The sequence below is a fragment of the Rhyacophila brunnea genome, unplaced genomic scaffold (assembly GCF_057557595.1).
Source record: "Rhyacophila brunnea isolate RB1 unplaced genomic scaffold, BYU_Rbru_1.0 scaffold_23, whole genome shotgun sequence".
NCBI lineage: Eukaryota > Metazoa > Arthropoda > Insecta > Trichoptera > Rhyacophilidae > Rhyacophila > Rhyacophila brunnea.
In genome coordinates this window covers 19,862,731-20,002,500 of record NW_028232893.1, presented here as the reverse complement: position 1 = coordinate 20,002,500, position 139,770 = coordinate 19,862,731, and the positions used below count along the sequence as shown (strand labels likewise).

Genomic DNA, 139,770 nt, shown 5'->3' with positions numbered 1-139,770 from the left:
CCTGGGCCCCTAGGCTAGAGCCCTATCAGCCCCCCCCTTTGTGGGGACCATGGTAATGGGTCATATTTATTGTTGTCATAAGTATTACTTACGGACTTTGAAAGTGACATCCATGACGGCGTCAGTTCCATCGACGAGTGGGCAAGGTTCCTTTACACATCCTTGGATGTTGACAGTTACTGGTGATGGTCCTGAAGCGCCTACATAAATAAAATAATACAAATATATTTTCAGTGCAACATAATAGTTTGAATAATATTATATTATGGACTATTCTTTTTCGTTGGTGTACTTTAAGGGTTAAATTTAATATTGAATCATTGTTGTGCATTGTATTAGTTAAAGGCAATCACATGCGAATGACTATATATTATATTATCGTTATCAATGTTATCATTTAAAAGAAATCATATATTTCACTCATAAAAAAATCATCAATGTTGTAATGACCTCATGATTAGACCTTGAGAAAAACCTCTGGAAACATTAATATATTTCGTCACCTCAATACTACAACTAGATAACTCTGATTTGGTCATTGTTGGGAAAATGAATTTTAAATTTTACTTGAATAACATAAATCTAGGCTATAATTATTATTTAAAATAAAAATGGAAAATTGTGCTTATCTAATTGGGAACAATTAAATAATGAAAAAAAATTATTGTATGAAAAAAAATTGTAGATATATTATTTTATTTATTTATTGCATTTTTTGTTTTAAAGTTATCTAACATTTTTAAAAATAAAATTAATACAGTTCCCATTAACTTCTGACTTACCTATCTAGAAATGTAGAATCATATTCAATAGCTATCTCAAAATAGTAAAAATCAAGTTATCTAGTTGTAGTATTGTTGAGGTGACGATTTGTATTTTTCTTGATCCGTAGTAGGTATAAGGTCATTCACAGTGATACAATAAGGCACTTATATGTGAGGACGACTTCATGTGAATATTGTATAATAATTAAAATATGGTCTAACCAAATCATTCAGCGTACTTCCATGTATCAAATTGTGTGCTTGTTATATACTATTTTTCTAATACGGTTTCAATTTCTTTGTTTTTCATGTCATGTTTTGAACGTTTTGAATTTATTATTTTTGTAAAGTTCACTTTATGTACTAGTGAATAATTACATTTGAATTTGATTTTGAATACGATCTCGCGTGAGTTCTCGTCTGATTTTGGGGTACACTTTGATCACATCATATTGCGGCATCCCATGAAATATCATCTTCCGCATCTTATAATTAAAGGAAAGATCTCCTGTAAGCGAAGCCCTGATCAAAGAAAAATGTTTTGGCGCAAGAAAAAGATTGGTTTGAGCTCAGCACTCTATTTCTATTTAGAATAGCGATGGATTGGGAAAAATGCCCGAAATCAGCACCGACGAAAAAGAAGAAGTGTTAATGTATATTATAATATTATGAGAAGACGCACGTAGGTTGATTGGTAAAGCATATTAACGCGATTAAAATGGATGTGGGTTTGAGGCTCTTGCCAAGTGTCGTATTTATAAGAAAGACTTTTTCTAATATATTATAATATATCTGAGGTATTTTCAAACTACTTACATTTCTGCACCTCGGTGGCAACCACGCAGGAGAAGGCCGCGAAGGTAATCAGGAAGAATGTGTAAGATGCCATTCTGTGATCCTTTTAACACTCTGTTGGATACTTAATGTGATATTGTTCACGTGTTTACTGTATTTAAAGAAAAACATAATCAACCGATTATCTAACTGACGTTATCGATAAATAAATAGATAAAAAAAATGTCTACCATTTGGATTAGTTCACAAAGTTTTTAAATGAGTGAACCCATATTGTTATTATACTTATATCACAAATTAAATAAACATAATTTTGCAAAACTCAGATACATGCCTCTAGAAATAAAATAAGACCATGTGGTGTTTAGTGGATGTATGATTGGTTAGTGAACGTCCAGTTTTCACTAAAATTGAGTCATTATAATATACAAAACCCCAATCTTTATTATGTCTGTATAGTGTCAAAACGATGTACGTCCAAATAAGATATTAATTTGAAAAGGCATTGTCTATTATAAACATATTATATCCATTTCGAATGTTATTTTTAATCGGTTTGAATCTTTTAATGTCAATTATCTCAAAACAATATACTAAAATGGGCATACAGTGTCCTCTAACCCATCTATAATATAAGCGTCGATGGCTGCTGTCCACGTGATAGCTACACGTCTCAAACAGTACAGCATGTCATCAGTGACTGCCCAATCTTATAGGAAAAGAGCGATGGGCTCTTGGAGTTCTCACAAAATAAAACTCAAATTATTTAATTCTGGCCATTAAACAAATTAAAGAAATAAATAGATGACCATAACTTAATCTTAAATTTTAATCCAGATTTTTTAAAAATATCTTTTAAAATAATTGAAATAAAGTAAATGGAAAAAAAATGTAAATGTCATGTCGGAAAGTAAAAGTTTGACGAATTGTTGAAACGAAATTAATTATATGTCATAAAATAAAGACATCGAAGAAATTTATTCTGTACGCGCTCTAAAATAAGCTTTGGATTCTCGAATAGTTTTGCTTGTCGCATGATAAATCCTAGAAGATTACTTGCACGTCGAGCTGTATTTGGTTCCATGACAAATCAGAAAATGACGGTGTTGCCGGCAAGCTTATGATATCTCATCTTAATCAATATAATATGTTCAAAATGATTGGGTGACTAGGTACAACGAAATAATGACCTAACCTAACCTAAATAGATTCCACAAAAATTAATGTTTCATTTTTCACCTGGCTGTTTTGTTTTGTCACTGTTCTGTTTTGTCATGTTCTGTTTTGTCATTTTCTATTTTGTCCGGTTACCGTAGATATTATATGCGAGTGAAAATATAAAGCAGAGACAAATATTATGCCAAGATCTTTCACCTCATATTGGCGCTTTAATGCACTTGTTGACATTATATTTATATTTAATCGGGGTTATTGACCTAGAAAATATAATACAGAAACTTGTCAGTTTTAAATTAAATTTCATTGTTTATTGACCAACTATCAAGTGAACAGAGATTTCGTTGCAAAACTATGTAACAATCCAACTCAACAAAGTTTTAAATCATCTGAAAAAAGTAAAAATTCATTTCCACCCTTGGCATTCATAATATTATTATTGATAAATATGAGGAAGATAATTGGTCCGAGATTTGATCCTTGGGGAACACCCAAAAGATTTTGAAAGACGTCAGATGCATACTCGACATATTGACAACGATGTAATAATTCGTAACATGCAAGTTTATTATCCACACGGTTTAGCAGAAGATACAATTATTATTAAGTTACCCACTTTTATAATAATTTCTGACCATGTTCGATCCCAATATGATCATATGGGCGAGTAGAGGTTTATATTAACAGATTTTTTTATTTTTTACGATAAATGGATGTCAGCCACTTGCTCAACCTATTAGGTCCATGCCCTGACTCACATACAAATTGAAAAACAATATGTGTACTTGCCAGGCCCAGGATTCGAACCTGGGACCCACGGCGTTATAGTCCAACACTTAAGCCACGCGGCCACCGTGGGCGTCATAATAATTAAGAATACAGAAATGACACTTAATATTTAAAAAAATATATGCAGCTAACTTCACTTATTTGATCACCAAATGCTGGTTCTGGCTTCTTTAGAACGCCCCCTAAAATTTAGGTATCACTAGTTAAGAACTGGCGAGTTCAATAGTCTCATAATAATCTGGTTATCTATAATAATATATGCGCCACAGTGATGCGTTGCATTTAATAATGTGACGAATATATTTTTTCATATTGTTATGCAGGTGTGACCCATTATTTTACTAATAAGTAGTATTTTACAAAAAAAAAAAAATACTATCTATGTAGTACCTATGTATCAAATTGTACGAGTATTATCAATCCCAGGTGTTCAATCAAATTCCATACAGGTGTGTTTGATTAATGATTATATCACGGTTTTTGTTATCTACGAGTATATTGTCTCTTTGAAGATATTATACAACGTATTTAAACTGCGTCAAGTTAACGTACTTCTACAAAAATCAAATATTATTGGATTATGTTCTCATCATTAAAATATGACGTATTGTCGGTTTTTTTTTCATTTATTATCTTTAAAAAAAAGATAATTTTGTCTGTATGCTATGAATAGAGGGGAAAGTTCTCGGCCATTCGTTTAATTTAATGTATTGGGTCCAAACAAGGTCATCTATATTACTTAATGACGAGTTTCGATGGTAGTGCTAATTATTGCGTAAATTCAAATGCAATGTATAATGCGGTTAATAAAGAATTTTCGGTTGTATTATTTTGTCCGCACAACTGGCCGGAATCCTTCCTCTTGACCTGTAAATACAGGTGCGCGGTGCATCCACGATGCTCCTCAAAGGTGAGAAGGCTATTGATGGTGACTTTCATCTTGCTCCGTCTCTAAATCTTGATGCTGAAAAGGTATCTTTGAAGAAGCAGACAATACGTCTTATGACGCTGGATGCGGCGCCGAAGACCTGGCAGCGAAAGTCGGATGCTTCTACCAAGGGCAGGCACACATATTTTTGTTCTTTTTGAATATACAATGGCGATTGGAGATAACTAAATTTAGTCTTGACCACTACTAACACCAGTCAGTTTTTGACAGGCTATGGTGGATTCGCTGCCAAGCTCTACGAGCTACATGTCCGAGTGGCGGAGAACTACAGGATGTACACCACATTCTCTGGAAATGTCCGATAATGTGCTCCGAGAGGGAAGAGATGCTTACTTCGGTCCAATCAGCTGTTGGGCCCATCGGGCCGTCCGACCTGGTCGCCACAAAGTTCAATTATATTGCATTTAAAAAGTTTGCGGCGTTAGTGCTGTTTTGTTGTATTTGATAGATCCGTATTGCTAAAGCTTTGTTTTTTTGTATCTTATTGAATACGTGTATTAATTAAGGCGCTAAGTACCAAAAACATAAAAACTGACATTTTTATAGAAAAATGTTCCACATACCAACGCCAATAACTCAACAAGCAAGTCAAAAAAATACAGCAAAATAATTAAACCTGTCGAAGTTGTAAGTCCGTTGGCGTGTTTTATTTATAATGGTATAAGTAGCACTGCAGTTCTCAACGGCATTCAATATAAAATAGCTGACGATGGTGTGTTGACACTTGCGAGTTCTTAATACCTAAAATTATAGAAGCTGCCGTGATTACTTCACACTGTAAAACTACATTTTTCAAAAGGTCTGCTTCATGAAATTTTACTGCAATGACTTGGTATTTTGTAACTACAGGCAACACTACTTTTTGGTACTTAGAGCCTTATTTAATACACGTATTCAATTATTATCATTAATTTCATTTATTTCTGTTAAGTCTCCATGTCTTTCTCTCCCATGGCACTTTTTATTGAATTACGTTTTTCAATAAACTCAGTCAAAGCTCAGCATGGTGATCTCAGTCTTGGGTATCTGCTCCTGAGACTAAGTTAAGTTTACTATTCGAAAACTAAATGCACAGTTTTGTACCACGGTCTGAATATAATAGGCCTTGGTGTCTTAGCTCTGGGTCAAACAAGCATTGAAAAAACAATACTTAGGTAAATTTTATAAATAAATTGTTTGGTAATACTATTTAAATTAAAAAATAATTTTAATTATCACGCAGTGTTTCTTTATAAATTACCGTCATCTCATTTACTACACTCTCTCATTAGAAATCATCTCTTATCTCTATCTTTCAAAGAGATTGCTTGCTTTTTGTAAAATATATGAGCCAAAAAATAATAAAAACAAATCACTATAATATTATAACAGTTGGTCGTTATGTTAAATATCTCGTACTACAGAATTCTAATACCTAACATTTTCTATTCTTCTCTTTTATAAATTCAGCAGTTCCTAAAAAATATGTTTTGATAATATCAAATTCGCTTATATTAAAAGAAATAAGTTTTAGGGAGGGAAGATTGGAAAACATGACTGTAATTATTTTCTTGTAGAGATAACATTCAGGTGGTTTGCTATTCTAAACGTCAATGGGTATTGACATGATGTAGCTGTAGCAAGTCTTCAGATAGGAAAAGGTTGCTTGTACCTTTAGCAAGTTTCATTAATTCAGATATCGACCCTGGTTAAGATTTCCCTATACTATTGTGTAATGTAATGAAGTGTTACCAACTAAATAATTCAGGTAGGTATATAATTATTGAAATATATGGTTATGAATAATAACATCTGGTTTTTTAATTGATTATTTAATGAATCCGATAAAAATAATTAGTTTAATGTAAAAACGATAATCAAAATAAATAGATATTTGATAACAATTTATAGCCAACCGATTATCACTACTGATATACCAAACTTTATCATACCATCGATGGTTTTGATAATTTAGGATGATTGGGAATTTTACATTAAAATTTGATAACATGAATCAACGTAGGTGACTAATTATAATTAAATATCTATAAAGCACGACATAACGCAATCCTATTACCAGTATTACATATCTTATTTAGGTAATGCATGATTTGAAAACACACCAGAAAAATATATAACCACTAAAAACCCTGCGGGATTTGAACCTTGGCTTCATCAATACATCCTTTGCAAGGGGCACAGGGTGAGTTGATTCACATCACAGCTGCATGCAAACGCAAGGTCACGGGTATTTCTCAATTAAGTAGGTACCTATCATTTTTTGAGCGGCCGCTCGCCGAATATTGACTGAATATTTTTTTATCTATGTGCAATGGATTGAACAATTATTCGGTATCTGCTAGGTGCTGTGTGCTTATGAGGTGTCAGAATAAATAACTGTTTTGTATTATAGGTATTTTCAAGCTGGTTCTGATTAAATTTATGTTCTCAAATCATTTCATTACATATAGTGAACATTACAAATTACAAATTCAAGAAGTTTACAATATGACATTAAAAATAAATGAACAGTATTAAAAAAACAAATAAATAATAGAGTGGGTAAATACAAAACTTATGAATTATGTAGTTACATGGGAGTACGCCAAATGCACAAATTAGATTTTTTTTCTAGATGCATTTATGGATGCCTCGCATTTACTATCAAGGTTTCTTTAAGGACGTTGGCACGCAAACTACTCTACTTGATGCTAGTCAAATGAAAATTGTGCCGGTTGAGAAAATATGTCTTATTGTAATATGCAATACACTACATTTTGATTTATTTTATTTTGTTAATGTCAATTCATGGTGGAACTGCATTGCATTGTTGTTTAATTTAATGAAACGCAATTTTTTTGTAGTATTATTCAATTATTTGTTTTGAGTTTTGGTTGAAAATGTCCCTCTAAGGCGGACAAAGCCGGTCCTAATTTATTGATTAAAAGTGGAATAAGTACTACAAAAAAAAATTCGTTTTATTAAATTAAACAACACTACATTTTGAAGTAGGGTTTTTTTGTATCCTAGAAAAATGAAACACACATCATAGACGTAATTGACAATGAGACAATATTGAATTAACATCAGTGCATAAACTTAGAGCAGTTGTCAGAATGATGGACAAGTCAATGGAATGACGTATTCTTCACAGGTGTGTAAGTTTATCCCATATTATTCCACACTCGATCGTGGGCTGTTACTCTACATCTGTTAGATTTTTCAGTTCCCCATTAATTCTATAATCCCTGAATATGATGTTATATGATACAATTTTTAAGTCATCTGTGCCTGCTCTTCTAATCTAACCTAGAAACGAAAGACTCCCGAACACCACGAGGCAGCATCCAGCCGGAAGGAATTCACAGTATCTACATATACAGGATCCCTCCCAAGATCATTGCCATAATCAAAAGCCTGCACGAGAATAGCGAATGCTGTGTCAGAATTAGAGACACTGTCACGGAATGGTTCGGGGTCACGACCGGAGTCAGACAGGGTTGTGTCCTTGCACCATTTCTCTTCATCATTCTCTTTGACTTCATACTACGAAAGTCAATACCACCCAACCGAGGCATACCTGTTACCCCCACGGTAAAGCTATGCGACCTGGAATACGCCGACGACGCTGTCCTATTCGACAACTCAATCGAGGGCATTTAAGAGACAATCGACATGTTGCATAACAACTCCCCTCGCGTTGGTTTGAAAATCAACGCGAAGAAAACCAACGTCTTGTGTAATAGCACCTGTCCTGATCCAGATTTCCCTCTGATTAGCGACGGACAAAACATCGAGAGCGTCGACAGCTTCAAGTACCTGGAGGTACACATCACGGGAGATGGCATTTTGCAGAAAGAGCTCGCTATCCGAATGGGAAGGGCTAGAGCAACATTCAACTCGATGCGGAATGTCCGGGACTCACGATTGTACTCGGTCAAAACCAAATGCCGCCTATTCGACGCTTACATTCTGACGGTGCTGTTTTACGGTAGCGAATCATGGAACCTTACGAAGGCTCAGAGCAACCGTATACTGAGCTTCGAAAACAGATGTTTGCGACGAATACTGGGTGTGCGGTGGTATGACTTTAGGAGCAACGAGAAGATAAGAGAACGCACCAAGCAGCCTCTCATCACGCTGAAAGTGAAGAGGCGACGTTGGACCTGGCTCGGCCACGTGCTGCGGATGCCAGGAGAGAACTTCAACCTGGCTTGCCTGTTCTTCAAGCCGACCGGATTCCGGTGTCCTGGAAGGCCGCTAAATACAATCTATAGAATGTATACGGCGGAGCTACGGGATGCTGGTTTAAATTGGAACGAAGCAAGAAGACTGGCGAGCGACAGGGATTCTTGGAGGTGCCGCGTGGTGTCCATATGCTCCAGTTAAGGGACGGATATGGTAAAAGAAGAAAAGAAGAATAGATATTAGATGTAAACATACATGGTTATGGTTTTGATCATATTATATACATAAAAATAGATAATATCTGAATAAAAATATATAAAAGACATTTTAAAGTTTGTAATGTTACAATACTTAATATTGCCTATTTGTATTTTTTGTATGAAGACAAAACATCGCAATCTTTCCCAACTATTGCGTGTAATAATATCCACCAATAATAATTGTATTATTTTTATACACCAATCAATGAAGTGTGATTACAAACGTTCGATTATTTTTTAAATTTATATTACGTAGATTAAAACTTATGATAATGTACTAATTTTAGACATTGATAATGATATAAAATTCAAGGAAATGGTTTCTAAATATAGACAACTATGGAAGCAATATATATATTATAAATACACCACAATAAGAGTGAAGTTCGATAGTTTTGACAGAAAATATAAAGTATATAGAGTGACACCGAGCAAATGATACAGTGGACTTCATGTAAGAGCAATCGAACATAATAACGTTAAAAATTCACTCGATGTAATTGTATTCGTGCGCAGTAGAAGAAATTGCAATATGCGCAATTTCAAAGTTTAGTTGTTCCATAATATTAGGTAAGTGGATATTAATATATTGATCTTTACATTGACTGTCATCACATATATATAATTAATATTATTGAATATGAAAACAAAAAAGACATATTAATAATAATGGGATATATTATTAATAACAGAAAAAGGCTTTTTCATTTCGAAAAAATATAGTCACATGGTGGCGCTAGAGGGCGCGATTGGACTGTAATTGTGGTGGATTCTGGATGTTGGGGGAGGACGAGTTAATCCGGGCGCTAACTCTTGATGTTGAGATGGCTAATACTCTGGTGATGATTCCGTGTTCACGCACTCACACAACTAGTATTATCACGCTTCGGTTTATTACTCTCACGGTTACACTGTTTTTTGGGATAAATCATGATTATAATATGTTCAGAATGGATGAGAGTCGCGACCTTCGCTCAAACCATAACAGATTTAGCGCAACGAAAGTACAACAGATACGTGATGGATGAGTCATCCTGTATTGTTGATGCGGCATCGGTCGTGTCGTATCAGATCACGGCGCGATGTCGGTCGAAAAGGTACTTGATGGATGAGTCACCCTGTATGTCAATTCACAAGTGCCGGTATTGACGGCTTGACAGGACGTGTTGAATAGACGGAGTTTGTAATGTAGCTGAAAAATATGTATTTATTAACATACCGGGTATTACAGTGCCTGGATGGCGACAATAAATGTAATACGTAGGTAGGAAATATTTGGTGTGGTATCGAGATCAGATTATGATCATAATTGGCCCAAACAGTACATACTATTACATGCTGACTTCAACAACGTGGTATTATAATTTATACATGCATGTCAACAATAATTATCCAAGTGGCGGAGAAATACAGGAGGAAACCACATCCTCTAGGAATGTCCTAAAATGTAGAAAGAGAAAGTTTGCTTAAGTTGGTTCAACCATCTGCCCATCAAACCGTTTTACCTGGTCGCCAAAAAAGCCAATTTTATTGCATTTAGATTTTTTTTTCGCGTCATACTATCAACTTAACAATCTCTTTACATAGATTGTACAATAGTTTTTGTTATTATAATAATATGTGATCCTCTTTCCTGAGGGCATTCTTAACGACAGCCGTATTCATATAGTCTCGAACTGCACTCAACGCAGTTAGTGGTTTATCGGCCGAATAAGAAAACTATTAAAAAAAATGCATAATATGTCATGAAGATGCGTACAGGAATGCGCACTAAACTTAAAATGGCAGCAATCTGCGCGATCTGTCAGTGTCACTTTAATATACGTCTAAAATAAGTTCATCACAACAAGCGTTTAGTAGATTTAGTTCGTCTTGATTGAAGTTAACTCCCCGTCGTCGTTGGGCTATATAGATGGATTCATGATGGTAAAAATGCTAAAATTGTAAAAATGTATACAGATATCGTGGATCGATGGAAATGTCAATATTGTCAATGAGCCCGCGAAGCTGTATTGCCATATTATGGAAATGTTTACTGGATATACTTTATTCTTTTGTGCATTAAGAAGTTTAGTATAAAATAAATATGATATTATAACAAATAAATTATTTAAAGTTCATGATCATTATTCATTTATAATTATAAAATTTATATCGTCCGTTTGCACATTTTTACACCTATTCACAATTTCAAAATTTTAAATTAATTATCGGGGAATCAAAATTTAAACGTTGGTAACATTAGTCATGGCATGACGCGTATTAAGTCAGCGACGTGACGTCACTATTCAACGGACTCTATTTAGGTTTTTGCATGTAAATTTGCATTAAATAGCTTGAATACAGTTTGCTGTTATATGCATACGCCAGTTAAAATCATGTAAATTCAGGTTAAATTGTGCATGGTAATCTCAGTTTTGGGTAACAGCTCTTGAAACATTCGAATTTATAACAAAATACTGGGTCAGCACAAGATTTATGTTTAATATTGTGAATTATTCGTTGAATAAAAATAATGGTAGGTATATTATTTTCCGAAAAAATATAATATGCAGTCACTCTTGTTTACTGAATAGAAGTATAATATAGTTACTGAGTTAATTTACGAATAGGTGAGCACAGGTTATTCACAAAGCCTGAACTGGTCTAATGATTGCAATTATTATATTATTAGGCTAGCAGAAAGGTTTTGTAATACTCGCCTGAGCAATGATTCATCATGTACATAATATATATGTATATGCCAGACGTTCATAATATCATAATAATATAATTAGTGTACCTAGTATGTAATACATAATACGATAATATGAAATGGTTCACAGAAAATTCACTACTATAGAAAATTAGCCACAGACTAGATATCATATTAGATTAAAAAGGTATATTTAATTTTTGCTGGAAAAAATCAAAACAAGATTGGTTGGTAGGTAACTATAACGATATTTAAAAAAAATATGGTATACTGATAAAAATCAGTTTTTCGATGAACAACACATTTTAAATAGGTACTTACTTAATTTTAAACTAGAAAAAATACCCGGTGGCAGTGCCACCTGTCAACATTTTTGAATGCGACTCAGTTGACAAATAGGATGAGAGTAGGTACCCTAACATTTTTTTTTCTTTCACAACCCGATTAAAAAAAACGATTCATTTATTTTCCTGTCAATTTATTTTTCCAATTTAGAATTAACCAAATATTAGTACCTACATACGTTTTCTTCATATCTCGCTATCTCATATACATTCACATATTTTTAATTAAAAAATATTTTAAATATATTACATATAATAATTATTTTTTATTACAACATAAGGTTTAAGAATGTTAGCTTGCTTTATTGTAGAAAAACATATTTTTGAAAACGACACAGACTGCCTCCTGATTGGATTTATTTAAAGTACCTCAGGTTAAACGAACATATAAGAAATAATTCGCATGATCATAGAATAAAAAGTGTTCCACACAATCAATGTTTATTTCTGAGGTATTTTGAAATTGGGTTTTTTCTATAATAAAGATGTTTTATATAAAGCATTTTTTCAAAACTGGCACATCGTTCCTTTAAATTAGCGTCAAATAGAATAGTTTGCGTGCCAAAGTCCTTTAAAACACCATGATAGTCAGTAACGTCCCTAAAGAAAACTTAGAATAGCGTTCCCCTTTATGTTTGGTTTCAAATTCTCACCAAATTTGTTAGGTTCCTACTACCCACCTATTTTATGAATTATTTTTGGGTATACTTACCTTTAACAGAAAAATACATAAATAAATTTTAAATTATTAATTCACACACGGTCTACTGCAAATTAGAACATTTCCATGAAACCTACTCTCAATCAGTAGCATTGGCCTATCAGTCGGTTTAGATACGTGAAGCTCAATAGTATAGATATTATGTTTGAAAGCACTCCTGTGAATATCTTACTTGTGCGATAAACTGTCATTAAAATAATATGTATTACAATGAAAATAACGTTGGGTTTCCACCGAGTGTACTTTTTCCTTATTTCCTCGACGTTAGAAGCCATTATCAAGATATATGTGTTACGATGAAGTGTGGTGTAGGTGTATGAATGCAAACGTCGCTCTAAGAATGCCAAAAGGAATCCGATTAGCTAAGAGCAAACGTTGCTCAGAGTAGTGTGTCAATCGTTTGAACCAGAGATACTAGATCGAATATTGGATTTTGTTAACAGCGCCAGAAGCCATGACATTTTTAACCGTAACACATTATCCCTATTCCAGGAAACGTCGAGGAAAGAAGGAAGAAGTAGGTACACGCGTTGGAAACGCAAAAAATCTATTATGATAAAAAACAACAACCATACTCAAATATTATATACAATGAGAATTACAATAAAACAGCAGGTAGTTATAATATTGTCAGAATTGTATAATGCTTCGATTATTTTTTTAAAACTAAGATGTCGATGTTTTTTAACAAAGCGACCGCATCGTCTCCTATATGGAAAAATGACAATGCTCTTAATGTCGCCCCAAGCAAATCATGACTTGCCTATCTCTAACGCCCACCCATAAAGGTATTTAAAAAAAAAATCTCTCGATAAAAACCGAAGACGCACAGTCGTGCTTGTACTGCACTGACACGGAACACGACTGTGTTAATCCATCCGCTTACCACGTCAGTTACACGATTGACGTCATATCACAAACTAATGACGTGGTCATAACATTAACCAAAGTTAACACTGATATATTTGTATATAACAGTGTATAGGGCATGACATGACAGAATAGAAAAGTGATCGAGTCAGCTGCGTACGCAAGGGGGCTGGTCCCCCCCCCCGAGAAACGAAAAAATACAAATTATTGTAAATGTAATATTACTTCTTCTTATTCTTTGTCGTGACCTCATGACTGAGGATCATGACCTGGATAAGTTTGCTAAATATAATTCCGATATGCAATATTCAATACAGTACATTCATTTTTACAATAGGTTTTGAATGTGTGAGTGTCTTATGAAAATGAAACTCATATTATGCACTTGCAATAGTATGTGTAACACACCAATATTGAATGAGCGCCAATGCATAAACCGACAGCAGTTGTCAGTTACCTGCTACTCGTTACCCATTAGGTATTTCAGTTCTCATTATTTCTGAGTTCCCCGTGGCTATCGAATATCTGAATGGATTATCCCCAATTTTATCGCAAGGTCTATGACCACTGAAAGACTCGTGGCACTCATAAATTGTTGCAACTATCTAATTCTAATGCATCCAATGTTTGCTTTAACATTCTAATTTAGCATGTCTAAAAAAACAAGACAGTGCGGGTGATACAAACGGACACTTATAATACAAATAATTATTACGACCATTATTAACCATCACGCATTCGATAACCATTTGTGGATGCGACAGCTCTCAATAACTCGCCTGTTTTTCACTAGACTAATAGTGAGGAGTGTCTGGTTATGGGGAATGTACCTGTAAAAATTTGGTATTTAGCGACGAGAAACTATGAGTAGTAGGTGGAGTAAATGTGGAAGTTAGCGGCATCTGCTAGATTACTCACCCCCTCCCGCAGCATTATAAATCAAACAATACTTTTGTGTGCACGCCTGGATCGGGTCGTTATTTTCTTCAGTACGTATATATATACTTATATAATATATAAAGTGGCATGTAAAGGTATATGTCAGGTATAACGCGTAAAGATCGAAAAATAAACCAATGGATACGGAAGCAGACAAGAGTACGCGATGAGGTAGAGGTAGCTAAGCAGATGAAATGGCAATGGACCAGACATGTAGCTCGGCAATTGAATGACCGCTGGACAAATGCCGTCATTTACGTAGGGGGCTTTTACAAAACTGTTTATATGATTTCGCTCAATACTAAAGGAAACAAAAAATGAGAATTATGAAATTTCATATTATCTATACGAATAATTTTAGCAAAATATTTACAATCTTAATGACATTCTCTATTTTAAATAGGCTTTCATATTTTTATAATAATAATTTTAAGCGTTATCAAAATTCAATTACACAGCACATGCAATTGTATATTTCAGGAAGATGAAACTGTTTTAGTTAACTACTGACTTTGTGGCAGAGTAGTTAGTAATGAGTCACATAAGTTTGAATAAGAATTATACTTATGATCGGAAAGTTCATGAATATTTCATAACAAGTAAGTATTAAAATGAACTTTCGCATTAGTCATGTGGCCAGAAAAGTGTTTTAAAAAAAACTTATGCGGACTTCGTTGTGCTTTGTTGAACAATTTCGTTTACTGGCAGATGTTATAAATCATTCTAACAAAAACCTTAGAATTAAAGTAAAAAATAACTTTAAACCAAATAAGTCGAAGAAGATGTAAACAATTTTACTAAGACTTTGTACATGTGCAGTGACGTCCCGTGGGGTAGGCAGACCGATTGGGGGCGGCAGTTTCCATAAGGGCGGCAAATCGAGGAGAATAATTAGTGGTTAGGTCAATATTCACATTCATCTTTTCTTTCTACCAACTTCAAATTCCCAATTATTGTCACAAGACCACCAGTCACGGGTCATGATTGACCGCGATGAAAGTTACGTTTTAATTAGCTCAAGACAAGTGATATCCAGAAAGCGGACGTGTAGCAAGCTTGTTATAGCTTTGCCGTCTACGTAAAACGTATCTGTTTGACCTTCGTTGCACTAAATCTGTTACGGTTTTAGTGAATATCGCATCTATATCAAATGGCAATGGAATGGAATATGTTCTGTCCAAGAGTGGTCCATTTACTTCGCAGGTTTTCTCATCTACTATATAGGGGATTTGCTTATACTCAAAATCTTTTTAGTATTTGTGTTTAGGCCGTATTTTTTGTAGGCCTCCATTACTCTATCTCAATGTACAGAATTCCGCTTAATTGGGCCACCTTATCAATTGGAGTAGCCGCTTATTTGGACAAAATTTCAAGGAACGGATACCAAACCATGGAACTTACAGTAATTTCCATCGCGTAATTGGGACAGCTACACGTAATCTCAATAAAAAAATATGTATAAATAATTTAATATGGTCTGATCTCATATACTATTTATATACCATTGTATTTAAATTACATATTGCGTTGTTTTTAATCAGATCTTATCACATAATGTTAACCTTCGCATCGATGTAGCACCGTGCTGGTCTATATGCATGCAGGAATTTTATTTACCACTACCATTACCTACCGTATTCAGTTACTAACACATACACATCCCATTAGAATCAAGTAATACGTGTTAACTGTGCTAAAAATTATTGTAGCTAGCTAGGAATTGCTCCGAGTGCTATCCATGTTATTTTGGAGCAATAAAAATAACGAAAACATTTTACAGTGTCAACTATTTAGAATGGCCATCCAGAACATCTGATTAATATACATATAATTCAGATAGGATATACCCCAATACACTTAAATATTAAGCAGGGTTTTGAATGTGTGAGTGTCCTACGAAAATGAAACACACATTATAGACGTGCAAGTGTGTGTGTTGCAACCTTAAAATATACTAATATTGAATAAGTGTCAGTGTATAAACCGAGAGTAGTTGTCAGAAAGAAGGACAATCTTAGAATGACGTATTCTTTATATATGCGTAAGTTTATCCCATATTCTTCCACACTCGAGATCGGTTACCTGTTACTCGACATCCGTTAGGTATTTAAGTTCCAATTAGTTATGTGTTCCCTGGCGCCTACAAAATATAATATATTGTGGATAGAAAATGTGTTTACTGTTAGTTAGTAATCGTTTATCACTATAAAAATAGTCACAGTCAGTCTTCAACGTATATTTTCTTTAATACACCCTCCAACGAGATGCAAGTATACACTTCTGGATGATTTTAAGTGTAGAGTTTTTCTTCATTGTCAAAAAATTTTCCGATGTGAAACTTTTTTGGTACGCAGGTTTAGAACTTGTCTTCTTGATTAGCTAGAGTCCATTGCAAATAATACAATCGTTCCATATTCTTCCACACTCAGGATCAGTTACCTGTTACTTCAAACCCGTTAGGTATTTCAGTTCACATTAATTCTGTGTTCCCTGATGGAAACCAATGTATTTTGAAACGTTTTTATTAAGTCGTATTCTTGTTTGTCCGGTGGTTGTTTATCCAGTACAAATCTTGCAATCGATTTCTAACTAGCTTCTCGACTAGCTAGACATTTTAAACTTTTAGAATATATCAGAACACGATACCAATGCATTATTTTAATACTTTTAGCCATTATTTAAGTAGATATGAATTCATTTTGAGTTAATTCTGTTTTGTGTGAAAATTTATTTCGGAAAAAACCCATAAAAAGTAAAACACTATTATTGGTTGCTAAGGAGGTCCTAGCAAATAAATTATTAATATATACGTGCGTTACTAAGGAAATCAATGTGAAATGTCAAAATGACATTTAGTACAAATTTCTTTGATCGTTTCAGCTAGTCAAGTCAAGTTTATATGATTCAACAGAAAATTTAAAAACGTTGTGTATAAAAAGTTCTTTTTATCTTGGAATTATTTAAAAATAAAGAGAATAAGTTACTTTAACACACCTGTTGTAGTCTGGCCAGAAATTATAGCGGCATTTAATTTAATATCAAAACCGAGTAACTGGAATATTTTAAATCCACACGCCAATTAAAAAGATTTAATATTGTTTATTGTTTCACTTCGATAAGTAGAAACATGTGATACTCATAACTAACGGATTATTAAAACTAGAAATAATATTCTTTCCGAGACATCTGGCTAAAAAAATCGACAACTTCAAAAAAAATATGCCATTTTAAGACGGCACTTGCCATATGCGTATGGGAATGGTTGGATCAACATTCAACTCGGCCTGGAATATCTGAAAATAAAATACATAATGCATCGCTAAAAATGTCTACATCTCTAAGGAGTGCATTGACCAGCCACACAGCCCTCGCTGTTGGTGCCTGGTGAACCTGACATGAGGAAACAGTTTTAACCCAAAATACGTCAAGCATGTAATTGTCGGGTGCATAAAAATTCAAATTTTCCAGAATATCGGGATTGGAAACTATACCACGTGAGAGCACAGAAAATGCGTTAGGAGTTGAAGTGACCTACGGCAGTGGCGGCATCTTCAAAATGATGCCCCATATCATTATAATATATAATTATATATAATGACGGTGCGACCCTTCGATACAGATAGCAGACTAAAGCAGGAGCAGGAGCGGTAGGTGGGACGTTCTGTAAGAGGAGGTATGCATCTTTAGTTTAGACGGCCATCTGGACAATCTGCACATGTTTTTTCTGATTGCCAAGGACTCGAAGAGCAACGGAAGTAAACTAGACATCGCGAACCCGACAAAACTGTTAGACAGTCCTGTTAAACCTTTTATGTTAAATAATACATTTTATTTCCAATCAGTGAGCTGATTTTTTTAATGGAAAGATATTTACGTTATTACAAAGTTTAGGTAGGTATTTCCATATATACCAACTGATTCTTCTCGTTTTGCCGCTTTTCGAGTTACTGCCGCCCCCAAGCGACGCTCATTACGCCCAGTGACGTCCCTAGACAAACTGCTGCCCCTAGGCAGAGCCAAAATGCCGCCCTTTTTATACAGTATTTTTTATCATCCTTTCATGACTCTAATATCTAAGAAATGTGTTGTATGGATACATTACTAATAAAATATATTCCACTAAAACTAATGTAAATGCCATTTCTATTGAAACGGTTTCAAATACATTAAAAATACACGTGACAACTTTCAAAACTCGCGAGTGACTGGCAAACATATCTGGATAAATTAATTAGATAGGTACCTATGTTGGCACGTATAATTGCTGGTCATCAAGGATGTGACGTCCAGGGAAAATGGAAGTAAGCTAGATATCGCAGACCCGACAAAAATTACAGTCCTGTTGAACCTTCTATGTAGATTAACACACTTTGTTTCCAACCAGTGAGCTGAATGTTTTAATGAAAATATATTTCCATTAATACTAAGTTTAGGTACAACTATATATACCTAATGATTCTCCTCGGTTTGCCGCCCTTCGAGTTACTGCCACCCCCAAGCGACGCTCATTCTGCCTACCCTCACGGGACGTCAAGGACCTACGAGCTTCAAGACAATGAAAGGCGAGCATGCCTTGAAGAAAGTTAATATTGGGAATCAATTATTATGAAAAAGTGGCCGTTTATTCATATATAATATTATAAAATTAACATATAATGTTTAATTGAACGATGTCGTGATGAATTTGGCAGGTATTAAAACATATTTGCACTTATTTTGTTTTTTAATTAAAAATTGCGACCAAATTTTGAAAGTGTATAATGTTGGTATTGAGCAAGTGAAAATGGAATGTGATGTATGACGAAATTTCATGTGCGGTATACACGCATTGCGAAGAAATAATTCTCTTGAAATAATGTTTTTTCGTTTTTATTATTCGCTGTGTGTTACAATTACTTATTGAGGCAATCTTTAGACGTCAACTGTTATTAATTGTATTATAAAAGAAAAATAATTCACCCATTTCATTACATATAAACACCACTTGTTTCTCAGTAGGTACAGCTACCACATTTTAAACACAATATAGTTAACTATCTTTTCTAACTTTTCTACTAAATAAACTAAATACCTATAACTTTATATTTACAATAAAACAGTGGTGAAGGGTGTAGGTAAGCTGTTAATATCAGCTATAAATAGTGAACATTAAAGTTTGTCAGTCATACGTATTTGTTCTCATTGGTGGTTGGTTAATTTTTTAATTGAATTTAACCCTGAGAAACCAAGCCATTATAAAAAAAGAGTAAGAATCTTAAATTATGCAATCAAATCATACATAACTATGGATATTTTATAGATAGAATAATATTTTTATATATTACAGTTTGGTCAGGCAGGGTTTAATGAATTTAAAAAAATAAACGAACAATGTCTAATATGTATACTTAATCCAACGAAAACAAATACCTAAGTATGAATGAAAAAGTACGTTTGACTAACAAAGTTTAATGTGCACTATTTATGGCGGTTCTTAACAGCGTACCTCTACCCTTCGATACTGCCATAAAACTATATATTTCATAGCTCTAGGTTTTGTCCTAAGTAGCAATATTATCAGTCAAAGTAATATTTACAGGTTTCATATCTCATCACTAAGACGTTTATTCACATTATCTTCTATCTTGCGGAGATTAAACGCATGCCTAATGCTTTTTCACTCACATAATATGTATATTGCTAGTTTCTGATCAGGCCTTGCTAAGTACCTGCCTAGAAGATTAGAATGATCTAAGGGTGGTCTTCATCCAGCAGTAGATTGACCCCAGCTATGGATGATGATAATCAAATTAATCTAATTTTTAGATTTAGATTTAAAAGTCTCCGTCGATAATCTTCTTCTGCCGTATCCATGAAAGAGATATGCCGAGACTATTCTCAACCATGCCTTGGCCACCATTACGTCTGCATTAGCTGTAATGGAATGAGCAAACATTCCGTCACATGCTTCACAATTTCCCCGGCGCGACATTTGCAGTTTGAAGTATTATCGGAGTATACCAATTCTTCAAATTTTCATTAGTCCCAGTTACTCCGGTTCATATACAGTCCATTGTCCTCCAAACTGCGAAGTAATGCGTGCTTCCCAGGGCTCTAAACGGACTGGAATGCACCGGAGCGCCGTTCCGGATTATACAATCCTCAAAATTATCGCTCCATCTCGTCGAAAAAAATATTTAACCCTCTGAGCTAGATAGGCCATATTATAATAAAAAATCGAATACACTTATTTTTATAAAATACGCATAAAATTGGATAATTATGTTAATATTTTATATATATTAATATTTTCGTAAATTTATCGAGCGCTCCGGTTTGTAAAATTTTCCATTTCAAGCGCTGTTGCTGGCAGATGGCAGCTACTCGTCGGGCGCGATTCAGAACGCTGATCTTTCGGTCCATCTCGCCATTATTTTAATCCGAGTAGGCTCCGAATTACCTTGGATAACTGAAGGAAGCTCTTTTTAGATTTTAGGCCTGATTGCGCCATTGCTAATAAGGCAAATCAATATTTGAAGTGCACTCTAAGTCCTGTTTTATTTAACCCATACAAATAATATGATATTTATTTTTAAATATATATGAATATTAATGATGTATTATAATCATTAAAAAGACGATTGTTTTGTTGTATTTTATAACGTTTTTATTAGCTCGTATTCTTATTTGTCCGGTACAAATCTTGCAATCGATTTTTAACTAACTTCTCGACTAGCTAGACATTTTAAACTTTTAGAATATTTATCAGAACACGATGCCAATGCATTCTTTACTTTTAGCCATCTTTAAGCAGAATTCAATTCATTTTCAGTTAATTCTGTTTTGTATGAAAAGTTATTTCGGAAGAAATCCGTAATCCAACCCACTATTATTCGTTGCTAAGGGGGTGGTCCTAGCAACTAAATTATTAATATATACGTGCGTTACTATGGAAATCAAAATGAAATGTCAAAATGACATTTCAGTATTCTATATTTGTTTGTTTCTTTATTTTTTATTTACTTCATATTATCAAGTACAAGTTTGAGCATATTGTGCATAATAATTCAACAGAAAATTTAAAAACGTTGTGTATAAAAAGTTCTTTTTATCATGTAAGTATTTAGATTTTAGACATGATTGCGCCATTGATAATGAGGCGAGTCAATCTATGAAGTGCACTCCAAGTCCTGTTTTACTTCGCCTATACAAATAATATGATATTTACTTTTTAAATAGTTTTACTTTTAAATATATTATATGAATATTAATGATATATAAAAATCATTAAAAAGACAATTGTTTTGTTATTTTTTTGTTTTTAAATAAATAGTAGATATTAAAATAAAAGAAAAACTAAGTAGTTAGACAATTATATTTTTTATTCACTCTGTGTATCCTTGGACGAATTGTAAAAAATACTTTGGTGTAATGATAATCTACTCGTGACATTATTTTTAGTTGCATAGCAATTATTATGACTGTATTATTATATGAGATATCACAATAATTGTATACAAAAGTAACTATGTCAGTTTTTTTTTAAATTATTTTTTAATAATAACATCGATTTTTAAGACAATGAGATTAAGTATTTTGTTAAGTAAATCTCATTATTGTTCTCATAATTGTACACACCATCAATATAATGATGGATGAAGACCTATCCTTGCTGCATTAACTTCCAGTCACTGGGCAACCGACACTCTTCAACAGTTTGAGGTGACATTTAAAGCCACCAAAACTGACCAAAAGAAAATGTTTTTAATAATTACATTTATTAGCCAATTTGCCATAGCACAAAGTAAAATACACAGTATACAAGAATTGAAAGGTGTATTTTCAAAGTGAACTTATTCAACTACTTAACGAAAATGAGTTATGAATGCCATTGTATTAAAACAAAAAAATTGTATAGAAGAACCTAATAGCAAATAAATCCAGTAAAAAAATCAACTTAGAAATCGGTGTTAGTTTCAAAAGTAACTTATTCCAATACCAAAAACATAATGTTATGTAACATTAACACTGTAAACAGTTTTTTGGCGTTTGCCAAAAATTTATTTAAGTAGAATAAGTTGACTTTGAAAATACACCTCTCAATTATGAAACATCATTATTATCAGCGTGGAATCCACTACTGGATGAAGGCATCCCATAGATTCCTCCACTCTTTTTGGTACTTTATTCTTCGCTGCCACGTATATCCACCGAACTTTCTGAGTTCGTCTATCGAGCAGGTTTTAGACCGTTCCTGTAGACGTTTAGCGCCACTTAGGTACCACTTTATGACGGCATTTGTCCAGTGGTTGTCCACACGCCGAGCGACATGTCCAGTCATATGGTTTGGCCTATGTAAGGTTTTAAAAGTTAACCAATATCATTGGCAATTTGTATTCTAAGATCAATAAAATTTTAAAAAATAAGTATAACTGACAAAATTAGTGTTCGGATTTATACAGCCTACCTCCACCCTTTGCTACTGACACCCAGTTCTGCCCTTCTAAGGAAGAAAGCATTAGGTAAGCGTTAGGTAATTTTGTAAGCAGTATATACTCTGTTAAATCAGTATTATCACTAAAATACCATTGAAATTCTTAGTAAAAAATGGACATCTGCTAAAATGATACACATTTCTTAGCAAAAAGGCTTCATTGCAACTATTTATTGCCTATTATTAGACACCCACGGTGGCCGCGCGACTGAAGCGTTGGACTATCACGCCGTGGATCCCAGCTTCGAATCCTGGGTCTGCCAAGTACACATATTGTTTTCCAATTTGTGTGCGAGTCGTATGGACCTAATAGGTTGAGCAAGTGGCTGACATCCATTTCTCGTAAAAAAAATCAAAATCTGTTAATACAAACCTCTACTCTGTGGAGGCCCATATGATCCTATAAGGATCGGACATGGTCAGAAAAAAAGGTTGTATTCCAAAATCAATAAAATTAAAACAAATAAGTATAACTGACAAAATTAGTGTTTACTATATATGTCGGATTTCTACAGCCTACCCCCACCCTTTGCTACTGACACCCAGTTCTGCCCTTTCAAGGAAGAATGTATTATAAAATTAAGTTATAAATGCCATCCGTTAGGTAATTCTGAAAGCTGTATACTATTGTTAACTTTAAAATCAGTATCATCACTAAAATACCGTTAAAATCCTTAGTGAAAAAATGAAAATCTGCTAAAATGGTACACATTTCTTAGCAAAACGGCTTCATTGCAATTATTTATTGGAGTTACTGCTTTTTTATTATTCCTATTTTAACATCCTACTAATAATAAAAATCACCGTTTTTACCACCAGTACCTACTAAAACTTGGAGTCACTTGGAGGTCAAGGCTGTATTCTGTGGGGACCAAATGTCGTTTAACGCGTGCGTGCTACCTGTGTTCATGTATGGCTGTGAGACATGGCGTCTTTCTAAGCTTCAAGAGTCTCTGCTTTTGAGCTTTGAGAATTGATGTCTCCGCCAAATCTTAGGGGTACATTAGTACGACCGCGTTACAAGCACCTGAGGGAAGTGGCGCCAACTTGTGTTTGCCCTATGCCCCAATGTTGGGACGTGACAGGGTGGAAGAAGATGAAGAAAACCTACTAAAATTTGGGAAAAAAAAACACATTAAGTACATATGTAATAATTTATCTCTAAAGTGTGAGTAATAGTCAGTTACTTACTGCCTTCTTCCTTGGAAAGCCAGTTCCATTAATTTTTATGATAATGAATGATGCTTACGACGTTCGGCGAGACTGTAGTTCGAAAGTCATTCATTCTTAATTAATCGATGTTTTTTTGATTAACTATTTTTTTGTAGTGTAAAGAGTAATTTAATAGTTTTAGTCCAATGGTTATTATATTAGTAATACGGCAGTACGCAGACGGTAGTGTTTTGGACTTAAAACGAAATACTCAAAGTCGGATCGGACCGTTCAGAGTGTCATTGACGTAGAAACAATTGACTGCTTCGTGGTCAAGGTTTATATTTATTCACTAAGTTGAATCAACAAAACCGGATCGATAAAAAATATTATTTTATTAATTGTGAATGAAATTTTATGAATGCCTTCGCATTTCTATCGCTCTCTGACTGCGCATGAATTGCGGATTGAGCTTTCAGAAGACATTTTCATCGTGCTGCTATCAATGATGTGATCTGTCAATCTTTTCTTTCGTCGGGAGTGGTCTGGTGTCTGTCAACAAGATGGTAAGCGACTCGATGGTATCATGATGTTTCAATAGATCTGAAGACAATAATATGGTTTGGGATTCCACTATGGTGAATACACAATCAATTTAATCGTCAGGTTCAGCAGCTCTTTTAAGTGAGTCTAACAAAACCGAATTACATTCATTGTCTGTTGCCTTGGTTTTGAGATATTTAGTCCTTGAGGACTGTCTGCTTCAGTGGCGGATCAAGTCAAGTGGAGGCATTGAGCGGTAAAAATTTCGGAGCCCCAAATTTAAGTTAGAAAATAATACCTAGTAACTCTCATTAATTCATTAATATGAAATATAATAAAGGTAATAGAAATAAAATAAAAAAAAACATATTTTTTAAATAAATTTTCGTCTTGCTTTATTTCTTGCAAATTCGTCAATTATTTTGACAGTGTCAATTTGGCAGTCGCAAAATTTATCAACGTTATAAAATAATCTGCCTGACAGGTCCGGGTATTGGTTTTCCACATTTTGAAATCATTTTGTAAGAGATATTGTTAAAATACTGGAGATGTTCGCGGTAAGTGTTTACTGAATGAAATGTGTCGCTGGACATGCGTCGACCCACCACTACCCCGACCTTTCGAAAGTCTTTCCTCTCACCCCGCTTCATCTTGTAGGTATTTTAATGCCGGTCGACTTATAGTGAGTCATTTCCTCTCGATTATTGCTAAACCAACATTCACACGTCAGGAAAAATGATTAAATTCGGTCCATTTTTTTATTGTAGACTTAAGTAGCGAGACCATAATAAAGTAAACGATGAACTGCACCCAATCACAGAAATTATCAAAAAAATATCAGAAATTATCAAAATCCGTCTGTAAGACAATCCTTTAATGATATTCCATGATCTCGGGGACCCTTCAGGGCCCCTTTGTACCTCGGGGCCCCACGCGGCCACTTAGTCCGCTTACCGCTAGACCCGCCCCTGATCTGCTTTGAAGACGGTGGCTTGACTTGACTGATAAAACAGGTAAGTGCCGTTCAACTGAGAACTCTACACAGCAAATAAGCATAGAAATCCAAAAAGACAATTCAGTCGCTGTTTTATGTTTTCTTGATCTATCCAGAGATCTAAATTAGGTATAGAGGAGAAGACAGATGGCGCGTTGTGGTATATTTTTTTTTAACTTTTGCAGATTCCAACATATTATATGACATAATAATAATATGTCAATATGCTATTAAAAAATGTTTTTCTTAAGAAGGTGGGCTTTAAATAATCACCTACCATACAGTCTTCGCCAGTGATACACTATGTACAAATATATATTATAGTTGGCGCGATACGTAACACAGTTTTTATCTAAAGCTTGCGCAAAACTAGTCAGTGTTAAAACTAGCATTAAAAAGTTGAAGTAAAGTGGAAGATGAAGTGATCACAAGTAGACATATTACTTTCAATATTACGTTTTCCACTAATATTTAATCAAAAATTAAATTTATATCTAATAAGACAGAGTTCAACGTTTTTGAATCATGACAATAGGTACTTCAATCAAATTAAATACGTAATTTACAAACGGTAGTATGAATTTAAAAATCAGACAGACGCATTACAATATTATTTTATTAGTAAGTATGGACTTTAGACCGCCATCGAGAAATTTGAAGTAATTATTCATTACAGTGTTTTTCTTTTAAATTTTTGATTGGACCACGTAATTATTGTCGAACAGTAATTGAAAGTCGTGCACATTTGCACCTTATTCATTATTTAATAACTCATATGGCGGCAGGTTATAGGCAGTGTTATTAAACTTTCCGAAACCGAGAGATATTATATTTTAACAGCCACTTGAGTATCATTGGATGATTATAATATTAATTCTGACGCAACTGATCAAGTAGGCCTTTCGAGGCACCGTCGTACCGTACAACAATACATTTTTTACGCGTCTCATTAAGGCTATACTTCAGTTGAGGCATGGTCTAAAAATATCGTGGCTAGGCGATCACGGATTGTGCAAATGACGCGTGCCGAACGAAATATAATTTGTCATGAAAATCCAACCTGCGTCCATTGAATGTTATGTTTATTGTTTTATTTGTAATAATAATCAAATTCAAATCGAATCAAATCAAATTTATTTATTTTACATATAATGAACATAATAAATTATAAATTCAAAGCGTTCGTGACATGACATAGAATAAGTGTTAATAATTTTTAAAAATAAAAATACAGAAAATAAGTAATAAAATAAGAAATAAAAAAAGAAAATAAATAAAATAAGTAACAAAATAAAAGTAGATGGAAGCACACAGAGTGAACTTTGATAGACCCTATCTTAAAAACTTATAAAACAACGTCCATCTAAATTCACCCTCACGTAAGTGGAATATATCAATATCCGAAGCGATTTCATTAAACATGGTTACTGCCCTCCCAATTGGCATTACTAATGGCAGGTTAGTTCAACTTTAGCTCTTAGTTTAGCTCAAGGGAGAACAAACAACGGATGCCCTCGATTCCTAAGGTAATTATCAGAGACACACAAGCCAACACCACCAAGAATGGCAGAGTTCACATGTACACCGCGTATAAGTTTGAAAAAATATGTAGCTAAATAAAGATCCCTTTTAAATTTTAAGCTACAGTATGTAAGCATCCCTAAGAGAAAATCAGTCGGATAGAGCCACGGATAATATCCATATATGTAGCCGAAAGTAAAGGAGTCTTAAAAAAATCTTTTGGACTCTCTCCACCATAAGGCCGTACTTCAACTGATGCGGGGCCCAAACGATAGACCCACTCTCAAGTCTGCTTCTAACTAAGGAGTTATACAGAATTTTTAGTACCGTAACATCCGAAAAGACCTGGGAAGTACGCAAGACAAAGCCCAACATCTTTAGCGCCTTTTTACAAATGGTATCTATATGACCACTAAACGTCAGCTTATCGTCAAACGTAATTCCAAGATCTATTACAGATGATATTCGCGAGAGAACTCTGCCATGCATCGAGTACTGGAAAAACAATACTCGTGAGGCTTTAGTAAACGATAAAACATTGCATTTATCAATATTGAAGTTCAGTTTGTTACGCCTGCCCCAATGTAATATATTATTTTATCAAGTTGGAGTTGACGACAATCGTCCAAGGTGACAACTTCCATAAAGAGTTTCAAGTCGTCAGCAAACAACAAAAACATAGCATTTTTAATTACCAATGCTATGTCATTTATAAAAATCGTGAACAGCAATGGCCCTAAGTTTGAGCTCTGGGGGACACCAGAAAATGTGTAAAAGGTCTGTGACTGATAAAGGCCGTACGAAACGTATTGTTGACGGTTCCTAAAATAACTCCCGAATAGCTTCAAAAATCGATCCGACAATCCAATACGTTGGATTTTTTATTCATCGACATGTTTTCTTTTTTAAGTACATACGTAAAGATTTTTAGTCATTTTTACACGATTTAAGAATATTTTCATCCAACGCCATGACAAAACAAATCGACATGCGGACAGCTCGACTGTCGGTCTCCGATTGGCGACTAGTGAGAAATTTCATCGCACCTATTGTTGAAAATTATTTGCCGTTTTACTGTAGTACGCTCTTAAGTATTTCGCTTAATTTCGACCGCTATGTTTGACAGTGAAACGAATAGTGAAGTTAATCGTTGGAATAACCAGGTGACAAAATTATGTTGACGTAGGTATGTACTCAAATGAATGGGAAAACATGGAGAATGTTTACTTAGTAGAAATCTACAATACCTCAGTCACATTATTACAAAGCAAACTTACAGCTTTCTTCAACTCAATATCCAAGGAAAGATCAAAAATTAATGTCACAGAGGACGATACTGAATTTTGTGATTTAAAAATCACAACGATTATTATGATTTGCAACTTCACCGAATTTTCATGAATATAAACCAAAAGTCAAATAGTTTTTAAATTAGGTATAATAGAATAATCAGACAGACAGAAATGCCAATTTTGTGTGTATAATAATTTGTTTTCGCACATCGTTATGTGGGTTTTTCAGCTATTATTATATAAATACAATAAACAAACACTGCACCATTGATTTGTATTTAGTGAAGTTATTAAACACTATAAACAATAAAATATTCAACAAATAATTCATAAGATTTAAGAATGTAACATTCTTATTATTGAACATGCATAATTTTGAAAACACTTATGAGAAAATATATTATGACCAATAGAAAAAATCTTTTTTTGAAAAAATGTACGTTCAATAATTAGAATGTTACATTCTCAAATCTTGTGAATTATTCGTTGAATAAAAAAAAATCTTCTTCTTCCACCCTGTCACGTCCCAACATTAGGGCATAGGGCAAGCACAAGTTGGCGCCACTTCCCTCGATCCATCGCCAACTCTTGCGCCTCCCGCCTTGTCAGACTTGCAGCACGTAGGTCGCTCTTGTAGCACCGCTGCAGGGTGAGGGAGGGCCGGCCATGGCGACGGAACCCTTGAGGCTGTGCCATAAGGGTACAAAGTGCCGCACTCTTTGGCGGCATCCGGAATACGTGTCCCAGCCACGTAAAAAAATAGTTAATTAAAAATAAATTATAGGCAAGTTCAAGCAAGTTACAAAAAAAAATCTTGGAGTGATCCGTGGCGTCGTTTAGTAATTATTGATGCCCACTTTGATTTAAACTACAAAAGCTGATCTCCAATAGTATCTCAATTTGGAAATCACTGCTGTGAGTATTATAAGCCATTAGGTGAAATTTATCACAATTAAGTATGACTCCTTTAGCATAGTGGTTATATTTGCATGGGCGCGATATCCGAGAGATGCAAGTTCGTTTTCTGTCTGTCTTTGTATGTTAAATTATCGATTAAACTTATCTTATCAAAGTTTATCTACAATATTTTTGAAACATACTGAGAAGAAATAACAAGATAAAACCTTTCGAAAATTACACACTTTTAACCATACACTACGAGTAAGTGAATAATGGCAGAGGTGCAAGTTGGGCAGATCGTAGAAAAATCACTAAATGAACCAATGGATAAGGAAGCCCACGAAAGTATGCAATGTGATAGATGTCGCTAAGCAGATAAAATGGCAATGGGCTGGATGCAAGGCCTGAACAAAAACGATGCATAAATGCGAGTGAGAAAGTATTCGGCACCCTTATAATCTCTGCGACACGCGCTAGAGTAAGATAACAGGTTTACAGATGTGGGAGATGGTTTGCTACGGTGTCGCCGGCAAATCTTAGCTTATTGCTTAACTAAGCGTCGATAACCGTGTTGCTAAAATTGCTATTTTTGTGTTAAACATAAAGTCAGTGGTAAATATTTTAAGTTAATTAAGTAGAAAAGATGGTTCTGTATGTTGTATTAAATATGGTAGCCGTACTGATAAGCAAGAAGATTGTATTACGTTTCATATATAAGTTGATACATGTTCGTGATAATTTATTTGTATATTATTATGTATTTTAATATCAAGTGACCTAGCGTTTCTTTAAAACAACTTAAATTATGGATATCTCTACCTAATGGTTGCATTTTGACCGCTTAAAAATACTATATAACGTAAAAAAAAAAGAAAATTATATTTTAATTCTGAGTGTCTAGTGCGAGCCTTTTGCGCGAGCACTAGCGAAATGGTCTATGGTCTCAAAAATTTGTATACGAATGCGTTCGCTCGCCCACAAACCAAACGCACGGCACGCAGCTTCATTCAGCAATGCAATGGGTGGCGTCTAGATGTATCTATAATCTAAGGCTGGATGTCACTCAGGGAGTGGACAATCGCTGGATAATTAATGCCGTCATTCGGTGGTACACAAGGGGCAATAAACGCTTACAGGGGTCCCGTAAAACCCAATGGATAGGCGAACTCATAAATTTTGGTGGATGCAGGTACGTAGCAACGATGAACTAGAGACCGAGGAGAGTACCGGGAGCTAGGAGAGGCCTTCACCCGGCAGTAGATTGACCTCGACTGATGATAATGATGAAGTAGATTAATGGGTAAATAGTAAGGGATGTTCAGATAAGGTACGGATAGAGGGGCTCGTGCATAGATATCTTAGGCCGCATTTAGACCAAGCGAGCAAATGTTTGTTCTTCCCCCACTCTAGCGAAATTTTATTGGCGTAAATGCTTTTTGTTGAGAAATTATAAGAATTTCGCTAGAGTGGGGGATGAACAAACATTCGCTCGCTTGGTCTAAATGCGGCAATATCGATCATATTTCTAAGTGCACCAAAAAACGAAATATCAGTAGATACGTAGATAGTCGGTACCCACTTAGTTCCAAACATACATAGATTGTTATTATCATACATTAATTATTACGATATAGTGGATAATGTAGATATAAAAACACATGCTATCGTTTCTTCGATATTTAGACGCAAACTTTGTATCTTCTGTTGGACGTGCGTTGAAAAATTTAAATCAACGAAAATGCGAAAAAATATCATGGAGATGTTTGTTAGTCAGAAAGTGTTCTCGTTATCATATGATTTTTCGCGTTTAAGTTTAGCGTGCACTATATGGAGGTGACACCCACGATGGCCGCGCGGCTTAAGTATTGGACTATCACGCAGTGGGTCTCAGGTTTGAATCCTGGGTCTGGAAAGTACACATATTGTTTTTCAATTGGTGTGTGAGTCAGGATATGGACCTGATAGGTTGAGCAAGTGGCTGACATCCATTTACCGTAAAAAACAAAATCTGTTAATACAAACCTCTACTCTGTGGAGGCCCATATGATCCTATTAGGATCGGACATGGTCGAAAAAAAATATGGAGGTACCTTGATTTATAATAATATAATAAATAATATATTATTGAGAATATTATAAATCTTTACTCATCTCCGTAATGAATTAGAAACATCAACGAGCGGTTAAGAAGAAAACCCAATTATTTATTTTTGCAACCCTTCTATTATGTAGCATGGCCAGCTTAGAGGAATATTAAAACCATAATTTAAAATCTCCACTAAGTATACGTAATATTTTTTTTCATATATCAAGAAGAATAGCAAGTTTCACAACAAATGCTATTTGCTGCTACATGGAGAAGTACCAGGTAGGTACCTAGCTATCAAGGTATTAACAATTAATTATAATACCAAATATATATATAAAAAAATCTTCTATATAAATAGCGCTTTCATTGTTTTCGAAAGCGTATCTAGAAACGCGGTTACTGACACTAATAATGATTAAATTACCTCCATTTTTTTGGCGTAAGGGTTACAGGCACATAGCTATTATTTTGTAAATTAAAATCGCCGGTAGCGTGTTGGCTTTTTGTCATGTGTTGGGTCCCGGGGTTGTTTTTAAATTTGTATTTTTACAGAGTATGGACCTAATAGGTTGTGGGTAAATGAGTAACATCCATTTATCGTAAAAACAAAAATCTGGTAATACAACCTCCACTCCATGGAGGCCCATATCATGACTTTCTTAGGATCGAACATAGTAAATATATATAAATATACCTATACCAATAAACATCACCAAAATCTCCACTCTTTTTGGTTCCCAGTTCTTCGTTGCCACGTAAATCACCGGACTCTATGATGCTCAACAGGTCGTTTAGTGACCAGCCTATTTCCATTTCATCTGCTTACCTACCATCACATCGCGTTCTCCTGTCTGCTTCCTTATCCAATGGTGTATTTCTAATCTTTCCGCGTTATGCCCAACATGCACCTTTCCATGCGACGTTTCACTACTCGTATTTTTTCCGCTCTTACATTAAGATTAAGAGTTCAAGTTTCACACGTATACGTGAGCGTTGGTAGCACACTTTGCTTTAACACTTTAGGGTTAATCACAATATGAGGTAACTATTAAAGATACTATGCAGGCGCCCAAATGCACTCCATGCCGGTTTGGTTCTGGGAGCAATCTCGCCATATATAACATGAGATAGATGTAGTTTCTGACTTGATTTAAGTGTCATTGATGAGGATCGCTTTTGGTTTAGCAAAACAGTTTATCATGTTATCTTATTTATCTTTAAACCTACTTTGCGGTTTTCATTTGCAAGCTCCTGCATCCTATTTTGAAGGTCTTTTAGGTCATTCGCAAAGACAAAGATATTGTCTGCAAAGTGTAGGTTATTGAGGTATTCGCCCTTAATGGCGATTCCACGATTCTCCCAGTCAAGTCGCCTGAATAGATCTTTCAGTGTAGCTTCCGCTACTCTGGACAGAAATAAATATATATATTTATATTATTAAATAGCAATTAACAATACAAAATTAAGTAAGCATAGCAAGATGATAACATAGTACCCATTGAACCATTTTCTTTTTTATTAATTTATAAATAGAGTATATATTTTTTCATTGTGTAAATCATTAATACTATTATTATACCGTACTAAAAAAATGCAAGTTACCTACTTACCTGGAAAAATTGTTAATTATTGAACTATAAACTGGATTTTGTTGCTAAGTATGATTAAATTTGAACTGGTTAAAATATTTGTTATAATGATTATTGGTGCTAATTTTACGTTTAACTGGCGTTTCGTACGCTATACCGGGTGTTCTATAAAAATGTATCGTATGACAATAGATTTTAAAACCAGACGTTTAGATTGATGCCCAAATCACACGAGCAGATTTGATGACTTCAACCAACCATCTGGTATGGTCTAAAAATATCACTTTGTACATTTACGCCGAAACGTGTCAAAGTCAGACCCAGTCTTAATATTGGACCGTATGATCCCAATCGGGCCTCACTTTTTGGGGAGGCGTCGCGCCCTTAATAACTTTGTATCCGGAAATTTGTACGTAAACAGTTCACCGCAGGACACTTATTCATGCGCCGCAGTACGTGAAACATGAGTTCGTGTAACTTTTAATCAAATGACGAGTTTTTTGTTGAACATTTCACCGTGGAGGATTAGGTAAGGTTAGGTTATGTTAGATTAGGGTTAATCTAATTGGAACAGTACTATTTTCAAACTATTGCCGCATTTTGTAAGATACGTACAAATGTATTCCACGGTGAAATGTTCAACGAAGAACTCGTCATTTGATAAAATGTTATACAAACTCATGTTTTACGTACTGCGGCGCACGAATAAGTGTCCCACGATGAACTGCATACGTACAACATGTAACCAAATAACTTCGGGGCGTCCTAATAAAAATAGATAAATTAATTAGGAAAATTTATATTAATGTTACTCACAAGTCTTTGTACAGTAAAATCATAGAATTCTTGAAAAAATCAAGTTACTCGACGTGTTTCTAATAATGCTATTAATGAACTAAATTAAAATTTAAAAAAAAAACATTTTAAATGATTTCATTAGTATCATGGAATGTGCGGTACAAAATAATATCTACTATTAGACCAGGCACGTCCATTTTCAAATAGGCTCTGGTCTACTTTTTCGTATCAAATCTGGCAGCGATCAAACAGAAAATCTCCCACTCTCATTTTTCAACTTGCACAAAAGTATTATATTTAGCTGAGTACACTGAGATGTCACAAATTTAACGACACTATTGTCATTCACCATTACAAAAAATATTAATTTACTCATTCATTGTGAAAATGATTTAGAATTTTTTGAATGAAGTTTTGGTCTTCTTTTCCGCACTCATTATGCTTATTGTCAAACTATAATAGTAATGTACAAAGGGATTACTGCGCGACGGGAAGGGTAAACTACGTATCAGGTTAAAGCACGGAGATTTACATATTTTCTCCCTTTCACTTCTGCGGCAGGCTGTAAGTGATTCAATACAAACCAAGTAGTATGATGTCACGCGGGCTTCCTAATCGTTAATTTGGAAATGAATTTGACGTTAACCGATTGAGGAAGTAAATTTTGGAATAGTTAGCTCTTCCGTTTAAAATCTCAATGAAATCATTTTATATTATTACAACTGAATGTTCACGCCCATAGTAGTTAGTACCTATAAAAGTCATCCCGCTATCGACACGTTGGATATACCTGAGATATGGTGCAGAGCGGGGTAATTAGTGACAAATTATTAAATGTGTAGCGGGTAACAACCACGACAACATACAAATCAGCAAGTCATTCAACTACCGCACAACCGCTGCATCTACGATCAGCATATTCTACAGGTGTGAGATACTTAAATAACAGTCAACTGTCATTAAAACACCTCGAAGTTGCAATGATGCGGCGGTCCAACTGGAGACCACATCAATGATGACTGTCGCAATTTTCGTAGTTGATGGGTGATCGCAGTCCGTCCAGTACCTAAGATCATTTTCAGTGTCAGTATGACACCGCACACTACCCACTTCCACCGAGCTTCGGACCGCTAGCATCTCTCCTGTATCATTTACTCTTGTACCAACTGTACACCGTTACATAGCAATAAGCACTCGCTCATCTATTCATCTGAGCAACCTCCAACCATTTTCATCTCTATACCTATCACCCCTAGGCTGTTTTTTATCCCTTTACAATAAGACCGCCAAAATGTATATAAAATAGGTTTATATCACCATTATAAGACATTTCTTACTCAGTATAGCCCATAAAAATCAATCCCAAAGCATTATGAGAATGATTATAGCTACAAATTAACTTCGTACAATCAAAAAGGACTTAAAGATCATTGAATATTTTGCTGTAGCAACCTTTCTTAAGAATATATTGAAGAATGTATTTTTATACATTTACAAAAAGTAGTATTTACTTCTTAATGACCAATAATTCTTTTATGACATTGGATAAAATAGATAAAAATTATATTGTTCATTCGAAGAAATAATATGATTTCATCAAAACTGTTCACGGGCACCGTGTAGCTGACGAAGAAGACCACATTCGTGGTGTACATATTCATATTATGCACACTTGATGCAACGCACCTGCGCAGTAGACCATGACGTTATCATAAAAGCAGTTTCCTCAGCATGCCCACTCACAGTCGAGTGTCCTCAGTCATCAGTGTTGGTTTTGCCACCTCCTCTCTGTGCTAAACGTTCAGTCTGCCAACAGTCTTGTACCAGTGAAGACGTGTGCTAAATTTCCCGTCGCATTCCTCAAGTTCTAAAAGGTGGATATTGTTCCATTGAATCGCAAGTAACTTTAACTGTTATATTATTTTATAATAAAAAATATTTTATTCCAGTGAATAACTGACTTACATGTCAAAAACTTGAACCGATACAAAGCAAATAAATGTATACAACTACATCGATGTTATAACGTTTTACTTATTATATTGTACACTTACAGCGTTGTATTTTGAAAGGCAGTTACTTCACTTGATTTTAAATAGCAAGGTACTATAATAAGTAGTCTGCTTTGTGAGCGTACGTCTGTTGATTTATTTTCATTTAATCATAGATACAAAAAAAACGTATTAATAATTAATTGTTTAAATAATAAATGTACATAGTAAAACAAAGTATACGTTCTAAATTGTTTTAAATTATTTATTTCATTAAACTGTAGTTAATATTTTATTTGTGGCTTTTGATCAATCATGTACAAAACTGTCGTTTTAACTATAATAATTTAAAAAAATAATTTCTTCATGTAAACTGTTACAACTAAGCCGTAACAATATCGTAATTTACAAATATTTACAAGATAAAAAGAACTTTTTATATACGAGTATAACGTTTTTAAATTTTCTGTTGAATCATATAAACTTGACTTGACTAGCTTAAACGATCAAACAAAATTGTTCTTGATAGAAATAATACTGAAATGTCATTTTTATTTCCATAGTAACGCATGTATATATTAATAATTTAGTTGCTAGGACCCCAGACCCCTAGCAACCAATAATAGTGGATTTGATTACGGATGTCTTCCGAAATAACTTTTCAAACAAAACAGAACTAACTGAAAATGAATTCAATTCTACTTAAAGATGAATAAAAGTATTAAAAGAATACATTGGCATTGTGTTCTAATATAAATCGAAAAGTTTCAAATGTCTAGCTAGTCGGGAAGTTAGTTAAAAATCGATTGCAAGATTTGTACTGGATAAACAACCACTGGACAAATAAGAATACGACCTAATAAAAACGTTGTAAAATGATTCTGCATATGAAAAGAAATTGCAGATAAGTCTAAAACTAGTACTTTGTATAAGAGAAAAAATAGTATTGAGTTTTGAATAACTTTCTATGGGAACTTATAATATATTGTTTAAAGTTAAAAAGTTACTTGTAAAAGTAATTAACTTTACTTGTCCCTATTCTCCTGAATGGATACATATTAATATATTATTATGAATTGGGCATTTGTTTAATTAATTTTTAAATACGTCTTATCTTCCTTTACCATTAACACAGAAAATTACTATATTCTATACTTATTGTTGCAATCGCTTGGATTTACTAAATGGAATCTGGTAAAACTATATACCCATACCAAACTTGAACATTCTACTTATGGATGATTTAGACAATAGAATCAATGTTACAATAATAATTACGTATGTATTAGTCACATTAATAGTGGTAGCGATCAATTATTTTTCAAGGTAGAAATTCATATTAAAGGTAGTTCGAAGAACACTAGAGTTTTAGTTTAATTGTAAATATATAGTGAAAAATAGTATTGTTTTTTATCCACTTACGATCAATTTAACCGTGATCAAGATGGGTTTCATTTGATTACGCGGACATTGTCAATTGATTATAATTGTCATGACGAAGCCAGTTCAAGAGGTTATTAATTAGTGATGGGGATTAAATATAATAAAAAGTGTATTGGTTTATTATTATTATTGATGATTGTACAAAATCGCACTATTTAAGTAGTAAATTCAAATCCAACTTGATTTATTACGATAATAATTATTGAACTTGAAAAAAAATTCTAGACTTTCACAACATGACATGGGAAAAAGACATAAATACGTACTGATTATAAATATGTTGATTCAATCATAGACGGATCGGTAGCACACAGGCTAGAGTAGCGATTTCAAAACTGGGAGGCGCGAAAAGTTTAACACAAATGTAGCCACAGTTTTGCAGTTTGCAAATGCATAGTTAATAAAGAGCCTGGGGGCCCGGGCATAACAGACATCACAAATTTACTCTAATAGTTTTAAAAAAAGTCGCATGCGACGCTTATTTGTTTCAAGACTATTAAAAATGTAAATATATAGTTGTGCGTTGTAATTTGATGTGATACCTATTATGATAATTGCTATAGGTACTTGAATGATAACTCCCGCGTATAATTTAGGAAACACTACTTTAGAGCACCACACTGCCCTTAACCTCAGCGAAAGATAGGCCCGCCAAAGATCCTGGCCTGGGGGCCCGCTTCAGAATGTGGGGTCCATGATAGAATCCATTTGTCAATGAACGATGATGAATTTGGATTGACTACTATTGAAATTGATTGTGCTGTTGTAGTGTGTAGTACATTCATCGCATGACAAACAAATTAAAATTAAACAAATTAATTTAAAAATGAAAATAATATAAATAGTAAAACCTTGTTTATTTTTATATTTTTGTATTAGTACATTGTTGACTATTTAAAAGGTGTCTGTATTATTTGATGAAATAAAGGGGGAGAGGCGCCAAGATTAGATTTTTTTTTTAATTTTTTCACTGGGCTAGAGCATGGCCCCCACATCCTAAAGTAGGTCCCCCAGCCAGGATCTTTGGCGGCCCACCTACCTATCGCAATGTTAAAGGGCAAGTGTGACGCTCAACAAAAGCGTTTTCAAAATTGTGTTAGACGTAAAAGTAAGGGCTTTCAGTGTATTTTTAGGGATTTTTTTGTAGTTTTGATACATCAACACAAAACAGTCAAAAATTGCACCGCACAACCTCACGTCATATAATAGCGCCGCAGGCGACTTTTTTATTATTAAAGCAAATTCGTGATTTGTGTTTATCTCACATATTTTTGATCTACCCAACACGCCGGGCTCTCCTGAGCCTGGGCCCCTTGGCTACAGCCCTGTCAGCCCCCCCGTTGTGGGGACCATGGGCTAGAGCACTCACCCGAAAATTTAAATGAGTTTAAGTCTCTTCGAATCCCACTTGGCGCAGGTTTTGTTTTTAGATTACTATATTCAAACAACAACAATTTAAATATTAAAGTAAATAGATACAAAGTTTATTTATAAGATAAGTAATTGAACTAACTGTTATATCTATTATAAAAAGTAAACAAAAAGAAAATTCAAATAGAGTTACAGGTATCTCTAAATTAAATTACCTAATTTAATTATATGTAAGTAACTTCACACTTATTCATAATAATAGCATTACCATGGTAACGATGAAGATAACAATGTGCTCGTAAGTAATACATTGTTATGTTAATAGTTATAGTTAATATAATAGACAGTTATTTAAGTTAAATATGTAAACATTGCGTTAACTCACAGATTTAAACTGTCGAAATGCGAATTCCAACAGGTTTGTGCAATTTCAATTCGCGGTATTTATTTTAAACATTATTATGTACTAACATAAAACGTTTTGATAATGATTATTATTATTATTAAAAAAAACTTTCAAATGACATTTCCATAGCATGTCACAAATTATTTATTATCATATTAACAGTTTTTTGTTTACTTATTATTACTAAATAATAATACTTTACACCGTTAAACTATGCAATAGTTTTAATTAGGCTATATCCATTTGGGAAAATTGTTCAGGAAGAAGGAAAAACGTTATATGTAATATAATCAAACGGAATTTAACAATAATTCCAAAAATATTGAAAACATTTTGAAAATATTTTTTTTTTACAAATAAGTTGTACAATGAATTAATACAATATTTTATCTTCCCTTTTATATTATAAATAACACTTATATAAAGAGCGGAGTTGTTTCATTTATGATATTAAAAATTTGGCACCTGCAGTTAGCTATTTTGTGTGAAGAACGATAATACATTTAATTATAGTTTTAGGAGTTTGAAATTTTGTGGGAGCATAGAAAACATGCTTTATAACAAAAATCTCATTTTTAGTCAAAAGTGCAGTTAGTTGATTTGCAGATTAAGTAGTTGAATGAGGTTTTTGTGAAAATCTCATAATATATAAAAGTTTATGGAAATAACATAGACTTTACAACTAGTACCCACACAATATGTTATTTCATTGAGTAAAGAGTCAAACATTCATGTAAACAATTTTATAATATTCATCAGACGTGGCAAATAGTTCTGTATACCAATCATCTCTTAGTATGTCATATAATTTAATGGAGTATTACTTGAATTGCAACGCCAACTCATTGCCATTCCATTTTATACAAACAATTACTTATGTAATTAATAATTTGAAAACACCTCAGATATTTCTTCAGATACCTCTTTGAAAAAGTACGATGTCAGGTAGTACTCAAACCCGCATCCACTGGATTTATGGAAATGTGCTTTACTAATTGAGTTACGTTTGTCTTATATAAATATAACGACGTTAACTAATAGTACAGTATGTATACGTAATTGCATTCATTTTGAGAATAATCTTTTGCGGTTTACGTCAAGGTCCTAATAATAGGTACTTATCTTTATAAGAATATATAGAAGAAGAATATTACATTCTCAAATCTTGTGAACTATCCATTGAAATAAAAAAATAGTTTACTCAGAAGTCACTTAGGTATTGTTATTAATTACGTTCATTTATTCTACTTGCATTGTTATTAATTATTACAAATAATGTGTGTGAAATTGCAATTAAAAATTTCATTATATGCAGTTGGGTGCAATTGCTTATATAACAATATTACGTCTTCACGTGTTACTAGATTGTTGTTCAGTTAAATATTGCAGTTAATCTTAACTTATAAAAATAATAATTAATCATGTGAGTACTGCGTATGTGATAATAAGCTATTCTATTGTATGTTATTATTGATATGAGAACTTAATGAGTTCACAGTAATTTAATAAAAATAAGGCCATTTTATACTATGGTAGTATACTTTATCCAGAAGTGGATTTGTAAATGAATGCTTACCAAAGATTTACGTTATCTAAAAATAATAAGAAAAAAATTAATGGTATTGGTAAAATTTTCTCAAGATTAGCGATTACTGATTTTTTATTTGTTTATAAACATTCAATTATTTATGTGAAAAAGTCTTCTGACATAGCATAAGGAATATAATTAAGTTAATAATATAATTAATTAAATAATGTAATTAACTAGAAAAACGTTTAATCCGCTGAAAAGTCAATTAGGGCCATTTTTTTGGTTATAATGTTTTCTAGGTGAACCAATCAATAATCCATTCCATTTTCAAATATAACTCGGCTATACTCATTTGTTGAATGTTAATTATATAACTTAGCAGAATATCTACGTACTACTATGTCTTCACGTAATGTAAAATTAATTATACTTATTTCAACATTAATAATTATAATGAAAGTGGTTTTTAATAATGCAAAATAAATTTTTCTTTCTACGATGTCATCTACTTACTTTCTATAGTAAATTGCCGAGGAACTTTAATATTTGTCATTAGCAATAATTCTCGAACTTCCCAAAACTAAAATCAATTTCTCACTATTTAAAGTCAAGAGAATCTTTTTCTATCTATACTTATTTTGCGTTAAGTACATCTCTCTCTATGCCATAATGATTTTCAATATTTTATATTTAAAATGATACAATGTTTAAGTTTGTATAAGTTAGGTTAGTTCGATTTAAACTATTTTTGAGATTATCACTAAATAAATGTAATACTTAATAATATTTAATTCTCTAAGTAGGATATAATATAGTGGGAACCATTCATATAAGCCTCTAAAATAAATAAATAAATAAATAAATATGTAGGTATATGTTTAACCCTGCTTCATAAGTTCTATAACTAAGTATCTACTGATAACTATTTTAAAATATCTAGTCATTGCCTATTTTTTGATATTTATAACATATCTTAATATTGACATGGTAAAGTGATATGAAAATTAATTCCATTTATATGCACCTTACTCATTTTAAAATTCAATTTCCCAACAATTTCAAAATCAAAGTGATCTAGTTATTTGAAGAAATATAGGGTCAATTTATCGTATGTGTTTTCATAAACTGAAGGTTATTTCAACTTTTAAAAATAAATAGTTATTAGTTATTTACTCAACCGATTACGTCTTTACTCTGAAACAAACACACATTGCAAAGAAACTTGTAAATTATTCGAATACATTTTCCATGGCTTTGGAGGCAAATTCTCTGCTAATTAAATACTCCATTACGATTTCGTGTAGAACTTGGCTGCTTTATGTAGACGTTTCTATCTTTTTAACAATTTTGCTATCTATTCATTTAACTCACCCATTCGTCGGTTAGAATTAAAATTTAATGCAGTCCCAGATTTCAAATCTGCGACCTATTGAACAATAGAATAAGTATTTTATTTTAGTTTATTGATAGTAATTCAAAAATTTCTATCATACAACAGACAAAAAACCTTTAATAATGAACCTAAATACACTTATATCATAAACAAATAACCAAACAAAAATTCACAATAAAAACAACATTATCTAACTGACCTCTATTTGGCACTGTTACAGATTGTAAACAGAAGTTTCTGATATTTTTATCTGAAGAAATAAGACCTAAATGCTCACAGTAATTATAAGGTTTTTAAGACAATTACAAAAGATGTGCTCCGAATCTAGATTAATATGAGGAAAGGGTTTAAGACATACAGAGTTGTTTAATTTCGTATAAAATCATCAAATGCTATGATAATTTTTGATGGCCAGTAACTAGGAAAAAACTAGGTGACTTTATAATAGAATTGCTAAGTAATTCATATTTGGATAGTCCCACTTTGATTAAGCCATATTAATTTTAGTCTATTCGTTTTACTGCTAGAAATCTCCTCTCATAAAATTTTTTTTTTTTTTATAACAACATAAACACTTTCGATTTAGTATTTATTCAGAGTTCACAAAGATTTAATCAAAAATAACAGAGAATACTTCAAACGATACATGAAAACAGATTAACAATATAAGATGACTTGCTCGAGCTCAAGTTCAGTTCAGGCAGTTATCACATTTGATAACTCGAAACTACACTTATCACTAGAAACGACTCTCGATAGTGTAAGGTGATTAGTTTCAAAATAGAGGACTAGTATGATCAAAAGGGTCAGAGCTAATCAGACTAAGCTGACTGGCTGTAAGACTGTGAGAGATAAAAATTACGTAAATAATATTATAGTTAAATCCTAATCCGTCTACATAGCGCTTGCGGCGTCCAGTCAATGATGAGTCTCTTTTCAAAGTCACGCCGCTACACTCATACGCTACACCATTTTTCTGAAAATTGTATGATGCTTCTCAAGCATCTTGTTTTCGGACGTCATCAAGACCTTTTACTCATCAATGACTTGCCAATAATTCATTTTATTATCATTATAAGAAAAAAATAGTAATATTGATACAGTGGTAAAAAACTTCATCATAAAAATTATGTAACGGATCGGTAAACTTGACAAAATTCTATGTTTCACTCGGACAAATATTGGTTTTTTTCAAACTGTGTACACCTGCCAATTTGTGCAATGTTTTCATAATAATTCCTAGAGCAAATAGTTATTTCGTTAGCCTGCACTGACATATAATTTTAATATAAGTATACACAGCCGGAATTTTGGTGTTATTTCGTAAACTGAATATTATTATAAATATTATTGAAATACTTTTTGACGGTTGCTTCACTTGTCAGTATAAACAAAATACTCTAGTTACTCAATAAAATCTCTTTTTAATTTTCATGACGATTTTCAAATACGATTTCTACTTGGTATACTAATTAATTGGTTTACATAAAAACGATTTTAAATGTATTTTATATCCACCATCAGAACCAAAACCTGTCCTGAGTTTCGGCCGGTTCCAAGAAACATTGAGACATTAGAAAAAATGAAAATTTTAAGGTTGACAACTCAAATATAGGTCACTTCAAACTAACCGCCCCTCACCATATTCAGTCTTAATCTAGCGTATACGAGGCCTTATGTTTGATGTGAAGCATCAGCATTTTTTATGCCTGGGAATATCTCAAGAGCAGATACCCAATACAAAGTTCGCCACTCACTTAAGTGTGCTTTGACTGAGTTTACAGAGTTTTAAGAGATATTTAGAATGTTATACTCCTAATGGCCACTTAGTTGTAGATCAGCTGTTTAATGAATGTCGAAAAAAATGTTATACGCATGTGATGAGGAAATAATATAATATGCACATATTATGAATATTGATCTGTCACATCTACCAGTGGCGTGGGGTGGAGGTAGGCTATTAAGATTCGACTTAAATAGTGCACACTAAATTTTGTCAGTCATACTTATTTGTTTTTATTGAACTAAGAATACTAACTTCAGATGGTGCTGGTTAGTTTCTAAAATTTAATTAAACCATGCCAAAACCAAACATAATATAGTTTAGGTATGTTATGGGCGATCCGACAAAAATAGTGCACACTTTTTCAGTCATACTTATTTGTTTCCGTTGATTGGTGATTCATTAAGCCATGCCTAAACCAAACCATAACAGATAAAAATATTGTTTTATATATAAAATATCTAATAAATATGATGTATTTTTTAATTTTTTGACTATTATATTCTATTATGACATGATTTACGCAGGGTTTAATTTAAAAAAAAAACAAACCAATACTATCTACAACTTGCAATCTTAGTTCAATGAAAACAAACACGTATGACTGACAAAGCTAAGTGTAGGTACACTATATTTTATTTCAGATCTTAACAGCCTACCTCCACTCATCGTCACTGATAAAATATATACTTATATTCAGATAGTTTCAAGTGAGATTTTAAAATCAATGAGGTCAGTGAAAATCTGTAGGCTCTTGAAGGTCATATAATCGAATTTAGTGTACTTTTAAAGCATACCTACCTACAAACTTTTTCGCTTTGTTTGACTTATAGCCAAAAACATCATCTGTATTAAATTCACTAAGTTTTTTGTGCAAATATTTGTCATTGACATACATACATATCCAAGCTTTAAAAATAATGATTTTTATTTAATAGCCTTGGTAAATTAATTGAGATAAAAATAATAGTTATTACTCTGCGGGCTAAAACATATATTATATCTACGCCTTTGCTTATGAGACGTATATATGATAATTTATAGATACTGGATTCTTCAGTTATTATAAACAATAAAGCAAAGTGTAATAATGCTGTATTTTTTGTATTTAGAACAACAAAGTAATGTAGGTACGTTTTATAAAACTTCATTTAATGTTTTAATATTTTTCAATCCTACTCGCAATTCACGTTTTCTCACCATGTGTGCGCAGTTTCTGTAGTCCCATCTTATTTTAGTACATTTAATTCCCGATTTAACATTTTTATTTCCCGCATTTTACATCTGAAAAAGTACGTTTGTAAGTATGTACATAAATGCACGGCAGATTTTAGATTGAAAACACATAACCGTGTTAATTTTTATAAAGTACACCTGTCGTGTGAGTGATATTATGCGCATTCCTTTTTTATAGACATGGCTGCAGCGTAAAAACCAGGTAGTTCTGTGATCTTTCACTTTGACATTCTCCGAATTTTAAGTCGAATTATTCTTTCGTATTATTTACAACCACGGTGGCCGCGCGGTTTAAGCGTCAGTCTATTACGTCGTGGGTCCCAACTTCGAATCCTTGGTCTGAAAAAGTTCACAATACATTGTTTTTCAATTTGTGTATGAGTATAGACTAAATAGTTTGAGCAAGTGGCTAACATCCATTTATCGTAAAAATAAAATCTGTCAATACAAACCTCTACCCTGTGGAGGTCCATAAACGATCTTATTAGGATAAGACCGTGTCCGGAAACTTATATCCATGCAGTTAGCCGTATCACACTTCACCGTGAAATTTTGTATCGGAAATATAATATGGCCGTAAATAAAAGACTGCCCAACCTCTTTGGGTCCATAGTAAGCACTGATATAAAATTCATGTCTAAATAAAACACGATTCTTGTCAGTTTGCACTTTACAGGAAGCCAGCAGCAAACAAATTTTGAAAATGGCCGATATACTGGATTATTTGTTAAGTTAGGTTAGTTTTACATTCTTGAATTCATGAATTTTGCCAAAATCAGCTATAAAAATTGAATTAATGTTCAAATTGAATCTAATAAAATTGGAAACCGTATAGACTACGGTCATCTCTTTCCGATAAGAAAGCTCATGGAGAGCAGTCACGGTAAATTTTTTTATGTACAATTTACATGTACATGTTTATGTTTCGTTATTTTGTATTATTTACATCAATCCAAATAATGTAAAATAAATCAAACCATTTAGTTGTATATTCAAAAGCTCAAAATAAGCACCAAACCAATTTAAACGTTTTTTTTTTTAATATAAAGTAGATACCTTTAAGACGTAATTATTATCGTCTTATTATGTATAACACGTCTCAAATTGTTAATTTTAATTATTAATTTTAAATAATTCTACTTCCGCCGTGCATGGAGGTCACGTACGCTTTTATTATTAATTTAATTAAAACGCATTATAGTAACTTTTATAGTACTAATTATTCCACTTTTAATAAAAATGAACTGGACTAGTTTCTTCCACCTCACATAGACATTTTCAACTAGTAATAAAATAGCGGAAATCACCATGAATTGTTAACACCATGAAAGAAAAAAAATACGTTTTTGTTATTAATATGCTATCTTTAACGGTATTTGTCTATTATATACTTAAGTACAATCATGTCCCCTACATGCCGAAGCGGGTCCCCCTACCTATCGATAAGATGAGGGCAGTATGATTTTCGACATGGTCTAGTGTTCCTCAAATGGTTTCCGCAGAACTCCAGAGTTAACATTATTCCGTATATTTTTGGCGATTTAAAAAAAAAACAGTTGATTTATTGAGTTTCGGCACTCATTATCATTTATTATGAAGCACTGATCGCGACCTCCTTTTGTGGTTACTATGATATGCCTTTGTCAGATTAAATAAAATAAATAGCCAAGTCAAGAAACACACTTATTCGTCTTACTTATCATTTAATTATATTATTAATCATCACATCACATCAAATTATTGCATCGCATAACCATAATATATATAAATGTTAATATTCTCTAAGAAAATGGCACCCTAGACGACTTTTTTTGTTATTAGAGTAAATTTTTGGTGTGTATTTTTCTCTCATAACTGGTCGACTCAAACCTCAAATCCTGGTTCCCTAGGCTAGAGTCCTGTAAGCCCCCTCAACCTTGTGGGAGCCATGACTACAATAATATTATAATGTAATACACTCTCCACTAATTAATTGAAAGAATGAATTATTATAAATGCATATATAAACCGTATCCGGAAATTTGTACGTAAACAGTTCACCGCAGGATACTTATTCGTGCGCCGCAGTACGTGAAACACGAGTTCGTGTAACATTTAATCAAATGACGAGTTCTTCGTTGAACATTTTACCGTGGTGTATATTTGTACGTATGGTACAATATGTGGAGATGTCTTTACAAGGTTAGGTTGGGTTAGGGTTAATCTAATTGGAACAGTGCTATTTGCAAACTATCGTCGCATTGTGTAAGATACGTACAAATGTATTCCACGGTGAAATGTTCAACGACGAACTCGTCATTTGATAAAATGTTATACGAACCCATGTTTCACGTACTGTGGCCCACTTATAAGTGTCTAACAATGAACTGCATACGTACAACTTACATGTAACCATATATAAACATATCATAACGTATACCAGATTAAAAAGTTGATTTATGGATTGATCATGACGAAAAGTAATAATTCTAACCAATTAATTCATCTTCAATACCCAAAGAATTCGCTACTTACCAGCATATTATTTCTACTATAGCATGTCTCACGCGGATTCGAGTATTCTCAGTGGCATAGCGAGTGGTTCGTTGCACTTTTTATGTTTTTTTTACCACTGCGCTTATTATTGGGTTCGGTCACCTCTGTAATGTGGAATACTAAACGCAATCCACTGATACATACGAATTCTTTTATTAATAAATGTATAACTAACACGGAAATAAATAAACAATAATTATTGCTAAATTATACAAAACCATCATCAAAAGCGCGACAACTCCGTGTAGTTCTTGGGCATCCTGGCTTTCTTCAACAAATGCCTTAATCCATAGTGACAGCTTTTCAGTGTAATATCCTAGCTTTGAAGTATAAATTAGTTGCTCTATTAAGACAGATAGTTTTTGGCCTACCTCTTATTTTATATCTTATTGGATTCCTAAACTATATTCTATTTGCCGGATTATATTATGGTGCACATGACCTAACCACCTAACCTCCTAACCCATTCAGCAGTGATGAAGACTCCTTACTTACAAGCCAATTATTTACAAATTTATAGCCTACCTTAACTTAGCAATACTTTGAGCTCTGTATTTACCTGAATATTATCTAAAGGTTCATTTTTTTTATTTAACAATTATGTCTCGCCATTTCCCTCATTTCAATCGACACGTCTTGTGCCTCACGCCAAGTTAGAACTGGTTGACAAATCTGAAAAATATTTGTTTAATTGTAAAGATAAATTATTTACATAACTATATTTAGCGTATAAAAACTCATGCTCACTCCTGTTTGTAAGCTTCCTTACATTAGTGGCGCTAAATATTGATTAATAATATGGCATCAGGATCTCTTCAAAGCTTAGTTTAATAATTGAATTAAACAATTTTTGTTAAAAATAACGTTGATGACAATTTTTCATATTAAAGTAATGACATGTTTTTCAATCGATATTGCAAATAATTATTACGACTTGTTGTTTTTGATTGACGTGACAATAGCACTCATGCGTTAAATTATGACCACTCTAATAGTAATAATAAAATTATTGTAATCGATAGATAAAAATAACAATATTCACAAGCGCATTGTTTTATGACATTTTGACTTCAAACACTGTAGAATAATTTTATAGCCCTGCTATTATTGCCGGAGCAATAAATAATGTATTGCACTGTCACACGGAAAATGTTAAAAGACTAAGGCCAAGATGCATGAAAGGTTACGAATAATTGTAATTACACCATTTATCGGCTGTTTAGCGAATAAAAGAATAAATATAATGTATACAATATATAATATACAAACATAGTAAACGTAAAAACATCTATCAGTTATAACTTGCGAGTATTCTCACAAACTACAACATAGACGTCATTGTTGCCCATCAAGCATTTAAAATATTCACAATATCGTATAAATACGCAAATATCAACGACTAGCTGTATTATATAAACCTTTATGTATTATCAACAACGTTGATAATACCTTTGGTAAACATACACTATCTCAGCATGACATACAAATTTCTTTCCATGTTAATAAAAAATATATGAATCCAGACCTCAAACTGAGCCAGGACGTTCTCCTTTTGACAAAGTTGCGGTTAGCAGAAATCGTCTCTTTAATGATAACATACAGAAGTTTATATCTCTAAAGTATTTGTACTTTCTTGTGTTTACTTAATTAAGTATGTCACGTCAATATTCACAACTCAGTTTTCCCTGCTGATACTTATCGTGCATCTATACACCCTCATTCCTTTTCTGAGCGTTATTTTTGTGTGTCCACACCTTCACTCCATAAAGTAGACTGTAATTACATAGAATTTTACTTTGATGATGATGAGGAATGAACAGAAGTACGAAGACTGGTAGTTGCTGACGGAGATGGCGAGTTTATTTGATAGATTGACAGATACACTTTACACAGATACATACAGACAATATAAGATGATACAGAGTGACAGTTACACGATTGAGATACAATGCAGAGTGAGATAGTTTAACCTTCGGCGCTGAGCTTAAGTTAATACTGAGGCTAAGAACAGGGCACACCATGGGCAAAAGATTTGAGGTCCTCATGGAAAGAAGCGAATTGCAGCTCTGAGATGAATGTCATGATTTAGAGGACATTGTACTCGTACATATAGCACTGCAATGCCCCAAATATGAAATTCACAGAGTACAGCTGCGAATTGCAGATATCTATGAGAATATCGACAAATTGAAGGGTGTCCTGGCGGTGGGTAAGACGGAAGAGCTAGGCAAAATTGTAAAGTTATTTAACAGAATATGAGTGAGGACCTGATCGACGGATCCCCTTCTAGAAGAGAAGAGGCGATATGACAGCGAGTCGCAGTTAAAGCCTCGGTAAAATCACAAAAAAACCTTCGGCGCAACGATACGTAGTGAGATTTGTTCCATCGTGATAGCCTTTTTATTAAACCCATCACGGTGGAAAATGCTTACATTGAGTATCTCAGTCCTCGGTGAAAAAATACATTTTTAATATAATAAAAATTTCATAATAAATATTGCTGACGTGAAAAAATGCTTACTAAGTGGTAATTCGATTGTATGATTCATATATGCACGTACTAAACTATATTTAAATAAATAATATTAATTTGAGAATGAGTCATATGCCATGGATTCTGCTGACACTCCTTGGTTCTTATGAAACTATCGATCGCCACATTACCATTGTCATTTTTAGTTGTGGCTACATATTATTTTCTTCAGTCTTCTCGACTCACCATTTTATATACTTCGTTAGGTACTTCTAATTTCCATTTAATTATATTTTGTAATTTACAGTTTAAAGCTGTATAGACACCCACCATTTTTTTCGACCATGCCCGATTCTCATAGGATCATATGGGCCTCCACAGAGTAGAGGATTGTATTAACAGATTTTGTTTTTTACGATAAATGGATGTCAGCCACTTGCTCAACCTATTAGATCCATACCCTGACTCACACACAAATTGAAAAACAATATGTGTACTTACCAGACCCAGGATTCGAACCTGGGACCCACAGCGTTATAGTCCAACACTTAAGCCGCGCGGCCACAAAATACTTCAAATAACAAATTCAAATTTCGTAATATTACAATGTATATACTCATTATTTTTTGCTGGACTGTTGCAGGTAATAATTTGGCATACATAATTACTTGCGCGTTAAAAATTTCAAAATAATTATATTACTTAGGTACATAACCGTGCAGTGTTTTTAATTAATTATATATTACGTTTCGCCGAATTTCAAAATATACATTTTAATTTCGACTACTTTCCTATGTCGGTAATTAAAAACAAAAACAAAAATGATTACAATCATTGCTTACCTATCTGAAATGATATCCGATAAGAGCTTGATTTATTCATCAGCTCTAAACCGAGAGAATTCTATTACTAAAGAATTGAACATAAATAGCGAGGGTATACTGACAGAATGCATTATTTCAGTTTTTGCTGTTTTTTCTGTTTTAAATGCCAAAATGTATAAAATTTTACGCTCTACGTCCTGGTAAAACGCACAAAGGCATACGATATAATGGTGAGAAAATAGAAACATTATTATATCATATTGTTATTTTTTTATTCTGATAGAAAGCATGATAATGACCTAATGCGTTCTGCGTATACAAAATACAGGACTTGTAACATGTCTTATATTGTGTTTGCCATAAAGGTTAGTCTTTATAATGCAGAAAAAATGTTTTTAAATCGTATAAAAATCTACGTGGGAGAACGCTTTAAAAAAAAAAAAAAAGTCCTTTTTGCGATTATCTCAGAACTTGTTTTAATAAGTTAATGCTTTCTGTCAGTATACTCTCGAAGGATTGTAAAATATATCGTGTAATTATTTCACCTATCGCATTATTTATTTTTTTCTTTTGGTACCGTCGTCTCTCGAGGGTTAGAAATCAACGTGTAGTTAGTACACGTATATATCCTGGGCTAGTCGTATTAGATCTTCAATACCTTGTAAATTGAACCAGTTACGGAGATTCTGTAGTAATAAGAATCATCTTCCATTTACGTTTCTGGTGCTCTTTGATTCCTACTTTAATTGTAATAATAATACGGTCAAAGTATGCAGATTTTATTGCACTTTATAATACCTATAATTGACTTACACTAAAACCTCCGCATTAGTAATGCGATGAACCCTGGATACAAATCTCAAAAACTTCCAGTCTCCCTTTAATGTCCAGGCATTCCGCCCAATTACGAGTACCTAGAACTTTGTTTCGATTTCAGAAGATATATATTTTTTTTTAATCTCATGGTTTGAATTCTAGTCGTCTTGCATTGGGTAGTTCTGAGTTAAGAATGTCACAATGTTTAACATCTCCTTGGGCATCGAATGATGTATTGAACAATTATACATGAATTAAAATCATTATTTAAATCAATTTTTAAATTTCCGTCTTTTTCTTCCATAGTAAGAAATGATGTACAAGGTTTTGACCACTGGGGTGGTATACAGTGTTATTGCAGGAATACCTTTCTTTTTTGTATGTAGACCACTAAAAATAATCTAAAAAATACAATAAAATGTTATTTGCTTTACTTAAAACGTTTTTTTTTTCATTTCCCCAACATTTGTTAAAATCTATATAGGTGCATTGTTGTTGCAGGGGAGGTCTCAATTTGAAACAATATAGGCTATAATATTTAAAAAGCCTCAAAATTATACGAAAAAATTACGTAGAGATTAATACAAACCGATAATTTTACGTGATAAGTAAATAGATATTGAAAGACCCGATTTATTCTTTATTGAATGTATTGCAAATAGGGGTTAATTGGCCAATATAATTACGTAGTACATATATTGTTTTAGTTGGAAAGTAAAATAAGATAAAATGTACACCTGTCGCACAAAAACGTAATTTATTTTTCTTATTAGAAGTAACCTAATATGTACAAAGTTACGAGCTTTTGCTAAAACTTAAGTAGCTATTATACGTTGCAGTAACTCTCTCGGCAAATATTACTTACAGTGAGTGTACAACTTTACTATCTCATGCCAGTTAGGTAGACGGCACCTCGTCCGCCGAACATTACATTTTGCAAAACTGCAACATGAAGTAAGCCATCTTGAGCAACTATTGCTTTCTGTTTTACTTCTGGACAAAGAAACGAAACTCACTGACTCATAATAAATACGATAATACTATGCTCTGATACCTCTGCGAGCGGCCAGTCATTATTACCCGCACCTCACTCAATTGCAGGTACTTACTCGTTAATCATCTCACCTGTTCTAGTTTTATTTCGTTTTAAATTGTGATTGTGAAGTAAATTGCATGAGTAATAATAGTAACTGATTTTCTTAATGATACACAGTGGCGCATTTAGTGGCATAGAAACGTAAGGCACTGTATAATTTAGAGGCCCCTCATGATAATTTTAAAAAAAATCATAGATTACAACTACCAACTTGCGTAGTAAAATATCAATGTACCTCTTTCCTAGAATCATACCTGTATATAAAAATAGTTACAAGATAAAAAGCACTTTTTATATACAACGTTTTTAAATTTTCTGTTGAATTATTATGCTCAATATTGTACTTGATATGAAGTAAATAAAAAACAAACAAACAAATATAGTACACTGAAATATTTTTTTAAGATTTCATTTTGATTTCCATAGTAACCCACGTATATATCAATAATTTAGTTGCTAAGACCACTCTCTTAGCAACCAATAATAGTCTTTTACTTTTTACGGATTTTTCTGAAATAACTTTCCATACAAAATAGAATTAACTGAAAATGAATTCAATTCTACTTAAAGATGGCTAAAAGTATTAAAAGAATGCATTGGAATCGTGTGCTGATATATTCTAAAAGTTTCAAATGTCTAGCTAGTCGGGAAGTTAGTTAAAAATCGATTGCAAGATTTTTACTGGACAAACAACCACCGGACAAACAAGAATACGAGCTAATAAAAACGTTCCAACATAAAAACAATTACAAGTACGTAAAAATCACGGTACAAGATGTATGAAGTTGTTTTCAGATAAACTGCAATGCGCAGCCATTTGTAGCTGGCCAAATCAGTAGACCAGAATCACTTTTTTGCTTAAATTTCTAATATTTAAGCTCTATCTTTGCAGAAGAATATTTTCTTCAACATCTTTGGTATCCAAACATTTAATGCTTTGCGGTTTCTATATACTGTCATCAAAAGTTGCGGGTGTTGCTCAGGTAGAAATAAAACTCCAGGTAAACCAGAAGGTGAACATTTTTGCGGTGGAAATATTAAACAAGCAATATTAATTATTAGGTACTTACGTCTTGTGAGAACTGCTTTTATATTAGTCATATGTTAGAACTTGAACTCAATATGTAATGATACTACCCGGTACCACTTCCTATGTGAGCAAATTTTGCGTAGAGATGGTCTTCCTATTTGATAGTGAATTTAATATTACATACAAGTGTAATAATGTCATTTATGATTATTAACAATTTAAAAAAAATATTTAAATTTATCTTGCCCACTCCACACGCATTCAAAGACAGTAAATACTACATTTATTTATTTTGAAAATCAATATTTATTTAAAACTTTAAAAATATGGCTTGATACATTACAATATTTTCGATCGTATGAGGATCATAATAATATGGGCCAAATGGATATCAAACAGTTGTTCAACCTGTTAGGTCCAAACTCTGACTCCGAACATACATTAAAAAATAACATGTGAATGCTTATAATGTCGTGGGTTCCGGGTTTGAATTTTGAGTCTGGAAAAAAATCACATGTTGTTTTTCGGGTCTAGGACGATTTGGCACCGGACAACTGGACGCCACGCAATTCTAAAATAAATAGACGTTAGCTACATAATATAGGTACTTTAAAATAATATTTAATATTAATATTTATGTTTAAATTATTATATTATGATTGAATAGTTGGTGGGAATTTGTATATGCACACGTAAATAATGATTTAATCGTGCATATGTTTAAGTTCCAACGAAAAAAGAGTTTTTTATTTCATATAAAGCCTTAGGCATGGTAATTCTCAATCCGCGATAAAGAATACAATATATAAAGAGTAAAATGAATTCAAATTAGTAAGTAGTAGATAGAAACTGATTAAAATACTTTGTATACGTTCTGTATACGTGTCTACGACAGTGCGGCGTCCAGTCGTCCCATTCCCTGTTTTTCAGCGTGTGTTTGGAGTCATAGTACGGACATAATAGGTTGAGCAAGTGGTTAACGTCCATTTCTCGTAAAAAATCTGTTAATGCAACCTCCACTATGCAGACATATATTATGATCCTCTTGCGACCGAATATGGTGATAAATGTGAGTGTTTTTGTTTTTTAATGTTACTTCTATTTTGTACCACGTGGTGAACGTCTTCTACTTACAATGTTTAATGCTCACTCGTGTCAATAATTATTAATGATTTAGAATTTTTATCTTAAAATATAATTTCCATAATTTATTTAGTTACTGTAACAGGTAAACGACCACGTGAATAGTATCTTAAAAAATCGTTTTTTTTTATATGCAAATTTTATGCAAGATTACAATATAAAACGGAAGATTCACATGTTTATAAAAAAAATCATTTATTGGGATAGGTCATTGTATCATTATGCATGCTAATTTAGTCAAAATTCGTGTTTTATAATACAAAAAAATGTCTCAATGTTAAAAATTTCTCCTAAGTAATTCTATGATTCACACCGGTAGTTTTTCTTTCGAAATTATTTAAATTTTCAGTTAACGCATGGTGACGTTTTGAAAGTTTTTTGTTGTTTTTAAAAGTATATTTCATTATTAATCATTACAAGCATCTCATTCCAATTTCTCACCATTTTTTAGGTGATATATATTTTTTAATTGGTTTATAATTTGATGTGTATTATGGCCGCCTCTAAAAGAGGTTTATTTACAGATATTTTCTTACGGGAATGAATGATAGTCACTTTATCAACCTAGATAATATTCAAGACAGGTCTATACCTAAATACATAATAATATACCTACACATTGAAAAATAATATGATAATCTGACATAAGCGAGATTTGTTTTTAAATATTTAATCAGATATTATAGATAGGGACCTACAATTATTGGAGATGAGGTTTTTAACCATTCGTCCAATGCATCAATTTTTACATTGAATCAAATTTATTTATTATTAATCCATTTGAGTTTATTAAACAGAGCATTATTCACCTATGCTAATCCTATTTTAAAACTTTTCAGATTATACAAAACAAATCTCTTAGAATGATCACAGATGCCTCATGGTTTGTTCGCAATACCACTTTTCATAGAGAATTGAACATAGAAACCATCTAGGTACAACTTTCTAAAAAAATCTACAGCTCTATGATAGCAAACTTCCTAATCCAGTCGATCAAAGATCTTAACATCTATGATCCAGCCATATACACTGAATTGTCCAGACCACAAGCCTACTTAGTCTATTTTATATATATACATTTCCTACAGTAGAAAACAAAAGAGAGGCCACTTAGTTTCCTCTTTATCTGCATAGATATAAAACATAAAATATGTTGCAGTGCTGACTCAGTGAATTTGAAGGAGAAACCACTATTTTCCCCAATATTTTTCTTCTTCCCTCAGACCTACGACAAAGGGCCATAAGCTCAAACACGCGAGTACTACAGATAAAAGGCCTAATTTTATATCTATATAATATCATAGCATAACCAGGGGACATAGAATTAATGGGAACTGAAATATCTAACGGTTGTGGAGTAACAGACAACCTTGTCAAAGTCTTTTCTCCTTGACAGTCTTGAGTGTGAAAGAATGTGGGATAAACTTAAATACGTGTCAAAAATACTCTTGTCCTTCGTTCTAGCAACTGCTCTCGGCTTATGCACTGACAATCATTTAATATTGGTGTATTTGAAAGTTGCAACAAACACTAATGCACGTCTATAATGTGTGTTTCATTTTTGTAGGACACTCACACATTCAAAACCCTGTTTCAAAATGTAGTAGCTTATTTGAATTATATTTATTAGGTAGCCAGCTGGTCTGTGAATATAACGGTCTTTTTTGCATATTTTATAAGTTATTCCAGCATCCCGTAGTACTACCGTATATATCCTGTAGATGTTATATAGCAACTGAGACTGTAGGGACAACGTTATATCTCTACATTGTTTAGAGTCAAAAATAAAGCATTGGAACAAATTATAAAGAAAAACTATTAAAAAAATTAATCAGAGCGAATGTGTTTTAATGTACATAAATGATGTATTTAAATATCTCTAGATTAAAAAATATTTTTGTAAGCGTATATTTTTAATATTGTTTTAAAACTTCTTACAACAAAGAGACTTATTTTTTCATTGTAAAACAGAAATGCATCATTACTAGAGAAATGCAACTGTAGTTATGTTACTAGTAAGTCTTGTAGTGGTATTATCATTATCTCTTACGAAATACTCAGTGTTATGCAATGTAAACTCGGCCGGTGATTTCATAAACTACCTTCCCAAGAGACTAGCGGCGCTTGTACTAGGGAAAGTTATCCAATGACCCCGAACCAGCGTTCCGGTGCCAACGTTCTACTTGTACAAGTTGGACAATGTCAATACACCGATTCACTTTCGTTGATTACTCTTGAATCTAATTTTATATGTCTATAATTAGAGTAATATATTTTTGAATAATATGTTAACCTTCCCTAATAAAAACGGCATAAGTCTGAAAATCACGTATTTAGTTTTTTTTTTCGCTTTTTAAAATCTTCATTTCATGTACATTAAACATATTGACACTCCACAATAAAAATAATAGATAAAAATGCTTTTTTTGCTTGGCCATTATTAACAGTAGATTATTGGATGCTTTGAAGTTACATGACATTTTTTTATAAAAAAATGCAACATTAGCTTATCTTTTAAACGGGGTATTACATATTTCTTAAATCCCAGTAATTTATTGTGGCGTAGATATTTACAGCTCTCAGTAATCTATTTGCATACTTATCTAAAAACTTCTTTTCTTTTTTTCACTTCATTTAACTGTTGCTTTCAGGTATGTAGCGATATCTATAATTATTAGCCTAATATATTTTTATACATGTTGACAATCCCCAATGAAAACGTCATAAAACTAGAAATCGCGTTTGTAGGTTTTCTTTTCGCTTTTTTAAACCTTTATTTTTTGTGCATACATTGTATGTTAATAATAGTAGTGTTAAACATTTATTAACGCTCCACAATAAAAACGTCTGAAAATCACGTTTTTAACTTTTTATTTTTCATGCATACGCTGTAAAATATTTCAGGCAGGAATCAAATCTGTATCCATCCTACCAATTCAGCCACTCACATTCCACTAATTCAGCCACCTGTATTATATAATAATACAGGTATTAATTATGACAAATTAAAGCGTCATTTAACTGAAACGTCTCTCAAATTTTGCTAATATTGGCAACTGGCTTTTGTGATTCGAATCAAGGTTACAATAATTATAATTACTTACGTCGTTATAGCTAACGTCAGGAAGTCTTCAATTTTTAGTCATAACTTACTCAAACTTGCTAATAATTTAATAAACTTGTGTATTATTAATTCACAAGACTTAAGAATGTAAGAATTTAAGAGACATTAGAGACATAAATCTTGTGAATTATTCATTGAATAAAACAATAGTTTAATATTATTTATTATCGTAGTTTGATCCTAAAACATAAATAATTCGAAAATAATTTAAAGGTTGACTGAAATGAAAATGTGTAATTTATATTATAACTGACCTTAATTATTACTAGGCTAGAGTATTTTTTAACCTCATGCATAAAAAGCGAGTCAGTCATATTTCATAATATGCCAAACAGGTTGGTTTTTTTTTTTACTCAGTAACACACTTTATCTTTTTAACAAATTTTGGCAAGTACCAATTTTGGAAAACATTGTGTTATTATTTTTTTTAGTTACGAAAGATTCAAATATAAACGTATTAATACTTCTTTGTCTGGTGATTTTTTTTTTGATGCAGATGACGCAACCGATTCATCAAAAGATCTAAAAGGGGCATTGGAAACAGACCAAATCAGTTATATACTTATTAAATTATACTAATACATATATGTATTTTTAACAAATTTAAAATAAATAATTACAAGATAAAAATAACTTTTTATATACTTACAACGTTTTTAATTTTTCTGTTGAATCATATAAACTTGACTTGACTAGCTTAAACGATCAAAAAAAAATTGTTTTTGATAGAAATAATACTGAAATGTCATTTTGACACTCATATTGATTTCCATAGTAACGCACGTATATATTAATAATTTAGTTGTTAGGACCCTAGCAACCAATAATAGTGGATTGGATTACGGATTTCTTCCGAAATAACTTTTTTCATACAACACAGAATTAACTGAAAATGAATTCAATTCTGCTTAAAGATAGGTAGCTAAAAGTATTAAAAGAATCCATTGGCATCGTGTTCTGATATATTCTAAAAGTTTCAAATGTCTAGCTAGTCGGGAAGTTAGTTAAAAATAGATTGCAAGATTTGTACTGGACAAACAACCACCGGATAAACAACCACCGGATAAATAAGAATACGACCTCATAAAAACGTTGTAAAATATCACCAAAGCATAACGAAATCCCTACAATACAGTTCATCAAAAAGACCTATAATTTAATAACTCAACCAGATTATAGTTATTATATTATTATTATGTATCATGACCATTTTATACTATATTAATTGTTTTTAGTTACAATATGCGATTCTAGGAAAAAAATACATTGATATTTTCACTACGTGCGTTTGTAGTTGGAATTTATGGTTTATAATTTTATTTTGGTTTTTATCATAAAAAGTCTCATTATAAGTCAGTGCCCTGAGCGTTTTTTAATCTCACACAGTGCATCATATATGAAAATCATAATTGAATTCATTAGTCTGTTGATAGTCAGGGCTTATATACACTTCTCCTGGTATTCAGCGATGTACCGGACTTATGGTAGAAAAAACGTTAAAGCATTCTTGTCGTGGTCTGTACAGTGATATTATATGAGGGTAGATAGGTGATTAAGGGTGGATAGGTAAGGAAATAATTCTAATATAACAATTGCTGATACTAGCTAACCTAATCAAACCTAAACTCAGTTTTTTCTAAGCTATGCCAGACACCTGGGTACAACGCAGGCAAAATCAGGATAGTTTGACAGATATATCCAGCTTATTTACCAATAAACTCGTAATAATTATTAATTTACAATACATGACATCACCATGTGCAATCCTACAAAGATTATATTATGGACCTCCGTAGAGTGAAGGTTGTATTAATAGATTTTTATTTTTTACGATAAATGAATGTTGCCACTCTCTCAACTGATTAGGTTTATACTACAACCCAAACACCTACACGTAGAAAACCTACACGTGCATATTTCCAGACTGATACTATAAGTAGTATAAGTCAACACTCAACACGTTACCGTTAAGTTTGACTATCGTGCGTGTAGCGTTAATTACTGTAGTTATTTTTTAATGAAACATTATCACAAAATCAAAGTGTAAATTTATTATTAATCTAGGTACAAAAACTTTTATTTATTAATATGTAAAATAGATACTACCTATTGCACGTCATAATACTTTCGCAAGTAAAAAGAGACAACACAATAAAACAACAATATTTCAAAAGAGACTTCAACGAACGGTCATTATAAAAACCCGATTTTATAAACTTTGAATAGGTACACAATATTTAAGAATGTTAAATTATTTATTATAGAATATACATATTTTAAATTAATAAATTTTGATTCAATATGAGGTTACACTCAGGAATGAAAATAGTAACATAAATATAAATGTAACGTAACCTCTCCTTCATATTATTTCAGGTAGGAATATAAAATATAATGTGAAATCAAAAATCTTCATTTATTGTGAACAGCTAACCGCGTTGCATTCGAAGAAAACCAATCAATTACTCACACTACCATCGTAATTCGCATTTCAGTGCCACGGCCTGAATATAACCTTGGATTGTTTACTTATTTGATATTAAAAATGTAAGATATAAGCTATGCAATTTTCATCAATATTGGCTAGCAATTTTTGAGTTATAACCGAACAAACAAATTGTATATTATGATCTAAGTAGGTTGTTACTACTCTTTTTATTGATTTTAGGCTATTCATGAGGCCTTCATTCAGCAGTAAGTCGACTCTGGTTAATAACAATTTACATTTTTCATCATCATAATCTCAGCCACTCTTAATAAGGGCCTCATCTTTCTCGATCCTTGACGTATCGTTGTAATCCGCTTAACTTGATTAAATCACCAATTCGTCAGGATTTTGGTTAACTAAATTGGTAAAAACAATGTAATCTAAAAGCTGTGAAAATTTCATCAAAATGTTCACCTAATAGGTGATATTACTTACCTATTCACCTATTCACTTAATAGGTGGTAGGTTTTGAATTACTTACATATAATTCGACAAATAAACAGGCAGAATTTTACTATTAGTATTAATTGTTGCTACATGTATTAAAATGTTCGTTTAACCTTCCTTAACGTTTCGGTTGGACGAAAGCTGTTGGACCTGGTCAGAAAAATATCCCCTGATGCTATAAGTCAGGGTTGGCGAACCTTTTTACGAACGCTTGCCAAAATTTCCCAAATGTTATTTTACGACTGTTTGACGTGCCGATCAGTTTTTCATGGAAAAAAAATAGTTTTTTAGGAATTCTATTAAAAAATAATGATGTTCTAGTATAGATATCACTCACAGAACACAGCGTACGCCATACATTTCAGTCCACTGATTTCTAAACTGTCTGCCAGAATTACTACTACTACTACTTGGTCCAGCTATTTTTGTGGATATACACGAAATTGTTTGGTTCTTTACACATAAATTTACACCAGAATTGCTCCGATCAGATGCGGCATTCTCTTGCTACAGCAGTGGTAGTCTACATTGTAAATCCTAAGCTAAAAGCCTACGGACCGACCTATGTAAAAATATATATTTACATTAATCGTAATGCTTATTCTTGAAGAATCTACCTGCTATTTTGTATACAATGCGATCTGTCATTTATTATTATTACCTAGAGGTATATCTTTTCTCTTCAAAATAAAGCATTCGCGTGCCATGCAAAATCATCTCGCGTGCCATAGGTTTGCCGCCACTGCTATAGGTCGACAACTCGGCCACAAATCAATGAATGCAGACATTTTTTTTAATTTCTAAGGCCAATACGAATACGACACAATGAACTTGTTATCATTTTTGCTCTATAGCCCGAGGCCTTTGTGGAAAAATCTAAGTATTATCATAAGAAAAACCACTTGTTTTAATAGTGCGTCATTAAAGAGTGACATGAATAATTTTTTTTAGATATTATTAAAATCTGATTATTTTTCATTGACTTATATAATGTAGGTAGGTATCAAAAAAGTGTGTTTGTATTTCTTATATATTTAAAAATTGTCTACATAAACATTATGAAAAATATTAAAAACGTTATCTTGATCATTTAAACGGATCAGTTTGGTTGATTATATAATTATTATTGTGAATATCGTAGTTATAAGTGCTATACGGGTCATATTAACAAAATTCATATTTTTAAACTCTTTCGTATTTAGTCGTCTGTACAAACCTTCAGTGACGTCCCGTGGGGGTATGCAGATTGAGCGTCGCTTAGAGGCGGCAGTTACTTGAAGGGCGGCAAATCGAGGAGAATCATTTGATATATATAGAAATAGGTACCTAAACTCAATAATAATAGAAATATCTTTCCATGAAAAAATCAGATCACTGGTTGGAAACAAATTGTATTAATTAACATAAAAGGTTTAACAGGAATGTGATTTTTTTGTCTGGTTCACGATGTCTAATGTCAAATTTGCGAATTATATTTGAATTATAGGTAGGTACATTAGTACTCAAGTACCTAATTAATTTATCCAAATATTCTTGCCAGTCATTCACGAGTTTTGATTTTTGTCAGGTGTATTTTTAAATGAATCTGAAACCGTGGATGGAACATAAATTGGATTTAGTGGTATATATTTTGTTAGTAAGTAATGTATCCATACAACATATTTCTTATATATGGGAATCATGAAAGGATAATAAAAAATACTGTATAAAAATGTGTGGTGCAGTTTTGGTGCAGCCTAGGGGCGGCATCTTGTCTAGGGACGTCACTGCAAACCTTCACTTGGGAGCATCAGATTTAACTACTCTGAAACATATAATGATTAATTAAAATAAACACGATATTTATTAATTATTCCACTTAGTTTAATAAAGATCAGAATCAGTTTCGTCGGCTTCAAAGGAACATCGTCAACTGGTAGAAAACATACAATACTGCAGACGTTAATACAAATAAATTTTAAAGACAAATTTATTTATTGAAGAAGTATTATTATTTTTGACCAATTATTGTTGATGTATCTTTTAAGCGACGCAACCGGTCCTGATTTTTATTAAACTGAAATGTTTTTGTGTTTTATTTTAATTAATACAATGTATTTTCACCAATAATTGATAATTAACATAATAAAATACATATAATTAATATGATTACCTACCTAACAAAAGCATCATCGGTTAATAATAACGGGTGGGTATGCCTGTGGCGAATGGTGGAAGTAGGCTGCGGAGATTTAGCAAAAATAGTGTACACTAAACTTTGTCAGTCATACTTATTTGTTTTTATTGAATTAAGAATACAAATTGACGTTGGTATCGGTTACTTGCTTTTTAAAATTCAATTAAGTATAGTAAAAATATTAATTTATTTCTTTCGTGAAATTACATCCTGTGGATTGTAATAATTATTATTGAAGTCATAAACACATACAAAATGTATTAATTTATTTTATTTAAGTATAGTTATGGTTTATAGTCGACCGTTCCGAAGATAGGTTTTTAGTCCAAAACAGCTGTCAACGTAAATGACACAATTAAAACAGAATTAACAAAACTAATTTTGTTTCAAAACCATTATGTTATAGGCCCTTGATGTTATTTGTATGGATTTTGTTATGATTTGGTTTCAATTTTATAATCAGTCTGTGAGAAATACGCTTTTTTTTGTATCATTTATTTGTATTATAAATTTAGACTGTTTCGAGGCCCCCTTTTAAATCTTCTAACGAATCAAGTCGCCGCTGCCTGTATCATTTACGCAATATCGTTAACAATATTCGCTATTATTTCCCATACGTATTAGTGTAAGTGAGAAATCTATAACTTCTTTGATAACTCTGGATTTTTTTTAAATTTTTTTGTAATGATCATTAAGACGGTGCTTCGGTCAAACGGCAAATAATTTTCAACTATATGTGCGTCGAATTTTTTGATTCGCTGGCAATCGGAGAGCGAACGTCGAGCTGTGAATACGTTAATTTGTTTCGTGATGGCGACGGGGGTATTAATTTTTAAATCGTGTAAAGATGACTAAAAAACGTTACCCATTTACTTGAAAAAGAAAACATGTCAATGAATATATTATTATTGTTACTAATAAAAAAAACAGAACATTAAATGGACGAATGTTGGATTTATATGACAAATTATATTTCGTTCGGCACGCGTCATTTGCACAATCCGCGCATCGCCTAGCCACGATCTTTTTAGACCATGCTCAACTGAGATATAGCCTTAATATAAAACAAATCAGTCATTATTGACTGCATGTCATCAAAATAAATGTTGTTTTATAATAATTAATTACTTATTAAAAATGTAATTAACAATAATTTGGTGTAGTATAAATTTAATTATATTTTTTTCAAAAAATTATAAGCCACTTGCGTAATTAAAATGATACGGTTTTAAACTTTAATGGTTTTTTTTAGTAACATTAGGTAAATATATTATGTGACTATAATATACGTGCGTACATTTATTAATTGAAATAATTTAAATTATGTAATAGTTAAATTTCAATAAATTATCAACATTCACTGATTCCATAACTAGAGTTATAATTTAATTATAATTAATAACAAGGCTTGTTAAATACACCAGTGGCAAAGGGTGGAGGTAGGGTATTTATATCCGACATAAATAGTGCACACTAAACTTTGCCAGTTATCTGTTTTTGTTTTCATTGAACTATGTCTACAAATTGCAGATTATGTTTGTTATATATTTTTTTAATTCAATTAACCCCTAATATATGATTTTTCGCGTTTAAGTTTAGCGTGCACTACATGGAGGTGACACCCACGATGGCCGCGTGGCTTAAGGGCCGGTCTACAGTGTCGAGGGTCCCAGGTTCGAATCCTGGGTCTGGCAAGTACACAAATTGTTTTTCAATTTGTGTATGAGTCAGAGTACGGACCTAATAGGTTGAGCAAGTGGCTGACATCCATTTCTCGTAAAAATAAAAATCTGTTAATACAAACCTCCACTCTGTGGAGGCCCATATGATCCTATTAGGATCGGACATGGTCAAAAGAAAAAAAAGAAGAAATAAGTTTACATATAAATTGTATGTAAGTATTACATTTCATCGAGGCACAGTTTGCAGAGAACTTTCTTATCGTAAAGAGATGACCATATAATTAGCACCGAAATGAAAAAATTACGTGTTGTCTACGTCTGATATTATATTTGAAATGTTCGATTTGATTTTTGTATTTCTAATTTAATTGCATACCTACTTATTATTACGTATTTCATATCTAAGTGTTTTAGGTACAAGTCGGCTTACAGTTCAAGAATGAAACCTAACCTAACCTAATCTAATAAATAATCCAGTATATCGGCTATTTTCAAAATTTGTTTGCCGCTGGCTTCCTGTAAACTGACAAGAACCGTATTTAATTAAGACATGAATTTTATCTCAGTACTATACGATCAGAAGAGGTTGGACGGTCTTTAATATACTTACGACCATATATTATTATTTCCAATACAACAATTAAATTTCATGATGAAGTGTGATACGGTGAACTGCATACGTACAAATTTCCAGACACGGAGAGATAATAGTCAAAAAAAATTTTCGTTACATCTATAAAATATCTAGACCCCGGATACAAAATAAATTCCCGACCCCCCTTGCGTGAGCGCCTGTTTTGGATCATAGCACTTTCATTAGACCGAATAGACATTAAATTTATTTCCTAGCCCAATTATTCTTTTTTTAAATTCGATTTATATGCTATTCTGCTACTACTCTAATTGAACATACCAATTTTAAATAATATTTTTTAGGTTAAAAAGAAAATAAGGTACTATTCGGTTATCAGGAATACAGCGGAAAACACATTTTGAAAATACCCGATATACTGGATTATTTGTTAGTTTGGGTTAGTTTAGGTTAGGTTAGGTTAGGTTAGATTAGGTTTGGTATGGTTAACCTAACAAATAATCCAGTTTATCGACTATTTTCAAAATGTGTTTGCCGCTGTATTCCTGATAACTGAACAGTAGCGAAAATTCTTTAAAATAGTTTTTTTTTTAATTTATGAAACCAACTTCATAACAATATCCTGTTTCAACAAAGAGATTGGACTCCTCCCACTGTGATACGAATATTAGAACAACTATGTACTTGTAATATTATGGTTTTGCCAGATTTTTTATTCTAATTATTTGATTCGCGTGTACTTATATCAAAAGATACTTAATTATTAATAACAACACAGTGACGTCGAAGAACTGACTCATAAATAATTAAATAATTATTATTGTCAATGCTAAACTCGATTGTCTTTGTTATTACCTGTACACTACACCTTTACGCGTCATGGAAATAATATATTAATTCAATTAGCTAAATTATAATAAATATATTATTATGCACGTAAGTAAGGTACCTGCTACATAGTTTACGTATGAAAGTAGTTTTTCTATAAGTGCATATTATATTTTTATTATATACGTGTCTACAAAGTTCTGATCGAACATAGTAATACCATATTTACATAATATTATGTTAATAAATTCATAATGATTAATCAAATGAATTAGATAGTCATTTCCTACTTATTCTTACATATTATGAGTAGTTTAAATGTGTTATAATTAAAGCAGGAATTGAAACTGGAACCAAAACCCGAAACCAGAAAACCAGGACTAGAAAACGCAGAATCGTAAATTTGACCCCTTGAAGTGTCAGGATCAGACGCGCACACAAATTTTTGGGTCCAAACCCCCCCCCCCCCCAGAAACGTTGTAAAAAAGTCAGAATATTTATTACTTCTTCTTTTTCATCAGAACTGAAAAATTATAAAAAATGTAGATTTTTTTAACAGTTTTGATTGCAATGTATTTAATACTGGTCATAACGTTTTATAGATTCCACAGAAGAGATTGATAAATAGAATTCCGTTAGGTTATATCCCAACACAGTACATTTTGATACAGGGTTTTACCTACGAAAATAAGCCGAGAGCAGTTGGCAGTATCCGACGTATGACATATTCTTGACACGTGTTTAAGTTTATCCCGTATTATTACACAATCGAGATCGATTACCTGCTTCTCCACACCCGTTAAGTATTTCAGTTGCGATTATTTTTAAGTTCCCTGGTCAATTCCTTACCAAATCAACCGTCGGAAAGTTGCAAATTTCAGCTATAGTTTCCGTAATGACAGCATTATTTTATTTACTCCAGTTCAAAATGCAGGAAACTGTTAAGGGTAACGTAGAAGTCTTTTGGCTATGCATTCTGCATAAGTGATTCAATTTCTAAAGCATTGGGGGTTTGATATGACTGGCCTAGAATAAGAAAGTGAACTGCAATTTGGTTTGATGGAAAATGACACCGAAAGAAAAATAAATGAATGAATACATATATTTCACTGTTATGATTTTTTATCGTTATCGATTTATTTAGATGAATTTTGTTTTTTAACCTGTTCCGTTATGTATTATCAAATCACATTACACTTCTTTAAAACTATCTTATATTATTATGCCAGTTAACATGCATCCAATCAACTTAAATAATTAAAGTTACATTCAATAAGTTGTTAATAATATTGTTCTTTCTCTTTTTACAGTTTCTAAACAAATCTCAAGATGACTCTCGTCCAACCCTCCACCGAGATGTCCACGATGATCCAGAAGGAGCTGAACGAAAACGTCACCACCAGAGACAGCGACCTCCAGCACATCAAGGACTGGCTCGAGAAGCAGCCCCATCTTCCCAACACCTGGGGTAAGACAATTATACCAATCACACTATTATCATTAACACTACGACCCGACGTGTAAATATCTTCACCGATCTCTGTCGTGGTAATATGCTGTGAATCTTTGTACATAGTTCCATTATTATCAATTTCGGTCTTTTACTTTTTCTTTACCTTTTCCACTTGTGGATGCGACAGCTCACAATAAATCGTAGGTAATAATTTTACTTGCAGCGCAGGTGTTTATCGCTAGATTTATAGTGTTTGGGTATCAGGAATGTATCTTGAAAAGTGTGGTATTCGTCGATTGAAGAGACGAGAAGCTAGAAGTTGTAAGCGGCGTAAATATGGAAATCAGTGACACCTGCTTGATTTTCTTAACCTCGCTCCCTCCCATTAACAGTATTATGGATATTTTTTCAAAACAGACCCCCACAAAAACATTTTTTCTGTGTGTGCACCTGCTACCTAATATCCCTTTAACACTGGTTGATACAATCTAAAACATACACTTATTTGTCGATTCCAGATGACGCCAGGATGATGACCTTCCTCCGCGGCTGCAAGTTCTCCCTGGAGAAGTGCAAGAGGAAGCTGGACATGTATTTCACCATGAGAACCGCCGTGCCAGAGTTCTTCAGCGACAGAGACATGAGCAGGCCCGAGCTTCAGGAGGCTCTTACCCTCATGTAATTATGACATTTTCTTAAACAAATAGCTTAATTAACATTGTTTGATGACAAAATGACTTACTGGCAACTTTATTAGATCCACTTTCATAATATTATAAAATACTAGCTGACCCGGCAAACGTTGTTCTGCCATATAAATTATTTCTAGTGAATATTTTGGTTGTTAAATAAAAAAATAACGAATGTATCGTAAGTGTGTGGGGATGGGATCTATGACAGAAAGAGAAATAGAGCGCTGTAGACGATGACCGCCGATAAAAACAAAAAAACATCAACCATTCATTTTCTCAATTCAAAATGAGTAATGATGTTCATAATGAATGAATTACCTGTGACAGGATCTCGTTGTTTAATGTTTAAATGCAATATCCGTCTTGTCCCTTCCAGAAAATTAGCGGATATTGGAGAGCGTCGTATGAACGGTGTGTGTCAGCGATGAACTCCAGATTATTGTTTCTTCTTTGAATCACGATTTCTCGCGTCGATGTGCGGTTGCCAACCATGATTCCAGCAATGTCATCAACAACAGTCGCATTGAATCCACGCACGTGCTCTCCAGCTGGTGTTTTATCAGGATTGATGACAATAGCGGGATTGTCACTTTGCAATTCGTGCATGTGTGCTTTGAAGAATTTCAATAATTCATTGTGCTCATTCAATAGGGCGTGTAGTTCGGCGACGATGCGCCTGGCATAAGAAGAATTGAGGCTATTGTAGCCACAACGTGCATCCACATGATTGATATCCTCACCGCCCATGAAGTAGATTTGTAAAAATTTATGTGGTTCGTTTGGCATTGGCAGCAATTAGCCTACTTTGTGGTATACTTGGCCTTTGATTTTGAACGTAGAATGGAATTGTTGACCATTTGCCGCAATATTGTGAATTATTTCTGTTGCTCCAAACGAAGTCATTTGAAAGCATGGATTGAAAGTGCGAATGGACTTCAGGAACAGGTTTGAATCTGGAACCGTGCCGATGAGCAAGCCGTTCAATGGCTCTGGTGGTATCTCAATTTCTGGTAGTTGCACTTTTCCTGATGCGCAACACATCCCGGCTGACTCATGTTTGAATTTGAGCGCATGACAATGGGGACATTCTTTGTTCATAGCACCAATCAGCACTTTCGGATGAGCGGAATATTCAATATCTGGCTCGTACTCGAATGCGAAACGAAGGAACGAAGCGGATGTAAATGTTCTATGTACTTGTTGGCGTTGTCGGTCATTTACTCTGCGTGTGTTAACTACGAACCAGCGCGCTTGGCTCCGTTACAATTGTCGTTGTTGATTTCGTTCAGCTCGTGCCTCTTGTGATTGGGGTGCACGCAATTGCGACATGCTTACACGCACGTTTTTGTTATCTTGTTGGATTTGTTCGTCTGTTCTTTCTGCTCTACTATTTCGCATGTTTGTTGCTTTACACTTTTTGTTTGTTTGTTTGTAATACACGCACATAAAAATAGATAAATTAAAATAAATCGTACAAAATTTCGCACGCACTGCGTTGTGATATGCCGAATGAAATGTCAAAATGACATGACGCTTCTCTTGAATTCTTCTCGGACGTAGTGCCATCTGTCATTCAACAACCTAAATAATTTCGTTCTGTTTGAAATACGAACGACGATTAAATTTGCTTATACAAAAATAATAAAATCGCGATTAAAAAATGGGAGGGTCGGGGTAGGAGGGTAAAAATTTGGGGTTATAGGTATTTTTTATGCCAAATAATTAAAAAAATACAAAAAAAAATTGTCAAAAAAATAAAAGAAAATTTTTCTGGATAGAGATACCCTAATCACCTAGCAGTATGAAATATACTTGTTGACCTATTCTCATACCTAAAAAAAATATATAAAAAAATTCATAAAAATCGGTCGAGCCATTTCGGAGGAGTTCGACCACAAACATCGTGACACGAGATTTTTATATATATATAGAGATATTATAAAAGTTCTCATATATAGGATAAGGCTTTTCTTGAATATCTTTGTTCGAAACAAATTTAACCGTATCTAATAAAATCTAGTAAACAATAATTTACAGACGTACTTACTAATAGTAATTATGTTATTCATTTCGGTACGCCAATCTCGATTCAAGGATATTAGGTTGCCACTTTGTAATATTGCGGTTATGCTATCATTCAATCTTTTGACATATTATAAAACAAGCATTTAGCAATACGATTCAAATTTAAATACCTGCGTAATTAACTTTTAAATTAAACTCGAAAATAATTGCTGTAAAGAAACAACTAAATTATAAATGAACAGTGCAGTTTTAATATCACGAAATACCTACCTTCCAATGTAGTTATTTATTTGCAGTATAGAGAATAATTTTACATAGTGAATAGGTACTCGGTTTTGCATAAAATATAATTTACGTACGATTACGCAAATCAACAACGTAACTACTGATTAAGTTAACTACAAGTCAATATCGCAATTTTTCTAACAGTAGCCCATACATAAAAATATAATCAAAATATAATCAAAGTAGCTACATAATAAAAAAAGACCATTTACTGCAGTGCTTGAGTAATGGAGGTATTGCACATATCAGTGACGTCCCGTGGGGGTAGGCAGATTGAGCGTCACTTGGGGGCGGCAGTTACTCAAAGGGTGGCAAATCGAGGAGAATAAATTAGGTATATATAGAAAGCTACCAAACCAGCTCACTTGGTTGGAAACAAAATATATCCATTAATTAGATAAGTACTATACAATTTTCAACAGGACTTTATTTTTTTGTCAGGTTCGCGATGTCTAGTTTACTTCCGTTGTCCTTGGACGTCACGTTCTTAACAGTCACTCGCGAGTTATGGAAGTTGCCAGGTGTATTTTTAAATGTACGTATCTGAAACCGTAGACTCGCAATATTGTCTATTGAAGCAGAGATGGCATTTAAGTTAGATTTAGTAGTATATGTAACTTGGTACCTATATCTTGTTAGTAATGTATCCATACAACACAATTCTTAGATATTGGAGTCATGAAAGGATGATAAAAAGTACTGTATAAAAAATGTGGCGGCATTTTGGCACTGCCTAAGGGCGGCATTTTGTCTAAGGACGTCACTGGCACATATCAATAGAAGAACTTTACTGTTTGAAAGCAAATCAAGAATTCAAAAAATCAAAGTGTAAAGGGTCACAATTTTTCGTCTGTCTAGTAATGATTCGAAACCGGATCACGCTCATGGGTCAGGTCTTTCATGTATGTACTTGGATTAATTGCATCACCAGTTTTTATCAATATAATAAATGCCATAGGATCACTTCATCAGCAATCTTTGGATTTTATAGGTTTTGGTGTTTAACTTCATTATTCCACAAAACGCCAAAGTATCACACTGTGAAGTGTGTTTTTTGTTTATAAATAATCGTTAATCTTATTATTTTTTTCAGCCAAATGCCACCACTCCCAGGTCTGACCCCAGAAGGCAGAAGAGTGTGCGTTATGAGAGGTAACCTAACCTTTTTTATTGTTTTATTTTTATTAATTTAGGATACCTACTTGATAACTCTAGAATATCTCTGTCCTCTGACTATGTAATGCCATTCCGGATCTTCTTTGTAGTAGGTACAGGGTCTTTAAAAAACTAAACTTCAAAGCAATACTAACATCATCTATGAATGAATTATCTTATTTAAAACAATAATAATATGTCGCACGTCCGATAAAATAGAGTCATAAAGATAAAATACACGATTTTGAGTTAAGTATACAGAAATATTCTCAAAAAAAATCTCCATCCGCTAAAAAATAGTCATAATTTTTGCTTTAATACGAATATTTTAACCACTAGATGGAATTGTGACGGTATTACATTGAGACTAATTTGAACGTGTTCATTCTCGAACAGTGTAATGTTTGACTTTATGACGCGTCGGTGTGTGCACGTACCTATTGTATTTCGTATCTAAAAATTTGAGATAGGTACTAAGTCACCGTTCAGGCAAAAGTCGCCAACCCTCAAAAAGGCAGTTTTGAGTTGAGTATGTCACCCGAAACTTAAAATTATGTTCTTTAAAATGAAAAAGTCACCACGGTACATTAGTTAGTAAAATGTTACTTAAATCCGAATTATTTCATTTTCACTGAATGACTTACGATAAAATCTTAGCAAGCATAAGTCATTATAAGCGGATAGACATTATTGTTACCATAAAAAATAAATCCTTCATTATAAACATATAAGCAAAAGTTACTAAACTATGTATGGTGACTTACTGATTTGTTATTTGAAAATTTCAAATACTCGTCTGACACAGGCAATAATACTCGTAACTAAACAAGAATATTCACTTGAGCTTGTCATAATAAGATAGCTTTGGTCTAGATTATTAACAAGCAAAAGTCACCAAACCACATTTCATCCATCTTGCTTCTTTTAAGACTTTCCATGTGTATTAATTAGCATCAAAAAGTAAAAGTAACCTAAATAACTTATTAAGAAGACATGAGAAAATTATGTAATGTAAATAAAACCTGAAAAACAGTAAAATCTGATATTTCTTTTATCTCCAAACTGTCAAATTACGATATCTCGAAATGGTGTTTTTTGGGTTGGTGACTTTTGCCTGAACGGTGACGCAGTATATTATTTAATGTAGTCATAAAATGGAAAGTGACAAGTATATTGTCATAATTCGAATTGCATATTTTTTGTTGAAATATTCCTAAAACTTATGTAAAAAAAAGTGTCACAACTCAAGTTTTTCACGATTTTCTTTCTGTAAAATGATTTTTTTTTTACAATATAACATAGCATTTTTTACGACGATCCAAATATAATATATATAACATGGGCATTGCTCTAAAGAGTAATGCGGGAAACATACAAAAACGTGATTTTGACCATTTTCAGATTAGTTTTTTGGCTCTACTGAAAAATCTACTTTTAAGAGTTATCACTCTATTTTCTCAGAGGTACGATTTAATTACCATTTTCACTCGTAAGCAGAGCATATTATTAAGACTCTACACATTACAGATTGAATGTTATATCAACACAGTCATTACCGGTAATGGTTATTAATCATTCGCTCAATCAAACACACATTGAAAAAAAACATGTACCCATAAAAACATAACCCACGACTTCAGGAATTAAAAACTTTATATTCTGTTAAAAACAATGCTCTTCATTTTAATGTCAAAAAAGTCAATGTGATATCAAACACACGCTAATTTATGGGTGCGAGGAATATAGTAGTGGGCAAAGTAAATGCGGGCATGGGTTTTAGTTCCAGAAATGACCATTGTGACGTAGAAGACTTGATATAACAGTTACAGTGTAGTAATTCTATTATTATCCTCATTAGTCATTTAGCTACAGATTGCTAAATGAAAGCATTAGGTAAGTACTTTGATCAAGAAATATTCTTTTATTTGTATATTTTTCCAGGAGCCAACAAAGACGTTATAACACCAAACGTCTCAGAGACCCTGAAGGCAGCTCTTATGATTGGAGACATTCGCCTGGCCGAAGAGTCCAGCGGAGTGGCTGGCGACGTTTACATCTTGGATGCATCGGTCGCTAACCCCAACCATTTGGCCAAATTCACCCCAACCCTTGTTAAGAAGTTCCTCATCTGCGTCCAGGTAAAATATATGTTCTGTTCATTCCCGGATTTTTTGCGGTGATGGATTCACAACCCTATTAAAAATCTACTTCCCACTTACTGTGATACTGAATTTATGTCTGTTTTCATCACCAAATAATCACTAATATGACATCTGTCTAACACTGTCAATAAATAATTTAAAAAATTATGCATTATATTGTTACCTACTCATATTGTTTTTTTAACTTTTATTCTTTTGATTATAAAAGATTTCAAAAGGATTTTCAAAGATGTCCATATTTCGGTTTTACAGTAAAATATTAATATTTTAATTTCATTTAATTATAGGAAGCCTACCCAGTCAAGTTGAAGGAAGTTCACGTGATCAACGTCTCACCAGTCGTTGACACAATCATCACCTTTGTGAAGCCCTTCATCAAGGAGAAAATCCGGGACAGAGTGAGTAATTTTAAATAAATTAATTATTCTTTTATCAAAGACTCCATCCATTAATATCATAAATAAATTGATAAAACAGATTTCTAGTTTTAGTAGTTTGACTATAAAGAATATAGATGGTTCTAGTTAATAAAAAGTCTATTTTTATTTTAAATAAATTTAGTTATAGCATAACCTATAAAATTTAAAATTTGACAGACTCGGAAAAGAAAAACTACCTACTTAATTACAATTCGCAAACATTACAATATTATCTAGTGTTATTTTTCGTGAAAACATTAACTTTCGATATTGTTAATGGAATATTTCTGAAATATTTGTCACTGCAAAATGTTTTTGTTTAAAAAGCTAAATTATCAGTTAATTAAGTATGATTCGCGTATCATGCTTTCGAGAGACGTTCATAAAATCGCCAGCAAGCACAAAATCACCAATTTAAAGTCAGTTTATCCTGAAATCACAAAGTTTACAACATCTTTGCCATTGTTATTTTGGAAAGGATTTCAACATTCGAGCATAAAGATTTTAAATGCCGAGCTTCGGGCTATATGTTCGTTGATAGATCGCTCTATGAAGAAAGATAGTAATAACGTTATGAATACTCAATGGAGAAATATTCACACATCCTCAAGTACCAGCCAAAAATTGCCCCCATTTGGTCAACCAAAGGAATCGCCGAAGCAAACAGACTCAGGCCCGGATAGCGTTGACCCACGCAAAAAGGATGACGACAACAAAAGACCCCCCCTGCTCGCCAAAGCTTTCATTTGGATGCTTACAGGATACGCTGTGATCGCTGTACTATCTCTACTGTTGCCTAGTAATGTCCAGCCAGAGATGACTCGTTGTGTATCATGGAATGAATTCCTTTACCAAATGTTAGTTCAAGGTGAAGTAGAAGAATTGATAGTGAGACCGGAATTAAATATTGTTACTATTGTACTGCACGAAGGAGCAGTAATCAAAGGAAGAAAGGTAGACCACCGCTTGTATCACATGAATATAGTTGATATGCACAGAATTGAAGATAAATTACGAGAAGCTGAACAGTTATTAGGAGTTAAAGAAGGTGTTCCTGTTGTTTATGTAAGAGATGGTGAGGCTGCGGGCAAAGTTCTCATCACTCTTTTGGTTATTGGCTTGATTGCTTCACTACTTTCAAAGAGCAAAGGATTTAAATCACCCATCAATCTTCATTCGTTTACTCAAATGGGTCGTGCAAAATTTACACTAATTGATCCCTTATTAGGACCAGCGAAGGGAGTGAAATTTGAAGACGTAGCTGGCTTAAAGGAGGCCAAAGTAGAAGTCATCGAATTCATTGATTATTTAAAACGTCCTCAATATTACAAAAGTCTTGGAGCAAAGGTTCCTAAAGGCGCCCTATTATTGGGACCCCCAGGATGTGGAAAGACATTATTGGCGAAGGCTGTCGCGACAGAAGCTAATGTCCCATTCTTATCAATGAATGGTTCTGAATTCATCGAAATGATAGGAGGACTAGGTGCCGCTCGAGTTCGGGATTTATTTAAGGAAGCCGGTAAAAGGTCACCGTGTATAGTATATATTGACGAAATAGACGCAATTGGTAAACAAAGACTGGGAATATCAGGTGGAGGGGGAACTGCTGGAACAAGTGGAGAAGGCGAACAGACACTTATTCAGTTACTAGTGGAAATGGATGGTATGGCTTCTAAAGAAGGCGTTATCATGCTCGCCTCTACAAATAGAGCTGATGTTCTAGACAAGGCTTTGCTTCGACCTGGGAGATTTGACCGTCACATTCTCATCGATTTGCCAACATTAGAAGAACGGCAACAGATTTTTGAGCGGCATCTGAAGGACATTGTTTTAGAACGTCTTCCACCATTCTATTCAAAAAGAATGTCTTATTTGACTCCAGGTTTCAGTGGAGCAGATATAGCTAATGTATGTAATGAAGCAGCATTACACGCTGTTAGATTAGGTCAGACGACGGTTAACGGTGTAGATTTAGAATATGCCGTTGAAAGACTTGTTGGAGGAACGGAGAAACGCAACCATGCAATGTCGCAGGAAGAAAAACGTATAGTGGCTTTTCATGAATCCGGCCATGCTCTTGTTGGGTGGCTTTTAGAACACACCGATGCTTTGCTTAAAGTCACTATTGTACCTCGAACCAACTTGGCTTTGGGATTTGCACAATATACACCCACAGATCAAAAGCTATACAGCAAAGAAGAGCTCTTTGATAGAATGTGCATGGCTCTAGGAGGGAGGGTGGCCGAAGCGTTGACTTTCAACCGAATTACTACCGGTGCACAAAACGATCTCGACAAAGTTACAAAGATGGCATATGCGCAGGTGCGACAGTTTGGAATGTGTAAAAAAGTGGGACTTATGTCATTTCCTGAAGAAAACAATGAAAGTGGAAGATCACCTTACAGCAAAACTTTGAAAAATCTTATCGATCTCGAAGCCAGAAATATTGTATCCAAAGCATATTTTCACACAGAAAATGTTCTTAAGGACAGTAGAGATAAATTGGAAATGTTGGCAGATACTCTCTTAGCTAAAGAAACATTGAACTATGCCGATGTAGAAAGGTTGATTGGACCTCCTCCTCATGGGAAGAAGAAACTAATAGAACCAGTTGACTTTGAAATGTCCATAGGAAAATTGGAAATAAAACTTGAAGACACTGCTGCACCTTCAAATAAATCCAGACAATCTGAGGGCAATTAATAGTGATCATTCAAAATAACTTATTGTTTGTACTTATGTAAGCATCCTTATTGTTGTAAAACATATTCAAATCTACTAATACTGAGTATTAGTTATGCCTTAAGCTCTAATTACATTGGAAGATTCTTAGGCCAACCATATGCCACGATCGTGAAAAGTCACCTTTAAGTCATCCCTAGAGTCATGAGCAGTTGTGAGCGAATTGGAACAATTCCTATTTTTTGGGAATGATCCCGTCAATTAAACTTGAGTATCCATGAATGGCAAGCTTGTCCTATCTTGCGTTTGACATAATAACACATATTTAACATTTACATAATGAAGGCTGCCTGACAAGTGGAGGCTTGTATTAACAAATTTTTGTTTTTATGACAAATAGATGTTAGCCACTTGCTCAACCTATTCGAACCTGGGACCCGCAACATTATTAGCCTACACATTAGTCACTCGGTCATTCTGGGCGTAATTTTAATCAATGATAAAAATCTCGATCAGCTCTGATCTGATACATAATCATTATCATTTTTTTCTAGATCTTCATCCACAGTGACATGGAATCTCTGTACAAGCACGTGCCAAAGGACATGCTGCCCGAAGAATATGGTGGCAACGCAGGATCCGTCGTCGACATCAACAGTAAGATATATGTATTTTTTAATATTATTGTTTCATGAATTAAGAAAGTACCAGAATGTCAAATCCGCAGTCGATTGTCTACATCACAAGTGTCACTTTGAATCTTTTTGTTATTGTTTTCTGGAGCGTAATGGAATAGTTTATATTCTCGCCAGATCTGACAGAAAGATTATAGTCAACGATTCTCTGTAAAGATGGTAACGTGGATTGTCACTTATCACGACAGCTCCGCCCAATACTATGACGTGTTCTGACATGTTGACTTTTGGCTTCATAATTTTTTCACTCGGACATTATTCATTATTGAGTAGGTAGATAATAAAGTAAAAATAATCAATCTATAATTTTATTGTTATTAATCTGAATGCAATTTAAAATGTGGTTCACAAACAGTTATTAGGATATGTGCTTGAGAGGCCATCTATAGACTGATCTTATCATACTAATCTTATGCTTTCTGTTCGTGAAAATATATTTTTACTAAGTTTATAAGTATAGTGTATGGAATAAACGGATACAATCAGATGCTTATAATATACTTTGTGAAAATATATTTCCATGAACAGAAACCATAAGTTTCGTATGGCACACGGTTCAAAACCACATGCGGATTCAAACTATGGTTGGCCATCTGCGCCATCTGCTAGTCATCAGACTGTGTGTGATATGATTTAAACATGACTGATGAAAAATGAATCGATTACGATGTGAAATTATTTTACATAATATTTATATTAATTACAGACGCATGGAAGGAGAAGCTGGCCAGCTACACGCCCTGGTTCAAAGAACAGGAAAACATCAAGGCTGATGAATCACGCAGACCAGGCAAGCCAAAGACCCACGACGACCTCTTCGGCATGGACGGCAGCTTCAGGCAGCTGGTCATCGATTAACCGGAACCAGTTAACCATCATTCAGTCTAGGAAACCAATCTTCACCAATCGTCGACGAAATCCATTTTTATTATTTCATCCCATCAATAGTTTTAGGACTAAACTGCTATTCTTAATAATATTTGGACATGTCTGATTTGTTAACAATAATTGTCTTAAATAATATTGATTTCAATTAGCTCCCAAAATTAGTAATATTTTCATTAATTCCGTATTTTGCCACCTGTATGCAGGACACACATACAACCTTCTTACCCCCACGGAACATATACATGATAAATGTTGTTTTTATATACCTATGAGTTTACTAAGTCTGCACATTAAACAAGTCGAATATTCTTGTGATCCTTGTCAATTGGTTATATACATTATTATTTCAACCCTCTACATACAAACTAATGTTTAATAAAATTGATCATTCCAGGGTAAATTTTTGGCATATTCCATATCAATATTATAATACAATTAAAATAAGATGACATCTGTGTAGATTATTCTTAAATTTTAATAAACCAGAAAGTATCAGAAAAATTTATAACTAAAATAATTTTCCACTTTCGAAATTCAGTTATTACCTACGTATAATGTTATAGTAAATAATACTAGTTGTTTACATAAAAAGCATAAACCCATGCACCAATTTAAAATATTTGCATCGTATATTAATTTACTATATTAGAAAAATGACTAACGCTATTAAATTAAGAACCTCGCATCATTATGGTTTTCAAAATCTCTACTACAAACTACCTGTATTAAATTCACAATATATTTTAATGAAATGCAATCACAAAATGAACCAAAATAGGTAACTAACTATTCAAATTAATTTAAATATGAAAAATTACTGCCATCTGTTGGCTATTTTTGTAACAATTTAAAAAAAAACTTTATATTTTCTCATAACAGATGTCTACTTTTTTTTATTTACCCATATCAATTTCAACATCTCATTTTCATTATACTATATTTTTATACCTCGTGATTTCATTTGCATTTTATGTTATAGTTTAATATTGCTCAACGAATATTAGTCTTTAAGTGCACCAATTTATATTTAATCTTTTAGGCCTAGGTTAGAATATTTTCAGCAGCTGGATAATAAACGAATTTTAAAATAACCTCTACGGATTAGTAAAATGCTATATATTTTTTCACCTCCTTGTCGCACTTATAATATGTTTTGTTTACGATGTTTATATTATATTTTTTTACCCATTGTATGCACATAAAATATTTTTTTTAAATTTTCAAACATCTGTAAATAAATATATATTTTATATAATATAAAAAAATAGTTTTATTGATAATGCGTATTTCTGTTGTTCGATTGATAAATCCGATACAACGAAACTGTCTGAAGCACAGTGATGTCCCTGGACAAAGTCTTCCTCTTACATAATTATTATAGTCTCAAATAATATGAAAAATTATTAATGGTTTTGCCTTGCAACAAACTATTATTCTTTAAAAACTTGCAGTTCTCTACATTTGTTGAAAAAATGTGCTAATAAAATAGTTGTAGTTTTTATTCACAGGTGGCTACTGTTAATTTATAATAATATTATAATTATTATGGGATCACTAATAATTAGAAAAGTAATAATAATGTGTTAATAATTAAAAGGTTGCCATCATGCATTTGAGGATTAAACAGACAAATAGATATTTACACCATTTTAAAAAAAATGACATACCAATTTACTGAGAATCAGAACATTTCTACGAAACCTACTCTAGAGACGAATTCTTCACTTACCAGCTGGGGGGAAAATAGTAAGCTTGCAATTTGAGACATTTTTTTTGATAATTTACGTTTTAAAGCGTTTTAATTAATAAATTGCTTGTTCTGGCAGAACACACTAACTGGAGAATACTAGTTTTGAGTAATTTGACTTTGAAGTTGTTAAAATGTTTGAAATGGTCTATCATGTGAGTTTATTAAGTAATCCTAAAAAGGATGACTTTAAAATAAAGACTGTTTATTTATTAAGAAGGTTTTCAGATGGTAAAGTTTGAAATAAGGAACATTTTGGTATAACTAACTCAATATGTAATTTTTTCGAATTAGTGTCTTCTGCCAGAACAGTGACGAAATACGTATCTAAAAACATTAAAAAGAAATTTATATTATAAATTATAAATTTCTAAAATATTTTTAAACATATAATTTAAAAAAAATACTGACATGAAAATAAAGATATCATTTTTACTCTATCAATTGGACAAATTGATTTCATAATAATTTGACAGATGCTTAGGCCTTGAGCAGACAAAGAGCGGTCACGCGGAGCAGGTTCAGCGTTCAGAGTTCAGCGTTCTTTGTACTTCATGGATTTCATCAAAACTCTGCACACAGTAGGCAGTCAGACCGCGCCAGTCAATGAGAACGCTTGCGTTCTAGAGTTCTACTCCCGGAACTCAGTACCTCTCAACCATTGCAATGTCGGGATCAGAAAAATTAATCGATTTAGTACGAGAGAGATGATTGTTATATGATTTAAGTGACGCAAATTATAAAAATCGTCAAATGAAAGCCGAAGCATGGCTCAAAATCGCAAAGGAAATAGACACCGGGAATGGCACGTGAAAAAAATATGTTTTTATTATCACTTTTATTGTAGGTTTTGTAAATGGATAACAATAATATCTCGATATTATTTACCTACAGAGCTACTAATACTACTACGTTCAAACTGGAAATAGCGACATTATTTGCCCAGTTCGAAAATCAACAATATACAGATACAGACGCTGACACTGAATATTGGAATACACCGGACTGTCCTCCCTATGTCTCATCAACCAAAATACAGCCGAGCACTTCACTGGTTGCCTTTTATCAGACGGTGGAAATCGCACTTGATGATACTCCTTAATACCCAGTAGATATTAAAACAATATTATTCTTTATATTACATATTTCATAAAACAATAAAAATGTACCTTAAAAAAACTGCCAGTCTTTCTTTTGCAGAAATAGCCATTCTCCTATTGGTATCTTCTTTTTCTATGTCAAATTTAATTAGAGTATATAATTCATCGAAGCTTTGTCAATTGACATGCAAAATTAAATAAAAAGAAATTCTCCTTCTTCTCGCTTCGTGTTTATCGGATGCACCCAGTGCTTTCGTTTTGTTTGAGACGCCTGTAAGCTCCACAAAAGCAATGCTTCGTATTCGGAAGATGAGCTGTCAAACGACATGTTACACTACAACGTTTGTATACAAATGGAACGCATTATTGTTGACCGCCACCTGTCTGCTGTCGGAACTCGTATTGAACGCCACCGGTCAATGGTCGGTTGAACGCAGAACGCCGACCGCTCTCTGTCTGTTCAAGCCCTTATAGTGTATAACCTACTAGCATATCGACCATGGGGGGCTCACAGGGCTGAAACCTGGGGGTTCATCTTGTCGCGTTGACCAGATAAGTGAGATAAACACACATCACAAATTTGCTCTAATAATAAAAAAAAAACTCTTAAAAGACATAAATAAGTTCCTTCCAATTTTGAATTTTTACCAGAAGGTTTGCATATTTTGGATTCGATTTTTATTTGATGTTCTTTTGTTTGACTTTATCTGCTGTCAGAATTATTATTTTCATTTGACATATTGGATACAGTAAAGTTAATTTAATTTTGAAAAATCTAATTAAGTACTGTAATTATTGCATTAAATTATAAACATACAACATAAAAGTGACATTTGACAGTTTTGACAGAAAATATGATGTAATTAGAGTGACACCCAGCAGGAGAAAATGATTTAATAGGTTTCATGACGTAAGAGCAGTCAGAAATGATAGTGTTAATAATAATTAATTTTACCATATTATTATGTAATTCAAGCGCAGTGGAGGAAATGGCAATCTGCACAATTTCAAGGGTAAGTTATTTCAATATACAGGCGGCCCTCGACTTTCGAACGTTCTACTTTCGCACAATTCGCTATTTCGTACATTTCTTAAAATTTAGATTTTTATTGAAGATGCAAAAACTGTGTGCTTCCATGCAGTCCCTCCTCTCTCCTCTGCTCTCTGTCACATTCTAAAATAAATATAATGATGGTATTCAACTATCTCTTGACAAGTTTATAAAGAAAACACCAGATTGCTAATACCTTTATTATACCCATTGATAAATAAATATTTTAAAGCACACTTTTTGATGTTTTTTTTTACACCCCTGTACTTTCGAACATTCAACATTTACTTTTTCAGGAATCAATTACGTGCTAAAGTCGAGGGCCGCCTGTAGATATAATATATGTATATCGATCACTGAAGCGACCTCGTGCAAAGCCGGGTATTAAATACTACACAAATAAATAATGTTATGGTATGATCCATAAGTGGTAGAATGGTGTTAGATTCTTGTGGCAGTGCAAGCGACTCATTTAGGTGATGGTATCGTTACTTTGAAATGACACCAACACCGTTCCAAAGTGATTTCATCATGGCCACAATGCCAGAAGAATCTGTCATTCTTATACCTATATGTTTAAAATATCCAAAATATAATTATAATACAGTTAAAACATAATAAATTTTATTATTATTATATATAACATTTTTTATCATCCCACTTTATCCAAACTGACTAAAATATATTTTTTTATTCACTTAAGGGCGGACGTGCTCAGCGTGGGTCAAAATGGAACTTTTTTCTATTTTTAAAGCATGATCCTGGACGTACCTTAAACGTTGTAGATAATCTATTTATGACTATATTCTAAAACATTAGAGCGAGAGGTTTAAAAGAATACAATTTCACGTAATAAAAATACTTTATGCAGTCATCAAATGTTTAAAATAAATATAAAGGATAATAAGGCTTCAAAATTATATTAATAGATTATCTACAACATTTAAGGAATGTCCAGGATCATGCTTTGAAAATAGAACAAAAGCTTCATTTTGACCTACGCTGAGCATGTCCCCCCTTAAGAGCCAAAGTGCTCTGTGAAGGTAAAAATTAAGAATTTTGAGTACAGGGGGCTCTGCGTTAGCCGAGGGTAATTGGGACCGAAAAAATACCTCTAAAAGCAAATCCGTTTAAAACGGGGACCAAAATTACTTATTGAATGGGTTTAATTGGGATACGTACACTTAGAAAAGAAAAAGACATGTTGTGAACAAGATAAGAATAGCGTAGGAGTGTGGGATTGAAAGATTGAAAGTGACAGTTGACGACTGTGAGCTATTGCGCTTGCATTTTTTATGTGTTTTTATAGTATTTTTGCATTCACCTGCAAACTCGTAACTGCGGGGACTCAGGTAACGAATACTCGGATAATGAGGACTCCCTGTATATACATTTTCAAGCTTGGCCTAAATAGGTAAACTGTAGATTTTATAGGAAACATGTAATATAATATTGTATTATATGTCGTTATGATTCCCATTCTTTTATAATGTTAGAGCGCGATGCAGAACCATCTGGATTAACTAAGTCACACTTGACAATATACACCATCCAGAGTTGCTAATTTAGCATGCTTTTAGACATGTCTTGACCCTATTAATGGTTCAGTTTTGGCCCACTGCTTTTTTTCTGTAGAATTACTGGGCTTATAAGACGTTTTCTATCTATGGATACTGAAGGCGACGCAATGAAGGTTGCTGATATTAGCCTCCTAAAGGTAGATGCCTATCTTCTAAGTAACATTTCATGGTCTCATGAAATTTAATACCTTCAATTATAATATTAATTAATATTAAAAAGTAAACTTTTCATTTGAGTTTGTAATCGACTTGGAATTTTAAAGAAATTGCAACATTTTAATGTAAAATGTTAAATTTTAAGTGAAACAAGATACAGATATTATTATAACGACATAGTTATACATCTTTTTGACAAAGTCTACTCATTATTCAAGCATAGCTCGCAAAGATACCCTGATTTTTTAACTTTCGACCTTTACACAGCACCCGAGCCCTTTAACACTTGCACACGTCATGACAATCGAATTGTTATGTGATTGCAATTTTATTTAGATTGTTATTTATGATTGTAAATTATTAATTACATGTTAGCTTTAACCCAATGAACACGTCAACTTTTTTTAATTGAATTGTTTTAAATTTATTATTGAGTTTGAAATATTATGTTTATTTATCATCTTATGTTTTTTTAATACCTACTATAACCCGCGATGGCCGCGCGGCTTAAGCTTTGGCCTATTGCATCGTGGGTCTCGGGTTCGAATCCTGAGTCTGACAAGTACACACATTGTTTTTCAATTTGTGTATGAGTCAGAGTATGAACCTAACAGGTTGAGCAAGTTTCATTTGTTACCATTTCTCGTAAAAAAAAAAATCTGTCAATACAAACCTCCACTCTGTGGAGGCCCATATGATTCTATTAGGATCTGACATGGTCGAAAAAAAAAAACTACTATTACCTATTGACAGTGGCGGCTCGATGACTTTCTTGGTGGTGGTGTTTAGCCATTATTTATTAAATATATATACCTACCTACTTTCTCATATTATACATTATGTACCAAGCTACTTATAATAATATGATTGTATAAATGGGATTTTCGGAATTAATAAATAATAAATGATTATCTGAGTCGTTATTTAGTCACATCTAAAAAGCGTGCTTAAAAATATTGACTTAATTATTAATAATAATTATTATTACAGACTTACCATTCTCAGTTTTGAACAATGACATACAGCGAACGTTTTTACTCACGGGTTATTCGATTCGCTCCCCAACTAACGCGAATGCATTCACATCCTTTGTAGAACAAGATTTGTACCGCGGCGGCGGGATGGGACTGATGCCATAGCTTTCCTAATTTGTACATAGGTGTCACCGTGAAATAGAGCGTATTTAATTTAATAAATTATTTTAATACCGCATAATCACCATTATGTTATTACATAATTTACAATCATTGTAATAATAATCAATATCTCTTTAACATTGCAACGGGCTTAGAAGGATTTAATAAATTAAATAGTGCATTTAATCATGTAATTAAGTAGGTATACTATGAGAATGATAAAAGTATCGGACGAGTATTTTTGACATGATAACGATGTAGGGATGGTCCCTACGGACCCTTAAGGTAGAGCCGCCCCTGCATATTGATGAGGTTTATAATAAATAATACTTTAATCGCAATCTTTTTAGTATGTATTATGTTTTATTTAATTATATATCTCACACCTAATTTTATTCTGTCAGAGAAATTAAAATTATTGGGTTTATTCTATCAGTGATTCCCAACCAGTTTGCACAAATTTGCGCAAAGAAAAAGTGCAACTTAAAACTTTTTTGGTAATATAGTAAAATATTGTTTGATATAACCAGTTCCAAAAAAATACTAGCTGGTACAATTAAAGTTTGGATAGTTTGGATTGTGTAGATATCGCGTCAAAGGTAGAGATTGTTATTCATTTTTGTTGCAGCGAAAGATAAATGTATGAAACTTGTGTGAGACAGTTACTAGTTGTCAGTAATGAACATCTCCGCCTACTATGCACTAACAGCACATTATTGAAGCATTTGTTATAACTGACAGTTGTTTAACCGTAATAGGTATAGTCAATTTCTTGAGGACGCAATGACTCAGATGGGTCACGTTGTTAGATTCAATGGATCTAGAGCTCCCCGTAAAGTTCACGAAGAAGTCCCCGGGCCAACCCCAGAGAAGATTGGCGAATAACGTGAAAAGGGACGTAGAGAGGCTGAGTGTGACCGATTGTAGAGAGATATCGGGATAGAGATCCTGGATGACAGTTGTGAAGCCGGCCATGGACCTAAATAGTCTGTAGGTAAGTATCATAAGTAGGTATAGACAATAAAAATATTTGTTATGTGTTGCCAACAGGCGAAAAATTAAAAAAGGAGGAAGTGCGAATAATAAAACTTTCCAGAGTGAACAATTATTGCGTAGAGGTGACAATTTTTTTTCGCCTGCGGCACTAATTACCTATCACTTTTTATTGATATGTAAGTCAGAGTATTAAAGATATATTTTCTTATCATATGTCAACTTATTGCTTGCACTTGCGCAAAGAGTATAGGCTATATTTTATATATAAAAATGAATGCCTGTGTGTCTGTTTGTTCATCTGTCTGTCTGTCTGTCCCGTATGCGTTCCTATACCATTCATCCGATTGCGATGAAACCTTCGTCAGTTGTTGTGGTAACACCCGCAAAGGTTTCTGAATTAGTACAACGAGTACAACCATCTTCTTCTTCTATTCGTATGCGTTCTTATGCCATTCATCCGATTGCGATGAAATTTTGACCAGTTGTTTTGCGCACGCCCGCGAAGGTTTCTGAATTAGTACAACCATCTTCTTCTTCTATTCGTATGCGTTCTTATACCATTCATCCGATTGCGATGAAATTTTGACCAGTTGTTGTGCGCACGCCCGCGAAGGTTTCTGAATTAGTACAACCATCTTCTTCTTCTATTCGTATGCGTTCTTATGCCATTCATCCGATTGCGATGAAATTTTGACCAGTTGTTTTGCGCACGCCCGCGAAGGTTTCTGAATTAGTAAAACCATCTTCTTCTCCTATTCGTATGCGTTCTTATACCATTCATCCGATTGCGATGAAATTTTGACCAGTTGTTTTGCGCACGCCCGCGAAGGTTTCTGAATTAGTACAACCATATGCTTCTTCTTCTATTCGTATGCGTTCCTATACCATTCATCCGATTGCAATGAAATTGTGATCAAGTGTTCTTCTCACGCCCGCTAAGGTTTGTAAATTGATACAACCATTTTCTTCTTCTTTTTCTTCTATTCTATCTTCTTCTATTCATATGAGTTCTTATACCATTCATCCGATTGCGATGAAATTTTGACCAATTGTGCGCACGCCCGTGAAGGTTTCTGAATTAGTACAAACATCTTCTTCTATTTGTATGCGTTCCTATACCACACATCCGATTGCAATGAAACTTTGGTGAGTTGTCGTGCGCACGCCCGCGAAGGTTTCTGAATTAGTACAACCATATTCTTCTATTCGTATGCGATCCTATACATTCATCCGATTGCGATGAAACTTTTGTCAGTTGTTGTGCGCACACCTGCAAAGATTTCTAAATTAGTATTATATAAAATATAAAGTTTGCTGGATGTTTGTTTCATGCAATTGTGATTTTTTTACTACATATTATTAACATTAATAACGTTTTCATATTTTAGATTCGATTTTAATTTAGTGTTCTTTTATTTCACCTTTACTCCTATTAGAATTATTTTCATGTTGCCATATTGTATTGCACAGATATTTTAATATTAAAAAAATAATTACCTCTTATTATTTTTTAAATGTCTAAGATAATTAATATAACCACGAAGTTCCGCTAAAGAAAACAGGTGGAGCATCGCTGTGTTAGATAAATTATTTAAAGTTACCTTGAATTAAGCACCGTCTTACCTATGACGCAAAACATAAGAAAGCATTAATTACTTAAGGGGGGACATGCTCGTCGAAGGTCAAAATTGAGTTTTTATTGTATTTTCAAACCATGATCCTGGACACTCCTTAAACGTTGTAGATAATCTATTTAAATAATTTTGAAGTCTTATTATCCTTTATAGTTATTTTAAACATTTGATGACTGCATACAGTATTTTTGTTACATTAAATAGTATTCTTTTAAACCTCTCGCTCTAATGTTTTAGAATATAGTCATATTTCGGTACATAACTGTGCAGTGGTGTTAAGATTTTTTTACGTTTATTAATTTTTAAACGCATTTATAAAACCATTAGCATAATTTATTACGAGATAATTTTTGTAAAATATTCACGATAGAAAATTATTTTGATAATCTCTGTGATCCCAAATTTGACAAGAATTAGGCATTTTATTATTCAAAAAATCGGCAAGATTAACACATTTGAAGATGATTCTAAAGATACTTATTATAAGCTATGTCTTTTACCATTCAAGTGTGATAAAAATCTTATGAATAATGATTGCTTTATAATAATTATTGACCTAAGAATAAGGTAGTGTTTTTTTGAAATACGCCATTTCTTTTGTCATTCCCTAGTAGTTAAGCTACAACATACGGCCGTAGCCATAAATTGACAAACTCTAATTAAAGTAGGGAGTAAAATTATGTTGACGCGCGTGTTTGAACATGTACCTAACCGAATTTTTTTTTTTTTTTTTTAAACGGTACATGTTCAAACACGCGCGTCAATATCATTTTACTCCCTACTTCAATTATAGTTTGTCAATTTATGGCTACGGCCGTATGTTGTAGCTTAACCACTGGGGAATGACAAAAAAAATGGCGTATTTCAAAAAAACAGTACCTTATTCTTAGGTCAACAATTATTATAAAGCAATCATTATTCATAAGATGTTTATCACACTTGAATGGTCAAAGACATAGCTTATAACAAATATCTTTAGAATCATCTTCAAATGTGTTAATCTTGCCGATTTTTTGAATAATAAAATGCCTAATTCTTGTCAAATTTGGGATCACAGAGATTATCAATATAATTTTTTATCGTGAATATTTTACAAAAATTATCTCAAAATAAATTATGCTAATGGTTTTATAAATGCGTTTAAAAATTAATAAATGTAAAAAAATTTAACACCACTGCACAGTTATGTACCGAAATATGACTATATTCTAAAACATTAGAGCGAGAGGTTTAAAAGAATACTATTTAATGTAACAAAAATACTTCATGCAGTCATCAAATGTTTAAAATAACTATGAAGGATAATAAGGCTTCAAAATTATATAAAAATATTATCTACAACGCTTAAGGAGTGTCCAGGATCATGGTTTGAAAATACAATAAAAACTCAATTTTGACCTTCGACGAGCATGTCCCCCCTTAATACCCCTTTTTATCGTAATATAATCAAATATATGCTATATAACGTCTCTACATTTTTTACTGAACTCATTTTCAATTTTGACTTTGGACTTAAATTCGTGAAAATATCCATATTCTGTATGGGCAAAATACATTGTGCCTCTTGTTTTAATTTTGACTTGTGAGTAATGTATATCTACTAAATGTGTCTATAGTGGTCTTTATAAATGATATTTGTTTGTGCCTGTTTTAGTTTTTTCATATTATAAATTATGTAAATACCCACGCGTTCATAGATATATTTTTAGTTTTCGTTTGGCTTATGGTTTGGGTTGTCTCGGCATTTCAGGGTAATTGCAGATGCAATTGTCGAAATGTTATGTATTTAAGTTTACTGTCAGACAGGGCCGTAGCAAGGTCTTTTCACGCCCAGGACACGGGGTAGATTTTACGCCCCAGCAAAATGACTGAATTTTTGGGTGGTCACAATAATTATTGTCAGCCATTAGGGGACGACCAAACAGAGAAATATTTTATATGCGGCCAAAGACGGTTTCTATTCACCAGTGGCGAAAGGTGGAGGTAGGCTGTTAAGATCCGCCATAAATAATGCACATTAAACTTTGTCATTAACACGTATAGGTTTTCATTGAGATAATACTACAATTTATAGATGGTGTTGGTTAGTTTTTAAAATTTAATTAAACCCTGTGAAAACCAACCCATAATTATTTATAATTAGTCAAAAATACTCGTCTTTCTATAAAATATCTAAAACTATGAAATTATACTATACATAACTTCGTATATTTTATAGATAGAATAATATTGTTTATCTATTATAGTTTGGTTTAGGCAGGGCTTAATGAATTTATAAAAATGAACCAACAATATGTGTAATAATTTGTATTCTTAATCCAACGAAAACAAATAAGTACGAATGAAGAAGACATGTGTACAATATACCAAAATTATTGTGGTTTGGAGTAGGCAGGGTTTAATTGATTTTTAAAAATTAACCAACACCATCTGTAAATTAGAGTAATATCTGTAAATTAAAAGTCTTAGTTCAATAAAAACAAAAATACGTATGACTAACACAGTTTAATGTGCACTATTTATGACGGATCTTAACAGCCTACCTCCACCCTTCGCTACTGCTATTTACTTATTATTGCGCAATGAAGGCAAACGGTTGGAACAATCTTTCGTCTTGCTCAGGTCTTCAATGGTAGCTGTTCATAGCTTGAGTGCATTGCATCTCCTTGCCGGATGGCTTTGTTCAGAATATTTTTTGAATGTTGATATTGGGGTGGATTAAATGGTTATGTAAATCACGCAGTCCAAGAAGAGTGGAATCAGTTTAAACAAACTATTATTTAACAATAAATTGATTATGATTAGTTTTCTACACACATTTTGGCCAAGGTTTTTGGTAGGTAGGTACTGGACATATATACCTGTAACTGTTACTGATCTAAAATCGTATTTCTTTTTCAGTTGCATACAAAATCTCGAGATGATTTTTGATATACCCTCTAGTGAAGCTCTTTTGGTAATCCAAAAGTCGTTGAACGAGAATATTACCACGAGAGACAGTGACCTTCAGCACATTAAGGATTGGCTTAAGGCTCAGCCCCATCTTCCCGATACATGGGGTAAAATATTAATTATTGATTTTATGTTTATATTATAATCTTCAATCGAAATACTCACAAAAAACCGCCTTTCAAAACGATACAAAAGACTTCATGTAGAATGTTTGCTTCAGATTAGATATTGTGTTCTCAAGCCTATAATACTTTGTGGAGAATGGCAGGAAACTGCACACAAACTAGAAACGTGGTTACTACATTTTGAAACAAACACATTTTTTTTGTAATAGATATTTGGGTTTCCACCGTGTGTAGGTACTTCTTTCTTCTTTCCTCGACATTTCGGGCTCGTTGCAGAGCCCATTAACAAGAGATGATAATATGTTGTGTTCTTATGAAGTGTAGTGTAGGTGTATGAATGCAAATGTTGCTCTAAGAATGCCAAAATGAATCCGATTAGATAAGAGAAAACGTTGCTCAGAATAATATGTCAATCGTTACGACCAGAGATACAGGATCGAATATTGGATTTTGCTGACAGTGCCGGAAGCCATGACGTTTTTAACCGTAGCCCATCATCCCTATTATATTTTCAGGATTTCTATGGATTTCGATGACCCCCGTTACCAATCGTGCGAAATATCCTTTATTCCGACCCAGTATCTTGGTTTCGAAGTCAAATTTGTGTCCGGTATCCATCGAGTGCTCGGCAATTGCTGACATCGTGCAGTGTTTAACGAAGAGGAAGAAGTATACGGTGGAAACCAAAAAAATTATTACGATAAAAAACAACCGTGAAAGTCTCAAATATTTATTTCGGTACTAATTAAGTAGGTACTCATTCGACAAACTACATTATTACGGTGAAAAAAAAACACACAGCCATGGAATTGATCTTGTTAACTTTTTGTTGTTCTTAAATGCTCTCTCGCCCAAAAAAAAAAACATTTTTGGACCGGTTACTTGTCAACACAGGCAAATATGGCGATGGAATTGAAGAGCATATTATGGTAGCGGTTGCGCAGGGAGAGAGCGGATCATCGCGCCAATTTAAAATAAAATCAAACTGGACCTATTTTGGTCAGTCGCTTTAAATTACAGTACATCGTTTCACAGGTATTGTCGTTATATTATTACGATGATAACAATAGGTAAGGAATAATAATTATTAAGCTATTCACGCAATCGCTTGTTGGACATCCTACTAAATACTTGTTTTAACTGGAGGGTTACATGGTGTGTAAGTTCCCACCTCCGCTCCCGTTATGTATATGCAGCCACGTCATACGCGGCCGGCTAACATAACCCTTACGTGTGCCAGATCAAAGAATTTAAGCCCTAATTTTGTCCCGAGCAGACCCGCACGAGACTGGTGATGCAACCTTGCACCGAAGTGCGAATGCATGATGTTAATTTATATGGCAACTATCAGTGACTTTAATTTGAAGAGTCGCAAGGGGAGTCGAGAGTGCCCCGCCCCCCGTACGCTCTGGCAAATTTAGTAAAGGCCGCAAAATTGGCCTCGGTTGCCACCATGTCCGCGTGTCCTATCGGGCCCGAATGGGGTCGGACCCGGGCAAACAACTCCGCTCGTTCGGGGCCCATAAGTGGACAGTCCCACAGGACGTGCTCTCCGTCCTGTTGGTCGTGTCCACATGAGCAACCCGACTCATGTCCTGCCAAACCAAACCCCTGCAGTTTGGCCGCAAAGTTTCCATGGCCAGTCATGAATTGACTAGTCCAGTGGGTCGGTACCAGTCTCCTCGTCATGTGTCTCACCGAGACATCTGGAAAGTATAGAAAAGTCTGGCGGCCCTTAGAGGAGGCCACCCATCTCCTGCCATGCCGCATATGCGGTCTTGTAAACCAGCTCAGATAAGTCTTTCTGTAGCTCACGCCCTCCACTCTCGATGGCGGTGTCAGAGGGACACCGGCGAGAGTTGTATTGATCCTCCTCATAAGGAGAGTGATCGATCCTCTAATTTGAACGTGCAAGTCGAGGGGAAAGAGCCCCGCAAGGACCGCCAGGGCATCCGAAGATAAGTAAGGCCAATCAGAGCAGCCCTCTGTTCGCTAAGCAGAGCCCTCTTTACAATTGTCAGCGAGGCTTTGGTGTGCCACACGCTGGACGCATAGCCAGCGATGCCCATGAATATAGCCTCGTAGGCGATTCTCAGGGCCCGAGGCTTTAGGCCCCAATTGTTGCCCGCCAGGCGAGCAACCTTCTGATAAGCTGAGTTGGCCTTAGCCACAATTACTTTAGCATGCTTCAAAAAGGTCTGCTTCTCGTCCAGAACGACCCCTAAGTAGGTCACCTCTCGAGAAAACCTTATAGCAGAGTCGCCGAAGCGCACTGCGGGTGATCGCTTATTTATGTTTATCCTTGAGCTGCCCTTGAGGAGGATAGCTTCCGTTTTGCCAGGTGCAAATGCAAGCTTATTAAGCTTACCCCAGTGAAGGATTCTCGATAATGCGTTCTTAGCTACGCGCTCGAGTGTCGGACGGCTCGACGAGCCAACTAGTAAAAGAAGGTCATCAGCGTACGTGATGAGCGCGCAGCCCGGTGGCAGAGGTAACGTCAAAACATCGTCAAAAAGTATATTCCATAGCAAGGGGCGAAGCACTGAATCCTGCGGATACCCCATGGTGGTCTCCCTGTAAATCAATTCAGTGCTAGAGTCGTATATAACTTCCCTTTTATTAAAATAGCTTTGCACTAGGGCAAAGAGGTCCCCCGGGATCTGTCAGAACCGAAACTTAGATAGAATTAATGGCCACCATGCGGTGTCGAAGGCACCGGCTATGTCCAAAAAGAAGCCTGCCACAATGACTCCTTCTGAGTCCTCAACAACTTTCTGTGCAAATCTGATAGCGTCCTCAGTAGACTTGCCGGGTCTGAAGCCAAATTGCCTCTCCGAGATAGGGTAGATTCTCTCAAGGTGGTCCTCTAGTCTTCTGCTGATTAACCGCTCCAATATCTTACCCAGCAATGGCAGAAGAGTGATTGGACGGTACGCTTTTGGGTCATGCGGTGGTCGTGTGCTCATCTTAGGTATAATAATTAATTAATAGTTATAATATATATCCCGATTGGGACCAAAGGCGTATGGCTCTTGTATCATAATTATGTCCGTATTCTGATCCCGAGTAACCTCAAGCAGCTCGGCAGATGTGGCTCGACCTCTGTCCACGTTGATCTGAGCGAAGGAGATCATTGCGGACAGTAATCAGTGCGGCTTCTTTCCTCCTCAATAGCGTGTAGGCGCGCGGGACAGTCGGGATCGGTGGCCAAGTGGCCGTTCGGCTTCTTGTAGCGCGTGCACGTAAGGCACTTGCCCGGTTTGTCAGCGGTGGGGCAGTCTGCTCTGTCATGCCCTTCTCTAGTGCAGTGGCCGCACGTTGTAACCTTAGCGTTGCAACTCTTCGCCATGTGTCCGTATAAGTGGCACTTTGCACACTTGACAACTCCGCAAAAGTCACGCACAGGGAACGAATTCCACCACATGAAAAGTCTGCCATCATTAAGCAGCGCCTCTCGAGCCTTTCCTGGGATCGACATTATCATATGACAACGTTCGGTCTTGGGTCCCGCCTTGTTGCTCAGTTTAGTTCCAGCGTAACCCTCAGATGCAAGGCCAGACGCCTCCTGGGTATTGTTTATGATTGCCTCCTTGAGCTGCTCTTCTGTCGTCTCAATGGGTACATTAAAAATTATGACGCGGGGAAGCTTTCTCCCTGTGACTTGGGCCTTTAAGCCGGCCTCAGTCAGCCCAGGGGCAGCCATGAGCCGCTTAGCCTCGTCGTCACTTTTGGGATGCACGTCCCGCCTTCCCGGATCTTGCGTACCCCGGTGATGTGCACTCCCAAAGTTTCAGGCACAATAGTTTTCATGACCGCTTCCTTTGTGGCAGTCAATTCTTGGCCCTCCTTAGTCGGATAAAACATCACTCCTGGCCTGGCGATAGTTTTCGGAGGAACTGGTGGCCATTCGGAGACTCTAGTTGGTTGAGCCTCTCTACGGGTTACGTCACTCCAAAGAGCCCTTGGAGGAGCATTAGAAGGAGCCTGGATGATGGCTCTCGTTAAGGAGGTACGATCCTTCACAATTGCCTTGTGCACCTCCAGCTCTATCGCCATGGCCCACGTTTCAGTGATTGCCATCTCAAGCTCCTCGGCTACTGCGTTCATGCGTGCTCTGGCAATACGACTGTCCTTCTCGAAGGTGGCAAGCGCCCTCTTGATGGCAATCGTTGCCCTGGACGCACTCTCCTGAGACTCAGAGAGAATACTCAAAGCCACGGGACTGATCTCCTCGCAAGATGCTGAGGTTGAACCAGCCCTTGACTTAACACCCTTGCCCTTTGAAGTGGAAGCGCTCTGCTTGTATTTCTCTTTTTCTTTCTCAGGCCTTTTATCCTTGACCTTGGGGGCCTGCTTTGGGTCACCAATACCCTCAGCCACGTCCGACTTCCGCTTTCTAGTGGACATTCCTTCTACTTGCATGGGGTCCCCTTTGTGGTTGACCATGGCACTAGGTAACACTCGTCACACGTCACTCACTCAAACACAATTTATCGCACAATAAATATTATTGTTACAATACTTAGGTAACTATTATTAAATGAATTAAAAGTCACAATTCCCGGGAAAGTCCAAGGGGAAAACACACAAAAGTTTCACAAATCGTATTCCAAGGACAGGCGAAGGTATTAGTAAAGAAACGGGATCAAAAACTTGTGAATAGCAGGGTCAAAATTGAAGATAACGAAAGCGAAATAATAGCGATGCAAAAACACGTCCGCACGGCTCGACAGTTCAGTCGCAACACCAACCGGAGGGTTAGCGTACATATGCAGACCAATGATTGTAAGACTTTTATGGTTTGAGTATTTAATCGTAACATTTTTAGTCGTCAAGATGAAGGCCGCTGAATTCCTGGGCTAGCTCTGGAGTGAAAGTGGAGGTTCATCGATTGTGAAGAGAGCAGGCAGTGGTGGGGATGTGGAGTATCCAAGAAGTCACAGTAAATAAAGTCAATTAAACACCATATGAAATCTTCGGATTTCGTATATTATTATTATTGGAATATGCTTGGTGTTATGGCATTCCTTCATCAAGGATTGTAGTCGAAAGTCACAATACACATTGGTAATCGAAGATCACAAAAAGTTATAATAATTAAAAAAGTTCAATTTATTATTATCCGTACATCACACTTGGTAAAAAGAAAGTCAAAATCAATTAATATTCGGAGTTCACAATTCAAAGTCTCAATAAAACAAAAGTCAAATAATATCCGAAGATCAAGAAAGATAAACACATTTATTATTAAATAATTAAAATTAATTTAATTATTATTAATTAAATATGGCGGACGAGATCGCACTAGTCCCGGGGCAATGAAGCAAAAGGTTGGGAGCCAGAGAAAAATGTTCGAATGAATAAGTAAGCAAACTGCCAGAGCCGAGTTCTCGTCAAAGCATGTATGTCGCGTCAGGCCATGGACGAGATAACTCGTGCGTTCTTGTAAACGTCACACTTTCTGAATAAACTGTGTATATTTTTTAGGCAAAATTTATCATTTTAGTGTGAAAATATTCACAATAAACGTGAGAAACATGTTGATTTAGTAATTTTTTACAAATATTTGTCATTTTGTCCCTATTTCATATTTTTAAGGGATTTATTGTATTCCAAAAATAACTGGCCTACAAGTTGCCACCTAGTAAAAATTGGCTGGCGAATGCGAAATGGATTGGAATGCGACAATGCACTGATTTGTACCCGAGGGCCATAAGACAACCGAAAGACTGCACAATGGTACGCTGGATTTCCATAATAAATAAAGGTTCGGCGGAATATTGTGGCAGTATAGAACATGAACCGAGAAGGGTGAAAATAACTTGAGAAGACTTTCATCCAAAAATGAATTGAAACAGAATAATGATGATGATCGTTCTGTGGGAACGATAGAAAAATTCAAGCCATCAAAAAGAACAAAAAGAATAAAACGCTCCAACCACAGACATCGTTTCGAAAATCAAATAGCCTATCAGAAGGAGCCCCGAAACCGGGTATGCTGGACTTCTTAGTCAACAAAAACACCAACATTATAACAAACAACAAAGACAAGAACACATAGCAACCAACCCACCCCTCCCACGAAGATCTCATACATGAACATTATTATAACAAGAAACAAAAACCATCTTCCAATACGGCTGATCACCGAGGAAGATCACGACCATAACTCTAGAAAAGGAAAATACAACCACGCAATACAACAAACCTTGCATCTATCCCAGAGTCCAGTGGGATTTCTTTCTTTGGAGGAGGGCTTCACCCGAAGAGGGGTTCTTACAAACCAACCAAACAAACAAACCAAAATATTATTTAAGTTACAAATACAAAAATATATACTATATATAAACGTTACATACCACTGTTTGATATATAAACATTATTTATCAGTATTATATACAAAATAAAAATCTTAATATATATATGTAGGTATTATACAATTTATTTAATGATGGTGATGGTTGGACCATAAGCATACTTGTAGTGTAGATAATATTATAGAGTTTTTAAAACATGTTTATTTTTATTTAGCTAAAATTTGACATCGCTTATCTCAGAAAATAAATAAACGACGTCCATTTTGTAATGGATATTTTTGTTACAGATGACGTAAGGCTGATGAACTTTCTTCGTGGGTCCTACTTTTCCTTAGAGACGTGCAAGAGGAAACTGGACCACTACTTCACCATGAGGAATGCGGCTCCGGAGTTCTTCAGCGATAGAGATATGCGCAGAGCCGATCTTCAGGAGACGTTTGGGATGAAGTAATGATTAACTTTCAGTCTTTAGTTTCAAATAGTCTGGAAAATTGTTAATTAACCGCCTGCTTATCTATCTACTATTTTATTACTTATTTTCGGCTATCTTAAACAGACAAATACACCAAAAATCTTTAAATTGACATAAGTACACACGTGGGGGTTAGTCGCGTTGACAGATATAAAGGCGCCTTTTTTAAAAAAAAACTATAAATTGCCATTACAATAGGTCAGTGGCGAGGAGTGGAGGTAGGCTATTAAGATTTGACATAAATAGTGCATACTAAACTTTGTCAGTCATACTTATGTTTTAATTGAACTAAGACTACAATGTTTATATATATTGCTGATTAGTTTTTAAAATTCAATTAAGCCACGCCTAAACCAAATCATAAACGTGCTATATAGGTGATCCTACAGAAATAGTGCTCATTTTTTCAGGCATAGATACTTATTTGTTTTGGTTTAATTAAGAAAAGATATGGTGTTGGTTAGTTTCGCCAAATCATAATCGATGGAAAATATTCTTCTGTCTATAAAATATTAAACCATACATTTTACATATTTTATAGATAAACGATCATTTTTTGACTATTTTCTACTATTGCTTGGATTAGCCAGGGCGGGGGGACATGCTCGTCGAAGGTCAAAATTGAGTTTTTATTGTATTTTCAAACCATGATCCTGGACACTCCTTAAACGTTGTAGATAATCTATTTATGTAATTTTGAAGCCTTATTATCCTTTATAGTTATTTTAAACATTTGATGACTGCATACAGTATTTTTGTTACATAAAATAGTATTCTTTTAAACCTCTCGCTCTAATGTTATAGAATATAGTCATATTTCGGTACATAACTGTGCAGTGGTGTTAAAATTTTTTACATTTATTCATTTTTAAATGCATTTATAAAACCATTAGTATAATTTATTACGAGATAATTTTTGTAAAATATTCACGATAAAAAATTATATTGATAATCTCTGTGATCCCAAATTTGACCAGAATTAGGCATTTTATTATTCAAAAAATCGGCAAGATTAACACATTTGAAGACAATTCTAAAGATATTTATTAAAAGCTATGTCTTTGATCATTCAAGTGTGATAAACATCTTATGAATAATGCTTGCTTTATAATAATTATTGACCTAAGAATAAGGTAGTGTTTTTTTGAAATACGCCATTTCTTAAAATGATATTGACGCGTGTGTTTGAACATGTACCGTTTAAAAAAAAATAAAAAAAATTCGGTTAGGTACATGTTCAAACACGCGCGTTAACATAATTTTACTCCCTACTTTAATTATAGTTTGTCAATTTATGGCTACGGCCGTATGTTGTAGCTTAACCACTAGGGAATGACAAAAGAAATGGCGTATTTCAAAAAAACACTACCTTATTCTTAGGTCAATAATTATTATAAAGCAATCATTATTCATAAGATGTTTATTACACTTGAATGGTCAAAGACATAGCTTATAATAAATATCTTTAGAATTGTCTTCAAATGTGTTAATCTTGCCGATTTTTTGAATAATAAAATGTCTAATTCTTGTCAAATTTGGGATCACAGAGATTATCAATACATTTTTTTATCGTGAATATTTTACAAAAATTATCTCGTAATAAATTATACTAATGGTTTTATAAATGCGTTTAAAAATGAATAAATGTAAAAAATCTCAACACCACTGCACAGTTATGTACCAAAATATGACTATATTCTATAACATTAGAGCGAGAGGTTTAAAAGAATACTATTTTATGTAACAAAAATACTGTATGCAGTCATCAAATGTTTAAAATAACTATAAAGGATAATAAGGCTTCAAAATTACATAAATAGATTATCTACAACGTTTAAGGAGTGTCCAGGATCATGGTTTGAAAATACAATAAAAACTCAATTTTGACCTTCGACGAGCATGTACCCCCTTAATTGAATTTAAAAACTAACAAACATCATCTACACATTATAGTCTTAGTTCAAAGAAAAAAAATGTAAAAATATGTAAATACCTGCTTTCTAACAAAGCGATTGCTTTATCGGCTTCGTGGAAAACCGTCACTGATCTCAAAGGTTGTAATATTTGTATTCGTTCCTTCGCTCGCCGCCGTTAATAATGTGCCGGCCATATGCAATGCATGACCTGCCTACCCATACGGGACTTCACTGACAAAAATACAAAATACCTTCTATAAATTTGAATGACGCAAGGCAAAATAAAAATCGGTGTGTGTACTTATGTACGCGCGTTAGAAGTTATACTTTTTTGGCGTAACAAAACAAAATTTGTGATAACCTAGATTGTTCGACTAGCTCTTAATTATCTTGTTAAATATCACACTAAAGAAAAAGGACCGCTTATTGGAACGCCGTTGGTTTATAACTATATTACCGTAACTTATTTTACTAAATTATATAATTATTTATCGTTGTTTTCATTTTTAAAGTAACAACTGCCACTATGACGTTTAATAGTTTGTTTACGTAAGGAATTGCAAATGGCCGACAATTATAAATTCGCTGCCTAGGCAACGGAACAATTCTAAACCATAATAATATACTGTATATTCGTCACGATTGGAGTATCATACTCTGGCGTAAAGGTAGTGCGTTCGGCAGATAACTGAACAATCGGTGGTTCGAATCCAATCGAGTGCGTTTATTTGTGTGTGAAAAAATAAATTATGTGTTACATGTCACACGCCAAGAATACACTCTGATCTGATTTTCCAAACGCGCCTAAAGAAGTATAACTTCAAAATGATTCTGTAGCTACCTACTATATTTTTTTAGAAATACTATCATATTATTACTTCTACTATTGGAAGGGATGTTGATGATGGGTAGGTATGTACCAATGAGGAGTTTACTTAACGGGTCACCACTGTAGGTAAGTGGATGACGTTAAGTTGGTTTATTGAATGCTTGACCAACAATAGGTTACGAATGAACAGAAGGATTTATTGCGTGATAAAATAGCCCAATTTTATTATCCCTTAACCAACGAAAATACAATCTTAATTACAGTTCGTACAATGAGAAGTTTACAAATAATATTTACAAAGAATTGTGTTTGCAATGAAAATTATTTAACGTCGAAGCGAGAAACGTGTAGTTAGTTTGAATGATTTGAAGGTACTAGTTACTGTTGTATTGCCACCTTTGTTCTTATAGTAAAAGAAGACAAAGGAATCAGAATCAACGTGGGTTGACGGACCGCTGTAGGTTCAAACCATGTGGATTATTTCTTAGAAATTTGTCTGTGAAATTTGACTATGACACAAATGTTATCAATTAAATAATGTATTTCTGCTACAATGTTGCAGTAATACGTTTTTTTACTCGTTGATTCTTGCAATACAACAAATGAAATTTGACGCGTAGACATTCCTTCGGACTGCGGGAAATGTAAATGCGTCGGTTCACACAATCGAGTTTACTGATCGTAAAAATTATATTGCTGTAAATTTTGGTTTGAAATACATTTTAAGATTAGTTTTATCATGTACATATTTCTAGGTTTTTTAACTATGACTTAAATGCTATTGACACGGTGCACGTTGTCTGCGGAATCTTCTTCAACCCACACTACTATTACAATGGCCCCACATACTGAAGCGGGCCCCCAGGCTACGATGTTTGGAGCCCCCCCCAACCTATCGCTAAGGTTAAGAGCATTGTGGTGCTCTACAGTAGTGTTTCCCAAATGACATACCCGCGGAAATCCAAGGTTCCGTATAAAATAAAGGGTATGATGTAGTATATTTTTAGTGATTTTTGGTATTTTTAAATAAATCCGCTAGAATTGTCGACACTCAGCGTCATATTTTGAAGCTCTAATCGCGACCCCCTTTTGTGATAGCTAAGTAACATGTGAACCTTCGCCATGTTGGATAAATAGTAATTTTTAAGGAAACACACAAAAAGTGATTATAAAATAAAATTTTACTTGTCTAATAGCGCCGCAGACGATTTTTTTTATACTATTAGAGCAAATTTGTGGTGTGTGTATATCTCGCTTAACTGGTTGACTTGTCACGCCGGGCCCCTCCTAAGCCCGGGCCCCAAGGCTAGAGCCCTGTCACCCCCCCCCCTTGTGGGGGCCATGACTATTACTCTTATGACTATTAGTCTTCGCAAATAATCCGACAATAATTATTATTCCAATTGAAAGAAAAATCCGAAAACGCCATTTTTTAATTCGTTGAGTATCTGATTAGGCACTCGCGGCTAGTCTAATGGTAGACATAATATCTCACAACCCATCAGCTGTTAAAGTACCGCGACTCATGGATGGTATTACAAAAATTAATGTTAAAGTATAACAATAATATTATAGTGAAAAATTTAAAAATACATACTATGATTATAAATTAGAAAGTATCCACTTGTTAAACTAATAATTGAGTGGTTCACAAGCATAGTGAACCAAGTCTATTCTGGTTATTTTTTAGTAAGCTATGTTCTAACATAATATTTGAGTATTTCTAATTCTGTATATATATATATCAAATACTACGTCAATCGTACTCCACCTCATTTTAACCGTAGCAAACAACTGGTATCTAAATAAATGTTGTTATAACGTCACCTTGAAAAGGAAAACACGTAATAAAAACAATATTTTAAATACTTCTCTAACCGATGAATCTGAAAAACTGGTTGTGAAATACGAGGTTTTAATTCCATGTTTGAAATCACGAGACCTACGAAATTTAATTTTTTTGATAGATGGACAGCATACTAATCTAGTGAACCGAGGTTTTGATATGATTTAAAATGTTTTTTGTTTTAATTTTGTCGTACATACTTCATTTTCCATAATATCGGACTTACGAGGTCTTATAGTAAGGTGACGATAAGTAATTCATGATACAGGCGTTAGCCACGACGACGACAAACTGTTCGGTTTTAAATTGCGTTTCAATTCGATTTTCACTATGAGCTTTTCCAAATGAGGCATGTCACGCCACGATACGCCGCGATTGCACGTGGACAGCTCAATGAAGTCACCTGTACCTCGACCGCACGCGAGAAGTGACACGCGGCTATTACATGTGGACGGCTTAATGAGGTCATATGTACCTGGAATCTGGACAGACCAGCTCCTAAAATAGTTTAAATTTAATAAGTGCCGACCCATAGAAAATAATTATATTACAAAATCGAAAAAAATACTTCTAGTAATTGAACATAATTTTAAATAAACTTAACCTATTTTGTTACAGCCTTTACGTGCCACTACCTACACTGACTCCAGAAGGTTATAGAGTTTGGATTATAAAAGGTGAGTGGAAATAAGCCCTTATGTTATTTACTGAATATTCCATTTTCCCAGAAAGTTTGTAGTATTCCATTTTAGTCATGTCTTGTGATTCGATTTTCGGTATCTTCAGGCACTATGCATACCTACTTGCGAAAGGCGGTAGGGGATTAATATCCGACATAAGTAGTGTACCTACACTACTGCCCTTCTAAGGAAGAAAGCAGTAACTGGCAAATTTTGTGAAATCGAGTTATGAATGCCATCCGTTAGATAATATTGCAAGCTATATTCTGTTCACTTTAAAATAAGTATTATCACTATAATACTGTTAAAAACCTTAGTTAAAAATTGGACATCTGCTAAAATAATACACATTTCTTAGCAAGAAGACAGTAATTGCACCTATTTACTGCAGTTACTGCTTGTTTATTATTACTTTGTTTGTATACTAACATCATACTAATAAAAAATACACCGTTATTTATTAATACACAGTACTAAAATTTAAAAAAAAAACACATTATGTCATTTATCTCGAAACTGTGTGAGAGCCAGTTAGTTACTGCCTTCTTACTTGGAAGGGCAGACTAGGCTTTGCCAGTAATATTTTTTTTTTGTTTTCATAGACGATTAGAAATTGCAGATAGGTACTATTCGACTGCCTAATCTGCAAACCAGCCAACTGCACTTTTGACCAAAAATGAGATTTTGATGGCATTTTGTTATAAAGCATGTTTTTCATAATCACGTCATACAATTATTTCAAACTCCTAAATGTATAAATGCGTTATCGTTGTTCACACAAAGCACCCAACTGCAAGTGCCGAATTTCCAATATCGTAAATGGAACAACTCCGCTTTTTATATCGTCGGTATAGTGGCAGAAGACGATAAGTCAAAAATTGGCTGATTTGAGTTATGAATGCAGAATGATAAAGTTTAACACGCTCTATCGTCTGAAAAAACAAGCTCCGCCAAAGTCCATGTAGTTGTGACATAATTTAAAGAATTCAATACGTATTAAGTCACTTTCTTTCATACTTCATAGTGGCAAATAACAATAAGATGACTTAACGTTATTTGGCTTCAAGCTTCTGGTCACTTGCTGTTATTTGTATTGACTTATTGTCTATGCCACACACCGCTTGCAACCATTTGACAGTTGGTTCTGAATGTTGACGTTTCGCGCGTATTTATATATTTCATATTTTCTACAATTGTGCTTGTAATCTATTGTACAATCGTTTTTATCGACGTGTATAATTTAAGATTAGAAAATATTATGTTTCTGTATGGGCAACAGAATAAAATAAGGGAGCATGTAAAAGGTAAGCAACTTAATTCAACATAACCTCAAAATGAAGTTTGCTCTACAATTATTGATTATTTGTGTTCTGATATCACGTTTCTATGGCGTATGTTTATGTAATCCGAAAGACGTCCTTACTAACGCATATGTTTTATTTATATTTTAGATGATGCACACCATAAACATATACCCCATACCGTTTATCCACCTCTAATACAATGTTCTGATAAATAAATTAAATAAAAATGTATTCTTTTTATTATTGTTACCTAGTAGTTAGCTACACAAATTTATGTAAAACATAAGATGAAAAGTATCATAATTTGAAACAAGATTATTACTAATCTTACATACAAAAATATCAAATTACTTCTATACCTACCTAATATTATTACCTAATAGTATCCACCTACCTAATATTATTTCTGTTTTAATTTTATTTTAAATTGGCCAGTTTCTATTATTATTAGAGTCCAATGTATTACTACTCAACTACAACATTTTATGTTTGACTATTCTTTTAACTCAAAAATCGTTGTGGCAAAAAACTTTAATTCACCTTTTTGTAAATAAACTCAAAAAACTAATTATTATTACTATAAAAAAGACTTGACAATACTCAAATCGAATTCATAAATGATTACCGAATATCATAAAGTAGCAAGCTTAGGTAAAAATGTTTAAACTATTTAAATAGAGAGGTTTCAATATCTTGAATTTAGAAAAAGACGATTATCTCAAAACAAGATTTTTTGACTTAACGCCTTTTGCCACTATACCGACGATATAAAGTTTCTTTATAATATATAAAAGGGAATCTAAAATAGTGTATTAATTTTATTCATAGAGCAGCTTATTTGTAAAAAAATCCAAATGTATTTTTGGAATTCTTTTCTCCTTCCTTTCTTCCTTCCAGCAATTTTAGATAATTTACAGATAGAAAAATATTTTTTATCTGTTTTGGCTTGTTTTGGTCAGGGCTTATTGTATTAAAAAATGGTGTGTTTACTTATGTACGCGCGGTAGAAGTTATACTTATTTGGCGTAACAAAACAAAAACAAAACTTGTGATAACCTAGATTCTTCGACTAGCTCTTAATTATCTTGTTAAATTACACACTCAAGAAAAAGGAGCGCTTATTAGAACGCCATTGGTTTATTTCTATACACTTTAACTTATATTACTAAATTATATAATTATTTATCGTTGTTATTATTTTTAAAGTAACAACTGCCACTATGACGTTTATTAGTTTGTTTACGTAAGGAATTGCAAATAGCCGACAATAATAAATTCGCTGCCTAGGCAACGAAACAATTCTAAACAATAATAATATTATACTTACTGTATAATCTTCACGATTGCAATATCCATACTGTGGCGTAAAGGCAGTGCGTTCGTCTGATAACCGAACAATCGGTGGTTCGAATCTAATCGAGTCCGTTTATTTTTTGTGTGAAAAATAAATTATGTGTTTCATGTCACACGCCAAAAATACACTCTGATCTGATTTTCCAAACGCGCCTAAAGAAGTAGGTATAACTTAAAAAAAAAAACCAACACCATCTGTAATAATATGTACCTATTCTTAATTCAATTAAAACAAATAAGTATGAATGATAAAGTGTGTACTATTTTAGTCGAATCGCCCATAGCATACCTAAATTATTATGCTCTTGTTTCGGCAGGGCTTAGTTAAAAAGTAACCAATACAATATGCAATTTGTATTCTTAGTTCAATGAAAACAAACAAGTATGACTGACAAAGTTTAGTGCGCACTATTAATGTCGGATCTTAACAGCCTACATCCGCTGAATTACTCGCAAATGGTAACTAAATGCAACCCGGGTCGCAAAAAATGACTCAAATGTACTCAAATAACTCAATTCAATTAGAATTCAACAGACAGTTGAACGACAAAAATCGCCACGTGGGAACATGGTATATGGTGCGATCAACCAAAATCTATCCCTTGATCAACATTGTACGTAATACGGATTTATATATAGCAATAAATCCGTATTCGGAAACTTGTACGTATGCAGTTCGCCGTATCACACTTCAGCGTAAAATGTTGTATCGGAAATATAAATGACTATACATTAAAGACCCTCCAACCTCTTTGGGTCGTATAGTACTGACATAACATTTATGTCTAAATAAAACACAGTACTTATCGGTTTACATTTTACAGGAGCCAGCAGCAAACAAAATTTTAAAATTGCCGATATACTGGATTATTTTGTTAGGTTAGGTTAGGTTTTCATTCTTGAATTTATGAATTTTGCCAAAATCAGCTAAGGGGGGACATGCTCGTCGAAGGTCAAAATTGAGTTTTTATTGTATATTCAAACCATGATCCTGGACACTCCTTAAACGTTGTAGATGATCTATTTATATAATTTTGAAGCCTTATTATCATTTATAGTTATTTTAAACATTTGATGACTGCATGAAGTATTTTTGTTACATAAAATAGTATTCTTTTAAACCTCTCGCTCTAATGTTTTAGAATATAGTCATATTTCGGTACATAACTGTGCAGTGGTGTTAAGATTTTTTACATGTATTAATTTTTAAATGTATTTATAAAACCATTAGCATAATTTATTACGAGATAATTTTTGTAAAATATTCACGATAAAAAATTATATTGATAATCTCTGTGATCCCAAATTTGACAAGAATTAGGCATTTTATTATTCAAAAAATCGACAAGAATAACACATTTCAAGATGATTCTAAAGATATTTATTATAAGCTATGTCTTTGACCATTCAAGTGTGATAAAAATCTTATGAATAATGATTGCTTTATAATAATTATTGACCTAAGAATAAGGTAGTGTTTTTTTGAAATACGCCATTTCTTTTGTCATTCCCTAGTGGTTAAGCTACAACATACGGCCGTAGCCATAAATTAACAAACTATAATTAAAATAGGGAGTAAAATGATATTAACGCGCGTGTTTGAACATGTACCGTTTAAAAAAAAATTAAAAAAAATTCGGTTAGGTACATGTTCAAACACGCGCGTTAACATAATTTTACTCCCTACTTTAATTATAGTTTGTCAATTTATGGCTACGGCCGTATGTTGTAGCTTAACCACTAGGGAATGACAAAAGAAATGGCGTATTTCAAAAAAACACTACCTTATTCTTAGGTCAATAATTATTATAAAGCAATCATTATTCATAAGATTTTTATCACACTTGAATGGTCAAAGACATAGCTTATAATAAGTATCTTTAGAATCATCTTCAAATGTGTTAATCTTGCCGATTTTTTGAATAATAAAATGCCTAATTCTTGTCAAATTTGGGATCACAGAGATTATCAAAATAATTTTTTATCGTGAATATTTTACGAAAATTATCTCGTAATAAATTATACTAATGGTTTTATAAATGCGTTTAAAAATTAATAAATGTAAAAAATTTTAACACCACTGCACAGTTCTGTACCGAAATATGACTATATTCTAAAACATTAGAGCGAGAGGTTTAAAAGAATACTATTTTATGTAACAAAAATACTTCATGCAGTCATCTAATGTTTAAAATAACTATAAAGAATAATAAGGCTTCAAAATTATATAAATAGATTATCTATAACGTTTAAGGAGTGTCCAGGATCATGGTTTGAAAATACAATAAAAACTCAATTTTGACCTTCGACGAGCATGTCCCCCCTTAAATCTCATAAAATTGAAGACCGTATAGTAAATGGTCATCTCTTTCCGATAAGAAAGCTCACGGTGGACTATGTCACTGTAAAATGTTTTACGTAAGTACAATTTACATGTAACCATAATATTGTATGGGTTACTGCCAAAAGTTTGTAAGTCTCGAAATCATGTAATGGAGTAATTTCAATTTGAAGTTTGACATGCCCTCTAAAATCAGGCATAATGCTAATTTTTTTATGCTTTACGTGCGTATGGACGACCGTAATATTTTTTCTAGCATACATATTTATTATATATAGACACATAATTCAATATTAACTCTAAATACCTAAATTATCGACTTACCAACTTTTGGCAGCAACCGACGATATTATAACAATATAATTTATCTTTCAGAAATAAAAAAAGGCGTAGCCATATCAAACGTCCAAACATCTATTAAAGCAAGCTTCATGGTTGAGGATATTCGCTTGGTTGAAGAGTCGTCCGGATCTGCTGGTGACTTATTCATCCTCGACGCAGCAAGTGACGACATCCGCACCTACTTAATGCAGCTCACTCCCACCATAATCAAGAAATTTGTGTCGTGTATACTGGTAAGAGATATTGTTATGGTAGACTGGAGATTTTCAGGCTGTATCAGCGTACCATGAAGATATCCTGGACAAATTACATTACATTACCATGGTTTTAAAGGCTCGATGACATTGAGCTACTTTTCAAGCTGCTTATTGGTGAATTTACAATCTGCTTGTAAACTCGCCCAGTGCTATCATCGAACAAGCTAACAAGCAGATTGTATCTACCGAGAAAAGTTGAAAGCCAGGCTACTTTACACGCTACTACTAGCGTCTGCGCAGTAGAACGATAGTGGCGATCTCCCGGTAAAAAAACGAACTACTTCCTGTCAAAATAGTCGCTAGCTTGTGGCTTCTGAGCGAGTGGAAAGTTTTGTGTGTCATCATCACAATCGCGCTAGCTGGCTCGCACGCTTTTAAATTCGCCAACAAGCAGCAAGACAAGCCAAACAAGGAGAAGTGTGATTAACTCCAACTTATAATGCATGGGAAGGAGATTCTTTTGGCTACGAACTTTTTACGAACTACGAACGAAGTTGCTCTAAAATATAAAATTATTTCTAAATTTATATAATATCATGGGTGCTGCCAAATGCTGGTAAGTCGATTATTTAGGTATTTAGAATGAACAACGGATTATGTTTCTATTATATAAATATGTATACTAGAGAAAAAAAATCAAGATCATCCGATGTTACAGAATATGCACATAAAGCGCAAAGAAATTAGTATTGTGCCTGATTTTAGAGGGCATGTCAAACTTTCAAATTGCAATCAATTACTTCATAACATGATTTCGAGACTCAAAACTTTTGGTAGTAACCCCACGCGTGAGGTTGCTGCCAAATGTTGGTAAGTCGATCATTTAGTTATTTAAAATTAACAACGGATTACGTGTCTATTTATAAATATGTATGTAAGAATAAAATTCAAGGTCATCCAATTAGAACATGCACATAAATCACAAAGAAATTAAGATTATGCCTGATTTTAGACGGAACGTCTGACTTTAAAATTGCAATTACATTCTCCATAACACTATTTCGAGACATACTAACTTTTAGCAGTAACCCCATCCCGTAAATAGTGAACTTTACAAATTACAAAATTAAGATGTTCAAAACTTGACATTGAAAAACAAAGAAATAGTATTAAAATAATAAAATAATTATAAGATAAAAAGAACTTTTTATATACAACGTTTTTAAATTTTCAGTTGAATCATAATATTATAAACTTGACTTGACTTGACTAGCTTAAACGATCAAAAAAAATTGTACTTGATAGAAATAATACTGAAACGTCATTTTGACATGTCATATTGATTTCCATAGTAACGCACGTATATATTATTAATAATTTAGTTGCTAGGACCCCCGACCTCTAGCAACCAATAATAGTGTCGAAATAACTTCTCACACAAAAGAGAATTAACTGAAAATGAATTCAATTCTACTTAAAGATGGCTAAGAGTATAAAAAAATGCATTGGCATCGTGTTCTGATATATTCTAAAAGTTTCAAATGTCTAGCTAGTCGGAAAGTTAGTAAAAAATCGATTGCAAGATTTGTACCGGACAAAGAACCACCGGACATATAAGAATACGATCTAAGAAAAACGTTGTAAAATAGGCAGTAGGTACCTATTGGAAAAACAATATAAAAAGTTTAATATAAAAATATTATAAAATAAATACATCAAAGCACGACAAATGAGCTAAGTAGACCATATTTTTACCCTTAACGAGTCCCCAGAAACTTAATACAGAAATAATTATGATTTATTTCAATGAAAGAATAATACAACTTTCATTTATATGTAAATTATATTATGTAGTATGAAAATTTCAATAGGTATAAAAATACTGCTGTAAAACTATGCGCGAACTAAAATATGTATTTGTTGTTTATCTCAAATCCCACAACGACAATCCTTTTGGAATATCCGAGAATGCCATCCGAAAGGGAAGAGATGTGTAACCGGCTGTTGGGCCCACCGAGCCGTCCGACCTAGTCGCCCCAAAGGCTAATTTGGAGCGTTTAAAAAAATGCGGTGTCCTATTGTGGACGTGAATATAATTATTGTTTTGTATGCCCGTATTATTAATTATTAAGCATTGTTTTTTTAATTATAATCTTTTATTTTTGTTAGCTCACTGCGCTACTCTTTCCAATGGACACTTAGATAGTTTCTCTAAACTCATAATATTATCTAATGTAACAATAATTTTTATTTTTACGTTAGCGGTTCGCAAAACGTTCATCCTATTTTTAGTGGTCCGAAGGTGTAAAAAGGTTGAGGAAGACTGATTGGTGAGGTGGACTACTATTAATTTATTTTATTTAAATTATAGGATGGATATCCAATTATTGTTAAAGGTGTCCACATTTTCAACGTTACACCTATTGTTGAAACAATCATTGGCATCTTCAAGCGTTTTTTGAATGAAAAAATAAGGAAAATGGTAAGATATTATCTTAATCTAATATATAAAATCAATATTTGTTTGTTTGTTTGTTTGTATTTTATGCGCTGCCATACCGTTCTCCGATTGCGATAAAACTTTGTCAACTTATTGCTTGCAGTTGCGCAAAGGTTATAGGCTATATTTTATATATAAAAATGAATATCTGTCTGTCTGGCTGTCCCGTATGCATTCCTTTACCATTCAACCGATTGTGATGAAACTTTGGTGAGTTGTTGTGTGCACACACGCAAAAGTTTCTGAAATAGAAAAATCATCTTCTTCTTCTCCCTTTTCATTTTATCTTTTTTTATTCGTATGGTTCTTATACCATTCATCTGATTGCGGTGAAACTTTAGTTAGTGGTTGTGCGCACACCTGCGAAAGTTTCTGAATTAGAAAAACCATCTTCTTCTTCTTTTTCATTATACCTTCTTTTATTCTTGATCAAGTGTTGTGCTCATGCAAGCAAAGGTTTCTGAATAGGTACAACCATTTTCTTATTTTTTTCTTCTATTCTATCTTTTTCTATTTGTATGCGTTCTTATACCATTCATCTGACTGCGGTGAAACTTTAGTCAGTTATTGTGCGCACACCTGCAAAAGTTTCTGAATTAGAAAAACCATCCTCTTCTTCATTATATCTTCTTTTATTCGTATGGTTCCTATTACATTCGTCCGGTTGCAATGAAATTTTGATCAAGTGTTGTGCTCATGCAAGCAAAGGTTTCTGAATAGGTACAACCATTTTCTTAATTTTTTCTTCTATTCTATCTTTTTCTATTTGAATGCGTTCTTATACCATTCATCTGATTGCAATGAAACTTTTGTCAGTGGTTATGCCAACACCCGCAAAGGTTTCTGAATTAGTAAAACCATCTTCTACTTCTTCTTCTTCATTTTATCTTCTCTTATTCGTATGGTTCCTATACCATTCATCCGATTGCAATGAAATTTTTGTCAGTGGTTGTGCCAATACCCGTAAAGGTTTCTGAATTAGTACAACCATCTTCTTCTTTTTCTTCATTATATCTTCTTTTATTTGTATGGTTCCTATACCATTCATCCGATTGCAATGAAACCTTCGTCAGTTGTTGTGGTAACACCCGAAAAGGTTTCTAAATAAGTACAAAAATCTTCTTCTTCGTTCTATATTTTTTATTCTTATGCGTTCCTATACTATTCATCCGATTGCAATGAAACTTTCGTCAGTTCTCACGCAAAAAAGGTTTCTGAATAGGTACAACCAGTTTTTTCTTCTAGTCTGTCTTCTTCTATTCGTATGCGTTCTTATACCATTCATCTGATTGCGATGAAATTTTGATCAGTTGTAGTGCGCACGCCCGCAAAGGTTTCTGAATTAGAAAAACCATCATTTCTTCTTCATTATATCTTCTTTTGTTCGTATGGTTCCTATGCCATTCATCCGATTGCACTGATTGAATCATCAGTTGTTGTGTGCACACCTGCAAATGTTTCTAAATTAGTATTATATAAAATACAAGTTTGTTGTTTGCTTGTTCCATCAAAGTTTGATTTTTTTACTACATATTAATACTATTAATAACGTTTGCATATCACTTGGTTTGTAATACCGGAGGTGTGAGACAAAGAAAATATATGCATCCCCACGTTTTAAACTAAGGCATTGTTACCGTCACGCAATAGGCTATTTACAGATTGAGAGAGTAATTTAACGACAAGTGTAATGAGCGCCCAAAAACGACCTAAACTTATATTTTTATGACGAATTATTGATATTTCTTTGTGAAGGTAAAAGTTAAGACTATATGTCGTAGTTTCATTTAAAATGCCTTAATGTCATCAGTTTGATATTATAATACGTCTGTTAAAGGATACCAACGGCACAGTGTAATAGATTACTGCCATGTTTGATACTGGATCGCAGCCTTCTTGAAGTTGAGCATGTTTGCAGCTTCATTTGGTGGACCCGCCGCGAGTTCAATCTACCGCACTGAGGAGAGCGAGTAGTTATTACTTTGATTACTCGACTATCGCGTCGTTCGCGCAACTGCCCTCGCGCATGCCTATTATAAATAATTATCTAGATTTATTGTGTAAATTTCAGTATAAGCACCTAACAATTTGCGTGATAATAACATAGGTACGTGTCCAAATGCACTTACTGGATATTCATATAAATGGAACGGCTGAGTACTACCTATAGCGTGTACCTGGATAACTCCCGACCAGATATAATTTAAAAGAGCTCGCTATCCGAATGGGAATGGCTGGAACAACATTCAACTCGATGCGGAATGTCTGGGACTCACGATTATACTCGGTCAAAACCAAATGCCGCCTATTCGACGCTTGCATTCTGATGGTGCTGCTTTACGGTAGCGAATCATGGCACCTTACGGAGGCTCAGAGAAACCGTATACTGAGCTTCAAAACAGATGTTTTCGACGAATACTGGGTGTGCGGTGATATGACTTTTACTAGCAACGAGGAGATAAGAGAACGCACCAAGCAGCGTCTCATCACGCTGAAAGTAAAGAGGCGACGTTGGACCTGGCTCGGCCACGTGCTGCGGATGGCGGCGTATACGGTGGAGCTACGGGATGCTGGTTTGACCTGGAATGAAGCAAGAAGACTGACGAGCGACAGAGATTCTTGGAGGCGCCGCGTGGTGTCCATATAATCCAGTTGAGGGGCGGATATGGCAAAAGAAGAAGGATCATTACAAAATTGGCAAAACTTGAAAACCTCAAATAACGTAGTTATTAGTAATAATTCACACAAATCGTGGACAGCGAATCGATAATACTGACTTCTTAATGATTTTAGATCTTCATTCACAAAGACGTGGATGCACTGTATGATATCGTCCCTAAGGAATTATTACCAGCGGAATATGGCGGTGATGCTGGATCAGTCAGAGATATTAACGGTAAGAAAAAATAATTTCCGAAAGTATACACTTCTGAATTTATTAAAACCCCACCCCCATATGTTTAATATTATAAAATGGCAGTTCCCCGCAGTGCACCAACAAAATGATAATGGCAGCCTTATCGTAAGCGGCGATGTTTTTGAAACTGTGGAGTTATTTTTGTCATCTCGTGTCTCTTTTGATACATGAATAGCAAAAGCGATGAAATAAATTAAAATTATAATTATTTTAATTTACTGTGTAATGTTAGCAGTGACACCGAGAGAAATGCCAATAGGTTGACGAATCCTGAACGCAACATGTATTGCTAAACATTACCATTGAAAAATTATGATTACATTGTCTAAATTGCCATTTAAAAAAAAATATGTGTATAAATTGAAATCTTTGTTATTTATATCAAATCTAATTTTGGTATGGTCACACAATATTAATACTAGATTTGATATAAATAGAAATGATTTCATTTTATACACATATGTGAAAATCGATGAAAAAAATGAATTACCTAGGTATAGTCAAAAATATTTTCTATACATTCGAGAAAACTTAATGAATTTAATTTTTAATAATAAAAATGACAATAGTATGTATTAGTTTGAATAGTATATGATAGATATAGATAATAAGAGTAGATGATGAATTCACATTTTTTGTAAGGTTATAGAGAGTTTATAGAGGTTATAGAGGTTATAGAGGTTATAGAGAGGTTATAGAGGTTTTAAATATTTTTTTTTCTTTTTAATGTTTTTAGATACGTATTTAACAATTAAAACCATATGCCCAATTACCTGAATTACTATCTGACGTCAGGATCTCTCCAAATTTTAGTTATAGCGCACTTGCTAATGATTTAATAAACCCCTTTTTTATTCAACGAATAATTTATAAGATTTCAGAATGTTAAATTGATAAATACTTACAGACAGATGGAAGGCAAAGCTGATCAGCTATACGGATTGGTTCAAAGAGCAGGAGAACATTAAGGCTGATGAGTCTCGCAGACCAGGAAAGCCGAAGACACACGATGAATTCTTTGGCATTGAGGGTAGTTTCAAACAGATTTCTATCGACTAAACAGAACTGGAAGATCCTTATCGACATCTTAAAACAAACAACCTTACCTCAATATTAGATAATAGTGTGATACCTATACGGGTATATTTTTAACGATTATTATCACTTTAGCATGTTTCCGTTATTTTCGTGGGTCGAAATTAACATGGAAGGCATTCCATACACAAAACAGTTATCTCAGCTCTCTAAATGGATAAGTTAATGCACCGGAGCGCACAAAAATTTTCTGAAGATATTAACAAACTCGTAGTTATCAAATTTTGTGAATATTTTATAAAAATAAGTGTTAGATAATTTGTTATATGACCTAACAAGCTCAGACGGTCAAATTATTTCTTCCACGAGACAGCGATAACATAACCGATTTCACAAACGGCGGTCCAGCGCGCTCCGGTGCATTTAGAGCCCTGGGCTATCTCCAGTTCATAATACGGCAAAAATTTAGGTCGGTAGACATATCGGTAAAATTCTGGTACGTTTGTGCTGCCAGTTACGCCCGAACCTAAGCGGATAAGACCGAACACAAGCGGATAAAGCCGAACACAAGAATTTTGTATTGACACGTCAGACATATCAACCTACAAATTAATTAATCATGTCATTTCGATTGCAGCACGAATGTAAATTGCAATAAAACAAATATTATATTACTACTAGATGCTACTTAGCCACTCGATATTTGACAGCTCGCGGGGAACTGTAAATTAAGACGGCGACCGTGACGTAGTAATATTTCAAAACAGTCGGATCTTGCATCTCAATTCTCAATACATAAAATTGACGTACTTTGTCTTGTTCTCAAAGTTAACAGGGCCAAGAGAGAGGCTGTTAAAAGATAGCACTTTTTGACAAATCAAACGGTTAACTTTTTTACATAATCGACCGCCAGAATATCTACGTAAAGAGATAAATGTGTTATTTTTTTTCCAACCATGTCCGATCCTAATAGGATCATATGGGCAGTGACGTCCCAAGACAATATGCCGCCCCTAGGCAGGGCCAAAATGCCCCCACATTTTTATGCAGTATTTTTTATCATTCTTTCATGACTCCAACATCTAAGAAATGTGTTGTATGGATACATTACTTACAACTTATGCTTCAATAGACAATATTGCGAGTCCACGGTTTCGGATAGATTAAAAAATACACCCGACAACTTCAAAACTGCGAGTGACTCATACACATTTTACATGAAATTAACTAAGTAGGTACCGTATATACCTATAATTCAAATATAATTCGCATATCTGCTCGTATCATTGCTATTAACCAAGGACGTTACGCCCAAGAACAACAGAAGTAAACTAGACATAGCAAAATAGACAAAAAATTATAGTCCTATTACAACTTGTATAGTAATTAATACATTTTGTTTCCAACCAATGAGCTGAATTTTTTAATGTAAAGATATTTCCTTTATTCTAAATGCCTAAATATTCTCCTCGATTGCCGCCCTCCATTTAACTGCCGCCCCCAAGCGACGCTCAATCTGCCTACCCCCACGGGACGTCACTGTATATGGGCATCCACAGAGTAGAGGTTTGTATTAACAGATTTTTGTTTTTTTACGAGAAATGGATGTCAGCCATTTGCTCAACCTATTAGGTCCATACCCTGACTCACACACAAATTGAAAAACAATATCACAATATTCACAATTAGCTCTTTTTGGGTGTTAAGTGATATGTTAGATGACGTGGCTTAAGGTAGGTACTTACTATATTTATTATAATAAAAAAATGTGATAATTTTCTGCTTCTTCATTTGTATTCCATTTTCTCTTCCTCTTCTGATCCTTTCTGTATAAATAAAAATGTAAAAAACAGTAAAAAAAAAATAATATGTGTTTTTATTCATATTACATCGAGCTTAATAATAATAATACAATATGGTAACACAATATATTTTGCAACCTATAAAAATGGTTACAAATTATTAATATGATTTAATTTATATCTCAGAATGCGTTGTTAAAAGTTTAATTACATAATATTATATCAAATTTTGAAAACAATCATAAAGATATTGAATCTTGGTTTGGTATAGTATGTACAATAATTATTGTACATAATTATACACAGTTTTGAGTAAAATCAACAAGGTTGAAAAAAACCTTATTTTATAGAGAAGGAATTTAAACATTTAAAACTGATGGCAAAAAATATCTCTGGTATACTAATTAAGTTAGCTACAAACCAATCTTGCAATGTTGCCCTCTCGGTTCATTTTAATATAATAATTATTATTCAGTAGCAAAGGGTGGAGATAGGCTGTTAAGATCCGATATAAATAGTGCATACTAAATTTTGTCAGTTATATATATTTTGTATTCATTGAACTAAGACTAAATTTACAGATCGTATTGGTTAGTTTTTAAAATTCAATTAAACCTTGCGAAAACCATGCCATAATAGATAACAGTTAAAAAAATTCGCTATTTATAAAATATCTATAATTATGACATTAGATCATACTTCATTTTAGATATTTTATAGATAGAATAATATTGTTATATATTGTTTCATGGTTTAAGCAGGGTTAATGAATTTAAAAACACTGGCTAACAGCATTATTTGTGTAATTATTCTTAATTCAACGAAAACAAATAAGTATGAATGAAAAAGTGTGCACAATTTTGTTGGTTTGCCTAAACCTAAACCATACTAAAACTATTATGGTTTGGTCTAGGCAGGGTTTAATTGATTTTTATTTAATTAACCAATTCTAGTCTTAGTTCAATAAAAACAAATAAACTGACAAAGTTTAATATGCACTATTTATGTCAGATCTTAACAGCCTATTTCCACCCTTCGCCACTGTTATTATTACTATTATTAAAACATTTTAAAATACATAACTGAATAAGGATATCACAATAATTAGATTGTCAATTATTCCACTAATTAGTAAAATAATATCACTTATTAATGATCAAACTACGATAAGGTCTTTGGTCATATTTTGACCAAACTAACCGATGTGTTTGTTCACATATCATCATATTATTACCATAGTGTTTTCAATATTTCAAATATATATAAATATCGGGTTATTACCAAATCGAAGATAATAATAGAGTAACCCAATTTTGACTCTCAACTTAAAATGACCAAGAAAGCAGTTATCACGTTATGCCTAAACAACACCGATATTATGACGCACGTCACATATATCACGTGACGCCATAGTAAGCTGCCACTACGGGAAAGAAGTGTGTAATGTCGTTTATCTTGGTGTTTAAAATATTATTAGACTGATGCTCCCATCCCGGAGTACATTTTAAACCTTTTATTAAACGAGCATTATCAAGTAAAGTTAGCAAAATCTGCCGAAATTACCAGAACAAGAATGAGGTTACCTCATGCGTAACGCACCACATTAACACCCACATGACTCAATTAACGTTTTTATCATTTTCTATATGCTTACATATTTTCGATTCATTTCAAAATCGCTTTTTTTTTGCTTTTAGCGGTTGGCACCATGTATTTCCTATAAGAATGTTGTCTATTATCCATGGTCTGCAGGTTGGCTTCTGTTTAAAATATTATGTATGGATGTAATATCGCAAGTAATTTCAACGTCCGCATACGTAGAAACTGTTAAATTAATTGAAATTAGCATGGATAGCAGATGATACCACACTAAGCGCTGCTGATGAAAGAGAACTCACAGAGTTGCTACACCGGGTAGAGGAAGAGAGTCGCAAATACGGCCTCCTTATTAATAGGAATAAAACCAAGTTAATGGTTGTTGATCGGGCCAACCTTCTACCAACACCAAGTTCACTCCAAAACCTCGAAACAGTCGACGAGTTTGTATATCTTGGATCGACTATCAGTGGAAAGGGCGGATGCAAAGCGGAAATAAGAAGGCGCACACAAATTGCGAAAAGTGCGATGACACGCCTTATCACTATATGGAAGGATCGGGGAATTTCGATTGCCACAAAAATGATGCTTGTGTAAACATTAGTGTTCTCGATATTCCTATACGGAGTCGAGTCGTGGACCCTGAAGGCAAGAGAACGGAAGGCAATTGATGCCTTTGAGATGTGGTGTTGGCGCCGAATGCTTCGCATTTCTTGGACGGAGCACAGGACGAACCAGTCAATCATCCAGGGACTGAAGATAAAGGAACGGCTCTCGACGATATATCTGAGAAGAATTCTGTAGTTTTTTGGACATATTGTCAGGCACGGACCGGACAACCTGGAGAGACTGGTAGTTTTGGGTAGCCTCCAGGAAAGGCGAAGCAGAGGAAGAGCGTCTACGCGATGGAGCGACCAAGTGAAAGAGCTGACTGGGGGCACCATCCATTCTGCCCTGAGAGAAGCGGAAGATCGAGAAGGATGGAAAGTCTTGGTCGCTCAAAGGATGGCGAAATTTAAATGTGGTCACGATCCTCAGCCATGAGTGCACGACCAAAAAGAAGAGAGCATGGATAATGAATAATAATTCAAAATATTAATATATTATATTTTTCACTCTCCATTATTGAATTTACAGAGATGGTGATCGTTCAAAATATTCTAAAAAATGACGAAACCAAAGACTACATTTGTCTCCGTGACAGCGTGACAGTCCGCGATGTGCATCTCTATATAATCACGACTTTAATGTATTAGTCAGTCACTGATTTTCATAGAAAAACTTAAACGTCAGAATAACATTCGTTCCATACATGTTATCCAACACCAATTTTTATTCTTCTTCGACCATGTCCGATCCTAATAGGATCATATGGGCCTCCACAGAGTAGAGGTTTGTATTAACAGATTTTGTTTTTACGAGAAATGGATGTCAGCCACTTGCTCAACCTATTAGGTCCATACCCTGACTCACACACATATTGAAAAAACAATATGTGTACTTGCCAGACCCAGGATTCGAACCTGGGACCCACGGCATGATAGTCCAACGCTTATGCCGCGCGGCCACCGTGGGCGTTAGGTACCTATTTAAATTGACGCGTTCTTTGGCTATTAATTAATATTGTAATGTTTTTCTTGTGATATTATTAATTGTTAGCTAAGTAGTGAAAATTTCAGAGGGATATCACTCCTGAGCACAAGTTATAAGGTATTAACAATGATCCTGAAGACAAAACTTGGAAGGTTACGCGGAAAACATAGTAAGTGAATACCAAGCTGGCTTAAGGGCAGGAAGGTCTTGGAAAAATGCTGGGAATTCGATGTGGACATTTATCAGCTCTTTGTTGATTTCAAGCAGGCATATACCAGCATCGACCGGGAAAAACTATTCACTGTTCTTCTGGACTTTGAAATCCCACCGAAACTAGTCAGGTTTGTTAGAATCACACTGCAGAATACACTCTCCCAGGTGAAGGTGAATGGGTAACTGACGGAGGGCTTTGAAGTATCTCGGGGTCTTAAGCAAGGAGACGGATTGGCAAAGTTCTAGTTTTCGAAACCATCAATTTGAGGTTGTCAACTGGTTCACATACCAGCTGGGTTCCAATATTACAAAAGAGAACGAGGAACTGGAAGAAATAAAAGCCCGAATAACCGCTGCAAATAAATCGTACTTCTTTTCGCTGCCCATATTCAAATCCAGAAATGTCCACAGAAAAACTAAGACGCGGCTCTATAAAACCGTCATACGCACAGTCGTTGCATACGGGTGCGAGTCATGGACGCTAAATGTGAAAGCAGCTGAAATGGTGGATTGCTTTGAGAGAAAGATCCTTAGGCGGTTATGCGCACCCATGAATGATGAAGTGGGGAGTGGAGAATTAGGTACAACACGGAACTATACCGCTTATACCAAGATTCAAAACTCTCCAACTTCATAAAACTCCAGAGGCTAAACTGGGCCGGCCATGTCCAGCGCATACCTGAGTCACGGATACCGAAGAACATCCTCGAAGCTGCTAAAAATCATGAACTGGAAAAGACGTGCGGAGGACCGTTCCGGCTGGAGGACGGCGGTGGAGGAGGCCAGGGCACGACTTGAGCTGTACCGCCACGAAAGAAGAAGAAGCTAAATAGTTCAAGAATATGTATTGACAAATTAATTGCATTTCCACCTGATGTTTTCTATAGTAAGTAATATAATTTATTAATCACAATATAATTATTTCAGAATAAGTAGACCCGGCCCTGCATAAGAAGGTACTTTAATAATCGTTTTTTTTTTTAATAATTCTGAGTTATTATAACATAATAATTATATAGGCATACAACTCGTTGCCGAATTCATTTTTGCATTTGACTTTAGACTTGGTTCGAGAAAATATCTTCTGTGTATATCGTCTGAATACCGTTTAACAAGGAGCAAGCCTATAAATAGTAATCGTTAGATATAATTTATTAGTTTCTGTGTGATTTTCTTTGTTATACGTAAGTATACATTTACTAATATCGGGTATATAGGATATTTGATTGAAATACATTTTAATTCTAATTAGTGAGTTTTATGAATCGCTTTTAATAATGACGCGGCACGGCCTCCTTCAATTTAAGCCATACACAAAGTCTCGCGACAAAACTATGTAGGCCTATATCGCAGCTGTCAAAATTAAAATCATAATAATTTTGAATAAAACTAAATAATTTAAATATAAATCACAAATTATTATGACTAGACCATAAAAACTATTATTAAGTGAAAATTCTCTAGTCTTTTACGGGATTATTAAAGTTCCACAAAACGTATAGAATCGTTTCAGTAGAGATATTAAATTTGAATTTTAAATGATATTACCTGAGTTTACCTTTAGACAATATTCGGTTATATATACACAATAAAGTCATATTTATCACGATATCACAATCATTAAGGTGAATCCTCAGCCTACCCAGCGGAAAAATACGAAGCTTGAAATTTGAGACATAGTTTTGACAACTTACATTTTAACCCTTAATTTCATGATGTTGCCTTTCAACAACAAATTGTATTAATTATTTTCTGTGCGAATGAAATTTTATTTGAAAACTTGCAGTTGTCTGCAGTGTATAAAGTGTGCTGACAAAATTGTTATTGTTTTTATTCATAGGTTTCACTGTTTATTATTTATAATGACATTAAGAATTTAATCATTCAGAAAAGTAATAATAAATACGTGAAGGGGTAGATATGTAATTTGGCCACCATGCATTTAAGGGTTAAAGTGAATGTAATCTATTATGTGAGGGGTGTATTTTCAAAGTGAACTTATTACACTTCAACGTATTTTTGCAAACGCCAAAAAAACTGTTTACGGTGTTTATGTTAAATAAGTTTTTAGTATTGGAATAAGTTACTTTTGTAACTAACACCGATTTTGAAGTTGATTCTAGTATACAAAAAATACTTGTTCGAAATGACGTTATCCTTTAAATTCTGTCATTCATACCTTATTTTCGTCAAGTAGTGGAATATGTTTACTTTGAGAATATACCCCTCTAGTTGCCTATCTCTAATGTATTGAAAACATTTTGGACTAAATCATAGTTTTAATGTGTTTTATATTTATTTGAGCATCATATACAAGAACACTTAGCATAAACAGAGAAAGGTAAAACCTAAAAAATAATTTATTAGGTCTCTAGGGCTCTATGGCCATCTGTTTTCGGTAGCGGTAAACTGCATACGTACAACAACTTTGCATGAACCATACGTTTCGATATGAAACAACCAATTGTTGGTATCTGGGAATATCTCAGGAGCAGTTGCCCAAGCCTGAGATTACCACGTACCCAAGTATGCTTTACAGTTAACATGACTTTAATTTAAAAGTCCCCAGGGGAGAGGAGCACGGATAACAGACAAAAATTAGCAATTTAATGTAAATAAAACGAAAATATAAGATTCCAAAACAATATGAGCTATTTGATAGGACGGCCCTGGATAGAAGTTTCAATAGGCATAAGCAATTGCATAGTATGCCATTTGAATGTGCGAGTTTAGATTTTTTTTTTGAATTATTACTAACCATGTCCTTGCTTTTTCGCACAAGGCGGTTGTTAGTAATTTTGAACAATCACAAGCACCCAGGCTTTGAGAAAAACACAAATGTTTTTGTCATGACCGGGAATCGAACCCAAAACTATCGGGTGAAAGGCCAGCGCCTTATCCACTGCACCATGAGAGCCGCCGAGTTTAGATTTTGGCTCGAGTATAATTGTTATGATATAAAATTATGTTAATGAACTGAATTTATTTACATTTTGGTAAAAAAATAAATAAATCTGTAATTAAATAATTACCACGAAAACAATAACTTTATTTACAATTATTGTTTTTCATTCATGAAAAAAATAACCACACTTGAACAACAAAAAATTGTCCAAAGGTCCAATGACATACTCAATGACGTTGTCTTTTATTTAAAGAAAATTTATTGTTGTGAACGTTTTGAATAATTAATAAAATCTATAGTAAGTTATACATCAGGGTTTTTGAAACTGCGTTCCGCAGAACGCGAATTTATCAGCAGAGTACCTACCTCAGTGTGTCAAAACATGCTATTATTGTTTTACTTCCGTTTACAACTACATATTTATGCGAAGCAGGATTTTTTTATTATGCTGCAATAAAATCAAAGTCCATGAACAGGCTCAATGCCAGACCAGATAGTATTAGAATTCAACTTTCTAATATTGTGCCTGAAGATTTGCAATTCAAAGACCGAAAATAATCGAAATCATTACGAACATCTTTCGCTTATTTATGACATGTGATGTTTTAAAAATAATTATTGTTTTTTCTCATTTTTTTTTTAAATTTATTGATTAGGTATGTATTATATACCTCCTCTACAAAATAAACAAGGTGTTCCGTTAAAATTTTAGGATTTGAAAGTGTTCGACTGTAGGAAACGTTTGGGAAATCCTGGTATAAATCAACGACCTCCAACCTTTGTTGTTTATATACCACAGAATAACCTCGTTCTTATTTTTGTGCATCCATAGTAATATTGTCTATAATATGTTCATACTTTTTTTTTTTTTTAATTTATTTATCTTATATTATAACTATTATATTTTTTATTTATCGAAACCCGTTCATGGCAGTCCTACAACTAAGAGGCCATCCATGGACTGAAACCGTATGCCATACTAAACTTATGATTTCTGTTCATGTAAAAATATTTGTATAAGGTATAATATTATAAGAATCTGATCGTATACGTTTATATCATACACTTAAAAACTTAATAAAAACATATTTTCATGAACAGAAATCATAAGTTAAGTATGGCACACGGTTCTAAACCGCAAACGGGTTCAGTCCATGGATCCTAGGACTCAGATTCGAATAATAGTAAGCTTGACTTTTATCTCAAAATAAGCTATAAGATTGTAACAAATATTTGACATATAGATAGTGAGCTATCCAAATTCCAAGAAGGTACGCTGCAGGCAAAAATCATGCTACAAAATGGTAGGATACCTAATCATTCTGATTAGCTCTATTGCCGTAATCGGCTCACTTGAAATCTGCTAGACTGATTGAATGTTGTATAAGTACCCATTACGATATACTGTATTCATAACTTCAATTATTGGACCCGCCTTACATCGCATCACCTTAAAAATAGTGACTGGGTAAGGAGTATGTCCAAAAATAAAAATACACTAAAAACAAAATTACAGGAGTACCCACCAGACCACAGTGGAATTAATACGCATTTTTTTTAAAGGTTTAGTATGGAGTCTTCGCCACTGATATTACACACACGATTTTCCATACCGAACTCGGTTTAGATGCATGCTATATTTGAATAAAAACCTAAAGCCAGGAAGCTTGCGTGGCAAATTTTTAATAAAGAAGAAAGTTTCACACTCCTGATTCTTGCTAGTTAATTCACCAGGCATCCTTATCTACTCCACAAAGGATTCCTTGAGCAAAGACACTTCATCAGCGGAGACGTTACAGCGGGATCAATTCATCAGTTAGGAGGGTTTTAAAATCACTGTGCTCACACGACCTCCAACTTTATTAAACTACAACTCATTTCAAATATTTATTTCTCTTTTTCAGTCTTTTAAAATAATCTCAAGATGACTCTCAATATGCCGACTGACGAAGTGGTGGCGATAATTCAGAAGTCGCTGAAAGAAAATGTTGAAACAAAAGACAGTGACCTTCAACACATCAAGGATTGGCTTAGGAAGCAGCCTCACCTTCCAGATACCTTTGGTAATTTTTTTCGTCTTACAAATCGTTTGCGTTATTAACACCCATTTAAAGTTCCTTGTTTTATGTATGTGTCTCTCAGGAACCTTATAATTTAGTAACTTAGCGACATCCGTGTGTATCTAAATTTAGTTCCGCTACTATTGTATAAGTAGGTATACAGTTTGATATAAAAGCGACATAAGCTGTGTGTGTGAAATGTTTGACTTTTGACGACACCCAACAGGTAAAGCCAGTACTACGAGTGAAAAAAGTAAGTATACGCCAACTACAACATAACGCGTGAGTGTCCGGGGCTCAGAGTAATGATAATATAAAGCAGTGGTCCCCAACCTTTTTATCGCTGCGGACCGGTCAACGTTTGATAATTTTACCGCGGCCCGCTGAGAGGGGGACGTTGATTGTTTATATTTTAGATTGTTTTGATTTAATAATTTTAATTTAATTGTATATAAACATGCCTTCAAAATAAAATACAGTTATGTACAACAAAAAATGAATATAAAGTGATTTAACATTTTAACTCACCAGAAAGCTAAATAAATGAAAACTCTGAGCTTGTTTCTTTGCAACGAGACGGTTCCATTTGGGGGTAATAGGAAACAATGACACCCGAAGTGTGTTGCTTATGTCCAGTTTGTTCCTTTGTTTTGTTTTGGTTGCTGTCATTGCAGAAAACCCCGCTTCACACATATAGGATGTCGGAAATGGCAATAGGGATTTAAGTGCTGTGGTGGCAATCTCAGGGTATTCCGCCATGACTTCAATCCAGAACACCGGCAGAGTTGTTGTTTCGAACGTAGTTTTAAGGTAGTGACGTCTCTCAGCTCCCGGTTATCCTTTCGTCCATGGAAAGTCGCACAAACCGGAGAGAAATACACCACAGTAAATAAAGTGGAAATAATTTAATATTCCTTGGGCGGCCCGGTACCATTTGATCCACGGACCGGGGGTTGGGGACCACTGATATAGAAAACGCGTATTTTTCGGCAAAGTGAAGCTGTGTTTCTTGCGTAAAATAATAATGCACCGTAGAAGCTCGATTTTATTATTATCAACATAACTATGAAACGTTATACCATCGTGTTGCTTCTCTGTATGGCTACCAAATTTAAACAGAATAGAGTTAACCATAATATTATGTTCTACTAAAATAACTAAATATATTTGTTTGTTTCGACCATGTCCGATCCTAATAGGATCATATGGGCCTCCACAGAGTAGAGGTTTGTATTAACAGATTTTGTTTTTACGAGAAATGGATGTCAGCCACTTGCTCAACCTATTAGGTCCATACCCTGACTCACACACACATTGAAAAACAATATGTGTACTTGCCAGACCCAGGATTCGAACCTATATAATTATATATAACCTATATATAACCTATATAACATTATATAATTTAGAAAAACACTTTCTGAGAGAGTATATTATCAACAATAGAAAAAATCTTTTTTGAAAAAGTAAGCCACCCGGCCGGGAATCGAACCCTGCATCTCCACGGGTAAACGCCCCAATCGTCGCATTTATCCAATATGCTACGGTGTGACATACTAATAGCGACAAATTTTAACTATTGGTCATTTTAATACCTACTCATCAGCGCTCTACGAATTTAGTGTTTTTCTAAATTATATAATGTTCAACAAATATTTATTTCAGTCGCAGAAATTCTATCTTACTCTAACGAGTCCTACCCATAGTGCAGAGATATAAGCATGCCGAATGCTTACTCACTTGCACTGATGGTTTGTTTTTGTTCAGACCTTGGTCCGTATGTAATTAGGTATATACCACTATATAAATCAAATACAGGATACTAATTTAACCAACAATAGCCTTATGTGTTAATTGTATATTATATTATCCAATGGATAGTGGGTCAATCGAAAATAAATGTCCGTTAGGGTGAATTATTCACTTGCGTCTAGCCAACTCCTACTTAGGACTCTCCAATCGGATAAAAAATCCATTTAGAGATTCTAATCGGATGCATGTAGAATCAAGTTAAGCCTGCATTGTCGTGTATTTGTGCCCAGCAAGGCATTTTTGCGCTTACATGGATGTAGGTTTTGCCGTCCGCATTTCAACATCACCCGTACAGACTACACCTCCAAACCCTACTGAGTACATCGCAGTAGTCTTTGGTGCGTACGTTCCTACGCACTAGACTGCGGCTCTACATGGAGACATACACGTCACCACGGTCCTTTCTGGAACTAAAACCATTGTAATACCGCCAGCATGCAAAAAGCGCGTCAGGTAATACTGTCATCGGCCTCATCGCATACAGCGCCATGACGTAGATGTCAATATACAGAAGACGCACAAGAGTATTCAAAAACTAGAGTACTTAATACATATTATATTATTTTGTAATGAAAATATGTCAATGTTTCGGCTGTCTTTAATTATTTATATAATAAGTCTTTTCAATAGTTTTATTATTTTACCTATATATATTTATTGATCAATGAGCATAGCCTTTAAACCTAATATTTTATGATTTTCTAGTCTATGTAGATATTATTATAACATAAGGTTAGTAGGTATTTCTAAAATTTATTCTTTTCTCAAATTCGACGTTACTAATCATCTCAGAAAATAAATAGACAATATCCATTTTTCATATTTTTTTTTTTCGACCATGTCCGATCCTAGTAGGATCTTATGGGCCTCCACAGAGTAGAGGTTTGTATCAACAGATTTTGTTTTTTTACGAGAAATGGATGTCAGCCACTTGCTCAACCTATTAGGTCCATACCCTGACTCACACACAAATTGAAAAACAATATGTATAATTGCCCGACCAGATTCGACCCTGAGACCCACGGCATGATATTCCAACGCTTAAGCCGCGCGGCCACCGTGGGTGATTTTTCATATACTTACATTTATATCAGAATCTTTTTTTTTTTTTTTGACAGATGACGTGATGTTGATGAACTTTCTACGTGGGTCCACCTTCTCCTTGGAAAAGTGCAAGTCGAGATTAGACCACTACTTCACCATGAGAAATGCCTGTCCAGAGTTCTTTAGTGACAGAGACATGAATAGACTCGATCTTCAGACGGTGATTGAGATTACGTAATGATTTCATTATTTACTGAAAATAATAAAAAACATAAGCGGCATGGTCCCCACAAGGAGGGGTCTGACAGGACTCTAGCCTAGGGGCCCGGACTCAAGAGGGGCCCGGCGAGGCGAGTCTAGCAGATAAGTGAGATAAACACACATTAAAAATTTACTTTAATAGTAAAAAAACATCGCCTGTTTTCTTCAATAATGTTATTATTTAAAATTATTGTGGTTGTACGATAAAAATTTTAATTGTGTATCGATACTCGACAACTCCATGATTCAAATGGATTTATTAAAATATGCAAAAAAACATTAAATATACACATTAATTTTACCGCGTACACCATTTGGAAAACACTACTGTAAAGCGTCGCACCGCCTTTATCCTTGGCGATAGGTAGGGGGGCCCGCCATAGATCCTATCCTGGGGACCGGTTCAGTATGTGGGAGTCATGATAAGCGGTGTCAAAACATTTTATTCTCCTCAGGCAGAAAACATGAAAAAAAAAATGTTGTTTATTTCGACTCTTTTTTAGTTTCATTGCAATGCCTTCGCATAAATAATCGGATATTCGAATGTATTTTCTTTGATGCGATATATTTTTTCTTATACTTTTTTAGTGTCATTGAAAAGTTGAGAATAAAATAATATCCAGTGGCGAAGGGTTGAGGTAGATTGTGCAGATTCGACATAAAAAGTGCACACTACGATGACTAATGATTGCTTTATAATAATTATTAAACTAAGAATATGGTAGTATTTTTTTGAAATACGCCATTTCTTTTGGCATTTCCCAGTGGTTAAGCTACAATATACACTTCACACATATAGGATGTCGGAAATGGCAATAGGGATTTAAGTGCTGTGGTGGCAATCTCAGGGTATTCCGCCATGACTTCAATCCAGAACACCGGCAGAGTTGTTGTTTCGAACGTAGTTTTAAGGTAGTGACGTCTCTCAGCTCCCGGTTATCCTTTCGTCCATGGAAAGTCGCACAAACCGGAGAGAAATACACCACAGTAAATAAAGTGGAAATAATTTAATATTCCTTGGGCGGCCCGGTACCATTTGATCCACGGACCGGGGGTTGGGGACCACTGATATAGAAAACGCGTATTTTTCGGCAAAGTGAAGCTGTGTTTCTTGCGTAAAATAATAATGCACCGTAGAAGCTCGATTTTATTATTATCAACATAACTATGAAACGTTATACCATCGTGTTGCTTCTCTGTATGGCTACCAAATTTAAACAGAATAGAGTTAACCATAATATTATGTTCTACTAAAATAACTAAATATATTTGTTTGTTTCGACCATGTCCGATCCTAATAGGATCATATGGGCCTCCACAGAGTAGAGGTTTGTATTAACAGATTTTGTTTTTACGAGAAATGGATGTCAGCCACTTGCTCAACCTATTAGGTCCATACCCTGACTCACACACACATTGAAAAACAATATGTGTACTTGCCAGACCCAGGATTCGAACCTATATAATTATATATAACCTATATATAACCTATATAACATTATATAATTTAGAAAAACACTTTCTGAGAGAGTATATTATCAACAATAGAAAAAATCTTTTTTGAAAAAGTAAGCCACCCGGCCGGGAATCGAACCCTGCATCTCCACGGGTAAACGCCCCAATCGTCGCATTTATCCAATATGCTACGGTGTGACATACTAATAGCGACAAATTTTAACTATTGGTCATTTTAATACCTACTCATCAGCGCTCTACGAATTTAGTGTTTTTCTAAATTATATAATGTTCAACAAATATTTATTTCAGTCGCAGAAATTCTATCTTACTCTAACGAGTCCTACCCATAGTGCAGAGACTACGTGGGTCCACCTTCTCCTTGGAAAAGTGCAAGTCGAGATTAGACCACTACTTCACCATGAGAAATGCCTGTCCAGAGTTCTTTAGTGACAGAGACATGAATAGACTCGATCTTCAGACGGTGATTGAGATTACGTAATGATTTCATTATTTACTGAAAATAATAAAAAACATAAGCGGCATGGTCCCCACAAGGAGGGGTCTGACAGGACTCTAGCCTAGGGGCCCGGACTCAAGAGGGGCCCGGCGAGGCGAGTCTAGCAGATAAGTGAGATAAACACACATTAAAAATTTACTTTAATAGTAAAAAAACATCGCCTGTTTTCTTCAATAATGTTATTATTTAAAATTATTGTGGTTGTACGATAAAAATTTTAATTGTGTATCGATACTCGACAACTCCATGATTCAAATGGATTTATTAAAATATGCAAAAAAACATTAAATATACACATTAATTTTACCGCGTACACCATTTGGAAAACACTACTGTAAAGCGTCGCACCGCCTTTATCCTTGGCGATAGGTAGGGGGGCCCGCCATAGATCCTATCCTGGGGACCGGTTCAGTATGTGGGAGTCATGATAAGCGGTGTCAAAACATTTTATTCTCCTCAGGCAGAAAACATGAAAAAAAAAATGTTGTTTATTTCGACTCTTTTTTAGTTTCATTGCAATGCCTTCGCATAAATAATCGGATATTCGAATGTATTTTCTTTGATGCGATATATTTTTTCTTATACTTTTTTAGTGTCATTGAAAAGTTGAGAATAAAATAATATCCAGTGGCGAAGGGTTGAGGTAGATTGTGCAGATTCGACATAAAAAGTGCACACTACGATGACTAATGATTGCTTTATAATAATTATTAAACTAAGAATATGGTAGTATTTTTTTGAAATACGCCATTTCTTTTGGCATTTCCCAGTGGTTAAGCTACAATATACGGCCGTAGGCATAAATTGACAAACTATAACTGAAATAGGGAGAAAGATCATGTTAACGCGCGTGTTTGAATATGTACCGTTTAAAAAAAGATTAGATTATCCCTATGTCAAAGACATAGCTTATAATCAGTATCTTTAGAATGATCTTCAAATGTGTTAATCTTGCCCATTTTTTGAATAATAAAATGCCTAATTCTTGTCAAATTAGGGACCACAGAGATTATCAATATAATTTTTTATCGTACATATTTCACTATAATAATGTCAACATAAATTTTACTAATAGATTTATAAATGAGTTTAAAAATTAATAAATTCAAAAAATCTTAACACCACTGTACATGGATGTACTGAAATATGACTTTATTCTAATACATTAGATCGAGAGGTTTAAAAGAATACTATTTTATGTAATAAAAATACTTTATGCAGTCATCAAATGTATAAAATAAATATAAAGGCTAATAAGGCTTCAAAATTATATAAATAGATTATCTACAACGTTTAAGAAATGTCCAGGATCATGCTTTGAAAATACCATAAAATCTCCATTTTGACCTAGGCGGAGGACGTGGGCCGTTAATGTTGGCTATCGGTTTTGTATTTTAAATCAAGGTATCAATTATTATGTGCACTAATTACTAACCGACGCCCAATGTGAGATTCTCAAATCTTGATAATTCGACGAATAAAAGAAATGTTTAATTATTAAATTTATATTTTTTTTTACAGTCAATGCACACCTCTACCAACACTGACTCCAGAAGGTTGGCGAGTCTGGATTGTAAGAGGTAAGCAGTATGCATAACTAAACACATAAGCAGTAGTGTGACTTTAGCGAATCCCCTTATTAATATATTTATACAATAAAATTATTAATGGACAACGCACTCAGTACAATAGGTAGCAAGTAAATTTACGCATAGCGACATTACGAGACGTCGCGATATTAGTAGACGTCCCGCAATTTCCATTATGCGATATCACGCATCGGGAATTTATAGCAATATCACCTTTATTGTAATGGCGTCAGAACAGTGTTTCTAGTGTCAATGTTAATTTGAGCGAACCCGTTCGAACAGAACCATTCAACAGACCCGACAAAAACCATCGGAGATTTATAGCAATATCACCTTTATTATAATGGCGGAACAGATTATGCCATTCGGCAGACCCGACAAAAAAGTGAGTGTCATTTTTTTCCAGATGCTTCGTCCATATTAATGTCATTGTATTTATAAGGACTTTATGGAAAAAACCAAAGCGGCGGTCAATGGACCTCATTCCTATCAACTCATTATCTATCCACCAAAACGTAGTGATAACTATTTATAAGTATTCAGTAACAATTAGCCAAATACCTCTTAGAGAATAGCTATACTGTAGATACTAGCGGAGGTAAAGCTTGAAATGGACCGGAACGCACCGGTGCTCAGTTCCAGTGCGTCAAATTCTCGTAAATACCGCTCCGTCCCGGTTTGGGAATTATTATGAAAATCATTAGGTAATATCTACGGTGTTGGTTAGTTTTTTTTTAATTCATTGTGTAAGCCATGAACCAAACCATTATCGATAACGAATATTTTATAAATGAATGAATATTTTTTTACTATTATATTACTATAGCTTGGATTAGGCAGAACTTAATTGGATTTTAAAAACTAACAAACACTATCTACACATTGTAGTATGAGTTCAATGAAAACAAACATGATTGACTGACATAGTTTAGTGTGCACTATTTATGTCGGATCTTAACAGCCTATGCCCTTCGCCACTGCTCGAGTAGACGTTTTATAACTTTGCACTTTTACTTTTACACTGATACGCCTCTTTGCCTTATTACCTCGCATAAAATAATTAGATCTAATGATATTCACTTATATTAAGTCATTTGCCGCTGAGTAGATAATTATTATTTAATTGCTCCATTAAAAATGCACGTTAATTACATCGATCGGCAGTCTGGTCATTACGCGCCGGGTGCGTCTTCCGCGTCCAAAGTATTAATATATATATATAGTAATAAATAAACAAACCAGCGTTCGAAATGTAAAAGTATACAAACCGGAGCGCTCGACAATTTTCTGAAGATATTTATATAGTTATCAAATTTTATATGTATTTTATAAAAAAATAAGTGTGAGATTTCCTATTATATGACCGGTCGGTCAATCCACGAGTTGGAGTAATAATTTTACCGATTTCACGAACCGAAACGGCGCTCCGAGCGCCTGATTCGATTTCGAACCCTGAAAAAAATAGATAGGTAGGTAATATATTATGTAAAAATATATTTTTATATCATTTTCACTCAAGAGCCGAAGAGCAAAGTAATGAAGTATATACCCTACATACCTACCTAAGATGGAAAATGGTATAACACCCGTTATGCACTGATATGCACTGCCACTAAAAATGTAGGGAGTAACATTTTTCAGAGCTACAGGTGAAAAAATTCGGTGTATGTACTTATGTACGCGCGTTAGAAGTTATAATTCTTTGGCGTAACAAAACAAAAAAAAAACTTCTAATAAACTATATTCTTCGACTAGCTCTTAATTATCTTTTTAAATTACACACTAAAGAAAAAAGACCGCTAATTGGAACGCCGTTGGTTTATTTGGTACTGTTCGGTTATCGGGAATACAGCGAAAAACACATTTTGAAAATACCCGATATAATGGATTATTTGTTAGTTTGGGTTAGTTTAGGTTAGGTTAGGTTAGGTTAACCTAACAAATAATCCAGTTTATCGGCTATTTTCAAAATGTGTTTTCCGCTGTATTCCTGATAACCGAACAGTACCGTTTATTTCTATACTCATTAACTTATGTTACTAAATTATATTATAATTACTTATCGTTGTTTTTATTTTTACAGTAACAACTGCCACTATGACGTTTAATAGTTTGTTTACCTAAGGAATTGCAAATGGTCGACAACAATAAATTCGCTGCGTAGGCAACGGAACAATTATAAACTATAATATTTTACTGTATAATCGTCACAATTGCATTGCATGTATCATAGTGTGGCGTAAAGGCAGTGCGTTCGGCTGATAGCCGAACAATCGTTGGTTCGAATCCAATCGAGTGCGATTTTTTTCGTGTTAAAAAATAAATTTTGTGTTACATGTCACACGCCAAAAATACACTCTGATCTGATTATCCAAACGCGCCTAAAGAAGTATAACTTCAAAAAATTAAAAAAGACAACTTTGTTCCCCATTACGATAATATAATGACAGAAGTTTGTGCAATACTAAGTTTGTTAATATTACATTGTATTAAACATTGTCTTGCAGAATTGATTAAAGGAGGACCCGCTCCAAATATCATACATTCTATAAAAGTGAACTTTATGATCAAAGATATTTGCTTAGCTGAGGAGTTACGTGGAGTAGCTGGTGACTTATACGTTGTCCACCCAGCACATGATGAACGAACTTACTTGCCGCAATACACCCCCACTACAATCAAGAAATTTTTGGCCTGCGCATATGTAAGAGATAATAAATTATAACGACGTACTGGCAGGGCTTATGAGTTGAAACACACCGGAGCCCTGTTCCGGTTCATAAAATGCCCAAAAGTCCTTCTGTCCCGTGGAAAAAATAATATGGCCATCGGAGCTAGATAATATGCCATATTACAAAAAAATCTAACAGTTATTTTTATAAAATACTAGCTGAAGTACCCGGCTTCGCACAGGGTCGCTTCGTGGTTATATTTAAAAAATAAAAAGAGGTAATTATTTTTTTAATATTAATATATCTGTGTAATACAATATGGCAATATGAAATTAATTCTAATAGGAGTAAAGCTCAAACAAAAGAACACTAAATTAAAATCGAATCCAAAATATGCAAACGTTATTATTGTTATTAATATGTATAAAAAAACTTAAAATTGAATGGAAAAAACAAACAACAACTTTGTATTTTATATAATATTAATTTAGAAACTTTCGCAGGTGTGCGCACAACAACTGACAAATTTTTCATCGCAATCGGATGAATGGTATAGGAACGCATACGAATAGAAGAAGAAAATGATTTTCTAATTCAGAAATTTTTGTGGGCATGCGCACAACTCACCAAAGTTTCATTGCAATCGGATGAATGGTATACAAACGCATACGAATATAAGAAGAAGAAGATGGTTGTACTAATTCAGAAAACTTTGCGGGTGTTGGCACAATTACTGACGAAAGTTTAATTGCAATCGGATGAATGGAATAGGAACGCATACGAATAGAAGAAGAAGGAGAAGATGGTTGTACTAATTCAGAAACCTTTGCGGGTGTTACCACAACAACTGACGAAGGTTTCATCGCAATCGGATGAATGGTATAGGAACGCAAATGAATAGAAGAAGAAGAAGATGGTTGTACTAATTCAGAAAACTTCACGGGTGTTGGCACAATTACTGACGAAAGTTTAATTGCAATCGAATGAATGGAATAAGAACGCATACGAATAGAAGAAAAAGAAGAAAATGGTTGTACTAATTCAGAAACCTTTGCGGGTGTTACCACAACAACTTACGAATGTTTCATCGCAATCGGATGAATGGTATAGAAACCATACGAATAAAAGAAGATATAATGAAGGATAAGAAGAAGATGGTTGTACTAATTCAGAAACTTTCGCGGGTGTTGGCACAACCACTGACGAAAGTTTCATCGCAATCGGATGAATGGTATAGGGACCATACGAATAAAATAAGATAAAATGAAGAAGGAGAAGAAGAAGAAGAAAATGGTTGTACTAATTCAAAAACCTTTGCGGATGTTACCAAAACGACTGACGAAGGTTTCATCGCAATCTGATGAATGGCATAGGAACCATGCGAATAAAAGAAAATATAATGAGAAGAAGAAAAAGATGGTTTTTCTAATTTAGAAACCTTTGCGGTTTTGCGTACAATATCTGACGAAAGTTTCATCGCAATCGGATGAGTGGTATAGGAACCATACGAATAAAAAAAAATAGAATGAAGAAGAAGAAGAAGATGATGATTTTTCTAATTTAGAAACTTTTGCGTGTGTGCATACAACCATTTACCAAAATTTCATCGCAATCGGGTGAATGGTTTGGGAAAGCATACGGGACAGACAGACAGACAGACGGACAGATATTCGTTTATATATATATATATATTCCTCTTTGCGCAAGTGCAAGCAATAAGTTGACAAAGTTTTATCGCAATCGGATGAACGGTATGGCAGCGCATAACATAAGAACAAACAAACAAACAAATATTGATTTTTATATATTAGATACATAAAATTAGAACCATGAACATAATAATAATATTTTCGTAAAATTATCGAGCGCTCCGGTTCGTAAAATTTTCCATTTCAAGCGATGCGTACTGAGGACTTTCTCGTCGCAAAGATCTATATTTGAATGTGCAACCAGGTCTCAAAATAGACCGGATCACCGTTCCGGCTCATGAAATCCGAAAAATTATCGTTTCATCTCCATTATTTGAGCTAGATAGACCATATTATAACAAAAAATCGAACACATCTATTTTTATAAAATATACATATTATTATTTACACATTCGGAAAATCATCGAGTGCTCCCTTTTGTAAAAGTTTCGTAAAAACGCCTTTACTTAAAATTTCTATAAAATCTCCCGTAAAAAACCCGTGCACCTGCAAGTGCTTGTGCATTGTGCATTATGTTTTTGTTTTTAAAAAATACTGATGGTTTTACATGTTGAAGTCACCCGCAATCGGACGTTTCACTTGCACTTATTGTTTTACAATAATATAGTCGTTTCATACCGCTGAATTAATTTTTATTTTATATAATTTTATCAGAGATCTTTTATAGTTTAATACGGGCATTAGATTTGTTTGTTTATTCAAATCCATACGTACGTTTATTTCTTCGCACTTTTTATTCATCTTGTTATCAATCGTCCAATTATCCCACCGACCAGCTGTCATAGCGTCTAGTTGGAAATATTAAATCATCCCGTTATATTTATGAATAAACTATTATATTAAAATTGGTCCATAACTAATGCTCTGTGTAAGAAAATAATTGTGAATTAACTATTTTTGTTCTATTTTGATTTTAGGACGGATATCCGATTAAGTTTAAGGGTATACACATTATCCACGCTTCACCCCTTTTAGATAAAGTTGTTTCCTTTTTGAAGCCATTCCTGAAAGAAAAAATCAGGAATCGGGTATGATATATTTTTTTTACTCTTACCATGATGATCCATTTGGGTCCAATCATGTTTAGGTTTTACCTGGAAATAACTTCAATAAATAGGATACTTTGCTAACGCAGCGCAGCGCAACACACACGCCCACGCCCACGCCCACGCACACGCGCACGCACACGCACACGCACACGCACACGCACAATACATAATTATATAATAGATATATATTTCTCTCTCTATCAGAGCAGTCACATTGTATTGCATAGTTTATCCCGTAGAGTTTTATTTATATTTAAATACCTAAATCTTTGAGGCAGCAGACGAGAGCATTTCAAATTTAGAAGTATAGTTAGGAGAATAACCACACAAGAAAGATTTTAATTCCTCCCACTAGCATGGCCCCCACAATAGGGAGGGGGCTGACTGTGCTCTAGCCTGATTCCCCAGTGTGTCAAGTCAACCAAATATTCATGATAACACACATCACAAGTTTGCTCTAATAATAAAAAAAGTTGCATGCGGTGCAATTTTACTTAAAATATATTAACATTTTAAAACATGTGGTTGTGCAATTTTTGAGTAGGTATTGTAGCTGCAGAATAATAGCGATCAAATATCTATTGTTTAAGATATCAAATTACTCTGCAGTAATATATTCCCAGCGAATCCATTTACAGTAAACAACTTAACTAGACCAGCAAGTCAATTAGCGAAATTAGAGACAGTGTTTTATTACATAATATCACAGCACATTATACCATTACGGTGTATTAGCCGAATAATCATTTTTTATAGTATCATATTTTCTTACAACTGTAATAACAAATAATATTTCATTTTGCTACTCGATTTAAAACGCTGATTCTATAATTAGTCCAGTATGATTATGTACCAGAATTTAATTTTACTGTGTTATTTTTTATTGTATAAATAACGAAGAATAATTTATCTAGATGTCACTCGAATCCAAGTACTTAGCTCGTAACTATCACTGTATAATATACTATTGTACCGATACGCTGCTAATAAATCTCACCCTGCTACATCAAAGACTTCATTATCATCATCCTCTACCTACACATCGACACCACACTGGTGACCCAACAGTATTATATGAAATAATTTAACACGATTTGGAAAACATATAATATCACAAATAAATATTAGCACTGGATCATTTTGATAATAATTACTTTTTTTTACAGAATATTACAAATATTATTATGTGTAACACGGCGTATAATCTTATATTTAACTTTGAAGTCGATATTATCAACTTAGTCACTAATATATTACTTTAATTCGTCCAATCTTTGTCAATTGATAAAATAAAAAGCTTTTAATTTCTAGATGTACGTTCATAAAGATTATGATTCACTGTATAAATTGGTGCCGAAAGAAATATTACCAGCAGAATATGGTGGAAACGCAGGACCTGTCATGGATATCCATAGTAAGTATACAAAATCTTTTTCTTAGGCCAAGTCCGATCCACGATTGGAGTACAAAGATACCACACGGCGTGGCGCCTCCACTAATTAAAGCTTTGCCCAGCGTTCGAAATAGAAAATTTTCGGCTTTGGTTTTCTTTGCGTAGATTCTAAAACTTATGCGATACAAAGTGTTATGTAATCAATCGATTAAGTTTTCGAATAGGTCAGTTTAATGGTCGTATTCCAGGTCGTACAGCTTTACCGTGAGCATGAAAGTTAGACCCGTTTCAGACGGGACACCAGTGTCGCGCTCGATATAATATAGGAGGCCTTTGTATTCGAATAAAAGGACTTTGTATTATGTTTATGAACGCCCCAGAGCTAATGAGTCAACGTATAATTTCGCGTTATAAATTAGAACATAAAACTGGCTGCGGTAATAAAAATAAGTGTAATCGGCGGCTTGAGAATGTAGTGGCCGACGGAAAAGTGTACCAGGCACGCGTTGACTCATTAGCTCTGCGGCATTCATAAACGTAATACAAAGGCCCCTTTATTCGAATACAAAGGCCTCCTATATTATATCAAGCGCCGGTGTCCCATCTGAAACGGGTCTTATGCTTCGGGAATGTGGTATCCGTGATTATCGTGTTACCAATTATTCTGATATAGATTTTTTTATTACGAAAAAATGTGATTATGGTGACGATCTTAGAAGTGTGCTCCTAGTATTCTCTAGCTAGAGAATCTAAAGGTAAGGGCGTTATGGACTGTCGGAAGCCTTTTAGTAATCTATAATAAATCAGAAAGTTAATGGAGTGTTTTAGCTTGTGACTTTGCTGGTGATGACATCGAAGGTTGTGGACTTGGTCCATACATGCTCGTC

The 139,770-nt window shown here is 33.9% G+C and overlaps 4 protein-coding genes and 1 pseudogene across 5 annotated transcripts in view; 4 read left to right on the top strand and 1 right to left on the bottom strand.

Moving 5' to 3' along the window:
* LOC147069670 (NPC intracellular cholesterol transporter 2-like) overlaps positions 1-1,676 on the bottom strand; it is a 4,657-nt gene extending 2,981 nt beyond the window's left edge. Inside the window, exons 1-2 of the mRNA XM_085950663.1 lie at positions 1,581-1,676; positions 93-200 (exon numbers count right to left, since the gene is read on the bottom strand). Coding sequence (XP_085806789.1) covers positions 93-200; positions 1,581-1,653 — 181 coding nt within the window. The 5' untranslated portion in view covers positions 1,654-1,676. The remainder of the gene's footprint in view (positions 1-92; positions 201-1,580) is intronic.
* Positions 1,677-35,561: 33,885 nt separating this feature from the next.
* LOC147069668 (alpha-tocopherol transfer protein-like) lies at positions 35,562-78,654 on the top strand. The gene is made up of 8 exons (XM_085950414.1): positions 35,562-35,694; positions 67,539-67,696; positions 68,200-68,359; positions 71,777-71,835; positions 73,780-73,976; positions 74,288-74,398; positions 77,656-77,758; positions 78,503-78,654. Exons 2-8 carry the CDS (start codon positions 67,558-67,560, stop codon positions 78,652-78,654), a joined length of 921 nt encoding a protein of 306 aa, XP_085806540.1. The 5' UTR covers positions 35,562-35,694; positions 67,539-67,557.
* On the top strand, positions 74,604-78,534 carry LOC147069669 (mitochondrial inner membrane m-AAA protease component paraplegin pseudogene; annotated as a pseudogene). Its single transcript, XR_015071165.1, has 3 exons — positions 74,604-77,159; positions 77,656-77,758; positions 78,503-78,534. The product of XR_015071165.1 is annotated as a mitochondrial inner membrane m-AAA protease component paraplegin pseudogene (transcript).
* Positions 78,655-89,622: 10,968 nt separating the features above from the next.
* LOC147069667 (alpha-tocopherol transfer protein-like) lies at positions 89,623-117,042 on the top strand. Its single transcript, XM_085950492.1, has 8 exons — positions 89,623-89,666; positions 90,986-91,143; positions 97,766-97,925; positions 103,160-103,218; positions 108,595-108,794; positions 111,130-111,240; positions 114,052-114,154; positions 115,083-117,042. The coding sequence occupies exons 1-8, from the start codon at positions 89,626-89,628 to the stop codon at positions 115,232-115,234; spliced, it is 984 nt and encodes a 327-aa protein (XP_085806618.1). The 5' UTR covers positions 89,623-89,625; the 3' UTR covers positions 115,235-117,042.
* Positions 117,043-125,243: 8,201 nt separating this feature from the next.
* Positions 125,244-139,770, top strand: part of LOC147069666 (alpha-tocopherol transfer protein-like) — a 15,684-nt gene continuing 1,157 nt past the window's right edge. Inside the window, exons 1-6 of the mRNA XM_085950865.1 lie at positions 125,244-125,382; positions 128,310-128,469; positions 131,993-132,051; positions 134,568-134,764; positions 137,359-137,469; positions 138,802-138,904. Coding sequence (XP_085806991.1) covers positions 125,244-125,382; positions 128,310-128,469; positions 131,993-132,051; positions 134,568-134,764; positions 137,359-137,469; positions 138,802-138,904 — 769 coding nt within the window. The remainder of the gene's footprint in view (positions 125,383-128,309; positions 128,470-131,992; positions 132,052-134,567; positions 134,765-137,358; positions 137,470-138,801; positions 138,905-139,770) is intronic.

Coding starts and splice junctions, on each gene's coding strand:
- LOC147069668 (XM_085950414.1), top strand. CDS start 67,558: ATGACTCTCGTCCAACCCTCCACCGAGATGTCCACGATGATCCAGAAG. Junction 67,697..68,199: donor CCATCTTCCCAACACCTGGG/GTAAGACAATTA, acceptor TGTCGATTCCAG/ATGACGCCAGGATGATGACC. Junction 73,977..74,287: donor AGTTCCTCATCTGCGTCCAG/GTAAAATATATG, acceptor ATTTAATTATAG/GAAGCCTACCCAGTCAAGTT.
- LOC147069667 (XM_085950492.1), top strand. CDS start 89,626: ATGGGCAAAATACATTGTGCCTCTTGTTTTAATTTTGACTT. Junction 91,144..97,765: donor CCATCTTCCCGATACATGGG/GTAAAATATTAA, acceptor TTTTTGTTACAG/ATGACGTAAGGCTGATGAAC. Junction 97,926..103,159: donor CAGGAGACGTTTGGGATGAA/GTAATGATTAAC, acceptor ATTTTGTTACAG/CCTTTACGTGCCACTACCTA.